The sequence below is a fragment of the Synchiropus splendidus genome, chromosome 8 (genome assembly GCF_027744825.2).
Source record: "Synchiropus splendidus isolate RoL2022-P1 chromosome 8, RoL_Sspl_1.0, whole genome shotgun sequence".
Lineage (NCBI taxonomy): Eukaryota > Metazoa > Chordata > Actinopteri > Syngnathiformes > Callionymidae > Synchiropus > Synchiropus splendidus.
Window position 1 is genome coordinate 4301452 of NC_071341.1, and position 144179 is coordinate 4445630.

General features: G+C 41.8%; 4 protein-coding genes across 15 annotated transcripts in view; all 4 read left to right on the forward strand.

Annotated features, from left to right (window-relative positions):
* The first annotated feature begins 6653 nt into the window (after positions 1-6653).
* Positions 6654-79692, forward strand: fat3a (FAT atypical cadherin 3a). 5 transcript variants are annotated; one of them, XM_053872271.1, is made up of 30 exons: positions 6654-6795; positions 25479-28790; positions 29509-29832; positions 30727-30788; positions 31974-32288; positions 33442-33652; positions 35442-35510; positions 36620-36759; positions 39489-39764; positions 41754-41964; positions 42040-44768; positions 44851-46222; positions 50543-50739; positions 51894-52047; positions 52126-52359; positions 52972-53364; positions 54745-54959; positions 57112-57249; positions 61463-61606; positions 62085-62282; positions 62391-63192; positions 64703-64834; positions 66727-66881; positions 67136-67363; positions 67751-67997; positions 71105-71258; positions 71376-72088; positions 72358-72462; positions 75059-75118; positions 77574-79692. In XM_053872271.1, the coding sequence occupies exons 2-30, from the start codon at positions 25496-25498 to the stop codon at positions 78164-78166; spliced, it is 13866 nt and encodes a 4621-aa protein (XP_053728246.1). In that variant the 5' UTR covers positions 6654-6795; positions 25479-25495; the 3' UTR covers positions 78167-79692. The 5 variants fall into 5 exon arrangements, with proteins under 5 accessions (XP_053728246.1, XP_053728251.1, XP_053728248.1 ...); XM_053872276.1 differs by having other exon boundaries at positions 62391-62523; XM_053872273.1 differs by lacking the exon at positions 75059-75118.
* A 10077-nt stretch (positions 79693-89769) lies between these two features.
* akap1b (A kinase (PRKA) anchor protein 1b) lies at positions 89770-113615 on the forward strand. 5 transcript variants are annotated; one of them, XM_053872860.1, is made up of 12 exons: positions 89770-89844; positions 90560-90648; positions 96868-98414; positions 98684-98808; positions 100853-100979; positions 101051-101178; positions 102359-102536; positions 103236-103386; positions 104858-104925; positions 106037-106110; positions 106177-106242; positions 110390-113615. In XM_053872860.1, the coding sequence occupies exons 3-12, from the start codon at positions 96893-96895 to the stop codon at positions 110450-110452; spliced, it is 2502 nt and encodes an 833-aa protein (XP_053728835.1). In that variant the 5' UTR covers positions 89770-89844; positions 90560-90648; positions 96868-96892; the 3' UTR covers positions 110453-113615. The 5 variants fall into 5 exon arrangements, with proteins under 5 accessions (XP_053728835.1, XP_053728836.1, XP_053728837.1 ...); XM_053872861.1 differs by lacking the exon at positions 89770-89844 and having other exon boundaries at positions 90487-90648; XM_053872862.1 differs by lacking the exon at positions 89770-89844 and having other exon boundaries at positions 90635-90723.
* Positions 113616-115872: 2257 nt separating this feature from the next.
* cuedc1b (CUE domain containing 1b) lies at positions 115873-130632 on the forward strand. Of its 4 annotated transcripts, none has more exons than XR_008415674.1 (12): positions 115873-116080; positions 118253-118321; positions 118473-118814; positions 119207-119334; positions 121060-121186; positions 122842-123103; positions 125530-125595; positions 125683-125763; positions 125839-125932; positions 126043-126101; positions 129869-130067; positions 130333-130632. XR_008415674.1 is itself a non-coding variant. In XM_053872900.1 (12 exons), coding segments are annotated over exons 3-12 (1200 nt in total). In that variant the 5' UTR covers positions 115877-116080; positions 118253-118321; positions 118473-118502; the 3' UTR covers positions 130334-130632. The 4 variants fall into 4 exon arrangements, 2 of the variants coding, with proteins under 2 accessions (XP_053728875.1, XP_053728876.1); XR_008415675.1 differs by having other exon boundaries at positions 115874-116080; positions 129872-130067; XM_053872900.1 differs by having other exon boundaries at positions 115877-116080; positions 129869-129938.
* Positions 130633-136207: 5575 nt separating this feature from the next.
* The window catches only part of wsb1 (WD repeat and SOCS box containing 1), a 10313-nt gene continuing 2341 nt past the window's right edge, over positions 136208-144179 (forward strand). The window contains exons 1-7 of the mRNA XM_053873193.1: positions 136208-136548; positions 137989-138157; positions 138633-138898; positions 138970-139101; positions 141103-141203; positions 143702-143874; positions 143947-144060. Coding sequence (XP_053729168.1) covers positions 136509-136548; positions 137989-138157; positions 138633-138898; positions 138970-139101; positions 141103-141203; positions 143702-143874; positions 143947-144060 — 995 coding nt within the window. The 5' untranslated portion in view covers positions 136208-136508. The remainder of the gene's footprint in view (positions 136549-137988; positions 138158-138632; positions 138899-138969; positions 139102-141102; positions 141204-143701; positions 143875-143946; positions 144061-144179) is intronic.

Genomic DNA, 144179 nt, shown 5'->3' on the forward strand with positions numbered 1-144179 from the left:
AAACAATTAACGGCTACTGTTTCAAGTGACATATTTCACCCAAGATGTTGTAAACAATGTAATCAATAATGTGAGATTTTTGGACGTAAAGCATAGAATTTGTTGTGTACCACAACTTACTATTTTAAGGCAATGGGTTCAATCAAATACCTTTCAATGACTCTAGAATGACACAATTTCTGTGGATAACGTACCATCTCAGGTACTCCTCCACCTGTCATGTTCTCTCTGTGTGAATTGTCTGTTCTGCGTTTTTCCCTGTGCTTTCATTTTGTTGACCTCCATAGTTTCCGTTTCCATTCTTCCATCTAGCTTAATGGCAGCGCAGGTGAAACTGTCCTGTCATCAACTCCACTGTGGCTATCTTCTCGTGGGTTCCAGACTGCAAGCTGCTAGATGGTCACTTTGTGTCATTCGGTAACTCACCCAAGACTAACCTTCCTCGTTGAAATTCTGAAGTTTTCTAGATTTCAGTGCGCGCTTGAATTCGTCTTAGTTTCGTTTTCTCCTCCTTGCTCAGCTTCTTTTTCTCCTCTCCTCTATTCCTCACTTTTGTTGCAGATTTCTCCCCAGTCCCATCGTGTATTTCCCGGTTTGTGTTTAAGTTCCGCCGCCTTCAGCTTCCTGTCTTCGTCGTCTGTGCTTATTGTAGACGTGTGGCGGGCATTAAGGGGTGTGTTCTCTCACCCAGATGCTTTATGACTATGGGGCGTTGAGGTATATATATTCGCTGTGAGGGGCGGGGAGTGAGTTCTGCATGAGAAAATAAAGTTGTTGCAAGATTCCTGTCTTGTCCTGCCTTTGCATTTGCCACATTGGTGACCCCGAGTTGAACATGTTCCGTGAGGTGGAGGAGAACGTCTCCTCTTCAGATGCTCAGGACAGCGCTTCAAGTTCGGCCATCGAGCATCAACGGCCGCAACCAGCCATTTGCACCGGTTCGATGAAGCTGCCGCAGTTTTGGCTCAGCAACCGAGCACCGTGGTTCCAGCATGTTGAGGCACTTTTTCATCTGCGGGGGATAATGGCGGACGACGCCAGATATTACTTGGTCGTAGCGGCTCTGGAGCAGCAGTCTACTTGCCAGGTGATGCAGCTTTTATGTGCACCGCCACATCGCGGAAAGTACGACGCTCTCAAACAGCGTCTCCTCCGGCGTTTTAGCCCATCCGCGGCAGAGAGAGCAGATAAATTACTTTCGCTTCCTGGTCTTGGTGATGGTTCAGCAGTGGACTTAATGGAAGAGATGTTGTCGTTGCTGGGTTCGGAGGACGGCGGTTTCTTGTTCCTGCACATCTTCCTGCACCAATTTCCACCGTCGGTGCGCGCCGCCCTGGCGAACTCCCCGTGCCTCACTGCTGGCGATCACCGCGGATTGGCTGAGGAATCCAGACGAGCAGCAATGCATACGTTGGTGGTGGCCCCAGTTGACGGCGGATGGCGCGGAACCTGCAATGACTCCTGGAGTCTCCTCCCGAAGACGACAAGGGGAATTGTGTTTCTTCCACCATCGTTTCGGTATCAAGGCTCAGCATTGTGTCCCTCCCTGCTCGTTCGACACGTCGGGAAACAGAAGAGCCACTCAGTAGCAGCTGTGGGCGCTGGCGACCGAGAAGAGCTGCATTTTGTGAAGGACTCCATGTCTGGTCGACAGTTCCTGGTGGACTCTGGCTCCCAGAAGAGCCTCCTCCCTCCAGCTGAGTCAGACTTGTCGGCCCGCGGTACTGGCCCGATTTTGAAGGCAGCCAGTAGTTCATCTATCAACACTTGTGGTACCAGGTTGGTCACTGTTTGTTTCAGTGGACTCAGTTTTAAGTTCAACTTTGTGTACAGTTCCCATTATCGGGGCAGATTTCCTGTGTGATAATGGTTTGTTGGTGGATGTCCCTAACCGTTGGTTAATTGAAGCCGTGTCTTTTGCTATGTTTCCATGTCAGACTGGGGGACGCGGGCCGTTGACACACTCTAACTTTGTGGCCTCAAGTGATGTTTTTCTGCGTTTGCTTGCAGAACTTCCAGCACTTGGTCTCTTTGAGGTTCTCTCAGGGATTCACACACCTGTTCACGACGGTGGATCGAACCACCAGGTGGCCAGAGGCAGTCCCTCTGTCCTCCATTTCGTCCGCGGACTTGGCACGTGCATTCATTTCCACTTGGGTCGCTTGTTTTGGTCCGCCATCAAACATCACCTCGGACAGAGGTCCACAGTTTGTTTCCGAGCTCTAGTCAGTCAAGGTCTCTGGGCACACAGGTTCACCGTACGACTGCGTATCATCCCCAAGCTAATGGTTTGTGTGAGCGTTTTCACAGGTCGCATAAAGCGTCGTTGATGTTGGGGTTGTGTTCAGCATCGAAGGAAGACCCAAATGCCTCACCTGCAGAATTGGCTTTTGGACAGCCACTTCGTGTTCCAGGGGAGTTTCCAGCCCCTCTCTCCGGGGTCTAAGAGTTACGTGCTGGATATGGGCGTGTAGGACGTGTGTCTTTGGACAGAATCTGCTTGTACCTGATATAGAACATTTTTTATTTCCTCATCTATAAGATCTTCCACAGTGGCACTGAAAGTGGACTTTCCCACAATGTGGTTCACAAGATCTACAGAGAGGAAATGTGGCACTGGTCCCCTGTGCACAATAGACACAGCAATCATCCTGCCTGCCAAAAAGTACTCCACTTCTCTGGCAGCTGTTTTTCAAAGCACAAAAGAGTCACAATTTATCAGCATCTGCTCAGGTACAGCCACACCATTTGCTTTGATTAAAGTATGTTTAAAAAAAAAACACACCATATACAAAATGCAAAGTAAACAGTGATGTTAAACCTACAAGTGGAATTGTACACCAGAAAACGATGTTGTGAAGGTCCATCGAAGATAGGCCGTTGCTTCAGGTCATTCATTAGCAGTGTCATTCGCGTGTGGGACCACCTGTAACATTACATTTGAAATGACTGATGTCATTGTAATTTAGATCAAGCATTTCTTTCATTCTGTCATTCATCGGACTCACACAGGTTGTTCCACAGCTGACACGGCGCCATGGCATCATTTACGCTCCTAAACTATACGTCAATCAGTTAGTGACGATCTTACCTGACGGCTCTGCCTGAGCATCTTGTGCGTCAAAAACACCCTTCAGCTCCTTGCCACAAAAGCAACAAAACTTTGCCTGTACCGCCTCAACAACTTTCTTTCCACAATTAGAGCAATACATCTGCTTAACTGAAGTGAATGCACCGACCCTGGATTTGCTCACCGGCTCTCGCCTTTGTCTTCGAGTGGTGCACTTGTGTCCGATCAGTGACGAGATCGGCAATGGCAATGCAACCAATGAGAGACAGTCTTGGCTAACCTGGTGGGTGGGACTAACACATTCGCCCTCATCACTTCCGTAACAAGTTAATGTTTTTGTGTTTTCTGCTCATTGCGTTGTGTTTTCTGTTAATGGTGTTGTTTTGAGTTAATATTGTGGTGTTTCCTCTTAAATGAGTTGTGTTTTGCACTTCTCGGCCACCTTAGTAACCAAGGTTTTCGGCTTCAGATCGGGGGTGAACAATTGGTTCACAACTCAACCTAGAGTCAAAGGGTACCGTAATTTCCGGACAATTGAGCGCACCTGACTATAAGCCGCACCCACTACATTTAAGAAGAAAAAAGGTTTTGTACTTATTTAAGCCCTACCCGACTATAAGCCGCAAGTGTCCATGTTGTAACAAGAGAGATTGACACAGATTTTTTAACCAAACTTTTTATTAAATAAATGCTTTTTTGTGCAGTAATAGTGCAGTAACACAGCATTCACAGTGCAGTAACATGACAGTAATGTGGCTACTTAAAAGTCAGTGATCATCATCTTCACCTTCCTCCTGCGCACTGAAACCACTGATGTCATTGTCGATTTTTTGACGCTACTCCACGCTGTCAGGATCCACTGGCAGACTTCTGACAGACATTTTAGTGAATGATTTCTCGCTGCTCGTCATCCACGTCTCCAACTCAACTCGGAGCGCCTCTTTAAATGCACTATTCACACTAATGTCCAGCGGCTGCAAAAACTTGCAGGAGTTCCTGGTCCACTGGTCACACTGATGCACAAGACACGTTGCACCTTGGATGATAACAACAACAACAAACGTGGAGGAATCCCAAAACAAAAGCAAACAGACTGCTTTTGTTTGCTTTTGTTCAGGGATTCCTCCACGCTTGTTGTTGTTGTTATCATCCTAGCTGTTTTTCACTACACAGAGTCCATGGTTTCCACTACTTTGATGAATTTGAAATTCTTAAAAAATTAAATACTTGTTAAATATTTACAAGACATTAAAAGAGTTTCAATAAGGTGATATAAAAACATGAATATAGCCACCATCGTGATTTATTGTGCTGTTGTCAAACTGAAGCAAAATAAACAATATTCTGTTGTTTAAATGTATGTATGGGTCCATCATTCCATCTGGTAATTCAAATTCATTCAAATTGAAAAATGTGGCTTCTTGTGGCAAATATTCTTATACCATTAAACTGCGATTAATTGAGAATAATTATTCACAAATTCTGTAATTACCTAGATTATTATTTAAATCAACCTCTCGACCACCCACCATATATATATATATATATATATATATATATATATATATATATATATATATATATATATATATATATATATATATAATTTTTTTAGGGAGCAAAGGGAGTGGACTTGGCCGAGGGACTGGGTGTAGATAAGTTTTGTCCCCCACCAACACTTGAGCTGTTACCATATGAGTGTCCTTACTTGGAAACATCTTTGTAATTCTCCCAACTGGCCACATCAAGTTGAGATTGATATGTTATGTATTGATCAAACTTCTCAGTCACAACTCTTCCACGGAATGAAAGAGTCATGAATCAGTTCAGCTGCATAATCGTCAATGCACTGAACAAATACAGATACTCTCAAGAAAACACAGCCACAGCTACCGAAGAGGCTCAAAAACAGTATTGTAAACACTATTGGCCACACTTGTGTTGATTAAATCTTCCTTTAAGTTACATTTAAAACAGATAGAAAATGGTTGATTTATTTGCCATTAATCGCGAGTTAACTCAGCTTCAGTGCAATTGAGATTATTATTATAATCGATTGACAGCCCTAGTTTAAGCTAACACATTCAATTGCATGTCCTTTAATGTGAATCATAGGGATGAATTAAACTTTGGCTGTCATTAATTTAACTTTCTGCAAGAGACCCATCGTTGATCCGAGGAACATTCAGAACTTCAGAGCGGATGGACAGATTACATTCACCTCTCTAACTATGGCGATTGATCAAGAGGCCATAGTTACTGGAAAAGGTGTCCTATTTGTACCAACAATGGTATTGTCTGAGAGGGAAGGGAGGGTATGTCTCTGTCACTTTGAAGGTCCTAACTGGTACGATCGATGGTGGTATCAATTCTCCAAACTATATAAATATAGTTATATCAATAATAACATAATTATTAGTGTGAACTTTAACATACTGTTTCAGCTAACGTTAGACAGATTATTACACAGACAAAAAGGTACAGATACAAAAAGGTTTATCCAAATCAGCAAATCAGCATCTAGTCTGATTTTAAAACTGTGATAAATAATCTGATCCATTGACAGTTTTGAACCCCACCAATAGACATTTTTCTTTCTTTTTTTTTTGCATCAATCCTATTGAACAATAAATCCTTTCTTTTGACAAGTAATAGAACTTTACCATATGTCACAAAATGACACTCACTATCATACTATTGTGATTTCTGACCATGCACCAGTTTGGTTAGAACCCATTCAACATATTATGTATGCATTACGACCCAGTTCTACTATTGAGCCAAAACTTTCAAAATTTAATCTTTGAACAAATAAATATATTTGTAGACACCAACACTTCATCAGGAATGCCTCAAACTTCAATCTGGGAATCCCTAAAAGCCTCATTGAGGGGACTAATAATTTCACATCACATGGAGAAGGAATGGACCGAGTACAGCTATTTCACAGCAATTATTAATGTTAGAGCAGAAATGTACGTCTCAGCCTAATAGCTCCTTATTTAATGAAGGACATATCATGTAAGCGGAGTACAACAATGTATCTGTTCTTCAAACTGAAAGACTATGACCACAGTGATTAAGTTGGTCGATAGTTTTCTCACCAAATTAAGCAAATTAATCTGCAGCCAATCGCACAATTTTGAAGATTCATACATCACATGGTTTTACATTATCAATGATCACAAACCACCTTAAAAACTTCCCTCGCAACCTTTATCAATCTTCGGCTTATGTTACCACTTCAGGTATTTTTGGAGAAATTAAAGATTACTCATCTACAAAAATAAATAAATAAATAAATAAACTGAGGAAGAAAAATGGGAGAAATGGTGATGGAATGACTACTTGATCTCTGTCTGACTGAGTATAAGTATTGCAGAAAATACCGTTTTACTTTACTGTTTACTCTTTGTATTGTATTGAAGTGAGCTGAATGACTGAAAATGACATTCACGCAGCTCAGTTGATACTTGGAGAAATCCATTTTCCATGTGTCTGAGAGAAGACGACGTGGAAATGGAAATGAGATCATGTAGTGTACTGAAGAGTCTCCAGCAGGCGGCGCTGTGCCCACGCATTCTCGGCGCGCCACTGTGTCTCTGGGAGCGCGCCACTTCAGCGGCAGAGCTGTAAACGTTCTCAGTCGGTGGGCTTCTCTGTCCCTGGACCGTTATTACGACCGGACGGACTTGCACCGCTTCACTATTCTGCAGAGTAGCGGGGTGAGTGATGCGATATGCACGTAATGGCGGGATGGGCGGTTGGCAAATGTGCGAGCAGTCGGGTTTTCGAAGCGATGATGGGTTATTTACCCCCTCTTTTGTGAGGCTGGTTGGGAGGTGGCCCGAGAGCTGAGCTCCATCCTGTTAGCTGCTTCTTCATCAACGTGGAGCTGGTGTTCAAACGGATCTTTATGATGGTGATGATGATGAAGTGCGAGACCAGAACTCACGACCGCAATCTGAACCACATGTGCCGCTTACTTGACATTGCATTCTCCTTGCAGCCCGGATTTATCTCTAAATGCGACTACTAGACGCATCTTCTCGAATGATTTCATCGTCAGAGCAGCGCGTGCTCGAACGCGTGGAAATCTTCCCGGTGCGGATGCGTTATAGGTTTGATCCGATGCAGCAAACGCGAGGAAGAGCAGGCCCTCCCTGTGTCTGCGTTCACTACACTGCTGGCCACCCCGGCTCTCGCACGGTACTCTTGAAGGAATTCCAGCCTTGTGTGCGTGAAGGCGTGTGCGTGAGAACTCCAAATGAGATGGAAGCAACTCCTGGCTAATGGGCCAAGCTCCTCCATTTGAAATGTGTGTATGGGCCCAAGCTTGTGTGCTGATGATGCGGCATCATGGGGGTTATCAGCTGTTGTTGGCAGCTGACCTTATCTGCCAAGGTGGGGTTACTGTCAAATGTGACTTCTCCTCATGTTCAGGTATTCTTTAAACTGACAATTGACCTCCGAAACAACATGCAGTTCAGTAGTCATGAAGAAAAATGTAGCTTTAGATGGCTGTCTAGGTTGAGTGAAACTGGAGGTTCTGTCAGGGTGGCAACAAGACAGTGACAAACAGACCGCAAAGTAGCAAGGTGGATAGGAACAGGTGTTGCCATACTTTCTGTTAACGGCTACAAAGGACTCTTCAGGTGGAGGCCTGAGTGGTTAAATGCATGAAGAAATACTGAGAGAAACACAACCGCGATTACATGCAAACAGTGGCAGGCAGCGTGGAGCCATATCAGACTGAGAGATTTGGCACTTGCGAGCGATGTTTCAGTTGTGTCAGGTTACTGGATTGGAACTCACAGGTTCAATGAAATATCTAGGAGAATGTTTTGTTTGTATTGAGAGAATGGTAGATGTGGAGTTTCTAAAGCACAGATTTTAGCTTTAGATCATGTATGTGATGGTGATGTCGTCTCTTTAAACCAACAAATCACATCTCCACGTGGTAGGCAGGTCTCATGTAGTAGACATCACAGTGTGCAGCAATGGTTAGCACTGCTGCTTCTCAACATGAATGTTCAGGGTTCAAATCAAGCTCTGGCCCTTTCACTTGGCTCGAAAGCCAATACAAATGGGAAGCGAGAGCGAGCGTGAGTTTTACATTGGTTGCGAGATAAGTGACAGCCCTCTGCTAACATGTTAGTGCTCTCTGCTTACCGCTGCTACCAGGATTGGAGATACTTGAATAACAACTTGTACGGGATCAGTGGTCATCCTGGGCTGCAAAACTGTGGGGAAAGTAGTCGGATATTGGTTATTTAATCCGGCTCCCACTGAGTCTCTCTCCTGCTGCAGCTGCGCTTTGGTCAGTGATAACAATCGCTGTGGCTCTCAATCACTGAAACAATTTAGCCACCAAAATGTTTCTGGTCTGGCACCTTGCTATCGCTCATAAACTGCTTTGTATAAAAAGAAAGTGGATGATACTCTTTCTAAGTACGCAAATACAATCACAGTCAGCACTTAGACCAAATAACTGTGGCAAACCGTGGTTTTTATTATTTATCTCAGAATCAATGAATCACAATTCTGATATTTATATCATGATTGATTTATTGACTGTTTGATTGACTGAATCTGACAAAGAATATTAATCAGAATCGCAATATACATTCAATCAGCACAGTAGTATTGGGAAAATATCGAACAGGCCAATTGCATATCATCCCAGCCCTAATTTTTATGCCTTGAAACAGTTGACTTAAGTGACAGAGAATATCTTCTGCTTGAGTTAGCAGCCTGATCATTCATGGTGGGTTAAGGAAAGACAGCAAAGTATTTTGTTTTAAGGTTCATCTAAGGTTATATGGCTTGTCAGTGCCTCATTAATGTTTTGATAATTTTGTTGTTTTATAATTTGAAGCATGAATACTGTTATTTGCAATTTTTGTTTTTGTGAGGTAAGCACAAAGTCACCATTAGCACAATGGTACTTATAAGTGCCATAATAGTTGTCTGATAGTTGTTATCAGTAGGGATCGATCGGTGACAGATCATGATCGGTAAATGCCGATCACTGCCTGTCACTGCCGATCACAACAAATGATCACGTGTGACAGCTGGCGCTCTGATGAAGCCCCAATGGTTGTGATGTGTCCGCTCCTCCCTATTCGCTGCTCACTAAGCAGCAGCATGTCTTCTGTAGAAGTTCTTTCAATCTGTCATGTTAAGTTTGCATCCTGCAGCACATGCACGGAAAAATGCTGCGCAGGGAATCGCCTTCAAATTAAATATGCCATTTAAAGTGCCAGCACTAGATGGAGCACAGATATTTTTATGCGCTCATGAAAGTGATACCGCTGGTTCCTCAACAGCAGCAGGTCCGAGCGTGACAATCGGAATGATAAGAAGTAATTATAAATATTACAGACCAGCCTTTCTCAGGTGTCATTTACGTGGAGACAGAAACGGAAAGGACCTTACCAATCGCCTTTTTGGAGTCAGGGGCAGTGTTTAGCTAATCTGAAACTTTTGAAAACATCTGGAGTGGACACTTTCATAAATGCAGTGCTCTCTGTCTGAGTCCCGCTACAGGACGTCTCGCGCCGAATTAAATGTTCTTCAGTTGTCTTTTTGACAGAATAATTGGTGCATTCAGCCAAGTTTTTCTATTTTTGCCACCTTGGAGAGGTATATAAAAAACGTGTCTGAATCAAAATGATTTAAAGTTCATTTTTTCACATCATGTACACAGAATGTCTCATTATTTTGATTACAAATTTATCGATCCATGTGATCGGTATTGGTGATCGGCAGCAAAAATCCTGAACGGAGCATCCCTACTTTTCAGCCTTGGCTACATAATTTTTGGCATTGTGTTTTGGCCAAGAATTTTTATTTCGGTTCATCCAAATTAAATGTGGGTGATTTTACAAAACATCTGTGCAACTGACCAAAATCTTCACAAAAATCATGAATGCGGTTTTCAAGCTGTTACAGTTTTGGCTCAAAATGACATACAAACATGCTTAATGAAGAAATTGAAATTTGCCTTTATTATGTATTATTTGCCGTTTATATATATATATATATATATATATATATATATATATATATATATATATATATATATATATATACACACACACACACTACCGGTCAAAAGTTTTAGAACACCCCAATGTTCACTGAAAATTATGGCATTTAATGTCTCATTGCACTTAGACATGAAAGCATAGTACAAATATGTAATTGGAGTCAAAAAAGAAATGATGGAATCAATTTATAGACCAAAATGTATTCTAAACTGTTGACTCTATAAGTAGCCACCTTTGGCAGATATAACAGCTGAACACACACGAGCCATTCTTCCTGATTGGGCCCTCCCTGTGGCACCTGACTGTCTGTCTCCTTTCTATTGGTTGAAAGAAAGCCTGTCCCTTGGTTGGACATTCATTGCAACCTGGTGTTGGTGTTCTTGCTCTCTTGCACTTTAAAAGGACCAAAAACTTCAACACTGTATGCAGACTTTGGATCACAGGTCACAACAGGTTGTGCTTTAATGATGCGTGACATCATGGGCAGCAAAGACATGATCAAATAAAGAGGAAACATGGGTCGGAAAGTCCAAAACATTTCGACCTCTGTTGACTCGCTCCTGTTCGGTCACCAGCCGACCGGGCAGCAAGCCGTCTGTGGTCTTGTAGAGCGCTTATCACCCCGAGACGCATTTCTTTATTTAAGAAACACATTCCCTTACATTGGGTTGATGATTTAAAGCATAAATTAGCATTCAGGCTCATTGTTTGATCACATCACACGCCACTGTTTCGGCTGCCGCTGAACTCTAATTAGTAACAGTGTTATTCAGATGGGGTTTTGAAAACGAGAGAGTCATTTTTTTAAAAATGAACATTTTTACACACATTTCTCTCTGCGGCCGCACCACTGCCAACCACTAGGCCAACTTATGGCCCTTGCGCTGGATCATCGCTGTTCGGAGGTTCGAGGACTCAGACACTGGATTAATGACACCAATGCAACCCAAGGACGAGTTACGTTCCTCGCAGTGAACTGTGATTCAAAATCTGCACTGATACTGTTGAACTTTGAAAATTTACTGTATCTACTTTGCTTTCCATGGAATGACTCCCTGTCGGAGAGATCCATCGTACTCTATACAAACGCAGAACCCATTATAAAACCCCTGAGTTTCGCTCCTTTCTCTGATTTTATTTAAGCAAATAAGGTGGAATAGAAGATGTACAGTATGTATGTATGTATGCACGTATAATTGTACCACATTATATTATATTGATTATTGTCAATTATAATGATACATGATTAAAGGTTTTTCTTTTTACTGTTCAATAGCTAAATAATATTAGATAAATAAAGATATGTTATTCCTATCAAGCAGAAGACTCTGCCGCTGCTGCAAACAGTGAAAAAGAGAGAACTGACAAGTAGCAACCGAACGGTTCTTGCAGTGTCATTCATTTAAAGCATGATACAACGATACAAAATGGCTATCAACTTATCCACATTTGCTTTTTGAATGACCCTCCATCCCCCCAGGGGAGAGTAATGATAGGGGCTGTGATGAAAGGGGGACCGCCTTTTGGATGGTACGTTAAGCTTTAAAGTCATGCCAAATGGTTCATACTACACGCTAGGGATGCTACGATTGATCGGTCACCGATCATGATCGGCCGATTTCAGCGTGATCGGTGAATGCCGATCACTACCTGTCACTGCCGATTACAACAATTGATAACCGGTGACAGCCAGCGCTCTGATGAAGCCCCGCTGGTTTTGATGCGTCCGCTCCCCCTACTGGCTGCTCACTAAGCAACGGCATGTCTGCTGTAGAGCATCTTTAAATATGTCTTGCAAAGTTTGCATCCTGCAGCACATGAATGGGAAAATGCTGTGCAGGGAAGTGCCCTACACAGCATTTTCAAATTTAACACACCATTTAAAGTGCCAGCACCTGACAGAACGTGGAGAGTTTTCTGGGTTCATGAAAATGAGACCGCTGGTTGCTCAGTAGCTGGCTGTTAACAAAGCTGACGCTTAGCAACACCCGTGGGTCCAAGCTCTACTTTCAGAATGATAAGCAATAATCACTCGTTTCACTGAGCTACACCAGCCTTTCTCAGGTGTTGTTGCGGAGACGGAAACAGATCCATTGGCGTTTTAGAGTCAGGTTCAGCGTTCGTTAGCCACCTGAATCTGAAACGTTTGAAAACATCTGGAATGGAAACTTTCATAAATGCTCCCTTTCATAAGTGCTCTCTGTCTCGGAGTCCAGCTAAAGTATGTAAATGTTTCACGGACATAGCACAGTCTCTAGAGATTCACCTGTAACGTCTGACATCACAGACCAATTTTTTGCACATCATGTACACATCATTTTGATTACAAATTTATTGTCAATCTGTGTAATCGATATCGGTGAGCGACAGCGAAAATACTGAGCATCCCGACTACAAGGCTAAAGTCGTATGCTGTTAATGTCGATGTGAACTCATTTACCACTGGCGTTAGTCTTGTGTGGAATATTGTTGTTTGTATATATATATATATCACAGTGTAGATGCAAATGAGTAGCTTGCCAGAGGTGTATTATCATTAATCATGATGACAATAATAATCATCATCATCATCATCATCCTATTTTTTCCACCACACCAATCATTGTAAGTAGCTTTCTGAGGTAAACTGAACCCAAAACCAGCAGCCTCTGGATATCTGGTTCAGCTACACCAGTTGACTTTTTATCAGACTGCTGCATGGTGTGCTATTCTTCAGGGTTTGGTGTGTTTTCCAAGGTATAAACTGGATAATTAATCAAAGTATTGGTATTTTTATAAGTTTACAAAGAGATTATGTCCTTTGACACATTAAACACAGACACGAATGCTGCTGGATGTGGAAGGATGATGTCAGTGGTTAACCATTAAAATGGTGATGGGAGTAGAGCCAATTGGCCTTTGGCTGCAGGTGACCGTTATTGCAATTGGTAGGAAGGTTTGTGTTTGGACTTTGGAATGAGAAGCAAAAGAAACTAGACAGAAGAATCACAGGCATCAGTTGCTATGGTTACATCCCCCCAAACACTTGCACACACACTGTTCCTCTCCCACCACTAGTCCCCTTTTATTCTTTAGTCTCTGTTCAGAGGCTGAAAAGAAAAGGCATGGCAAAGACTGGGCGAATAGTGGAGGTAAAATAATGGCCAGTCTTTAAAGTCCCACCCCCAGAGGGATTGCCAGTGGTGTGTGGGAAAGCTGAGTGGTCCCCTAAATAACTGTCAGATATTCTTCTTTGCCACATATTTCTTTTTAAACATTTCAACTTAAGCCTGGGCAATCTCTGCATTTACTGATATAGAATACCTAATATCCTTGTTCTGCCTTCTGGTTTACATTACGCAGTTTTTCCTTGTTTATCGCGGTGGGGTTACGTTCAAGGACTGTGGAATTAGCAGCACCATAATGTAACCCCAGGTTATCGCACATCATCTCTAGTCTTCATCATGAAAATATTCCTCAGGTATCTCAGTCGTTTCTCTGGCAGCAGCTGGTGGGGTCATAAATCACCTGATCGAGGTGCGACTGCAGCCTCATCGGGGAAGACACACGGGCGGATCTCATCAAATCAATTGTGTGAACTAGGGATGGACGATATGGACAAAAAAAACGTATCACAATAAATTATCTAATTTTGGGGATAACAATAATTATCACAATAAATTCATTTTCATTCTATTCCATGTGTTGTACATAGTACAGTCTCTCTTGAAACTGTTTTATGATAAGAGGACTTTCTCGCCAACGTCATCATTTGTTTATGTTTAAAGTGTAAGTGTAGAGATGAGAAATTCAATGTTTCATGTCTCTCGTAGAACCTGGTCATGTCTGACAGACTGCTCTGCCAGTTTTCAGCTGTGTCTCTTGTCTCTTAACAATATACTTTAACTATGGACCAGTCTGGACACATTTCCTAAACGCTATAGAATATTAGAAAGAATGTGAATAAATTATCATTTTGTCATATTCTATTCTCAAAATCATGATACAAGCTGTTAGTCCTTTGTTTAGGCAGACACCCACATCAGAAAACCTATTAGGGCCATTCCATCTAATAAAATAAACATACAGAGATACAGAGACTGAGAGTTGACCAGTGCCATTATCAAAGGTTCCACCACACTCTCCACTCTCGCTGTAGCAATGCTGGATTTGCTGTTAGCTGCTGTCATGTTGTCATTATGACACTGTGGGTTATGTCAATCTGAGCACGAAACGCAGAGTTTAAATGCCAAGATCGGCTCCTGGATCTGTAATTTTTCACTCATGCCCAATCCCACTTTAAGGGCCTGGATCGGGGTCAACACCTGAAACCAGGATTGGGATCGGTGCATCCCTAGTACCGCCTACCGACTTATCTTATCTGTATCTGCTGGTGTTTAATAGTGCTGGGATGATATGCATTTGGTCCGATTCAATATTTTTCGATTTGTCAATACTTTAGTGTCAATTCAATTTACATTGCAATTCTGTTCTATATTGCAATTCTTTGTCCGGAATAATTCTGACCACCCAATCCCTCATTCTCAAGTTCTCATTCTCTTTGTTGCCCATGCTGTCACATGTGATTCAAGCACAGCCTGTTCAGACCGTTGTTATGGTGATGCTTCAGTATGACGTGTGATCCAAAGTGTGTTGTTGAAATATTATTGAAAGTGTTGGAGTGTGAGTATAGAACTGCATTTTGCAATGAGTGTTCAACCAAACTATCTAGAACCTTCTGTTATTATCAGCCTAGTATATGATAAGAAATTGATGAAATTATTATCATTATTATTATTTGAAAAGCAAACTCGAACATAAAAAAAATGTCAAACATATTCAATCATCTAAACATTAACTATCTTTGACTAACAAGTATGTAAATATGTTCTGAACTATTTATGAAACATTTGAAAAAAAAAAGAGAGATGTCCATTAGGGCTGAATTATATCTTGTTATTGTACATCGCAATATGAAATATTAAAAACATTCATGTTATTAACATCATAGAAACAACAACATCAAATGTTCCCCGGCTGGCACTGCAATGTAAAGCAGAGGCATCCGCGAATGTCACTGCTGCGCCTGGCCTTCAATGTGCTGCTACGACCAGCCAACCCAACTATCACACAACTAGCCAACTATTAACTTTGTGGCTGATTGGCAGCTGAAGTCAGCCAATATTAGCCAGCGTTAGCTACCGACTCTGTTGTTTTTACAGCGGTGGCAAGGTTTTCAGTGTAAGAACCTCCGAGGAGCAGACGCTCATCCAGCGTTCTGAGTCACAGCAGCAGTACCAGCTTGACGGAGATGTTTCGAAAACCAATTTGGAAGTGGGCAATCGAATAAGAGCAATAGCTCACGCTCAACCCGAAACAGCTGTGATAAAATCAAGCGCTTCTTGTCATTCATCAAGCTGCAGACACACAGGAAGAGCGCGCAAATATGGTGGTTTTATAATCGAAGGAGTGACTTGTTCTCTCACGAAAATGACTAAAAAAAAGCTTGCAATGTGAAATCACATCTTACAACAGAGCCACATAAAAATGTATGCATTCAAGCCAATTGTCTGCTGAACTTGAAATAATGTCTCCTGTCTCCTCTGTTCTCTAAAGCCAGACCATACAGACTGGTGTTTCTAGAGAGAACATTTAACCTACCTGATGAAGGTTAAATATAACTGTTAAATTATTATTTATATGTTACACATTGTTTTGTTGTCGCTCATTGTTCAATATTCATTTGAATAATTGTGATTATTATGTTAATCAAAATAATCACGGTTATCATTTTTGCCATAATCGTCCAGCCCTAATACACTTCCCAGGCCTGAGAATGAGCCTAGTGCAGTAAGAAGATCAACTGTAAGAAAGATATGTGAACAGCCTCCAATGGTGTATCTAAGTGGTATGTGTGTGAGTTACTCATCCTACATACACAAATGCACATACAGGCAGGTACAAAATGCAAAATCACACTGGAGCACTTCAATATATAGACAAAAAACATCACAAAATACCATCCACTGTTTTTATATCACAATGTATTATTATTATTTACAATCCATAATTCATGGTTACAAGGCCAAGGAGCAACATGCAACATTTGGAAAATTACTTTGACCACAGCCATTTGCTTCGAAACATGTAAAAGAGGTGTGACATTTGAAGTTGCTCTGCAGCCTGAAGATGTTCTTTGTTTGGATAATTGCATAGTATTAATCAGCAATCAGAACCAATGGTTAGTAAAACAACTCAGGAAACCTAACATCCTGTTGCGAGCCTCATTTATTTGAGGTTTTCCATAGCATGTTAGCATAGCTATATATAAACCACATGCTTCTTCCATAGCATAGAATGTTGCACATGTAGTGTGTAGAAGTGCATAAATGTGCAACAGATAATTACAGACATGTACAAGATGTTGTGAATCACATTAAATAAAATAGTCAACATGCATTAAAGATAATGGAATACAGTTGTGACAATAATTTAGAATCTTTCACAAAGTTAAGATGGAGAACAGCCATACAGCTGTACACACGTTCATCTTAATGTGTTCTTGCCCAGACAATCTGGAGTTTTGGCACAAATCAGAGCTGCAGGTCACCATTTAGGTAAAGTACCTTCAATTGTGGGCAATATCAGTGTAAAGTGTGCTTTGGATGACACAATCTCCATAGTGCTGGTCCCAGTGCTATGGAGCTGACTCCTCAGTCTCCTGAAGAGAGCTCAGCTCATGAAGGTCCTCTTGACCTCGCTCAGGTCCCCTCCACTTCCACCTCATCAAAACAGAATTCTGCAATGAAGCTGGAGTTGGAGCGACAGAAAGGTAGAGTTACTGTTTGAAACAGTTCTAGGGGAAGACACTCTGTAATTCTGAACAATATTAATGTTCACACAGAGTTCACACATGAAGCCACCATTCTGCTGCTGGACTTCACACATAGCCACCTTGGGTTCTACCACAAAAACAGGGTGGCTTTATATAAAGAAATTGAAAGCAATAGATGGCTACATCATCAGAAATGAAAAAATCCAAAAAAGCTTGTGAGAAACCTGATGACCACCTATAAACGGGCAAAGGAGAGGCCCCAGATGACACAAGAGGGAAGAATTATCCACATTGGACATTTAACAGGGTATTGGTTAATGTCTGTTTTACACAGTTATGTGTAGTGGTAGGTTTGCATTGTCCGTGATAAAAGAGTACTGTGTAATATTTACTAAACCATGCATCTATTCCCTAGCAAATGGATGACTTGTTTGGAAAGCAGTCAGTCTGACTGAGTAAAATTGCTTCCTGTTGTAATAGGCGTTCTCACACTGTGGCTTTAACATGGGTATGTGACACCCATCCACTGCACACACGGTGTTGGCAAATCCTGCCTTCTCAAAGCCTTGTACTGATGCATGCAGGGCACCCCCTCGAGGCCATGTAATTACCCCCTGCATGTAGTGACCGGGGTACAGAAGAGGTGAAGATGGCCACAAAGGATTGATTTGGACATGTCAAACCGATCTTCCACATTTCTGTAGGACTCCTGGTTGGCTAGGGCCCACATTCAAGTCAACAGAGTGACTGACCTATTGGCCAGTTGTTCCAACATGTTCTAAGATACGACAGAGAAAATGACAGGCACTAATAGTTATGCAGAAAACCTCCAACCTGCACTTGTCCTCTTGTTAGTCTGAACTGGCTCTTGAAGTCTCACTGACTGTATAAGGAGACTATATGCTCCATAAAAGAAATTACATTTGCAACCTACCTGGATAACTGGGGAGTCAACCTACAACCTACGGATTGTTTCATGTCGTTAAATAAACAGTGTTATCTTTAGAATAAAGGAGATTAATAGGAAGAAATATGTAGGACGCTCATATTTATTGTGTATTTCAAGATAATTTGACTTGTTGCTGGCAATTTCGGGTGCCTTAAATGTTTCACGTCTTGCATTTTCTAGCCTAACTGTTAGTGTAAACATTATACTAAATAAAATGAAATATGAACTTATTTTTCTGCATTCCACAATCTCTGGATCATGCAGTTTACATTACGGCTGTTGAAACAACATTGTAGATGAAAAATAATAAATCAGCATATAAATGAACTTGAAAAAAGCAGCAAGGTCAGATGCAGGATCATTATGCTTAGGGCTCTCAGATTGCCACATCTGGCCTGCTGGCCTTCTGTTACCACAGCCACAGACCATCACATCTGGGCTTTGTGTTAAAAATGAGAGTCCCACCCTCAGTTCATACCTTGCAGCGCAATACGTAGGTGGGGTTTATCCAAAGACCCTCCCACGAGAAGAGGGGGGTTCACTTTAGTGGCTGGAATTCTGCATCAACTTTGCTGGTAGCTGGCTGGAAGTCTGCTGGCGGCCGGGTGGGATGGTAACTTGTGAATTTGAAAGTTAAGCTGCAAGTCGGCCTTTGTGATGTACTGTCTCCAAGTTCACCTGGCACAAAGACCAATGCTCCAGGTCTGCACTCTGCTGTCACAAGTGGCTCAGGCGGTTCTGATGTACTTAGCAGTGATTTCACATATGAAGCAAATGATGTCATTTTCCCTGAGCTTTTTTAGAGAGCTTTGTTGGGGTTATGCAGAAAAATTCAGTCTGCAATATATTGCGATGCTCAGCTGCTTAATGTAATATCGATTTTTAAAATCCTAGTAAAATTGCACAATTTCCGCTATTGGTAGAGAGCGCCATAGAGCCGCTTTGCTGTGCAGCTAAGCGCCATTCCTGTAGTAGAGGTAGTCACAGCGGCTGAAAAGGACTTTTAGGCAAACATGGCTGACAAAATGTTTATGGCACTGCAACACAGAGACGTCTGGAACTATTTTGGGCAATATTCCAGCTACACATGCATGCATCGTGTTTTGAGTTTTTTTTTTTAATCGAAGCAGAACTCAAATCTCAGATCTCACAATTCTGAAAAAGTAGGGACGCTCCGATCAATCGGTCACCAGTCATGATCGGCCGATTTCAGCATGATCGGTGAATGCCGATCGCTAACTGTCATTGACCACTGATCACGTGTGACAGCCGGTGGTCCGATGAAGCCCCGTTGGTTGTGATGCATCTGCTCCTCCCTACTCGCTGCTTAGTGGCATGTTTGCTGTGGAGCTTCTTTCAGTCTGTCATGTAAAGTTTGCATCCTGCAGCACATGCACGGGAAAGTGTTGTGCAACGAAGTGCCTTCAAATTAGACACTCCATTTAAAGCGCCAGCACTGGCCAGAACTTGGAGAGTTTTGTGGGCTCATGAAAGTGACACGGCAGGTTTCTTAGCAGCAGTGCTGCAGACGCTAAGCAACACCCGCGGGTCTGAGCTCTACTTTCAGAATGATAAGCAATAATCACTCGTTTCACCGAGCTAGACCAGCCTTTCTTAGATGTTGTTAATGCGCAGACGGAAACAGAAACGACAGGATGCATCGCTTTTTGTTAGCCACCTGATTCTGAAACTTTTGATAACATCCAGACAGAAAACTTTCAGAAATGCAATGTTGTCTGTTACAGTATGTAAATCTCACGTCTCACATAGAATTACATGTTTCTCAGTTGTCCTTTGGACAGAATATTTTCGATTTTTCCCACTTTGAAGAAGTATATAAAAAACGCGTCTGAATTCAAATGATTAAATGGTTCATGTTTTCATATCATGTACATAGAAGGTCTCATCATTTTGATCCTGATTGGAGCATGCCTATGAATAAGTACGAAACACAACCTACTTTGTTCAGTACTGTGAACTTCAAACATTACTTGTGTGTGTTTTGTTCTTAAAGAATTTGCTAATTTTTGTTACATTGTGTTCGGGCTCTGCAAAGAAGTTGAAGACTGCAGACAGTGTCTCCAGTGAGAGAGTTTTCTTGACTATGGGAGACTTTATCATTGCACAGAGGAGCACACTCACCCCTGAGCACCTAGATCAGATTCTCTTTCTGAACAAAAATCTGAAAACAAATGAAGTGAAGTACAAGCAGCTCTAGGCCCTGTTTCAAATGTTTACAGTTTCCCGTTTCAGTTTTGTTCAATTTGTTTACAAGAGTACTCTATCCCCTTTCTTTTCCTTATACTGGCTCACTGGGTTCAGTTATTTTGAGCACAAATGCAACATGTACGCACAGGCATTTTGGTTTCATTGTCATGGCTCCGCTTCCAGGCTCCGAGTCCTGGTTTTGCTTCTCTCCCTCTGTTCCTTTGGCACACGGCTGGAGCCGATTACCACCTGATTACTCTCTTCAAGTACACCTGGGCTCCAGCAACGTGTGCCAGATCGTTGTGTCTTTGTTTCCTGCCACTTCTCCTAGTCCCTGTGTGTTTCCACGTTCCCTGTGGTGATTCCTGTGATTTTGGACTCCTCTCGATCCCCTGTGGTAACTCCCGGTTCTCGTGTCTCTCCCTGTGTTCGGCTTCTGCGGTTCTCGTGTCTCTCCCTGTGTTCGGCTTCTGCGGTTCTCGTGTCTCTCCCTGTGTTCGGCTTCTGCGGTTCTTGTGTCTCTCTCCCTGTGTTCGGCTTTTACTTCTGTGCGCTCGCTAGTTCTTTTGTTACATTGTTTAACCCTGCTGTCCTGAGTTAGTGTTTTTGGTTTCTTGCTGTTTGCCGCGTGTTTCTTGGTTTTCTTTTGTAGTTTATTCTCGGTTTCATTTGTGATTTTAACTCCCGGTTCGGTGACGCTTTCTGTTTTGACTTTTTACTAATTTTTGTGCACTTCTGTTAGTTTCATTACTGTTTTTACACTCTGCGTTTGCTCTGTTTCTTCCCGGTTCGGTGACGCTTTCTGTTCTATGTTAGTTTGTTTAATTATTAAATATCTAATTTTGACTCCGTCCTGCCTCCAGTGCCTTCACCACTCGCACTTGGGTCTTGGTCACGTCCACTATACGTGACCTTTAAGCCCCACGTCCTCCTACGTGGCTTTAGCTCCCTCGTCCCTTCGTACTCGTGACATTCATATTGTTTTTTCAGATCATTGTTTAAACGGACACGATAGAAGTGTGAAAAGAAATCCATTGCACTTCATGATGGCTGTGTGTAGGTGTGTTACACTTTTTTGTAATTTGATTTTCTTCAATTAGCAAATAATTTTGACTCAATTTGTCCTCTGAATGATCAATACTGTATGTTCTAATAAACGTATGCAGCAACTAGATTTTTCATCTCTGCTTTTAATTTTTATATTAACTGGGTAGAATATCGCAACATATACAATATATTATTGTAATATATTGTAGTTATTTCGTGACAATAGTGTATCGTGACCCAAGTATTGTCATATGTATTGTTTTGCTAGGTCCTTGCCAATGCTCACCCTAATTCTTTGATTACAAAACTTCTATACTTGAGTGCTTTTTCTGCAGTCTCTCCAGAGTTTTGTTTGCGAATGTTAAATGACACAAAGAGCATGTGGATTATCCACACCTGTCTCAGTTTGATCCTGAGCTAGAGATATTATGCATTAATTTCCAAGTCAGAATTTCGACGTTGTTTGTTGTTTCGAAGTTGTTGATATGCCGCCAGGTGTTGATGTTATTACAATCCCACACTTCATCAAATCTCTTCCCAGAATGGTTACTGGAGACTGTGGGGACATTTTATGGAAACATTTCTCTCAAGGGAATCCCACATGAATCTCAGAAACGTTTATATTATGATTGTGTAAGTTGAATGGCCGTTTTTTTTTCAGTTCGCATGTCCTAATTACAGAATGAGTAGTGCCTGAGTCAACCAGAGAGGGGTCACTCCAGCAGCTAGAACTGTGCTGGAACTCTGGAACTGCTCTGGGAGTCGGCTGGAACTGTGCTTGGAAGGGAACTATTGAATTGCTCCTACTGTAGTTAGTTATTCTATTTAAACATAAACTAATAATGATTTTAGAGACAAACACCACTTAATAAACTTTCATCATAGAACCGTTTCAAGAGAGACTATAGTGTCCAACACATGGAATAGAATGAAAATATATTTATCGTGATAATTATCGTGAAATGACAACATTCATTGCGATATTATTTTTTTACATATTGTCCATCCCCAGGGGCAGTGTTGAAAAATCACTGACACGTCTGTAAACCAGCAACAATTGATGTAGAAACACAATTCTCCACCTTTTTGCCGGTGAGTTCCAGAACCTGGTCGAAGCTGGGATCCCTCCAGATAAAGCTCATTGTCTGGTTATGAATCCGCTGAACCACATCTTAGTGAAAAGTTCCTGTTCCTTCTCAACATCAGCGCCAGTTCATCCATCTTATTTCTGAGCGAGCGGACGTTGGGGAGCAATATCCCATGAATGTATGTGCGCGATCCTCTTTAGTGAAGGCAAACAAGTGAACTGGCACGGTCACTTTCGTCCAGCCAAAAAGTGGACAAACTCCGAAACCGACACCAAAAATACATGTAATAAGTCAGACGGCGTGATAGATCGGATATTAATCAACTTATTTTGGGTATAAGAACACATGGGTGCGCCATCAAAACATAAACCCAAACAAAAAAACACGCACTATAATGCCAGGCCAGCCTTTGTCGGCGCCATCTTGAAACAAGTAATTAATTTGACTGATACAAGTAAATATGGAAGTACAGAAATACATAAATCTTATGTAGACAATGTCACTTGAAGGAGATTAGTGATTGTAAAGTAGTAGTGGGTGAGAGTGTGGCCAGACAACATAGGATGGTGGTGTGCAGGATGACCATGGTGGTGAGGAAGGTGAAGAGGGCAAAGGCAGAGATGAAGACAAAGTGTTGGAAGCTGAAAGAGGAAGAGTCTTGTTGTTGCCTTTGGGGAGGGACTGAAGCAGGCTTTGGGTGGCCAAGAAGGACTTCCAGATGACTGGACAAATGCAGCTGAGGTGATCAGGGAGACAGGTAGAAGAGTTCTTGGTATGTCATCTAGAAGAAAAGTGCATAAGGAGATTTGGTGGTGGAATGAAGAAGTGCAGGAGTGTGTACAAGGAAGTGGTTAGCTAGACAACAGAAGAGAGTAGGCAGGAGTATAGGGAGGCCCAGCATAAGACAAAGGTAGAGGTGTCAATGGCCAAACAGAGGGCCTACGATGACTTGTATGCGAGGTTGGACAGTAAGGAGGGTGAGAGAGATTTGTACAGGATTGCAAGGCAGAGAGATAGAGATGGGAAGGACGTGCAGCAGGTTAGGGTGATCAAGGATAGAGAAGGGAATGTTTTGACTGATAACAGAAGTGTGTTTGGAAGATGGAAAGAGTACTTTGAAGAGCTGATGAATGAGGAGAATGAGAGAGAACTAAGAGCAAGAGTGACCATCATATATCAGGACGTGGCAAAGATTAGTAAGGCTGAGGTGAGAAGGGTATTGAAGAGGATGAAGAGTGGAAAGGCAGTGGATCCTGATGATATACCTGTGGAGGTGTGGAAGTGTTTAGGAGAAGGACTTTGAGAGTGACAAGATCCCTGAGGAATGGAGGAGAAGTTTGCTGGTGCCCATCTTCAAGAACAAGGGAGATGTCCAGTGTTGTGACAACTACAGTATAGAGAGATAAAGTTGATGAGCCATACGATGAAGTTGTGGGAAAGAGTAGTGGAAAGTAGACTAAGGGTGGAAGTTAGCATATGTGAGCAACAGTTTGGCTTCATGCCAAAAAAGAACACCACAGATGCAGTGTTTGCGTTGAGAATGTTCATGGAGAAGTACAGAGAAGGTCAGAAGGAGCTCCATTGTGTCTTTGTGGACCTGAAGAAAGCATACGACAGAGTGCCAAGAGAAGAGTTGTGGTATTGTATGAGGAAGTCTGGAGTGGCAGAGAAGTATGTTTGAGTGGTGCAGGACAAGTTACAAGGATGCAGAGATAAAGGAGGTGGGGGATTTTAAGTACTTGGGCTCAACTGTCCAGGGCAATAGAGAGTGTGAGAAAGAGGTGAAGAAGCGTGTGCAGGCAGGATGGACTAACTGGAGAAACATGTTAGGTGTGATGTGTGACAAAAGGGTGTCAGCAAGGATGAAATACAAAAACAGGTCAGGCCACCAATGTTGTATGGTTGGGTAACAGTGGCACTGAGGAAAATACAGGAGACAGAGCTGGAGGTAGCAGAGATGAAGATGCTGCGGTTCTCTCTGGGAGTGAGCAGGATGGATAGGATCAGGAACCACTATATCAGAAAGACAGCACATGTCAGGTGTTTAGGAGACAAAGTCAGAGAGACTAGATTGAGATGGTTTGGACATGTACAGAGGAGAGATGGCCAGTACATTGGTCGGAAGATGCCAGAGGTTGGAACTGCCAGGCTGAAGGTGGAGAGGAAGGGCAAAGAGGAGATTGATGGATGTGGTGAAGGAGGACATGAGGTTTGTAGGTTTGAGAGAGGAGGAAGCAGGGGACAGGGTCGGATGGAGGAGGATGATCCGCTGTGGCGACCCCTGAAGTGAGAAGCAAAGAAAAAAAGGAAAAGAACAATTCATGTTACGTCATTTCTGCATATTTCTGTTCAAGAGGCTCAGTGCAATTGCAAATAACAGGGGAATGAGTGCACATTCCTGTCTTGTGCATTTCTACGAAATTGGTGTTGTGAATGAGCAGTGTGTCGTGAAAAAATATAGTCTGTGTTGCCTAAATGGATAACTTTTTTCACGTGTATACTCATAGAATCTGGATAAGTGCAACCATCTGACTTTTATGGTCCCAATACCGATACCTGGGCTTTGAGTATCGACCGATAACAATCCAATACCAGTGTTAACCAAGTATGAACCTACTTTCCATGCTGTGGGATAGCATTGGTCATGCTTTGAGTAAAGAGCAAAAAAGACTTTCAAAGTTGCTATTTATTTAAGTGTTTACCAAATGTTGCATGCTCCACTGCTCGCTACTGCATCACGAAACCGAAACCAAAGCATGGCATTCTCTAGTTCATGAATGTTGTTTTAGTTGTACTTTTGACTCAAGAAACTTTGAGTAGATCCACCTGTGTGTCTGTCCAATGAGACTGCAGATGCTCTCGTCTGATCAGCTGATATATGACCTGCTCCATTTCTGCTGCGCAAGAGATCCAGGCGAAGCATCATGATGAAATTAAGGAGTATTTTATGTTTTTTTATGTTCATGTATGTTTATGTTTTATTGTAGTTTTAAGCTTAATTCAAGAAAAGGTTTAACAATGACATCTGTAGTTACAGAAACTCGTGATTATTTTAGTTGATGATGCATGGATCTGAGATGGATAGTGCATTGAATGAAAGCTCAGTGAATTACCTCCCTCAACACATACACGCGCAGCTGCTGCAGACATCCATTCATCATCATCATTCGTCATCTAAGTTCGCGATAAACAGTGAACCACAATTTAATGGAGACGTTTCCTCAAAATGTCTTTTTTTTGTCTTTTTCAGGAAAGAGTGATGATGGGATGGATTTGAAGATGGGCCAGTGGCCAGGGAGGCGAGCTGCTCTCCATGGACTCGTTCTTCTGCTGTTGATTTTGATCAAGACACCTCTCTGCTTTGTACTGTCAGCCAATGGAAGTCCTCAAGATCGACCTCCCTTTTCGTTTACTCAGGCTGTCTACCATGCAACAGTTCATGAGAATTCAGCAGCCCGCACCTATGCCAACAGTCAAGTTAAAATGGGCATCCACCTTGCCCTGCGGTCTTGGGAGATCCGCTATAGAATCATTTCAGGAGATGATGAAGGATTCTTTAAAGCCGAGGATTATGTACTTGGTGACTTTTGTTTCCTGCGAATAAGGACAAAGGGCGGAAATGCAGCAATCTTAAACCGTGAGATTCAGAATAATTATGTTTTGACAGTGAAGGCCACAATAAAAGGAGACGCTCATTTGGAGACATGGACTAAAGTCAGCATCCAGGTCCTCGACATGAATGATCTGAGACCCTTGTTTTCACCAACCACTTATTCTGTTACGATAGCAGAGGGCACTCCTCTCAGGACAAGCATAGCACAAGTTACAGCCACGGATGCCGACATTGGATCTAATGGGGAATTCTATTATTTTTTCAAAGAGAATACAGAGCTCTTTGCAGTTCACCCAACAAGTGGAGTGGTTTCCATCAGTGGGAAGCTAAATGTTGATGAGCAGATACGCTATGATTTAGAAATTCTTGCAGTTGACAGAGGTATGAAGTTGTATGGAAATAATGGGGTAAGTAGCACAGCCAAGCTCTATGTCCATGTGGAGCGTGTGAATGAGCATGCACCCTCCTTGAAAGTAATCACCCATGCTCCCTCTCTGACTGGCAACAGTGCAGTGTACGCTGTAGTCATTGTGACAGACCAGGATGAAGGTTTAAATGGTGAAATAGAATCTGTGGACATAGTAGCTGGAGACCTTTCAAATTGGTTTTTCATCCAAAGGTCGAGTGACAGAGAGTTTACCATACAGTCATCTGAGTTGCTTTCATGGGAGAAATTACCACATGGATGCAATCTCACTTTACAGGCTAAAGACAAAGGTAGTCCTTCCAAATTATCTGAAGCAACAGTTGCACATATTTTGATCGAAAAGTTGCAGACAACAGAATGCAAGTTTGAGCAAGACCATTATGATGTTCATCTGAGTGAAGTTTCACCACCAGGCACGATTGTTCTGGCTGTTCAAATTAGGCCTGAGCTGAATGATGCAGAGTATACAATAACACCTTCTGCAGATTCAGTATTCTTCCAAATAAATAAATATACTGGAGTGATATCTACCTCTCACTGGTTTACCCAGTTAGCTCAAAGCATCTTTAATCTTGAGGTCCATGAAATAGAGAGTGACCTGAATGCCACAGTGCTGATCACAATTGACGATGCCAACGACAACACACCAACCTTTTCACAGTCTTCTTATGAGATTTTCATCAATGAAAGTTGCCCCATTGGGACTAATATTTTCGTTGTTTCAGCCATTGACGTGGATAGAGGTGAGAATGGATACATAACCTATAGCATCCCTCGACTTCAGCCGTTGCCTTTCAAGATAAATCAGTTCTCTGGTGTTATAAGAACAACCACAGACCTGGACTTTGAATCTTCTTTAGAGAGCTTTGTGTTTGTAGTCAGGGCATCTGACTGGGGATCACCGTACAGACGAGAAAGTGAAGTCAATGTAACGGTTCATTTGGTGAATGTAAATGACAACAAGCCATTATTTGAGAGAGTTGCTTGTCAGGGAGTAATCTCAAGAGGCCACAAACTGGAGGAGGTCATAACCACAGTGTCTGCAATAGATGTAGATGAGATGGAGCTTGTAAAATATAAGATTATCTCAGGTAATGAAAGGGGCTTTTTTGACCTGAATCCAGATTCAGGTGTTTTAAGGCTGAAAAGCCCCTTGACATCAGATAGCAGTTTTTTTAATCTGACTATAATAGCAACGGATGGGGAGCATTTATCTGAGCCAATGTCTTTGAGTCTTTCGGTTGTGAAAGGGAAAGCTTGGAACAGAAGTTTTAACTGTAAGGAAACAATGGTAGCCCAATTATTAGCTGACAAGTTGCTAAAAAAGTCCAAAGCAAGCACCAAGGTCAAGGTTGAGGAAGGGTTTATTGATCTCTTTTCTGTCAATCGACACACACCTAGATTTGACAAATCATCTCCCAAACAAATTACTGTGATGGAAGACCATCCTGTTGGAGCAAGTGTGTTTCAGGTCAATGCCTTTGATGGGGACACAGGCTTTAATGGTCAGCTTATATATGCTATTTCTGATGGAAACATTGACAGTTGTTTTACCATTGACACAGAGAGTGGCCAAATTAGTGTGTTCTTGCCCATTGACAGAGAAAAGAGAGATAGCTATCGTCTCAATATAACAGTATATGATCTTGGTGTGCCACATAAAGCTAACTGGCATTTGTTGAATGTTTTCATCGAAGATGCAAATGACAATGCCCCACAATTTTTGCAGGAGGGAGGTTATGAAATGTCTATACCTGAAAACACACCAATAGGAACAGAGGTCATCCAGGTGGAGGCAACTGACAAAGACCTAGGACTAAATGGTGAAATAAATTACTCTATATTAACCAGTACCACTCAGTTTTGGATGAATTCTTCGAGTGGTGTTGTTTCCATCACTGGCCAGCTAGATAGAGAGTCAATTCCGACTTTTTATTTAAAGATAGAGGCTCGAGACAAGGCAGAGAAAAACCAGAAGTTCTCTGTTACAACATTGAAAATCACACTGGAGGATGTCAACGATTGTCCGCCACTCTTTATTCCAAGTGTGTACAAAGCCAGAGTACTGGAGGATCTTCCAATTGGAACAGTCATTGCCTGGCTTGAAACACAGGACCAGGATTTGGGCTTTGGAGGCCAAGTACGTTTCTCCCTTTCCAATGACTACAATGGATGGTTTGAAGTGGACAAATCCAGTGGTGCAATACGGCTGATGAAAGAGCTGGACTATGAGATGCAGCAGTTCTACAATATTACAGTGAAGGCCAAAGATAAGGGAAGGCCCGTATCACTTCTCTCCATAACCTATGTGGAGGTTGAGGTTTTGGATGTGAATGAAAACCTCTATGCTCCCTACTTCTCCCAATTTGCAGTGACAGGATTTATAAAAGAAAATGCCCGCATTGGAACCACGATACTTCAGGTAACTGCTAATGACCAGGATGAAGGGAAAGACGGAGAGATCCAATACTCTATCCGCGATGGAAGTGGGCTTGGACGATTTGCTGTTGACGAGGAGACAGGTTAGACACCTTTATTTATGTTTATTCATTATTTATGTGACATTAGTACTGTCAAAGTTGACTTTTTGATAATGCATTAACTATAATAAAGTTTAATGCGGCCAACATTTTTTACATTAATCACAGCCGTGTATGTGGCCATCTGCTTCTCAGCATGCATGTTTTCACCTCTCCCACCCTTGTGCAGTAGTGATATCACAAGGCTGAAGTTATTTGCAGTTGCATGTTGATGGCATTAAACACAAACGTATGCTGAGTCTCAACGTTAACTAAGTCTGAACGTTAAGGTACAGACTTTGACAGACCACCTGACAGAACACCAATTACCATCATTTGAAGTTAAATGGGTAAAGTTAAAGGTTAGTACCAGGGATTAACAACACTCAAAAATCTTTGAGGCTGTAAGTGAACTTTGAGTTGAGGGAGGTACGCAGCTTGGCGGTCATGTGACCAGTCACTGCTGCTGTCGGGATTGTGCCTCCTGGCAGCCAGATGCACTCTTCAAGGGACACACTCAGTCACTGAGTGAGAGCCTCTGTGACAGTTAAGACAACGGCTGCCGTGATATGCAGGACTTGCCTTTTCCAAAAATTTGCAAAGGGTCATGTTCTAAAAATGACTTTCTGAGAAGGCTCATTTCTGTTTGTTTTCTGTCCTTGCCTCACAGAAAATGTATGACAGCAATCCCATATTAACAGATTGCTTTTCCGACTTGCAGGTGTGATTTACACCACTGATTTGCTGGATCGAGAGACCAAGGATTCCTACTGGCTTACAATATATGCAAGTGACCGGGCTGTTGTACCCTATTTTGCTGTGATTGAGGTGTTCATTCAAGTCGAGGACATAAATGACAATGCACCGCTGACCTCAGAGCCAATGTACCATGCCACTGTACATGAGAATTCCCCACGAGATGTCTCTGTCATGCTAATCCAAGCCCAGGACCCTGATGCCACAACTCAAGGAGTTTCTGACAGACTGTCCTACCGAATCATTAGTGGAAACCCACAAAACTTCTTCACCATCAACGCACGCACTGGTGAGTCTTCTATTGTTTTTTTTTTGTTTTGTTTAAAATAATTTGTCAGGGACAAATTAATTCTGCATACAAACAAGTCAACAACTGCCAGGGATTGCAAATATCATATCATGCTTAAGAGACAGCATAGTACATGCTTATAAGTTTGCACTCTCTTAAGCATTGTGGAAAAAAAGCACCATTAAAAGTCATCATGACTTGATTCAAAGTTCAAGATGGCACAGACGGAGGCTGGCCTGGAATCATTGGGAATGTTATTTTGCTTATTTTTGTGTTTTGATGGTGCGTCCACGTGTTCTTACACATGGGATGAGGGCTATTTTCGGTGTCAGTTTCGTAGGTAGTTCACCTATTGGCTGGGTGGAAGAGCCCTTGTTGTTTGCAGGTTATTTATTTATTATTTACTTCCATTATTGTTTTTCCATTATTGTATTGTTTATTTTTATGTATTATTATTATTATTATTATAATTATTCTGTTTTTGTTCTGGCTGCACTTTATTCCAAAGCACTTTCCTAGTTGGTGGGATCCTCACTGACCATGGCAATAAAGCTGATTCGGATTCTAACGAATATAACCAAAAAAAAACATTCCTGTGTATCTTGTCCATTACTGCAGTTTTGAAATTATAATATAAATGCAGGTCATTTCAGCTGATATGCATGTGTTCTGCTTTTGTTTTTGTTGTTTGTTTTGGCAACAACATATCATAGATCGCTTGGATTTCTGACTTTCGGCTTAGATCATGTATGATATGAGAAATAAAAAACTGAGGTGCTCATCGACAGAATATATCTTGTATCGAGTCTGTTTTTACATGTTGGCGATCCAAAGACAACTTTCCACCTTGGTGGACAATAATAATTGATTCTAATACATTCTGATCTCTTGCAGGTCTTATCACCACCACGTCCAGAAAACTGGATCGTGAGCAACAAAGTGAACATGTTTTAGAGGTAAGAAAAGCATGTTTTTATGTGTTGATGGAGCCACCTCGGCAGAGGCAGCCCTTTGAGAATGCAGGAAAGGATGTTCACCGGGGTTTTCAAATGAAGCGAGTGTGACTGAATGATGGAAGGAGAAGTTCAGAGAACTAATGTATAAAGAAAGTGAGAGTGCAGTCTAGCTGAAACAGTCAGGATGCTGTTAAGCTAAAACGGGGGTGAGAAACTTGCAGCTCTGGAGCTGCATCATGAAACAAGGAGACATTTCAGGCTGTTGTATTGCACTCGGCACGCAGCGATCGTGCTGACTGATCCTCCATTATAATGATCACCGTCAACACTCTTCCTTCTGTTGCAAGTGCGAAGTTTCACAGAGAACTCTTAAAACGAGGGTAGCAGTTGGCACCATTTAATGACACAAAACACGAAAAATAACTTGAACTGAAGGCGTCGCTGTAGACAAACATACTGGGAAGGGAAAAAACTTGGAATAGAAGACTGACCCAAACAGCACTACAATAATTTTAATCTCGAGATAACTATTATCTTGTAATTTTTATCTCCGTATGTTAGTACCGGATTTTGTGTATAAATCTCTATATACAATCAGTCAGTTGTGGGAGGACTAGCCCCATGGACCAAGAACGGTTGATCAGCTTTTTTGTTCATTTGTGGGTATGAATCACACGGAGAGTCTGTGTAGCTTTGACACATATGGTGTTATTTTGAGCAGAAGGCACTTGATCAGAGCGCTTAAAGCGCAGCGACTTATTCTATATTCTGACTTGCAGGTAGTGGTTGACAACTTTGACGAGCAGTTGCGAAGTCATGGGAGATAAAGATGAGAAATGCTTTGCCAGAGAGGCAGTTATGCATGCGCTGACATCTACGATTGTATCTTGAGATAAAAATGATCTTAAGATACTAATTATCAGGAGATAAAAGCCATCTCGAGATAAAAATGATCTGGAGATAACTGTTATCTCGACGAGACAAGTCGAAAGTGTTTTCATGCCTAACCACAGGTAAATGGGTCATTAAACATGGATGATCACTGAAATGTTTATTAGACACTCACTGTATCACAAGTTGAGTGTATGAATGTATTTCTCATGAAAAATGAATATGTCTGCTTATTGAAAGACATTTCAAACAAATAGTGAACACTGCCACTGACTCAAACATTTTTTTGTGCAGGTTATTGTGTCAGATGCTGGTCCGAGCCCACAAGCAACTACAGTGTGGCTGATTGTTCAAGTCCTTGATGAAAATGACAACAGGCCAACTTTTACTGAGAAAGTGTACCAGGTGAAATTGCCCGAGAGAGAGAGGCGAAAAAAGGCTGAGCCTATCTATCGCGTCTTTGCCCACGATCGTGATGATGGGCTCAACAGCTTACTCTCCTATAGCATCATAGATGGTAATCAGGATGGAAAGTTTTTCATTGACTCAAAAACTGCTGTCGTCTCCTCTCGGAAGGCCTTCTCTGCAGGAAGCTATGATATCCTTACTGTAAGCATTCCATTTTCATAATTCTTTTGCAGAAGTGATTGAGTTTGATTTTAAATGAATGAGCATTGTGAGTGAAAATGTCCATAAAGACACAATATAACACTTGTGAAGACAAAAAATGTAATATCAACTAGGGATGATGATTGATTGGCCACCGATCATGATCAGCCGACATCAGTGTGATCTGTCTATGCCGATCTCTGTCTCTTATTGTCAATCACAAAAACGATCACGTGTGGCAGCCAGCACTCTGATGAAGCCTCGTGGGTTGTGTTACGTCCGCTCTTCCCTCCCTGCTCGCTGCTCACTTGGCGGCAGCATGTCTGCTGTAGAGGCCAAGTAAAGTTTGCATCCAGCAGCTCATGCACGGGAAAATGCTCTGAAGCCTTCAAAGCCACAAATGAAATATGCCAAGCACCACCACCTGGCACAGAGTTTTCGGGGCTCATGAAAGTCAAAGCGCTGGTTCCTCAGCAGCAGGCTGTTAGCGCCGCTAACGCTTAACCCGGGCTGAGAGTGACATTCAAAACACTGAGCAAATTGCCCAAGAAATAATAATTAATTTCACGGAGATAGATGCCCAGCCCTTCTCAGGTGGCGTTTTAAGAGGAACCGACCAAATTTGCTAAGTTTTCGTTAAGTTAGTCACCTGAATCTGAAACTTTTGCAAACATCTGGATTAAGAACTTTCATAAACGTAGAGATGGAAGCCAGCTTTCGCTGAGCTGAGTGATCTCCCTCTCTCTCTGAGCCCCGCAACAAGCAGCTTCACCAAACCGCATAGTCTCACTCTCAAATCAAGTAAAATGCTTTGCAGTTGTCCTGACAGAATAGTTGCTGCAAGTCTCATAACTTTCATTACAAACTCATTGTCAATCCATGTGATCGGTATGGGTGATCTGCACTCTGGCTGATCATTATCGGTGTTCGGCAGCAAAAATCCTGATTGGAGCATCCCTAATTTAAAACCTTTGTTTTGAAGATTTAATTTCATTGATATGTTTGAAATGCAAATACAGTAGTTAGAGCACTTCAGATATGTGATGCAAGGTTGTGACTAAAGTGTAGCAGTGGTCATGATGATCTCAGTCAAGTCTAAATAATTGCAACAATAAGCAATGGATCTGTCGCCAATGAAAACATCTCCTTCTAGATCAAGGCAACAGACAACGGTCGGCCACAGAAATACTCCACAGCTCGTCTACATATCGAATGGATTAACTGCCCATCTCCCTCCGCTGTTCCTTTGCTCTTTGATGAACCTTTCTATAATTTCACCGTCATGGAGAACGACAAGGTTGCTGATATTGTGGGTGTTGTCTCAATTCAACGGAGTGGAGCACCCTTGTGGTTCGACATCATAGGTAAAAATGGGTGTGTTGGTTGGAGTGTATGGTTTACCGCATCTAACATGAATCGTGATATGTTGGGACTCTTTCACATGACATCTAAGTCTTGCAGTGTGGTAGTTTTTAGTAAAAAGTGAAGGATAATCTGTTCTAATCCATCACTTCAACCCACTTTTCCGACATTCACAATAATCTCTTCTCCAAATCTAGAGATTCTCTCCTTGATTCTGTTAATAATTACAAGCAATAGTGAGTGATTGATGTAAGTGCAATTGTATAGTTAAATGACATAATCCATTTGTCGGCTAGACTTCACTGAACTGACTCATTGTGTGCGTTTCCTGTCACTATGAGGGCACCAAATATCTCATCTAAAATTATCAAATATAACATACTAATTGAGTAGCTTCACAACAAAATAACATCAAATTTTAAAGTTATAACAATCGATCAACAAGGACTACATATGGGCAATGCACCATGGCTATCAGTCCCTTCTACGTTCAACTGATCATAATTATCAGCAAAGCATTTAAAGCAGCTTTACCTATCTTGGCAAGATGCTGTTGCTGCATTTCAAACTGGTAAATTAGTATAACCATGTGAAACCTCACAAATTACTGGCTTAGCTGCTAAATGTGGAGTACTGTTGAGTCCAGATGTTTCCTTCCTCCCTCAGTTGAAATGTTTGTCCACATTGTTGTCATGGACAGCATAAAGCTCAGTTTTATTTGTTCAAGTGGAGTTTGTTGGTGTCTTAGCATGTGGCAAAATCACTATTGACTTCAACAACAGCAGCTCCAGTGAAGATGGATTCACTAGTTCTGACATCAACGTTCCTTATTCCGCCCCCACCAGGATTTCACAGACTTTTTGATTCTTCTGCCCAAAAATGTGTGATTGTGCGGCAATGTATTTTTTTTAATTGTGGTGAAAGTTCATTTATGGTCGTAGAACAACATGATGGGAAATAATCACCTTTGTAAAATAGCTTGTAAAATAAAACCTCCAGGCTGCAATGAGTTTAACAAAATGCGCTTTATTTGCAAAAACACACAAAACTCATGGGCTACTATATGTGGTCCTGTATAAGTTGGAGATCTACCACAGTCTTTTTACTACCTATTTTCTACATGTATGGTACGTAAGGGTATGAATCATTTTGTATTGCATGGTTCAGTTTGATTCAGATTTTTGGGGTCATGATTCGATATAAAATAGATTTTTCTATTCACAATGACAATCATTCAATTCACTATGACAATTACAGACACCAATGTTTCTTCTTTCATGTTTATAACTTTTAAAATGTTTGTCCATACTTAAGATGGAATTGTTGCAACTGTTAACGTAAAAGCAATATCACAGACTGCTTGAATACTGCTTAAATAAAAGTGCCTCTTGACTTAAAAAAAAAATCCATCTTAAACGCTCAGGAAAGTGTCTTTACTGGCTCTGCTGTCTGTGGTATCTGGTCGGCTTGCAATATGAGCCAGCACATTTGCTGTGTTGCCGAGACAATGACAAATGAGAATCACGATTTTTATATGAATCAATATGTTTGACACTAATAATAGGACCTATCAGATGGTTTAACCACTCCGTCTTCTTCATGTTTTGTTCAAATAAGTGTGTTGTTTCGGTGATGGCAATACATGTTTAATGACTGCATCATTAGTGAAACATTTCAGCAGTTTCAAAGCCTGTGCATGTCCAGCTTCACCATCCTTAATTTCTGACTCATGTATTTCTCTACTGCTCAATTTTAATCTTCTTTTTCTCCACTTTGCTTCATGCCTGGAAGGTCCCAGGTCTTTCCTTGAGATGTTTTATATTTTGCAGAACACTTGCGACAGAAACTGTTCTTCAGAAGGTATTTTCACGTTTTTGAGTGTATGATTCAGCACCTTCACTGCCTGCCACCTGCTTGTCGTGCTGTCCTTTCCTTTGTCAGTACTCTGCATCTCTCCTTGTAGCTTTCCATTGCTGATACTTAAATGTTCATATTTAAAAGCAAGGGTGTTAGCATGTGTGGTTGTTATTTGTTTGTGTTTTTCCAAAGATTTATTTATTTATTTTTCTTTTCTGATGACTGTGACAATTAATAGCCCAGAGAATACGGTCAGACACTGTCACACCTCATCCTACATTCATTCAGGTACTGGTTGTGACTCTAACCAGGGTTGTCCCTTGAGCAGATGAGTGTGAGTGACTCCTGCCTGGTTCACAGGGAACCCAATCTTTATAACCCTGATCTTTATGATGGCAGGCGGTCAGTCAGTTAACCACCGCTGCGGGGAGTACTGAAGCCTATCCCAGCGGTCATTGGGTGAGAGGCGGGAATACACCAGTCCATCGCAGGGCACACACCTTTCACAGACACACACTACTAGTGGTGATTATAGATTGTCCAGTTAACCTACTGAGCATGACTTGGGACTATGGGGGAAACCAGAGTACACAGAGAAAAGCCACGCACACTTGAAAATCGAAATCCTTGCAGAAAGCATGGATCAAACCCGCAACCTTCTTGCAGCAAGGCAAGAGTACTAACCACTACGCCGGCACCTGAGCCCACAAAATAGTTGATCCATGTTTTTAATTTGGTTTGCGACCAGTCAGTTGAGCGTGTTTTTAGAAATCTTCTATCCCTCAGTGAGAGCTCTCTGTAGGATTCAGGCAACACTTACACCAACTTCATAATCACTGTGCAACCCGTCTTCATCTACAAAATTGTATCTTCTCAGTGGAGTGTTGACATAGCCCTTTGCTTGCATAAGTGCGACGACTGTCAAACGGGGACATTCAAATTTACGGGCATCAAGAGTTTTACTGAATTGTCTTTGGATATGACTTCGTAATTACATTGTACATCCTCTTTTTGTGTTTCACTGGCCAGTCGTGGCTTGCATCTGGCATTACAAACAATCTGTAATTTATAAAATGAATGACATTTTTCTCTTTATTCTCACATTGGTCTAGGTGGCAACAGTGACAGTGTTTTCGATGCAGAAAAATCTCTGGGCACCGTAATCATTGCCAAACCACTGGATGCCGAGCAGTGTTCTTCGTATAATCTTACAGTGCAAGCTACAGATGGCACCAACACTGCATTGACCCAGGTATGTGAGGTGGATATTTCTGCTTTTTATTGGCAAGTTTCTGCAAGTGATTGTCAATGCAATTAATGTGCATTATTGTTGTCTATGTGAGGACCCAAATGCAGGAGACATAGTGAGAGTTCAACTACCTTTATTCCACACATCAATTAACGAATGGAGCACCACAAAAGAGGGCGACGTAGAAACTCAGTCCAATTCAAATCAACAATCATTAAACGGAAAGAGCTTCACTCAGAACGAAGACAACTGACTTGACTTGACTAGAAACAACGTGACGTGACATAGACTTGACTGAATGTTGCTCTATGATGCTCTATGGCTATAGTAATCTTAATAAACAACGCAGAACTAAGTTTGTTCACGGTCATCATGTCACAAAAGGAGTTATTGTCTATGAGGGACCAAAAATAGCGTACTGATCAATAAATAAATAAACATATGCGGAAATAAATTAATAAATTGACCCACATAAACACATAACAGTATTTCATATTTATTCATACAGTTATTTCCTCATTTATGCTTCTATTTTAAAGTATGATTGCATGTCCACTTTATTTATTCATTTATTGATTGAATTATTTATGTATTTCTATATTTCGTGCATTTTTGTCTGCGCACGTAGGAAAAGTAAATATGCAAATTAAGTGTGAGGTTGCGATTGAAATTTGTACAGCGTGTTGCTAGTTGGAGGTGTTGAGATGGACCAGTGAGCTTGAATCATGCAAGGGTCCAACCTGAAAGAGAGCAGAGCTGGGGGTGGCAAGAAACTTGGGGGTTTGAGGGTTTAAATCGCAGAGGCTGATGGGGATTGAAGAACTGACTACAACATTTCTATTGGCTGGAAGTCTGGAGCTACTCCTTCCTTCTCTGCTCCATGTAATCTGTTCATCATCCTAAGGAACTATTCTTTCTTCTGAGGTTCAAAAATTATTGGTGGTTTAGACATGATTGTGATCTGTCTCAACTTTTTAGTGTTCATAGATGTTGCTTATTAGGCATTTGGTCTCCTGCAGAAAGGATCGCTACACAGCTGATCATTAAGTGGGAGTGGAGTGGCCACAGTTTTTTGAGGATTTTGTTGGAAGTTGGATATTATTATAATTGTTTAGGTCTGATCCACCAAAATGCTAATAATAATAATAATAAACATTGCGGTTACGGATGCAGTAAGAGACGAGGAGACCATTCCAGTGGTGAGTGAAGTGTGAATGATGGCAGCGATGATGGGAAGATGAAAAGTTAAAGTAACAAAGGAGGGTCAAGGAGGGTGGCACGAGGTGAACATATGGGGGTTCGAGAGTCAGATGGCTGGACAATATTGTTGAACATGGAGAAGAGAGCCTCGTTGTCACTAGGGCTGCACAATGATGGCTTAACTGGGTCAGGAACCAATGGCTCGCGAGCCAGATGTGGCTCTTTTGACAAAGGATTCTGGCTCTTTGAACAGCTTTCTGACATCAGAGTTTGGAAAGCAAAACAGCGTCAAACAAGCGCAGTCTCTCTGACTGCCATCCTGTTTGACCCTACAATAAGCTGGAGTACGTGATGTGCCATCACCCTCAACAGCAAGCAGTCACAGTGACTTCCCATGATGCTATGCAGCCCAGTCAACCAATCACAGTGGTCAACTTCAATCTTTAACCCTCAACCTCATTCCTCAAAACCAAGGGTGAAGGAAGATTTTGTTCCTTAGAAATGGGAATACATAATAATAATAATAATAATAATACAGGTACGTCCTTAGCCTGTTGGTGGCAGCATTACGCCAAAAAATATTGAAAACGTGATATAATAATATATAATAGTCTCAGGTTGGCTGCAGAATAGACACTCATGTAAAACCCCAGTCTTAAATGGGCCAGAAAGGACGGTTGTTTACGTCATGTGGAGTCAGGAGTGATAAACCAAGAAACCAATGATCATTTGGAAGTGGATAAATCCAGAAGAACAATTGCTCGTGCTCAACCTGAAACAGGAGTGATAAAATCAACTGCTTAAAAATCTTGCTTGCTCAACTCAAAATATAATATCTGCCGACCAGATGGCCTTGCTAAACCCAGCTAAATAAGCCCTTAAACTAAATTTAGCCACAACACCAACACTGAAAGGAACTACTTAGACAACAAATTAACCAGAAAGTGACAGTAGACAAGCCCCCCAAAAAACGCTCACTTGTTCATTCTGCTCCTTCCACGCACTTCCACTCAGAAGAAGAACAAGAAGGGGGATGGAGCAAGAAGCATTTACAGGATCAGCAACTCCAATAACAAAGAAAATACTTACATTTGTTGCTCGGTCACTTTGTTTTCCGCACCATCCTTGATACGACATAACAGATTTGGAATATTCCTCAATACCGAGGGAGGTGGCAGAGTTCTTGCAGAACATAGCTTCCTAAATCTTGTACCTAAGAATTGGGACAGTCCTCACGAGAACTGGCATTTTTGAGGATTCAGGTTGAGGTTGATGATTAAGAATGGAATAGGAACACACCCTTAGGCTCCCTATTTGTTACTAGTTTGAGGTCCACTTGCGAGAAACAACCTGTTTCTTTCCAAATATCTCTACTCAAGTTATCTCGTGAGAATTCTTGCTAGTTTGTGTTATAAAGAAAAATTGAATTGCAGTTTTTTTCAAAATCGCGCATCCCTAGTTGTTACCAATATTTTAGTGATTCCAGATACCGAGCTTTTTTTAACCTTTCTGTCGACCTCTTCATTGCACAGGTTCATATCACAGTGATGGATTACAACGACAACGCTCCAGTCTTCTCACAGACAACATATGAAGTGACCATCTCTGAGGATATACCACCAGACACTAAAGTGGTCCAGGTACTGGCGTTGGACCGTGATGAGAATCACCACCTAGTCTACTCTCTGCAAAGTTCCACAGACCAAAGCAGCATGCATCTTTTTCGCATCCACCCATCACTGGGCACAATTTATGCAGCTGAGCATCTGGACCATGAAGCTGCCTCCCAGCACATTCTCACTGTAATGGTAAGACATGCTCTGAATCTTTTGCTTCCAGGGTGCACGAGTGAATCTTCACATATTTAAAGCAGAGTTTAAATTCTCATATGATGTACTACTGTGATGTAGTACTCACGCATCACCCCTCCAGATCTGACCCAAGGAAAACTTAAATCAATAGGTCCTTGCATTTAAATAAGCTCACTTCAACCACATGCATGACGTGCGCCACCTAAGGCTTGCTTTTACATATGACCAGAAAAAAACTTGCAGATGAGTTTTCTCACAGTGAAACAGTAAAATGTGGCATTTAAACAAACCAAGCTACCAAAATGTCAAGCCTGATGTCGTTACTACTTTACACAAGCAGATGCCGGACACCTGTCATTTCAATCTGAGCAACATTTGAGGGTATGTTGGAATAAATGTTAATGAGTAAATGCTGTTTGAAGAACAGACACAACGGCTGTAGTTACACAGCAGGAGCAAAACAGACACACCATTTAACTGAGAAATAATCCATTTTCACCTCAGTTTGTCAGGTCAAGGTGGGCGATATGACGACATCATGAACAATTAGAAGGTATTGATGATCTACCAATGTGCGGAGATTACGCAGATTCAGTCACATTCTGTCGTTGGCTCGTTCTTCACTTGCAGAGTGGTAGCTGAGCTGCGCATGGTGCTCTTCTTCCCACACACACGCACAGCTAAGAAGCCAATCAAATGCGAGTAGTTTTTAAGCCTGTTGTGTCTCTGACTCCACCACATACCTTCACGACAGATTGATGGACTACCCCTACTTGGACCCACAACATCAAACACTGACTGCAGGGCTGACAGAGCAGCTAACGTGTAGCCACACTTTTAATGTTTATTGACACTCATAGACCATTTAAGATTGCCCTGTATTCTTAATAATTATAATCAATTTAATAGTTACAATCAATTCAACTGATATAGAGATAGTTGGTCTGCTGGGCAGCATGGCTAGAGGATGTCACACACATTCATAGAACCAGGGTTACATCCTGTAACCTTGGGTGTAACCTTGGGTTTGCTCTGCCATCTATCAGGCTTTGTGTAATGTGTAAAAAACAAGTAAAAACAAGTAAGAGATAAATGTACTCCCAACTGATGCACCGTGGTTGAACAGGGAAAGCTTGCATGTTCGATTTCCGAGACATTTGGAGGAGATTGAATATGATGATGGTGTGTGTATATTCAAAGCTTCAGAGATTTTACTATAACTAATGATTATTAGGATGTGGATCAGCGCATCACAACAATAGCTCACGTGCAAGTTTAAGTATGGTAAATAAATTAAAGGAGTAACTTCTTCTCTAAAGGATCTCACAGAAAATGATTTTAAAAAAATACTTGAAATGTTAACAGTAGCCCATTTTATTGCATCACAAACACCTGATGATCTTGATTTCAACACTGGCCTAAGTGTCTGGTGAACTGTGAAACTTGAAGAAAGAGTATCAAAGACTAGTTAGTTTTAAAAGCTTGAAAATGTTGTTAATCTACTAGGATGATTCAGAATGTGGTTACAGTCTAACCTCAATAAATCCAGGCCTATTGCTGATTAGTTTGAATAGATTTATGCTTAAAAAATAATAAGTAATAGGCGTGTTAAAAATTGTGAATGCATTTTTTTGAAAAAATAAAATAAAAAGAGAGGTTTTATTTTTAGCCCGTATTGACCAGGAGTAGTGTCTTTTCCAGGTCAAGCTCAGGGAGACACAGGGGGGAGAGCTCAGGAAGAGTGCAGACAAAAGAAAAGCAGGATCAAGGCATATTCATTATTGATTGTGGTTATACCATGTCAACATTTTAGTTAACTAAAATGCTTACTTGATTTAGGGCCAATTGTATTAATTGTAAATAGAAATTCTAAATCTGGTTTTAATCCAATAAGTGAAATGCAAAAACGTTTTTAGTTTTGTTTGTTTTTTTTCTGGCTGTTGATTTGTCATGGTTTTTGCTCTTTCTCTTGCTGGTGGCTTGTAGGTAAAAGACCAGGAGTTCCCATACAGAAAAGATTTGGCTCGGGTTCTTATAGAAGTCGAGGATGTAAACGACCATGTTCCAATGTTCACCAGTGCTTTGTATGAAGGCTCTGTGTATGAATCTGCAGCGGTAGGATCAGCTGTGATCCAGGTCACTGCTCTGGACAAAGACAAAGGAGCGAATGCAGAGTTACGCTATACTATTGAAGCAGGTGATCTTCTGCATGTGACTTGGTCTTTGTGTACTTATGTAGTTTGTAATGTTTAATGCATATTTCCATTTACAGGTAACATTGGAAACACTTTTCATATCGAGCCAGTCTTAGGCATCATCACTGTTGCACATGACCTGGACTTATCCAGTATCGGTCATTATGTGCTCACTGTCAGAGTTATGGATAATGGCACACCTCCCCTGTCCACCACCACCATGGTGCACATTGCTGTCACCTTCTCTGACAATGCTGGTCCAAAGTTTCCTCAACCAGAATACCAGGCAGACATCACAGAGAGCGCAGCAATCGGGACCTCGGTGACCACAGTCAAAGCCATCAGCCAGTCCACACTAACTTACGACATCAAAAAAGGCAACTCAGCACATGTTTTTAAGTTAAATCAATACAGTGGTGTGATAACAACCCAGAAACCTCTGGACTATGAGTCAAAAGCAGCCTACACACTGATAGTCCAGGCGACTAACATGGCTGGAATGGCTGCAAATGCCACCCTTTTAATTCTGGTTTCAGATGAAAATGATAACCCTCCCATATTCCAGCAGCTTCTTTATTTTGGCAGTATAAATGAAGCTGCACCTGTCAACAGTGTTGTCTTCAATTTAGAAGGATCACCACTGGTAATCAAGTCCAGTGATGCTGACCACAATCAAAATGCGTTGTTGGTTTATCAGATTGTTGAGGACAATGCAAAGATCTTCTTTACTGTTGACTCAGGAACTGGCTCAATTCGAACAATTGCAAGTCTAGATCACGAGAAGTTCACCAACTATCATTTCCATGTTCAAGTCAGTGACAACGGATGGCCAAAATTGAGTGCTGACAGACCCGCAGAAGTCCAAATTAAAGTGATTGACACCAATGACTCACCACCACAGTTCACTCAAGCATCGTATGAAACGGTCCTGCTTCTTCCGACCTACGTTGGTGTAGAGGCACTACAGGTGTCAGCCGTGGATCCCGACAAGGATGTTCCGTCGATGCTCATCTACTCATTCGCTGATGGACCACAGGAGCACTTTTCGATTAACCCTATGAATGGGATCATTGTTGTGAAGAACAACAAGTTTTCAAAAGAACATTTTCGTTTCACCGTCGAAGTGACTGATGGGAAATTCTCTAGCACAGTTGTTGTAACTGTCCTGGTACGAGAGGCACAGGATTCAGGCCTCGGCTTCACGGACAGCATTTACACTTCATCTATTCCAGAAAATGTATCAAGCATCTGTCAAGTAGCTGTGGTCAATGCTGTTGGGAGCCAACTCAATGAACCACTGAAATATACATTGCTAAATTCTCGGTCTCATTTCAAAATACTGCCAAACTCAGGTGTTATCCAGACCACCCAGTTACCATTTGATCGTGAGGACCAGGAGTTGTATGAACTTGTAGTGGAGGCACGGAGGGAACATGATCAACTTCATGTAGCCAGAGTTATGGTCCGAGTTCATATTGAGGATGTTAATGACAACCCCCCAGTCTTTGTTGGACTTCCCTATTATGCAACTGTACAAGTGGAAGCACAGCCAGATTCCCAAATTGTCCAAGTCATGGCAGTTGATAGAGACAAAGCAATGAATGGGCAAGTGTCTTACTACCTTTTGGACCACTATGATCATTTTTACATCAATCAGCAGACCGGAAGCCTCAACCTTAAGAAGGCTTTTGAGTCTGACTCGTCCAATGTGGAGTACCAGGTGATTGTATATGCTCGAGATGGTGGACAACCACCTCTGTCTTCCTCTGTTGAAGTTCCAATAACAGTAGTCAACAAAGCCATGCCAGTGTTTGAAAAATCATTTTATTCTGTATCTGTTAATGAAGATGTTGCAGTGCACACACCCATACTTGGCGTTAATGCAACAAGTGCAGAAGGCCAAAATATAATCTACACCATTGTGGACGGTGACCCATTTCTTCAGTTTGATGTCGGCTTTGATACGGGGGTGATCAGCGTCATCCACCCTTTGGACTTTGAAGCATTGACCTCTTACCACCTGACCATTCAAGCCACTGATTACTTGACTAGTGCTCATTCTGAAGTTGGTGTTGAAATTTTTGTTCTGGATGTAAATGATAACCCTCCAGTCTTTCAAGAGAAGATGTACAGGATTTTTTTGCTTGAAACAACTGTGATTGGAACTCCAGCACTGCAGGTCATTGCCACTGATGTTGATTCAGAGAAAAACAATGTCGTCCACTATCATATTTTTTCGAATACACAAAACAGCACAGATTATTTTCATATTGACAGTAGCAGTGGACTTATTCTCACTGCACGTATGTTGGATCATGAAATGGTCCAAAAGTATGAGTTCATTGTTCGGGCCACTGATAATGGTTTCCCTCCATTAAGTAGCGAGGTGTCTGTCGTAGTAACAGTGAATGATACAAATGACAACCCTCCAGTTTTCAATCAACTGCTCTATGAAGCATACGTGAATGAATTAGCACCAAAAGACCATTTTGTAACTAGTGTCCAGGCTTCTGATGCAGACAGTTCAAACTTTGAAAAGTTAGAATATAGCATATTGTCAGGAAATGAAAAAATGAACTTTGTGATGGACAAAATGAATGGAATTATAACCTTGTCCAGTCATGCAAGGCAAAGAATGGACTCCATTTATAGCTTGAATGTTTCTGTTTCTGATGGTGTTTTTACAAGCACTGCACAGGTTCATATTAAGGTGGTCAATGCAAACTTGTACAGTCCTGATTTTGGGCAAAGCGTGTATGAGGCAGAGTTGATGGAAAATGCTGCAGTTGGGACCAAAGTTATCCTGGTAAGTGGCACATTCAATAGCTCTTACGCTACCTTTTTTTTTGTTACACCTCTTCCTGAAACAAAATGTGTTCGTATTTCAGGTCAAGGCAGTGGATGCCGATCCAGGCCTGTATGGTAACATCAGCTACTCATTTGTGAATGACTTGGCAAAAGATCAGTTCAGCATCGACGCAAGAGGTCAAATCACAACACTTGAAAAGCTTGATCGAGAGGACTCAACTGTTAAGGACATTGTACTGACAGTTGCAGCAAAAGACAGTGGTGGTCGTGTGTCTTACTGTACTGTTGAAGTCACTCTATTGGATGATAATGACAATGCACCACTTTTTCACTCAGCTGAATACAGAGTGTCGATCATTGCTAACGTCAGTCGAGGCTTTTTGGTGACTCAGATTCAGGCCACAGATCCTGACGCTGGCATCAATGCCAAAGTAACGTATTCACTCTACAGTGAGATTCACATGCCTGTTGTGGACATTTTAGAGATAGACTCTGACAATGGCTGGCTTGTGACCAAAGGTAGCTTTAGCCACCTGACAAATACTGTATTATCATTTTTTGTGAAAGCAGTGGATGGAGGAAGTCCAGTACGACAGTCACTTGTACCCGTTTACATACACGTGCTTTCTCCAGAAGGCTATATTCCTACCTTTACCCAACACCAATATTCCTTCAGCATATTGGAGAACACCCCAGTAGGTTCCATTATAGGGAGACTGCATCTTAGCATTTCCCCAAGATTTGCATCTCTAGCTATGACCTTCGCTCTGATAAATGGAGAAACCAGAGAACACAACCTTGATGGAATATTTATAGTGGAACCAGAGACGGGCCAAATCAAACTCAACAAGCCTGTGGACTACGAAGTTGTCAAAACATTTTCATTCAAAGTCACTTGCACCGCAGAAATGACCAAGTTAGATTCTATCAATGCCGTTGATGTTGAAGTCCAAGTTTTGGATATAAATGACAACAAACCATATTTTGAGAGCAATGCTTATGAGGTGACTGTATTGGAGGGAGTACCTGCTGGAGCGTCCATACTTCAGGTGCAATCATTTGACCTTGACTCAGCAGCCAATGGCCAGGTAATATACAGTCTTGGGTCACTAATTCCAACAGAGGAAAATCCAAATCTACTGGGAAACACCTTCAATATCGACACAAACACAGGATGGATCTCCACAAGCAAAATATTGGACCATGAGTCCTGCCCTTCTTACACTTTCACAGTGGTAGCCAACGACTTGGGAGAACCAGTTTCTCTTTCCAGTTCCACAACTGTGACAGTGGTGGTGTTGGATATTAATGACAATCCACCCATATTTTTGGAACCATGGTACTTTGGATCAATCAAAGAGAGTGATGCACCAGGCGAGGTTGTGGCTGTACTGAACACCAGGGATGAGGACAGCTCAGCAGCCAACCACCAAGTCAGCTATCACATCACTGGTGAGCACTGAATTCATCTTTTCCTCTCTGTCTTTATTTTTTGTCATATACCTCTCAATATAAAACTTAACTATAAAGGTATTCACTGTAAATCTGTGCAATATTATACAACATTTTGTGAGTTAAGCCAGATGAGGTCATAAACAGAAGTTATTGGGATGTCACTGTCAAGCATTGTGTGTCCATAGAATGAAGTTTAAATTGTATTAGTTCACAGTAAGTACTAAGGACTTCACTATCGGTTACCTCCACTCCGAGGCCCCACCTCACGCCTCAGAGCAATTGATTGTCTCTTCACTCAGGAAGGCCCCACCTCTCACCCTGCCGCTGAAACAGGGCCTTGCTGGGTGACATTTCTATGTCATACAAGCTCTGCCTACTAATGGGCTTTGCTGTTGGTTATAAACCTAGGCGAAGACCGTAAGGATTGGTTCACTCCCAGCATGTCCTACACACTAAGATGAGCACCGGTGGAACCTTCAGGGTACGACCTGTGAAAGGCCTGCCAGCCCTCCAGCACTGACTGAGCCACTGACCAAGTCAACATTTGCCAAAGATATGACGCCTGGCAGATATCCTCCATGGACACCCCTTTAAACAGCGCTGTCGACGTGGAAATCGCCCTCGTGGAGTGAGCACTGACACCTGAAAGGGGATCCGTTCCCTTCACTCTGCATGCTTTGATGATGGCCTCACAGATCCATTGAACAAGCTGTTGAGGTGAAAGTGTCATCCCAGCCACACGGCCACAATAACTCACAAAAAGTCTGTCCAATCGCCAAAGAGCCTTCGTCTGATCTGCGTAACAAGCTAGTGCCTGGGGCACACCCTATGCAACTGGGCAGCCTCCTCATCCTGGTGAGGGAGTGGGAAAAAGGACACCACACTAACAGTACCACCACAACCCTAACCTGAAGGAGGAGGTGATCACCTTGGGGCTGAATGCAGGGTTCGGCCGAGTCTCTGTCAGCTCCAAACAACATACAGTCTGGACTCACTGAGGAGGCTGACTCACTTCGTCGAAACCAGGGCTGCCTTTAAACTCACATCCGAGTTTACAAAGTGGATTCCATTGGTTCAAAAGGTGAACCCCTCCAACACCACCTGAAGGCTCCAACGTGGGACGATATTCCAGACAAGATTATTATTATTATATATTATTGTGAAAACTCAGCTAAGAGGCAGGCATTTGAGACGAATATCATGAATTGTTTATTAATTATATATCGTTATTTCAGAAGTGTGGACTGAACCGACTGTAGCCCTTGGAGTAGTTTGCAGTTGCTAAAAGGTTGATGACCCCTGGCGTACTCTCATTTGAGTGTTTTATTACATCCATGGTGACAGTGGACCACAATGCGTGACCCGCTCTGTCAGCTGTGGGACAACTGGGTTGAGAGACAGCTCGCGAGTATTTATTGACACATCCCACATGCATGCAGTCGACAGGCCTGACCCTGCAACAGCGTCTTTGTCGTCCGTGCCCAGACTCGGACTCTTTTCTGTGTCCACGAAAAGGGAGCACAGGTCTTCCTCTTCAAACATCGTGGTACTCGTCCCAAGGTTTCGAAGGTTTTGGATTTGGCCTTCTTGTGCACCAATGACAGAGGGGAGGGGGACCCAGTCAGCCGGGAGAGCCAGATAAGTGGTACAAGAGCTCAATTCCAGCAGGTGTTGTAGTCCTGTGCAGTTCACACAAGAAGATAGAGATTTACAGATACTACAACGCATCAACGACTCCATATTTCCAAGCATCCAATGATGATGAAGACACCCTCTCGACTGCATGAAAAAGGAATATGCATAACGACGGACAGGGGGTCTTGTGGGGAGAGATGGAGCCTTCCTGGGTAGAGAGCCAATCAGTTGTTCTCTGGCAAGAGGCAGGGCCTTGGAGTGGAGGTAACCAATGGCAAAGCCCGTTCCTAAACCGGGAACACAAACACAACAGAGAAATATATCTGAAAACAGTGAGCAAACAAGAATCATAACTTGCAGATAAAACAAAGAATCACACGGCAGTCAATCACTCACTTTGGACTATAAGTCCAGAAACACAAAATAGACAAGATGGTCAGACACTCAAGCATAGAAACTGCGCTAAAGTACCACAAAAAGTAACATGGTGGTAAATAGGTCACGCATAGAGGAAAAAGGGAGCAAATAAGAACAAATAAAAAGAAACTTTTGGTGGAAACACACTTGCAGCTGTGAAAAAAATGAGAACAAAGGACGTGAGAACAGAAAGCATGGCAGAACAGGACTGACTTGTGGATAATTTTACTGTGAAAAGCTCAAGGATCAAGCCTGCGCTCACGAGGAGGATAACTGACCAATTATAGACGAGAGAGAGCCAAGTTACCTGCATTGTAGCAAAATCAATCTGGCACATTGGAAAATCAGAGCATATGTGTAGGTGGTCTTGGTTGAAGAATCAGTTCCCTGTGCTCAGGGAGACAGAGTATGGGGCCAGAACATGGACTGCTTACATGGGCATTGAAAAAAAATATTGTAAAATAGAATATAGACATTTGAAAGTGGAATATTGACCGAAAAACAGAATAAGCATTGAAAAAATGAATATAGAAATATATTCTTATTTGTAATTTTAATACCATTCTAGTTGTTAAGCTCAATATAAAAATGTTTCAGCCAATATTCCGTTTTTCAATGTCTATATTCTTTTTTTCAGCCACTATTATTTTTTCAATGCCAATGTTCATCTTTCAAATTCTCTTCATGGTGGCACTGTCGGAGGGAGCAGAAGGTATGAGGGGAGTGGGAAGGCGCAGGGTTTGCGCAGTGTCTGCATGTCATTTGCATATTGGTGTAACGTTCAGCGTGAAGCGTAGTGATCCTACGGAATGAGTGGGTACGGCGTGGTTAAGGGCCCCCAAATCCGTCTTTTGGTTCTGATTCCTTGGTCACTGGCCACTCTCGAACGCTGTGATTCATGGAGTGCATTCTGGCTTCAGCGATGTCCAAGGTGACGGTCTAAACGTGCCTTAGTGGTATAAACTCAGGTCATGTGACCGGTTAACTAGGTTGCAGTTTGCGTCCGGCGTATGTCTTTTGTGCATTTATTTTAGACGCGATATCAAACTAAATAAGAAGGCCATTTACTGTTCCAAAGTTCTACATTCCAGATCACAGATCAGTGCACACATTTTACACATTTCGTGGGCACGTTTTAGTTTTTATTTCTACCATGTCAGGTCTGGGGATCCGTACATGCACCATGTCGAAGATGTTGAATTCCACTTCATAACCTCAGGTAAATAATTTTCCATCCACTGATTCTCGTGTATGCAACGAGATTGAAAAACGGAGCCAGCAAGTTAGTTAGCAGGCATTTCCCACCTGAACTGGCATGTTTCCTCCAAAGACTTATCTCTAACGCTGCAGTGTTGCACACATGAGAGTCAGCGGAATGAAAAAGGACTCGACATCTTCGACGTGGCACATGAGCTTCACCAAACGTTACACCAATATGCAAATGACATGCAGAGATAGTGCAACCCCGAACCCTTTCCCACTCCTCTATTATCCCCTCTGCTCCCTCCCCGCCCTTCACACTAAAACAGTGCCAACTTGAAAGACGAACATTGGCATTGAAAAAAAAACATATATAGTGGCTGAAAAAAAGAATATAGGAATTGAAAAACAGAATATTGACTGAAACATTTTTGTATTGAGGTAGAAAATTGAATGGTATTAAGACTTTTCTATATTCTTCTATACTCTTGTTTACATCTCAGCCCTCACAAATGCGCCCTGCACACCCCAGCTCTCTTCTTCCACTACCAGGGGCGCCGACACCAGAACACGGAATGGGAAATACACTCAAGGGCAGGCGAGAACCTGGAACAGAATAGAGGCGAATTATAATCAAGGCTAACTAACGGGGACAACGCAAACACACTAGGAAATTAACTCACGAGGCATGGAATAAAACACACCCGTAGAATGACAATGACGAGAGGTAAAACAAAGGATGAGTTAGACAAAGCACTCACAATCTAATCGAGAAAAGCGAGAAAGCAGAAAATGGAGCGAAGAGAACCTACTAAGGAGGCAGCAGAAAGAAGACCAAGCACGCACAGAATTTAGAAATGTATAACAGGAGCATGAGGGAATGGAGGGTTGAGAGAGAGTTTACGGACGCGAAGCAACCATCTGGGAGTGCGGACTGGAACCCAGGAGTAGAAATAATGTGGAGTCTGATCAGTGAAATGGGATCCAGCTGAGCTCCACTCATGAGCTGCCTTTCATTGTGCATATAATCACCACAGTTCACTATTTTACCCCCGTTTTTTGCAGGAGGGAACCACCGTGGTGTGTTCGCACTTGGATTGGTTCAAGGAGAATGGAAGATGTATGTCAAGGGTGTGCTCGACAGAGAAGAGTGCAACCGCTACATCATCAACGTCACTGCAAGCGATGGCCTCTTTGTCTCCGAGGCCTCTGTAACTGTGACAGTGATAGACAGCAATGACAATAAACCTGTTTGCGACCAGGTAAGCCTCAACTCTCACAGTTTTATCGCACTCCTTCTCTAGGAATGGCTTCTGTTATTCATGTTGTACGCTCTGCAGATTCATTTTATATATAAAATACATGGCCTGCCAATATTTACTTCTGTTGTTGGGTTTGTCAGCACAATGGCCGTTTTTCTCCAGACCAGTGTTTTTCAACCAGTGTGCTGTGAGAAACTGTCAGGTGTGCCATGGGAAATAATCTAGTTTCACCTAGATTGTATGTCCGGAGATAGAGGTGGGCGATATGATGACATTAAATCGTGAACAACACACACACACTGCCTCTACACACGTTTGTATTGCTATTCCTGTGGGGACATTGTCAGGTTTCTCATTGCCATAATGCTTTCCCAGCCTCTTACCTTTAACCTAACCCTCCAAGACACATCACATGGCTAACCTTAACCACACGCCTTCATAACAGAATGATGGAGTGTTCCTTGTTGGACCTGCAACGCCAAAGAATGTCTGCACCGCAGAGCTAACAGCGCTAACAGAGCTAATGTCCTAACGTGACGTCTCACTGTCAAAGTTTGCTTTGTTGTTTAAAAGCTGGTTGAAAAATAAATGCAGAACCAAAAAAATGCATGCAAAATGTGATGAGATACAGAATCACAGAGCACATTTACATGGTGGATCAACGATTATTATGAAGCTCAAGCAAAAATGTCAAAGATTTGTCTGGCAATTCCCCAAACTAGAATAAAATCATGCAAAAGACATCAGAACAGAATAAGAACAGGTGTATTTTTGGCATATTGCCCATCCCTCTCTGGGAACACAAAACCAATACATTTTCTGCAATTTGTTTCTGCAAATAGCAGAAAAATATCCAAGGTCTTTTAGATAGCCTGGTAGCTACAATTTTTCACAAATGAAAGGGGATTTCCTTCAGAACTTTCGACGGAGCACAGCTTTGGCCAAGGTACCTTGGGATTTTTTCAGTGTGCCAATGCCCAATGAAAGTGGAAAATCACTGATCTAGACATCTATGAGCCAAAACCATTGTCTCGAGATCGCATTTCAAAAATGCCAAAAACAAACAGCCATCATGCACATTACATTCAAACCCCTTTCTGTGTGTGTGCGTGTGTGTGCGTGTGTGTGCGTGCATTTGATGTTTGTGATTGTAGACTGTGTATAGCACTTCTATTTCAGAGGGACTCCTTCCAAATAGTGTAATATTACACATTGGTGCTACCGATGAAGATGTTGGTGCCAGTGGAAAGATTTCTTTTTCCTTGCATGGGCCTGGGTCTTTGGACTTCAGCATTGACGTTGATACTGGTATAATTATTTGGATTTGCTTTGACAAAATGCCTGGTAAGTTCCACCAAAAAGCATAGTATTTTTGTTGTTTTATAGGTGAGATAAAGACATCAAATACTTTGGACAGAGAGACAACGCCCAACTATTGGCTGGTTGCTAAAGCAACTGATGGGGGTGGTCTGTGGTGCAGTGCTGAGGTGCATCTGAGAGTGATGGATGTCAACGATAATCCACCCCACTTTACTCTGCCACAGTACACCGTCTGTGTTTATGAAGACACTGCCCCCAATGCATTGCTCACACGAATCCAGGCGATAGATCCAGATGGAGGTGAAGTTTGACTTTCTTTTCAACTTCTTTTATTCAGTCAATCCTGTTCACAAGACTTTTGGTGGTGGGAATTCCATGTATGTATAGGAATGTGAGGTTGATATTTTTTCTCAGGATGATTGTTGCTTAAAAAACAAGCTTGCAAGTAGAGTCTGACTATATTTGTACTATATTGTATATCATTATTTCATTAAATGCATGTTCCTTGGACATTGATTTAATATCACACACAAAAAAAACTACATATCTCACAATAGAAGTATATTTATTTTACTTTTGCTGCTTTGGCTTATTTATTTATTTCACTAAAATGACAGTAACAATGTCAGTAACTCAACACGTCAAGAAAGACAATTACACACAACCACTGTCTGGAAAGCAGGAATAAGGGATAGATTAAGATCTCAGTTCTTCACTCTGCTTCTTTTCAATCTGTGATGTAAGAAGTGAAGTTGACTGAATTCTTTGCAATGTATAAATAATGAAGCCATGTGATGTAATATGATTAGGTATTTATTAGAGAAGATTAAAACAAACATCCATTAAATTGCAGCAACAAAGGGGGATTAACACCAAATTATTGACTGAAATCACTTTGCGTTTGTATTTCAGCTGGACCAGGTCGTACAGTGGTGTATTCCTTGGCTGATTCTGCTGATGGAGTTTTCTCTATTGACCAAGCCACCGGAATCATTATGCTGGAGGGAATCCTTGACCGGGAAGTGCAGTCAACATATCTGATCACAGTCAGAGCATCTGACAAGGGATCGCCACAACCTCTCTTTTCATTGGTTAATGTTACAATTTCTGTCTTGGACATAAATGACAATCCGCCTGTGTTCGAGCGCCGTGATCAGCTGGTGACTATCCCTGAAGATGTGGATGTTGGAACAAGAGTTCTCACTGTTCGTGCTGCTAGCAAAGACATTGGGACTAACGCTGAAATTACTTACAGCATCCGGTCAGGCAACGAGCATGGACGATTCCACATTGACACACAGTCAGGTGAGTGGGAAGCCTTCAAGATGGCCAACACGTTATAGCTAGCACTAGGACCATCTACATTCTACTTTCGCAGAGTTCATCTTGTCTGTGCTGCCTCCAGTATGTGTATGTGGAGCCCCCTCACCCTCCACCTGCCTGACACTGTTTCAGTCAAATATGTAGCAAGGTTTTCAGATTACGATGCATTTTCCTCAGCGATAGCATTTATGCGGTTTCCTCGAGTGATCTCAATATTTCTCCATCCTCTCATTTGCTGGTTTGAGCATGAATTCAAGAGTGTGATTGAGTAGTCACTCTGTACTGTGCTGCTCTGTTCACCACTGTATTGAAAGGAAGAGTGACAGGAATATTCCAACGTTATGTTCAAGTAATGTAAACGTAACCAAATTAAACAAAATTTCTATGGCTGTGAGGATAGAGTTAAGCGGAATCCAAGTCCAGTGTGTTGACAGACAACCAAATGACAACCAGATTGTTTGTATGCAAAATAAAAGCACACAGAAAAACGCACAGTCCAAAAAAGAGGGCAGAACTCAAACAAGTCCGTTATCTCAGTGTCCAAACCAGGGAAAACAAACAAGGGAGCAGAGAGTATAAAAGAAACCAAAGCACACTATGAAAGCAACAACACTCACGAGTGAGAAAAAAAAAACACAACTCAGGAACTCAGGCACAAGAGACAAAAAATACAAAGTCTGGTATTTCTAAAGTCGACCAGTGGGCCTTGACCAGTGGATAATTCTGTACGATCTGGCACGCAGGTCTGGAACCAGGCTGCTGAAGTAGCCTGGGGCTTCCGTCAGTTGAAGGATACACTGTCAATGAATTAATAAATGTTGTTAATCAATAATTTCACACAGTATAATCAATGTCTTTGTCTAAAGTACTTTTTGTTGTAATTTGATGCTCATTAATTGATTGAAATTGATCAGCATGTAGACCAAAGCAATGCAAAGGCAACCAACATAATTTCATAATCATGGTGAGTTTTCTGTGTGTTTTTAATGGAAAAATCCTGAAAAGAAACTGCATAATAACTGATGTCCATTGCTCATGGAACTGAAGTAGTGCATCCAGCCAGACAATTGGTGATGATGAAATGTATCTTATATACCATATATATATATACTGGGGCACAGCTAAGGCACAGATAAATTCAAAAATATTTTAGCACTCTTCTATCTCTATTTTAGCACTACAAATTTTACCATTCCATCCCATTTTGTGGCCATAATAAAATCAAAGTAAAGCACATTGTTATTCCTTCTGCAAGAGGGTGCTTGATCAGCAACATCTTTTATGAACCTAGTATGACAGCAGCACCCTGAAATTTACAACCAGATAGCCCCGTAACCAGTAAAGTAAATTCTTCTTCTACAGGAGACATCTCGGTGGTTCAGTCTCTGGACTATGAGATCTGCAAGGATTTCTTTCTGACTGTGGAAGCACGTGATGGAGGTGCACCCTCACTCAGTGCCATATCAACAGTGAACATAAACCTGACAGATGTGAATGATAACGCACCAAGATTCAGTCGTGACTTCTACACAGCAGTTGTTTCTGAGGATGCTACAATTGGAGATCCTGTGGTCCAGGTAAGCAACAATTCTACCATATATATATTATATTTCAGTTGGTCTTGAATCAGTGTCTCAGTATGAACTCATATGGATTGAGGTTTCTTTTTGTGTTAAATGCATTTTTTAAAATATGATAGTACTAATTGTACTTCAATGATTTCCATACACAAACTTCATACAATCTGACATCAGAACTCAACTATTTCTTTTGGTTCTTCTTCTGAGTGGTAGTGTGTGTAAGGAGCGGCGAGAAAGAGTGAGCATTTGAGCCATTTTTCAGGTGTTTCTATTGCCAATTTCTGGTGAATTTGTTGTCTATGTAATTGTATTAAAGCAGCTGTAGGTAAGTTGAGAATATCTGCTTTTGGCGGCACCACAGTAACACTATCATAAAGACGGGTCTCCGGTCCCGCCCCCATCCCAAATGTAATAACAGATGGCAATATACACAACACTGTCCAGTCAGGATGGACACTTGCTGGACGTGGTGAGTCTGTGGAAACATCAAATCCAGACTAAGACTGGAGTTCTGTTTCCACAGGGTGAACTTTGCACAATCTTCACCTTCACCTTCTTCTGACGCTTATCCGGGGTCGGGTCGCGGAGGCAGCATTCGGAGCAGGGAAGCCCAAACTTACCGGTCCGCACAAACCTCCTCCAGCTCCTCCCGGGGGATCCCGAGGCGTTCCCAGGCCAGACCGGAGACATAATCTCTCCAGCGAGTCCTGGGTCTTCCCCGGGGTCTCCTCCCGGTAGGACATGCCCGGAACACCTCCCCAGGGAGGCGTCCAGGGGGCATCCGGATCAGATGCCCGAGCCACCTCAGCTGGTTCCTCTCGATGTGGAGGAGCAGCGGCTCCACCCCAAGCTCCTCCCGGATGACCGAACTCCTCACCCTATCTCTAAGGGTGCGCCCAGCCACCCTGCGGAGGAAACTCATCTCAGCCGCTTGTATCCGCGATCTCATCCTTTCGGTCACTACCCAAAGCTCGTGACCATAGGTGAGGGTGGGAACGTAGATCGATCGGTAAATCGAGAGCTTCGTCTTGTGACTCAGCTCTCTCTTCACCACGACGGTCCGATACAGCGACCGCATCACTGCTGCCGCTGCACCAACCCGTCTATCAATCTCACGCTCCCCTTTTCCCTCACTCGAGAACAAGACCCCGAGATACTTAAACTCCGCCACTTGAGGCAAGAACTCTCCACCAACCTGGAGAGAGCAAACCACCGTGTTCCGGTCGAGAACCATGGCCTCAGACTTGGAGGTGCTGATCCTCATCCCGGCCACTTCACACTCGGCTGCAAACCGACCCAGCGCATGCTGAAGGTCCCGGTCCGATGCACAATGTCAGAAGAAAACATTATTTTTGCACTCTTACTTACGCTTGTCACTTTACCAGGAAAAGTTCAGAACAGATGCCAACTCAGCTGATTTCTCTCAATGTGTAGCGGTTCTACTTTGAGTTCCTCCTGGGTGACTCAGCTCCTCACCTATCTCTGATGGAGTGCCCAGCCAGTCCGCGGAGGGAACTCATTTTGATCGCTTGTATCTGGGACCTCGTTCTTTCGGTCATGACCCAGAGTTCATGACCATAGGTGCGGGTGGGAATGTAGGTTGAGTGAAAAAAAAAAGTACATTGAGAGCCTAGCTTTTCGGCTTAGCTCCTTCTTCACCACATCAGTCCAGTACAGCGACCACATCACTGCAGTCGAAGCACCGATCCATCTGTCAATCTCACGCTCCCCTTGTCCCTCACTCGTGAACAAGACCCTGAGATACCTAAACTACTCAACGTGAGGCAGGGACATTCCACAGACCTGGAGAGGCCAAAGTTCCTTTTTCCGGTCGAGAACCTTGCCCTCGGATTTTGAGGTACTGATCCTCATCCCGGCTGCTTCACACTTGGCTGCAAACCTTCCCAGTGCACGCTGAATATTCTGGCTATGATATTTGTTTTTTGCATTGTAAACAATCTGCAAGTTTAAAAGGTGGCAAGTGCAGGGTAGGACAAGGTTATCATTATCCAAATCCTGCACCTCGCTTGTGTCGTGCTTTTCTTTTTCTTTGTGTAAAGTTCTATCATTTGTATGATTGCAAATGTCTATCTCTTTAGTTGTTTCCTTGCCTATCAAACAATTAATGGCGAACATACCTGTCTTCCAGGTGGTAGCTGAGGATCTGGACAGTCAGGCAAATGGAGCCATCCTTTACTCGATTGTAAGTGGGGATGGAGATAACCAATTCTTTATGGATCCTCTTAGTGGGATGCTCAAAGTCAACAAACAACTGGACCGTGAAACGGTAAGGGTAATGCTCACATTGTTCCACATCCCACACATACAGGACCTCAGAGCTTCCAGCAGGGAAGAAATATTTTGGATCAGTATCACGTTTTGTGATGCTTATCATGTTATTTCATGATACTGAGAGCGTCTATCTAATTTCTTCTTTATGTTGCGTGCAGTCGAGCTACACCTCAATCTCTGAGATCATGCGGGACTCAGGTGTGTGCTCCGAAATGAGATTTTTTTTGTTGTTGTTTGGTACGCCAAGTTGTCTTCCGCACACGCCTGCCAGCAACGTATATTTTCCTGCTGTTCATACACTCAATGAAATTACAGAAATGCAAATGAGGCTGACAAGGTATAGCAGAAGACTTGACACTGCATCTATGGACTTTTTCTTGGTGCAAAATACAGTGAGGCTGTAGTCACTTTTCTCTTCCACCAGAAAACTTTCCTTATTGAAGGAATAGACAATCTAATCTAATCCATGTCTAACGTGGTTATTAATATATAATGACATTAGACATACATCATGCATCTCAATCATGTATATCGCTTCTGTTAATTAAAATCACATACATTCATGAATCTTAAAATTTTATAGAAATGAAGCTACATTTAAATAGAAAAACATTAACAAATTTAATAGAAACTAGAGCCCTACCACTGCAACTGTCAATTATTATAAGCTCATTCCCACAAATGTGCGAGTTGTTATTTTCCAAGCACTTAACAGTACAAAACAATGCAATAATTACAATAAGGTAATAGATATCATCACCAAATGATGTGATAAGTATCATGAAATCATGTGATTAGTATCATAAATAGTAAATGAGTAATAAGTGACAGTGATACTGATCCACAAATTTTTTCCCTGTTGCCAGTTCTCCAATTAACTTTAACCATCTGGACTTCGAAATAATTTACTGAAAAGAGAATGATAAAAAAAAAGAAAATCAAAACTTGGCCTGTGTGACCAGCATAAGAAAGTCAGACCTCAAAGATTCAAGACAAAGTCAAAGTCAGAACACTGGAAACCATTTGCCGGAGACCACCTACACATCAAACACAACAGCTCATTGCAGTATAATAATAGTAATCTGTTCTTTCCGTTTAACATATAGTATCAACAAACATTTATCACCTTCTCCAGGATTTGAATGGAGCAGACTGAAGAACAGTTCTCATTTCTCTCTGCCCCTTTTTGCCAGCAATTTTATTTTCCCAGACAGATTGTTCATCTTCTATCCTACTCTTATCTGTCACATGCATCATTCCTAAGTCATGTGGTAAATGGCATTAAGTAAATACAGAGAATGCAAAAGAATTCTCCTGAGTGCATTCATTTTGTGCTGCAAGCCCTTTGTTACAAAGTTTGGTCATGTTTTGTCCATTGCTTGAGAAAGATGTGGGGTGTTTTTGGACAGCATTTGGAAGGTTGATGAGCATCTTGCTCTACGTGTTCTAGATTTCTTTTGATTTTGGACCGCATCATCTTGGTACTGAACTCCGTGCAGAGATGGGGTCCAGTGGTTGGTTCAGGCTGTTGGGCTGAGGTGCAGGATGGGTGATGACATGATCCAAAGGAGGCAGCTTGCATGTCCACCTTGCTGAGTTTATGACAAACTGATTGTTCCTGCTGTGTCTCCGATTGCATATTCTATAAAGAGTCCCATATTATCATTTTCCATTTAGCCGAGCACTGAATATATCATCTGTTCCTCCCCACATCTTGAGAGTCTCACTCTAAGGTTCCCTTCATTTTGTCCACTGAGTCCTGTTCAAGATTTTGAGTTCATTCTTCATTTTACTGCTTTGTTACTGTCTTGTCCCATTTCTTGTATTTTTACTTTGAGTGGAGAGAGGTGCTTTTGTCAATTGTTACACATTGGATTCATTTCTACCTTAACTTTGTTGTCTTCCTCTATTGTCCGTTTACTTATTGTTTAATGTGGCAATCGGTTCTTTGTCTCAACCATCATCTGTGACATTTCCATGCCTGCATATAGATGGCACAATCAATCTAGGAGTATTTTCATTGTACCTGCCCCTTCCATTTTGTTTTTTTTCTCATTTGGGTTGTCCTGCATTTGATTCTTTTGTCTTTGCCAAGGATCACCTCAAAAGTACTGTTACTTGCCTTGCCAAGTTGACTGCCAATTCATAGAGTGGCATTTATCTGCCTCTTGCCTATCATGTTGTGTGCCAAAACCTCCTGACCCATTTCTGTCTGTGTGTACTGAGAGTGGGGGAAGGAACAAAACTAGTAAAGGGCACCGCCTTTGCGAGTTTTGTCCCAAGGAAAATATTATTTTTTTGTTTTATCTTAAGCAGGGACTTGTAACCATGGCACATAGGCCATTTGCAATACACAGGATGTCCCGCCACTTGATGTCCAACTATAGCATGAGTACAGCCCTTTCGTGTCATTAATGTCAGTCAGTCATCTTGCGATAAAAGCACAGTTTACTTTTTAAAATGTAGATTTTAATGGACTTCGACTGGTTTGTATTCCAAGACGTGAGTGGATTTTAAAAAACAGCTGTGTTTGTCATGCTAATGTTAATTATCTAAATGGTTTGAATTACATGCCCCACGCCTGTGGCCGAGCCTCACCTAGACCTTGCCTCTGGTGGCCCCCTGGTCATCATGTTTAAGATCCCTGATCTGAATTCAAAGTTTCCATGACTCATCTATGCTAAATTATTCTAATTTCACATCAAGAAACCCCCCACGCTTTAATCTGTGATTTAAATGACATGAATAGTGTCTCATGAGGTCATCTGGGTGTGGCAGAGGAGAGGAGCAGGAGGAGCCGATCTGAATCTGGAGGGAGGCAGGCTTGAATGCTCAGGTCTAACAGACCCAACTTGTATTACTTTTAACCAGTTCTCGTTCAAGTTTTGGATCTGCCAGTGTAGCCACCATCTGACATATATAGATCTAGCTGATCTTCAGCTGGAACACTATTGGTCTCGGTAGCGGACATTCAAGTCCGATTAGCATCGAAAGTTTTCAGTTTTCAAGCTGAATTACTGATGAACTGGAGTTCAAGCAAGGCACCATCATGAGTTACCGGTATGGCAAACCTCTTTGCACAGGGTGCCAGGTTGCCATAGCATTTAAACAGAGGAACATGAGGGGGGGCTTCCATCTCCACTATGCTAGAAGATTGCTGGGTGAAACCTGACTCCACTCCCTCTGTCCTCTCCTCCTCCTGCTTGCTTGCATCCTACAATCCTCAGCATTCCATAGACCAGATTCTTATTCAACTGCTGTGTGCCGATGAATGGAAAAAGTAGAAGATTATTAGTCAAATAAAATTGAAAATTCAATTTGTGACATCTTGTGACATGCTGCTATAACAAAACCTGACAACACCCTGGCTGTTGTGGTGCAGTCAGTCAGATTGAAACTTTTCCCAACATTGTTCCAAGCTCAGTTAAACTCCAGCTGAATTTGCAATGAAGCACTGAGTCCAGAATCGTCATAAAATCATGGCTGAACCACTCGTTGGTTCCCAGACGCCCTCTCACATTCACATTTTTATTAAAGATCATTTTTTTCAGTGTACTGAATCAATGATGTTCAATTTAATCAAAAGGTTGACTTCACCAAATATCCACTGGAGGGATATACAGTACAAACTGCACATATAACAAAGAAAATTGGGAGCATTTGGTCCAGACACCAGTTTCAATCCCACTCATACTGACAACTCTTCTTTTTACTGCATTTTCTTGTCCCATCGCTGGACTACTAACTTAAAGGAACACCATGCACCATGAACAAGAATATAAGGAATGAAAAAAGGAAATCAAACAGAGGAGTATAAATTAAGCTTAAAGATAACCTCAGTTCTGGTGTCCAACCCCATTTCAAGAGCAGTCTCACAAGGCTCTGGATCAGATCGCTGGTGATCTGGTGTTTTGTCTGTTAAATTTAAGTTTAAGTGAGTTCATATTTGCATGTGTACATTTCTAAATGTTTCATCAGTGGTCAGGCATGGAATTCTTTCTGAGACTCATGAAAGGAGCTTTACAAGTTCAGGTTTGAGCTGGTAGTTGATTGACGAAAAAGTTAGAAGCTTCAGTCACATTGTTTATTTCATTGGTGATAAACTTTTGTTCTCCCTGCTCTCTTTTCACACCTTCCTGTCATTTTTTTCTCTCATTATGACCTTTCACATTTATGACTTGAAGGCAATTGTGACCTTTTCTTTTCAGATTCCTAACTACTCTTTGACTATCAGAGCCGCGGACAGCGGAATCCCACCATTGTTGACCACTGTCATGGTTAATGTTGACATTTCTGATATAAATGACAACCCACCCATGTTTTCCTCTGTCAACCTGACAACTGTCATTCAGGTAAATCTTTCAGTATTACTGTAACACTGTTCTTGATTGATGATTCACTGAACATCAGCTATAAATAAAACTACATCGCATATACTGAAAGTACACGTTTACAGTGCTGATTCTCCTTTTAGTTTGTCCTCATGCACCAAGTAGAGTGGATTCAGCTGGTGTTGCGTTCCATTCCATATTATTCTGGTGAATGTACAAATGGACCTGGTCGCCTACTGACCCTTACTTCAGCAGACAGTACCAGTCATTCACATTCATATTCTTGGTATACATCAATAATAACCAAATGTGAATTAAATAGTCAACATTGTTGATCTCACAGAGATCCTATTCAATTTCTCGAAAGAATATAGGGAATCTAATCTCATCTAATTGGAAATGCACAGTGACGAAATAGTTGAACAAATTGCATTAAGAAAACAAGAGCAACCACTCAGATGGTTTGTGTACAAATATCTGTCGTTCTCTCTCGTCACAGGAAAACAAACCTATTGGCACAAGCATCCTACAAGTGTCCGTCATTGACCAGGATTCACCTCATAATGGGCCCCCATTTGATTTCCGAATCCTATCAGGAAATGAAGGTGGAGAGTTTGTTTTGAAGAAAGATGGAACTCTCATGACTAATCAAGTTTTTAGGAAGAACCAAGGAACAGAGTATGTCCTTCAAATCCAGGTAAAAGTTGCTTTGTCCAATCTTGTTCAGTAGTTCCCTAGTTAAGCTGAAATCAGGACGGATGAAATTATGAACGTGGTTGCTCATCTTGTTGCTTGATCCTTCCAGGTGACAGACTCAGGAAAGCCTCATCTGTCCTCGTCCTCAATGATGAAAGTACGGGTGATAGAAGAGAGCCTCCACCAGCCTATTGCTTTTCCTTTGGAGGTTCACATCATAACAATGGAGGACGAGTTTCCAGGTGGTGTTATTGGCAAACTGCATGCCACAGATGCTGATCCTTATGATGCTTTGACCTATGGCCACTCACCCTCAGTGCATCGAAGTCTCTTCAAAATCAGTCCTCATGATGGAAATATCATTGCCTTGGGTGGCTTGGATGCAGGAGTTTATGCCATCAATGCAAGTGTTAGTGATGGTCGTTTTGCTGTGCCGGTGCCAATAAGTGTTCACGTGAAGCAGACAACTACTGAGATGCTGCGTGAGGCAGTGACAGTGCGTTTCGAAAGTGTATCTCCGCAAGAATTTGTTGCCTTACACTTGAAGCGTGTTTTAAGAGTTTTGCAGCATGCAGCCGCATCACAACAGTATGATTCCCTACACCTGCTCAGTTTGCAACCTGTAGGCGGAACGGAACAGCTGGACATGCTGGTTGCTGTAGAAACAGCTAGCAGAGGTTTCTACAAGGCAGCCTATATCACTCAGAAACTTAGTGCATCTCGACAGCGCCTTGAAGAGGTTCTGAAAGTGTCTGCCATTTTGGAAAAAAACTGCTCTGGTCTGGAGTGTCAGGGGGCTCAGTGTGAGCAAAGCATTACTTTGGACTCACACAACCTGGCAACATACAGTACGCCAAGGGTCAGCTTTGTCTCTCCACGCTTCCACCGGACAACACACTGCACATGCTCAGGTAAGCTCTGTACCTCACACAACTTTGCGTTTCAGTGACGGTGATTTTCAGTAAAGAGGACAACCATTTAAGGTGTATATATATATAGATATATATATAGATATACTGTGAAATGTACAGCTTCACTTTTGAACTGTGTTTCCTGGCCTGCAAGCGGTGATGCCAGGGTAGGCGAGGGTAAGCAAGAACAAAAAAAGCCCTACAATTGTTTATTTATAGAAATAGTCCATGGAGCAAACAAGTCCTGGGGCAGGACAAACTAGCTTGTTTTCACTTTATTGGGGAAGAGCTTGGAGAATTAATTACACTCAGACACTCAGAGAGGCAAGTCCAAATAAACAACTATATTTTATGAAACAAGCCCAAAAACGTGCAGCCCACAAGTGATGAACATTTTTAGCAACTTCAAAGAAGAGCTGGCCAAAGTCGCTTACAATAAATGAACTTGGCAGCTCAGGAGACTGCAATTCAAGATACCTATTAAAATGGAAACAGGAGAAACACAGGTAATGGTCAGAGCCGTACAATTCAATGTGGAAACCAATCCATATTTGGCTGCATATTGTTTTCATGTATAATCAGCCAAAACTTTTTTTTATTGAAACTAACTTATTTAAAGTATAATTTATGCTATGCTTTCACTAACCGCTTGAATCATTTTACGTGTCCTATCGACACTTCATGGCCACTGGAGTTTTCGCACATCGACTTTCTTACGCTGTTTCTGCTAAGATTGCCAATCCGCTCTCCCTTTGAGCTCAATTCAATAACAATGATATTTCAATGGCTAAAAAAGGTATGGATAAATAAATGTAGGATAAAGCTAAAAATGGGTGACACTCAAGCTTGGTAGTGGTCCGTGCTCTCTGTATGCTTTTCCTGTTACTCCTGATTACATCACCTTGTTCTGGTCCATGCTCTGCATCCTATCCTCATGAGGGATTGGATGCAGAGCCTCACTGAGACAGGTTAGCTGAGCGTCTGTAGTGAAACAGAGTTTGCTGCTCATACAACATAAATTGCTTCATTTTACTCTCAGTGAAACAAGAAAGTAGAAACTGATTGATGCCGTCTGGATGATGGCAGCAGAGTCTATTTTTTCCAAACACAAGAGTGATTTGACAGTCCACTGAGGCAAAATTGCATGCCAGTCATTCCAAAAATACACCAGCAATATGCAGATGTGTATTTTATCTATACACACAGCTCACTGCTCCTTCTGTATTTAAATCACAATTGTTGATGTTATTTTCATCTTGGTTGCATTCACAGATTTCCGGTTACTTTAGCCACTTTGAAATATTGTCTTTAGGAAGTGCTTGATTTTACAGATCCCAGAAGAAACATGTGTCAAATGTTCTTGGCATCTATAAGATATGTACATGTGATGACATCTGGGTAATGATTAGAAAGGCAGTATTTTTTATTGCACTTACACATCTTTTCCTCTGTCTCTTTCCTCTTACTTCTTCTGCTGAAACCCTCCCACACCTGTGCTGCCTCTGTTAAGATGCGAGTTGTGCAATCCTGGCCGAGCAATGTGAAGAACAACCATGTCCAGCAGACATGCAGTGTGTGCGGGTGAAGGCAACAGAACACTATACATGCCAGTGTCCTCCGGGCAAACTTGGGGCGTGTGCGGGTATGTGTCTTTATGTTATCAAAATAGTGATTTTTGTTTTATGATTATTCTGTTTTAGGTAGTGATTGAAAAATTAGATTAAACTGAAATTAACATCCATGAAAATATTTTTCAGCATTACAAGTGTGTGAACACACCACTGTGGTAATTGAGGATACAGGAGTTGGAAGTGAACTGAACTTGATTCCTTATTGTGCAAAACCATATGAACTCAGAACTGCTGAGTGAGTGTCATTTCCAGGTCCTAGAACTTAACATGTAGCCTGGAGCAATAGATTACAATGAGTGGAGATGAATTCCAATGGCATGAATAACCAAAAATGGAGCTGAATAGGTTCTGAGAATTGATCACTGTTCAACAGGGTATAGTTTGGGGATAAGAGTTGCGCACAAAAATTTCCCTTTGAAACACAGCACTTGATCAACAAACAAATAATTCCAATACAATTGCAAAATTTCTGTCTATAATCACTGTATATTAAATAGCCAGTGTCCGTGGCTCCATGACTAGCACCAAGCGACAGACTCCCACCGAAGCTCATCCTCCCACTGTTGCCACTATGATGTGACTGTCCATATGATCTCCTGCTTACCCAGAGGACATTAGCACCGGTCCATATGTCACGCGTGCGCTGGTGCTGTCTGCGCCGCAGAAAATGCATGTGATCCTCTAGTTCTAGTTTTGAAAACGGGGTCCAGCATCAAGACTGACGCATGATCTCTGGAATGTTCTGAACTGCAATCTTGAACTCCTGACATCTTATTTACATTGAAAGAGTTCAAAATCCTCCAGTAGATCGTCTTTGTTTGTGTGCTTTAAAGGTAAATAAAACGCCTGTGATGTCATCGGTTTGATGTGACAAGGCTCCTTATTTTTGCCAGCGTGACACTCTTTAAGACTGTAAAAATTAGGAATGCTCTGAGGGACAGGGAGAGCACTCAGCTGAAGATGCTGTCTTCAACCTCTCTCATGAAAGTTCCCACTCTGTACGTTTGCAAAAGTTTCAGATTCAAGTGGCCAAAGAACGCTGCATGTATCACACATGAAATAGCAGCGGAGTTGGTCGATTCCGTCTAAAAAAGACACCTCAGAAAGGCTGGTCATCTTTACATAACAGACAGTAGACATGTCAAAAATGTCTCCACAGTAGACATGCTGTTGCCAAGTGAGCCGCGAGTCGGCAGCGAGGGAAGGAAGGAGTGGACGCATCACAAGCCGCAGACATTGCACGTCAGAGTGACGGTTGTCACATGTGATCGGAGTTTGTGATCGGCAATGACAGGCAGCGGATCAATTGGAGCAACCCAAGTGAAATTCCATATATTAGCCACATCATTGTATAAGCCGCAGGGTTCAGACCGCGAGAAAAAAGTTCCATATTAAGACCTCTCCTTTTCACTGTGCACATTAACAAATTGGGACAAAATGTGCCTGATGCCAGTGTGCATTTTTATGCTGATGACCCAAATCCAAACTCTTGCTGTTTTCAAAGAAAAAGGAAGAGGTCTCATGTTATCTCCACTGTGTCCACCCTCAACAGAAATACAATTGAGGTGGTCCATTCATATAAATACTTAGGAAATGCGCTTGATGACACTCTGACAGGACGAGGAGAAGGATAGTGGTGCGGAAGTGATACATGTATGCACTAATCTTTCACAAGACACTGATCTTATGGGGACAATTGCTTTGTAAGGACATTTTGGCTGATCCACATAGAATTTTGAGGCTGAAAATATCAAAATAACTGGGTCATTATTATTGGGTTTAAGGTTCAGAGTCTTTGTTTTGGGTGTTAAATTAAGGGTGGGAGGCTTGTGAAAGGGTTGTGGCAAGCCTCACAAAGATAGAGATACCAACTTGTGTGTACGTTTGGATATGTGTGTTGCAGGTCCTTCGTCATTGAGTTTCTCAGGGAACAGCTACATAAAGTACCACCTGGCTGAGCAATTGCAGACCGAGTTGAAACTGAGCCTGAGGATCAGAACACTTCAGAGCCGCGGAGTCATAATCTACGCTCAGTCTAAGTCCTGTGTCACGCTAAAGGTTAAGTATCATTCATTTTGTTTTATGACATGCATTTTCCATTCCTTTTGATTTTTGTCTCAAGTGACATGAGTTCACGAACAGTGCACATATTTTTAGAAGGGACATAACGCACAGACAACAATGCTTATATGAAAGGCCATATAGATAGTAATTAAATCAATGTACTCTATGAACGTTTTAAAATTTTGAACAACGTGATCTCTGTTGATGTTGTGTACTGTATTTGCTTGTCTGTGTGCCTTGCTGTATAGTTGGAGGATGGAAAACTATCTTTTCAGCTGGCCTGTGGCAGTGACATCCCTGACATTTTGGGAATATCTGGCCGAAGAATAAATGATGGCAGCTGGCACACTGTTATTTTGGAGTTAAACCACAACTTCAGCAGTCTAGCGCTGGATGACAGTTATGTTGAGCGACGGCACAGACCACCATACATTGACTCTCTCGCTGGAGGCCAAACCATTTACTTTGGAGCCCTGGTGAGTTAAAACAAACCTTTTTTTTCTTTTTAAAAGCATTTCTATGTGGCCCTCCCAGAAAACGTGACTTTGACCTTATTTTGATATTCATATCAATTCAAAATTGATATTTGCTGATGACTGTACTGGGGAGTTTGTTCACAACACTTTTTTTGAATCAGCAAAGATGTCAGAGTGGTGATGCAGTGAATGAGTGGTGAAAGCCTTCGCAGCTCAAATTATTGTTATTATTTTGTCCATTAGAAGTGCACTCATAATGTTGGCATGAAAACATCACTTGGCCTACCTAGTTGAATTTTGTGTATCACATGCTGAAAATTTTGGTTCATTTGACTGTCAGCTTTATTTTGTAATTTTTGCTGAAACTGCATTAATTTGTATCTAAAGGTGCATCATCTGAGCTCCGGGAATCTTTTGGATCCTCAGAAGGACATACAGGTTCTGGAGGGTTTTCATGGTTGCCTGGACTCAGTTATTCTCAACAACAATGAGCTGCCGCTCCAGAACAAGCGCTCCAATTATGCTGAGGTAGTGGGACTGTCTGAGTTGAAATTGGGCTGTGTCTTGTACCCTGATGCCTGCCTGCAGCATCCCTGTCACAATGGGGCCACCTGTATCAGCCTTCCATCTGGTGGTAAGGACGCATAATTTGCATTATATACATTTTGTATTAGTCCTTTGCATGTTGCTGACCGTCAGTTAATTTTGATCTCGTGAATAATTCTGCAATTTCTGTGTTAGGTGACAAAAACCTTAATGTTGTTTAGGTTTTTCATTTCCTTTGTCAGTGAGTTCCTCTTTGTCACTCCCACTGTTCAAGTGTACATTTTCTCTCAGTAAGGTTCTTGCATGTGTTTGGTTGAAGTTCCATCTTCTTCTCTGCTCCCGTTTTCCCCTGTTCCTGTTGTTCCTCTCCTTAGTTACAAGAGTTTCTGGAGATGATCCGATAGCTGTCCATTTCTGGCTCTAAACATGATTAGCAGTGTTTGTTTCTCAACTAGCACAGGTAACTTCAGTACTCTTGCGTTAGTTCCTTAATCGTTAATCCTACAGCCTTCTTCTGTAGTAGAAGCATTGCTATTGTGACTGGGGCTTCAAGGTGTTCCCCCACACGTCGGCTCTGTAGAGTAAGTGTTGTAGTGTCAGTACAGTACAGTGTTCTCTGCCCTCCCTCATTCAAGTAGTGGCACGCTGGCTCGCTGCTGCCGTGATGCTCTGCCAAAAAGCGCATTGAATTTTTTGCTACAGGTGGTTTGACTGTGATTGTGGACGAGTCATATGGCAGTTTATTGAACCCAAAAGAGGTTTTTGCTTGCTGGTGAAAATGTTATGTCCGAACTGTCACTTACGTGTGTGTGAAACATCTTCACAAGTGCACAAACTGCTTGCTCATTTTTTGACACAAATATAATGCCATAAAATGGTGCCTGCTCATTATAACACACATTCACAACGTGATCTGTGTGACCTTTGTAGGCCTTCTGTCATGCGTGTTAATAACAGTAAAGCTTTCTGTTTGTGACTGTGCTTTAGATAGTTTGACGAAGTTTGGACTTGCCTGTAAACTGACTACTGCAGAGAAATTTGAAGTTCTCTTAGTCGGGCTACACGACCTGGATAATGCGGTCAAGAGCTCAACTATGCTAGCGTGTAGCCCAGTAACTCAACTTATCACGGTCTCATCATGTCTAATAACTTTCTATACAATCGAGAAGTTGTGTGTTTTCCTTGGTTTTAGCCGATGTCTGTGGTGAACACATGACAAACCTGATATCAGCTGTGTTTTATAACTCGCAACGGCGATGATCTGCAGATTTGGTTGTTTTGAATGTTCTGATAAGAAGCTAAGAAGACGTGACTTGTTGGTTTTAGGAGATGACATTACCACCACGTTTGCAACCGTAGTTAGTGGAGGCTCACACCGGCGATCAGAAGCGAGACTCTGTGCTGTTGTTACTTGCCATCTCTCATTCTTGTAATATACAAAGACAATACAATCTATTGCAAGCTATTTAATTTTATTCAGAAACCTGCCAATGGGAGCATGTTGATGATGATGACAGCTCCATACGGTGAACCATCTCTCTGATGCGCTGATTCTGGACTTCCACAGTTAAACATGTTCAGTTGTTGTCTACAGAGTTCAATATAACGCTATGAAACAGTTCCACGCTACTTGTCAACTGTGATTGCGCTTCCTCTACGGTCATTGGAACCGCAAGGATTGAAGAGCTCACAACGCCACCCCTCGTCATGGATGTGCATGAAGCAGTATTTCGACTTATCTCCACTGTAAACCAAGAGAACATGACGCAGTCTGACTCGGGGGCTTCATCAAACTATTACCTTAGTTGAATGAATGGAACTGCAGTCACAGTCAATGATTTTCCTTGGCATGAAAAGAAGTGTGCTTAACTTATAACTGTCTTGTGTCTCAACTAGGGGTGGGATTCGATTTAAATAAATAATCCAGTTAATTAGAGAGTTGTGATTAATTAATCTCAATTAATCGCAGTTTAATGCTATAAGAATGTTTGCCACATAAGCCACATTTTTCAATTTGAATGAATGTGGTATATTACTGAATCAAATGATGGACCCATACATACATTTAAACAGCAAAATATTGCTGACTTTGCATCAGTTTGACAATAACACAATAAATCACGGTGGTGGCTATATTCAAGTTTTCACCTTATTTAAACTAAACATATTTCTATAAGAATTTCAATTTTGTAATTATTTTGTAATTAATTAATCGTAATAATGTTACGATTAAAATAAAGTTTTCTTGGCTGTCATGTGAATGTAGTCACTTACTGACTATGTTGCAGTGATTAATGGAAAAGGGGTATATATTTATAATATATGCCATAAATGTTGCCATTTCTGCAAATACATTTTCATTCTATTACTTGTGTTGAACACACTGCAGTCTCTCTTGAAACTGTCTATGATTAAACCTATTCGTGGACTTATTCATGTCTCTATGAATCCATCTCGACACATTTCCCAGATGCTATTGAAGAAACATTAGAAATAATTTGAATAAATGATCATTTAGTCATATTCTATCCTCAAAATCATGTTACAAGCTGTCAGTTCTTTGTCTGGTGGGATGAAGTCTGTTCACAATTCTCTCTCCTAAAATGGTTGTTTTTAATTGGCATGTTTGAAGATTTCATTAACACTTTGACCGAATCAGAATTTGTCGATGGTCCCTTAATGAAGCCGGGTTGTAGCATCGGCACTGCCTGAGAGACTGTGTCCGCGACCAGTGAACCCTAATCGGTGACATAGAAGAGGATGCTGCCGCGGATACCAAAGTGGATTTACCGTCCAATTTCCAGCACTGTGTTTCGCAGAGGCACCAGTGCATGTGTTTATATGAACCAAGGCATGCCAGTTTAGGACCTCTCCGTCTAATGAAACAAACACTGATCCAGGGACTCTTAGTCGACCAATGTCATTATCAAAAGTTCCTGGTGTTTATTGAATTTATTGTGAGATGCAAAGCTCTCAGTTGATCGTGCATGGTATCCCTTCTGTGCAATAAATAATAACCTCTTAAAAATAGTAACAAAATGACATTTTTTTAATGACACTCACTTGATGGTCAAGTGTAGGTCACGCATGTTTTTCTCATAGAACCCTTCAATGTAAGTTGATTATGTGATCAGATAGTTTTCATGACGCTCTTTATTCTACTCTGAGTCTGCTGTATTTATTTCTGCTTTCCAGGATTCATATGCAGCTGCAACCCACAATTTACTGGAGGGCGGTGTGAGATGGAAATCACAGCGTGTGTGCCAAACCCGTGTCAAAATGGGGGGGTGTGTAAAGCCATTGGAAACGCCTTTCTATGCAGTTGCAGAAGAGGATTCAAGGGAGTAACGTAAGTATTGATTTAAGGTTTGAAAAGTTTCAGCACATAAGTAACCCTTACATGAATGGACTTGCTGAGTCTCTCAAAAGATAATGTTTATTTGTTTCTGCCTCCCTGCATCCCCAGCTGTGTCGATGATGTCAATGAATGTGACCGCAGTAATCTAGAGGGAGAGTGCGAGAACGGTGGCGTCTGTATCAACACATATGGATCTTTCTACTGCAACTGCTCATCAGGATTTGTTGGGCAGCGCTGCAGCCTGCGCCCCGTTGTTGTCCCTGATATGCAGGCTGGTCATGCTGTGGTTGGAAAAGAGGAACTGATTGGCATCTCAGTTGTCCTGTTTGTAATATTCAGCCTAATTGTGCTCTTCATTGCTTTACGAAAGAAGGTCTTTGAGAAGTCTTATTCGAGGAACAACCTGTCACTCGTCCAAGACCCTGCTGCCGCAGCTCTCCTCAACAAGGCGAATGGTCTTCAGTTTAAAACATTGCATTGTACAACAGGAGATCCTTTGCATCTGTATGCAGAGACTGGACAGGGACCCACCATATTGGGAACTGGTGAGCTGATAGGGCCGCCACAGGTCCCTGTGAGGCCAATGGCCTACTCCCGTTGTTTCCAAGGAGAGCAGTGCTCCACCATGGAGAAGATGGCTGAGGAGCGCTCTGTTGAGCACACAGAGATGAGAACCTTTCATCCAGAATCTCCTAGAATTCTGTCGGGAACATCCAGGAGAGGTGTGGTAGTTTGCAGTGTGGCCCCCAACCGCACCCCTGCGTCTCCTTGCCACTCACACTGTGATTCTATTTGTAAAAGCCCATGGGACAGTGATGATGGTGAGTACCAAGGAACGGAGGGGAACCCTTGGAAATGTTGGTGATGTTGTCATCAAAGAATAAACATATAAATTAAACAACACACTTATAAGACCCAACAATATAGATTAGATTAGATTCCTTTATTTGTCCCACAGACTACTTACAAATATGTAACCATAAACAGTAACAGTAAAGTGACAATTAGTTATTCTATATATAGGCATTAATGGAGTTTTACTGTAATAATGTTGGGCTGTTATCGACTTTCATTGTTCCTCTGTGTTTAGGTAAGATAATGGAAGAAGTGACGTGTTTCTCTGGAAGTCAAAAAGACACCAACTCTGAGGTCCAGTCACTAAGTTCATTCCGGTCAGATTCCTGTGATGACAACGGTGAGACACATAGTTTACATTACCCTTGCTTCTTGTGTGACTTTTACACTTTACCTCAATCTGGGTAAAAATGTTGTAATGTGCAAATTTGATCTGGGCCACATGTATCAAGACATATAACTGAAATTAAGATTTCATACTGAAACATTGTGGATTTGAATCCAGAAGTTGTAAGAGTCAAGTTCATTAGAGGGGCCCATTTGTCAAACTTTTGTGATGCACGAATCAAATCTCACCTAATGATGGAGTAGCTTCACATCAAAATAACATCTTATATGTTTGTAGTTTCAAAGTTATTACAAGTTAAAGTTTGCTAAATGGCCACCTTGCCCGAAACGCATTTGCATACAATGACCAATGAGGGCTACAACGAACAACAAAAAATGGGGGTGAGGAGTGCCTGTGAGTCCCCTCCAAATTTAAATGATCACAGATATCATTCTCCGAAACATTTAACGCAACCATGTCATGGTTGCTGCATTTCAACAAGCAAGTTTGTGTAACTACAAAACTGACAACACATTAAGTTCTGCGTGAGATGCTGAATGAAAAGCATGTGCAAGTGTCCTCTTCCTCCATGTGACCTTATGCTTGTTTGTTTGATTCAGTTTGTTTTTATAGTATTCAGCAGCAACTGTTCCTTTAAAGACAAATTCACAGATTTTAAAGTGGGGTGGGAGATGTGGCAAAAATATGTCACTTTTTTTTAAAGTGATAAGATCATGATTTCAATTTCATCACAATCTCACTTCAAAGATCAACATACCAAAGGGATTGATAAAGGTCATTCTGTTCATTGTTGCGACATTGAAAGTCACTTTCAATGAAGATTAATCTAATTACTTAATTTATTATAATTAGTTACTTCAACAGAGTTACAGTATTGAAACACAATCTTAACAAAAAATATCAGAATGCATTGTCCGATGATTGAAGCTGGTTCTTAAAAATCAAACCGTTTCAGAACATATTTCCATTGTTCTATTGTTATCGCTATAAAAAGTAGACATCCTGACACATGCTGATGGCAAGAATTAAAACCATTTCGATAACTTCATCTGGCTTGTAATGTGTAAAGGTTGGCACACAGTTCCTAATTTACATCCTATTTTGGGGGATCTTTCACTTTTATTAGCTCTGTTTGCTCAAAATGAATCAATGTGAGTGTTTCCATTTTTTACCTGGCATTTAGTTTTAAGCCAGCTATTAAAAAAACGGCACACCTTGATGCGCTACAAGTGTAAATAAAGGTTTGATGTGAGCAGTCATGCTTGCTGTTAGCTCTGTAAAATCTGCAGTGCTGACAGTCATTATCGTCTGATAATGACTGTCTGTATAAAGTATAAAGTTTATGGACCAAACGACGTGAGCATAAGGCAAGAGTGCATTGGCCAGTTTCCTCTGTGAGTGAACTATAGCGTGTAGAACGGGAACGAGTAGGTCCATGAGATCCACTCACTTTGGCGGATTTTTAACATCAACAACATGGATGAATGTTTATTTCTACCTGCTCTAATACATTGTAATCATGTTAGAGCTAGAGGTCATTTGTATTACATTTATACAGTTCAGTTGATTTATCTTTGTACATGACACAGGGTTTGAAAAGGAGCTGTGGTAGCGTATGCTCTGTTAGTCGCCGGAGCACTAGCATTCTGCACAATGGATATAACTGCTTCTGATAATCCCAGGTCCAGTAGTCTCTACCTCTCAACATCCAAACCTTTGAATAAAACCCGCTCTCAGCTTGAGCATTCTGGATATCACTCGCGCATACCGAGCTGAAGTGCGTTGTGTCTGCTCAGCTGACGCACAGTTCTACCCACGTCGAGTAAAAATCTGCGAGAGGTGGGGCGAGAGAAAATGGCCCGTCCTGGTCGAAAGAGCTGGACCGAGAGCACTCACTGTGACAACACTTCTGTCAACATCCGTTTTGTCATACCCTCAGCATTGTGTAAAACTGAGTTGACCATGTCCCACTGTCATGCTGGGAGTGCTCGCTGGGTCCAGTCCCTGCTCCTGGACATGAGCAGTGCAAGATGGCAGCAGTGAGCTCATTGATTCATGATCACATTGGGGACTTGCAACGTGGGCGGCGACCACTGTCGATTGCTTAGCTTAGCCCTCTTAGCATGTAGCACAGCCGTCTCTCGAACACTATGTCAAAATAAAATATTAACTCTACGTTCAGATGGGTGAGCTCAGATATAAAGACGCAACACCAAAATTGGCATTGAAATTCTGTTTAGGCTGTTGTCAGCAGCTGCTAAATGCAACATGTCTTCTTAACTTGTAATCTAACCAAGTTACTTTTAAATCAAAATAATCAATTTTCAATCTAACTTTGGCAACACTGCTAATAATTGACACAATAATTAGTTCTTACATTGTTTTGATTTTCCGTTTTCTTTTTTGGTTTTTGGTTTTGGTACATCCCTGAAATGCTTGATGCACTGTGTAGTTATTTATGTATGTAATACATAGTGTTTATTCACTTATTTTGTTTGTTATTTGTTTTGACCATTTTATTATCGTATTTTAGCACATTAACCAATCGCACACTTTTGAATTTACCTCCTCCTTTTCCCTCCACAAGCCTCCATAGTGACGGTCATTCGGCTAGTCAATGATGCAGTCGACTCAATTGAAAGTGAAGGTACCATGTTTCCTCCCCTTTGTGTCTCTTCTCCACTATTCTCATTGTCTCACACTCGATTGCATTTCAACTGAATTCACACGTCTTGCGATAGATACGATGGCTGCCCCATAATGTACGAATAATAATGTATGAGATGGTGACTGGCTATGCTTAAGTTGTTTGAGCTCTCTCACTTGATTTATGCATCTTGTGTTATAATACTGATAAGAGAGAAATGTGCTTTGTTTTGTAAAACTGTGTGTATTTTGGGTTTCAACTAGTTATCTGCCTGGACTGTATGATTCTGTGTAATGGTGATGGTTTGACATTGTCTCCATGTGGTTTGTGTTCTGACCCATTACCCATGCTTTTTTTCTTCATCACTTCCTCACTGACATGTCCTCCAGGATATCACTAAATGGAAACTGCTGTTACTTTAAAACGGAGAACTAAAAAATGGCAACCATATCTCAGCTAATCGTATTACTATCAAGGGAAATACTTCAAAACATATCTATTATGCTTAGAAAAACATCTATTAAACTATATTATTTATTATTTACAACAGTTAAAAGCTGAAGCTATATAGTTATTACATGCAGTATTTTTCCATTAACAGCGATTGATGAAGAAACTAGTAACAATAGCATAAAAGACAATGTTCCCGCTGTTGTTTAAGTCTTTTAATGGCATGACCTTCATCCGGCTATAAGCATGATGTGATTGTCTTCTGCTTTTATCCTTCCTGGGCTTTAAAATGTTTATTTATTGATTTTAATCCAATACAGTACGTCTCCAGTGACAATGGTTAAAACTGACGTATATCTGGTTATGTGTTTGCAAATGTTCATAAAGCAAGATACATTTGTGTGTGTGGTTTGTTGAAGCACATTTTGCATTTTAGTGGTGAAATGGAAAGCATTTCACACATGTAGTTTATGATCTGATTAACATGAAGTAATTCTGTTTATCTTGTCATATTTGATAAAATACCTACCCGATCTGCAGCACTTGAATCAGTTTCTCAATATTATGATTACTGACAGTTTCCTCTATTCAAATACTGTTATAATACTTTTCTCTCTATTGCTTCCTTTTGAGCTGATGTCACAGGCTGTAAAGGTCAGACTTCAAAATGACAACGCAATGATGAGCCAAAGCCCTTTTTACGTATGAAATATGTGGCCTGAATTGGATTGAGATCCCTTTCTTGGATGTTTTTTGAGGGTTGTCGTATTATATGTTTTGGAGGGCATTAACAGGCCCTCACATAAGGGGCCCAAACCTGTTCTCTGCATGGACTCTTAAAAAGATATTGGATGGCAGTGGTGCTTCAGTAAGTTTAAATAAGTAGCTATATTTAACTCACTTACATTTGGATTTGGAGTCTCATCCCCATCCCCCTAGCATTCTGCACTCTGTTAAATCACTCGATCAAATTTACAACATATTTAATGTATCATTAATGTGGTGTCCCACATTGCATTTCATGTTAAATTGATCCAATTGGGGCTCTTTACTGATGATTGAAAGGATCCATCTGTTGAGGAGCATGTAATTCCAAAAAGAACGTTGAAAGGACTTTTTTCAAAGTGTGGAATTTCTACTGCAAAATTTAAAAAAAAATACCCTTTGCTGTTCCAATTATGAGCGATTCACCATCAGTTTCAAAAATGTCATATAGTTGTCAAACATCACATACCCAGACCTGTTACGAACACCTTTTTCCTCCCAGTTCATTGCCAGAATCACTGACAGAAAAGTGTCATGGCTTGTTTTTTTTAAACACTTGGTTTTAGCAGTCATTAATAGGCACTAACTTTACTAAACTGGACAGGTTGTCTGATTTCTCACCTGCTTTGTGCAGTGTTCATAGAGGATTGGATTCAATTCTTACTCACTGGAGACTAATTGAGTCATCAGCTGAGTGTTGTCACAGTTATTAATTGATCAGAGATTAGAGATATCAGAGATTTTTGGTTGAAGTGGAAACCACAGACATGGCAATAACTTTTGAAGGTCCTCTTAACATTATGTGGAACAAGAGCTGACCATTATGTCTACTTAAGTCAGAAAAGTTGCCAAAATCACCACTTTAATGTGGAAAACCAATCTGAATGTAAAAAACATTTATATGCTTGCTGTACATTGGCAACTGTGCTTCAACCAATTACACAAACCTTTTATGTCAAATCATTGTGTAGTTCTGTCATGTCTTTGCTTGATAAGGTCAACCCTTCTCATCGGTTATCCCTATTCTGCGCACGCGCACACACACACACACACACACACACATTTCTTCATTGCAGTTCAATGCAATGCATTTTAAAGCCATTACTGAAGGGGTGATAAAAAGTACTTTTGGTTTTGTTTTGTTTTTTTATTTGCTTGGTTTTTATGCACGACCCTTTTTGTCCCCCCCAAAAAAAATCTTTTCTCAGCTTAAGACTAAGAGCTCTCTCCATTTGTGCAGCCTATCACTGGGATACATCGGACTGGATGCTCGATACCAAGAAGTCCAACAGTCAAGAGAGAACAACGCACAAGTTCGGCCAAGAAAGTGATCCTGCAGCGAGCCACATAAGCGAAAGCCCAGCAGAAATAGACTCTGACTACTACCTTGGGGGTTATGACATTGACAGTGACTATCCCCCTCCTCACGAAGAAGACTTCTTAAATCATGATCAAATGCCTCTTCCTCTCCCCAGTGGAGAAGACTACCAGGAAAATAAAACAGTAGCTCCTACTCAAAGGCCGCTCTCCAAGGAGAGCACTCTAAGTTCGAGGAGTAGCAGCACGAGTCCACATCATCGCACTCAGTTTCACCCAAGTCAGTATTTACCTCCTCACCAACTCCCCTTTGGAGAAATCAACTTAAGCTCCTTAACGGTCCCACAAAATCTTGGCTCTGTGTCACGAAATATGCAACTGACTGTGGCTGCCTCATCTGCATCAGCTCCGTGTGGGCTGGGGGACTCCGACCATGGTGGCTGTTTCGACTTGAAGGATGAGAGCCACAGAGGGGTAACAATCACGACTGAGTCCCAGCAACAAACTGAAGTTTGATGACTATCTCCAGGATCGTGGATTTTGGAAATACATTTCTCCACATCATCGTTCCAGACTCAAATTCCTTTCGAAATGACTTTCTACTTGTTTCTATAGCTCCCCATCTCACATGGTTCTAGAAAAGCAAACAACGTAAGCGACTGGATTTGCACAATATCTGGAACCTTTATGCGACACATACTTGTGGCACTGGGAAATCAGACAAAACGTGATATTGATTTATTTTAATACAACTTGAGTCGTTCATCGGTAAAAAGAAAATGTGGTTTAATTCTATTGGGCTCCATAATAGAGTAAAAATGGCTTCATCACTAAAAAGGCAATTGCATTCTTTTGAACTTGAGTAGAGTTTTCTCTGCAAAGCCTTTAAGGTTGACAAAACAGCCATTGTGTTTACTCACCATCTTGCATTTACTAAATCATCCTATTGTGCTTTTTGGGTTTCTGTCTGTACATGTGTGTAACAAACGCATGCGTCAATCTATTTATATTTGTGAAGGATGGTGAATGGGAAAGGACCCGAAAAGAGAGAGATAAAAACCCCACACTGCTGCAGATGAGCTCAAAGTGCATGCATTTAGGTCTAGCACCCAGAACTTAAAATTCAGCTTCCTGCCAGCAATAAAATAATAATAATAATAATGATAACAGCACAGTAAAGAATGTGCCTATCTTGTTGGTTGACAAACAACACTGCATTTGTGCTTCTCAATTGTGATACAAGGTCAACCAACATGGAAACGTGATTTTCACCTAACTCCCAATCTTGGAAGATCACTTGTGGAAATCAGGGACTTGTTCACCCAGACAGCCGGCTCCATGGTGATGTGAGACAGGTTTTCCAGATTTTGATCAAGCTGTGAATACAGAAAATAAAATAAAAGATGCATAATTCATTAAAATCTCAATTCCATCATGAAAGTTTTTAACTTGAAGAAAAAAAGAAAGAAAAGAAAGGAATTTTCTTTGTGCAGTTCAAACCATGAGATCAACAATTGATCCTTTTAGAATGCACTTTCATTTATTACTGTGATCAGATTGTAATATCATTCTACCTTTTGTTTTTAAATGTTAAATGACTGGAATGACTACACACTGAGCAAAGCACTTGCTAATAATGTTTAAAGTCAAGCATGCTGCTTTTTGGGCTTAGTAAATAATGTAAAGTTATGTAAATCAAGTTTGTACAGTGTAAATATGTGCATACTTTGCATTTAATCCATTTGAAACTGTCTTTGACCTTTTTGTTGGACTTAACAAGACAATGAGATGTGTCTACTGCCTCTAAAGCATGACTCATTGTCTATTTCAGTCGATTTCAGGGCAATTTTCGGGCAACTTGGGTGTTAGATTATGGACATTATACTTAATATCTGCTTCCAAGCAGATGTTTCATTTTGGGGGCAAATGGGATTTTTTTTCTTTTCTCCAGACATGTAAATATTTCTGCAGCCCTTTCAGGTGTAAAGGCATTTTCATGTTCTTTTTCTATACCAGCGTGGTGGAATAAAACCATTTCTGCTTGTTGTGTATGCTTTCTTTCCGGGTCTGCAAATTGAAACATTGAGCAATCCTAGCGAGTAAACTCAAATACAGTACACACGTACGACTGTGACCATAAACAACGAAAAATATGCTCTTTTTAGAGGCTATCAACACATTTTCCTGACATCGACTCAGGTCTTCTGCACGTCCTTGCGACTTGTCTTATTTGGATGTCAGAATAAAGCAGTGTGCATAGACACGGTTGTTGCTCAGTACATTTCGGTTATGACGGTTGTTGCTCAGGACACAGCCAGACCCGTTGAAAGGGAAATATAATGGTTCATTTGAGGAAGAGTGTCCTTAAGCTATGCATAACTAACTATTGTATATTAATATTAATATTGTATATATTAAGTAATAATATATGTAATAGCAAGTTCTCTCTCTAGTACTCTTTGCACCCGACCCCTCTGTGGGTGGTGGGTCCGCAGGAGGGACGGCCCATCCACATCGAGAGGAACCAGTTGAGGTGGCTCGGGCATCTGATCCGGATGCCCCCTGGACGCCTCCCTGGGGAGGTGTTCCGGGCTTGCCCTACCGGGAGGAGACCCCGGGGAAGACCCAGGACTCGCTGGAGAGATTATGTCTCTGGTCTGGCCTGGGAACGCCTCGGGATCCCCCGGGAGGAGCTGGAGGAGGTTTGTGCGGACCGAGAAGTTTGGGCTTCCCTGCTCCGAATGCTGCCTCCGCGACCCGACCCCGGATAAGCGGTAGAAGAAGGTGAAGGTGAAGTAATAGCAAGTCCCGATAGCTACCAACTGAGCATTTTTGGTCTTAAAGACATCTAATAGAAGTCAAATGGTCCCTAGGTCCTAAGGTCGTTCTACCACTGGTCTAAAAGAGAATATTTCTAGAAGACATCTGTACACCTCATCTAACTTGGTATTTATAGACGTCTACACGTATACACAAAGAGCACCAGAGTCACTATCCAAGACGAAACATCCAAGCTCCACGACTATGTCAGGAAGATGGCACCCAGAGATGGAGCACTTAGTGAGTGTCTCAGACAATGGAAACTGACAGAGAGGGAGGAACTGGAGGAACCATCATGGGAGGAAAAACCCCTGCATGGGATGTACCATCGACAGATAGCTGAAGTGGCTGACATGAACAAATCCTACCTATGGCTAGACAGGGAAGGACAGCACAGAGGCACTCATCATGGCACCAGAGCAATAGAGGCTCTGATCTACCACACCAGGCAAGATCTTAGCATCCTGCCTTCAGAGCTGGAGATGAGGAGGGCCTGAGAGCAGCCAGGGCCAACCTCGCACGTGGCATCAGAGGGGCGAAGCGGCAATATTCCAGGATTGCAGACCAGTTCAGCGACAGCAGAGACACCAGGAACCTGTGGAGGGGGATCCAGACCATCACAGATTACAAGCCCTCACCGCAGACCTGTGATGACTCCCCTCTTCTGCTCGACCAGCTGAATGACTTCTTCGCTCGCTTCGAGGCAGTCAACAAGACTCCAGCCCAGAAGATCCCTCTGACCGCTGAAGACCAGGTACTGTCGTTGTCTCCGAACAGGGTGCGAAGATCGCTGAGAAGGATCGACGTGAGGAAAGCTTCGGGTCCAGACGACATCCCGGGAAGGGTCCTGAAAGACTGCGCTGAGGAGCTTACGGATGTCCTCACAGACATCGTCTGGTCATGCATCACATCAAGACCTCTCTCCCTCCTGCTCTAGATCCATACCAGTTCGCATACCGGTCCAATCGCTCGACTGACGATGCCATCTCCACTGCTCTCCACTCCGTCCTCACCCACCTGGAGACGAGAGACTCTTGCGCCCGAATGCTGTTCCTGGACTTCAGCTCAGCATTCAACACCATCATCCCGCAGCAGCTCATCCTCAAGCTGGTCCAGTTGGGACTTGCCCCCCCCCTCTGCAACTGGCTACTGGACTTCCTCACAGGCAGACCACAGGTGGTTCGAGTTGGCAGGAATACCTCCGGGTCCATCACAATGAACACTGGAGCTCCTCAGGGATGTGTACTGAGTCCTCTCTTATTCACTCTGCTAACGCATGATTGTGCACCTGTGTCTGACTCAAACCTCTTCATTAAGTTTGCAGATGACACAACCGTGGTGGGCCTCATCAGGAACGACGACGAATCCAACTACCGGAGTGAGGTGTGCCGCCTGGTCCAGTGGTGCGATGACAACAACCTTCGCCTGAACGTGGAGAAGACCAAGGAGATGGTGGTGGACTTCAGGAGACGACCTGTCCTGCATCCCCCGCTTCTCATCGCTGGTGCTGCAGTGGAGCAGGTCACCAGCACCAAGTTCCTGGGTGTTCACATTTCCCAGGACCTGACCTGGAACACCAACACCACGGCACTGGCCAAGAAAGCCCAGCAGCGCCTGTACTTCCTGCGGAAGCTGAAGAGAGCCGGAGTTCCATCCCCCATCATGTGCACCTTCTACAGAGGCACGATCGAGAGCGTTCTGACCAGCTGCATCACAGTGTGGTTCGTCTCTTGTACCATCGCCTGCCGCAAGACCCTGCAGCGCGTGGTGAAGACTGCTGAGAAGATCATCGGGGTCCCTCTTCCATCCCTCCTGGACATCTACAAGACTCGCCTCACTCGGAGAGCCCTGAGGATCGCAGGAGACCCCACCCACCCGTCGCACCGCCTCTTCACGCTGCTACCATCAGGGCGAAGGTTCCAGAGTCACCGCGCACGAACGAGCAGACTGAGAGACAGCTTCATCCACCAGGCTGTCATGATGCTGAACTCCCTTCCTACTCTGCCCCCGGGTCTGCACCAGGCACTTTTGGCTCCATCCACAGGGGCAGAGGATGTTGCCATGCTGCCATGAGCTAGGTGCTCCTCCCGGTGGTTGATGGACTGATGTTACGATTTTGTTGCATGTATCCTGCTGTCTGTGATCTTTATGTGGTGTCTGTGATCTTTATGTTCGTCTGTGATTGTATGTCGTGTCCAGGTCTGTGAGAACAGATATTTCATCCATGCTATATGTCTCGTACTGTAGCATGTGTTTGACAATAAAGTTACCTTACCTTACCTCCTGATCAGTCTGATGAGGTGGGGAATAAAAGGACCTCAACATCAGGACTTGAGACCGATAAGAAGCCGTGATGACCTTCAGTCTAAAAGCCAGATTTGGATGAAGGGTCCCAGAGGTCAGACCTTCACCAAACGACATACACCGTGAGCTCACAGACAAGGCTGTCAGATCGCTCACTCTCTTAGCCGAAGCTAAGGCCAGAAGAAGAGCCGTCTTCAAGGTCAGTATATCCAACGAAGCGGCCGCCAGCAGTTCGAACGGGGCCTTACAGAGCCCTTCAAGAACCAACTGCAAACTCCAGGGCGGAAATAGGTTCCTCGCCGGAGGCCTAATGCACCGAGCACCAAGAAGAAATCTCTTAATGATCGTGTGACTCCTCACAGAGACCCGACCAAAGCCTTGGTCCCCCGCCGAGATGGCGTCCGCAAACACGTTGAGTGTGGACGCCGCCCGGCCTTTGTCCAACAGCTCCTGCAGGAAGGACAAGACCTCCGCCACAGAGCAGTTAGATGGCGAAAGCTGTCTCACTGCACAGCAACTAGCAAACACACGCCACTTGGAAGTGTAAAGCTTGTTAGTAGCTGGTGCACGGGTGCTCTGCACCGCATGGATGACTGCGTCCGACAGCCCCATGTCCAGCAGTCTCACCCTTTCAGCAACCAGACCTTGAGGGGTCAACCTAGAACAGGACGGGACCGAACCCAGTCCTGATCCTGCACCAGAGCCCTGTGAAAGTCCGGAATCGTCCAGGGTGGACTCGCCGCCGTAACTGCGAGGAGAAGTTTTAACAACCTCTCGTCTGACAGACGCGCTATCATGGACCGAGAGTCGAGGAGAATCCCCAGATATTGAGTGCAAGTGCTGGGCTGCAGCGCACTCTTCTGGAGGTTGACCGCAAAGCCCAGACGTCTGATGTGCCGCAGCACAATCTCCGTGTGCTTCGCTCTCCGAAGCTGCTAGAATGAGCCAGTCGTCCAGATATGTCAGGATTCTTATTCCCGCAGATCTGAGCGGCTCCAACGCTGCATCCACCACCTTCGAGAAGGTCCGTGGAGCCAGAGAGTACCCAAAGGTAACAACTGGTAACAGTTGTCTCCCACTGCAAACCTCAGGTAGCGCCTGTGGTGCTGCAAAAATCCACGGAGGTCATCCCGTGCCCTCGCCTGATGCACTCAAGCAGTTGCTTTATTGTCAGCATCCTGAACGAGCGGGAAGAGATGAAGGCATTCAGCCGCCCAGAATTGGTCTGAGACCTCCTGATCTCTTGGGGACCAGAAAGTACACAGAATAGAACCATCTCCCGCAGTCCTCTTGAGGAACCAGGGAGATCGCTCGTTTCTGGAGGAGCGACTCCACCTCCTGCTCCAGACACAGATATTCTGCTAGGGAGCGAGGAGACGTGAGACGGATCCCCGCGAACTCGGGGGGATGGCGACAGAACTGAAGTGCGTAGTCACCGTGTGCTGTGAGCTTCCGGCAACATGGGAGACGTCATCAGCGAGGGAAGTCGGGAGATGTAGTCCACTGCTCGACACGGTGGCGCTCGGCGCAGCCGCACTGGATTCATTTGACTCAGGCGAAGCAAAATGGCCACCAGTGACGACAGCTGCAGAGGCCGCTGGGAGACAAAGTTCCTTCAGCCGGCCAGCACTCACCTGTGCGTTTGAAGAACTCGGACCAGGCCGACTTGACACGGGCAGTGCAAAATGGCCGGAGGTCGAAGGAGCTAGTGTTAGCCTAGCTTTTTTAGCTAGCGAAGACGAAGGTTGAACACGAGTGAGGCCTACGGAACCGGCCGGCACGTAAAAGCGGCACCCGAAGATACTTTTTCTGTGGTTTATTGACAGGAGATGCAGACCTTTGGCGTTTGTGAGCAGGCGCTCTGCCACGAGTTGCAGACGAAGGTCCAACGGACGAAGTGGAGGGCTTGTCGGCTTTGCGGAGGCGAAATGGCTACTCCCGGACGTCTTTTTGGCCCGAACGTTCTCTGGAACAGGAGGGCTGTGACCCCCTTTTAGCCAGGCAGAAGTGCTCAGAGAGCTTAGCAGACGACTTCTGTGTCTCATGCTTCTCCAGCAAACCCGAAACATTGGAGCCAAACAGCGTGTCGTCTGTGATTGGCGCTCCTATGGGGTTCCGCTTCTCCCGCTCCTTTAATCCCATCTTGGCGAGCCACAGGTTACAAGCTGCCATCTGGGTAAGAGTGCACGTGCGCGCTCCATCGACTGAGGCAGCCAACGCCATCTTCTGGAAGGCCGCAGTCGACACCTGGATCCTCCGGAGCTCGTCCCCTTGCAGATCGAAGTCTCAGGCCGAGGCCAGTGCCTCGATGTGGATTAACCAATTGCGAAGGCCATTAGAGAGCGGAGCACATATCAAATAGAACTAGAGAATTACCAGGGGCTCAAAGAAGAGCAAGAGAAATCCTGGAAGGTGAAGGCAACAGTAGTGCCTGTGGTGATCGGTGCAATCGGGGCAGTGACCCCCACACTGGAGAAGTGGCTCCAACAGATCCCTGGAGAAACATCAGACTTCTCACTCCAGAAGAGTGCAGTCCTAGGCACAGCAAAGATACAACGCAGGACCCTCTAGCTCCTAGGCCACTGGTAGAGGACCCGAGCTGAAGTAACACCCACCCACCCCACCTGGGAGAGGGGGGTGGGTGAGGGAGGAGTACATATATATATATATATATATATATATATATATATATATATATATATATATATATATAGTCTGACTATAACTGCCATCCTAATCTAAGTAAGTTTCAGTATTAGAGAGGCTACCTAGTTCAGTTCAGATTGTTGTTTGTTATCTATGTCGTGAGTCACAACATGAGGAAGCAATTGCCAAAGCCTACAACAAAGTCTAGCTCCATTTCAAGCAATGTTCTTGTTGGCAGAGTGGTAACACCATTGTGCGGAGATGGTTCAGTCCCTATTAAAGTCATTACCCCACTGACAAGCCAATAACCATCAAAAGCTGGCTGATGTGTATCTGTGTCTGGCTGTTGAAGAGCTCCAAGCAGATGAACATTCATATTAATGCTTATGGTAAGTCCAACAGTCAACATGTGTGGCTGACCTGAAAGACATGACTGAGACATTAAAGAATTGTGGATTGAGTGACCTGGAGTCATGTGAGTTGAGCTCCGCATTTGCAACGACTTCCACTGGTTAAACACCTGGACAGTGAAAGATGTGTACCCTCTGTCCCATCAAGAGGACTGTCTTGCTGCCTTGGGAGGTTACGATCTGTTCAGCACCCTGGACCTCACTTCTGGATTCTACAACATTCCTTTGGCTGAGGAGTGTAAGAAGTTCACTGCTTTTGTTTAAACTGTTGGTTTATATGAGTATAATCGACTTCCACAGGGACTTTGTAAACAGCCCGAGTAGTGTCATGCGCATGATGATGAAGACATTTGGAAACTTGAACGTCATGAACCTATTGTGTTAACTGGATGATCTATTGGTCTTTGCACCTGGTGAGGATGAAGCAGTTGAACGGCTTGAGATCACAATCTTAAGCTCGCACCCAAGAAATGCCATTTTCTACGTCGTTCAGTTCATTTCTTGGGCCATGTTATTGACAGCAGTGGTGTTTCTACAGACCCTGCTAAGGTAGATGTCATTCAGCAAGTTTCAAAATCTGACTTGATGTCTTCGGAAGGTCGGACCCCATGCCCCATAAATAATTAAAATAATATTATAACAACAAGGCGGTTTCACAAATTCATCAGTGTGACGGCCGAGGGGAAGAAGCTGTTCCTGTGACGGGAGGTTCTGGTCAGAGTGTCGGAGACAGTCGTCCCCGGCCACACACGCTGACTCCGGCTGGTCAGGAAATGTGTAATCCATCTGCAGAGGGAGTCAGGCACATTGAGCTGGCGAAGCATGTCTTCAAGTCTCCAGATGCTTCACAACAAAATGAAGGGCCTGGTTCACTGCATCGTTCCACAGATCTGTTGGCTCTGTAGGCAAACTGCAATGAGTCCAGGTGAGAAGCAGTGATAGATTTCAGGTGAGAGAGAACCAGGTGCTCAAAGGACTTCATGACCACAGATGTCAGTGCCACCGGTCTGTCATCATTCAGTCCTGTGATCCTGGCTCTCTTGAGAACAGGAATGATAGTGGATGACTTAAAGCAGGCAGGAACATGACAGGACACCAAGGAAGCATTGAAGATGTCTGTGAACACTGGAGCCAGCTCAGCAGCACAATGCTTCAGGATGGCAGGGGAAACTCTGTCCGGACCCACAACCTTCCGAAGGTTCAGCTTCCTGAACTGAGTGAGCACGTCCTGCTCCATGATGTCAAGAGAAAGAGGAAGAGGGGGGAGGTGAGGGGGTGGCTCATCAAAAGTGACTGTGATCGACTTTGCTGTCTCAGTGACATCGTTCGTCTTAGTTGTGTCACTAAGAGACAGCACAGTCCTTTGTTGTAAAGTGGAACATGGGGCTGGAGAGACCACAGAGGTGTTGGTGCAAAAAGGTTGCTCAAAGCAACAATACAAGTTGTTCAGGTCCTGTGCAAGAGCGAGGTTGTTCAGACTGTGGGGGGCACGTGGCTTGTAGTTAGTGACCACCTTGAGCCCTCTCCACACCGCAGCCGAGTCATTGGCTGAGAACTGCTATGTAAGTTTGTCAGAGTATGTGGCCTTAGCTTTCTTCAGCTCCCTCTGAAACCGATACTTCACGTCTTTGTAGCAGTTCCTGTCCCCACTCTTGCGAGCTGCCTCCTTCTCCCGTCTAATCTGGCTGACTTTAGGTGTGAACCAAGGTTTGTCATTAGCATAACTCAGCTTGGTGTGCATTGGAACTATGCACTCTTCACAGTAGCTGATCCATGAAGTCACAGTGTCTGTATACTCATCCAGATTATTGGTCGCAGCCCTGAACACCTCCCAGTCTGCGGTCTCCATACAAGCCTGCAGTTCCTCTCTAGCTTCACTTGTCCAGATCCTCATGCTCCTCAACAGGTTTTGCCAGCTCCAGCTTCTGCTTGTATGTGGGAACAAGATGAACCATCAAGTGGTCAGAGAGACCCAGTGCAGCTCGAGGGAGGGCGGTATAAGAGTTGCGGAGCGCTGAGTAACAGAGATCCAGCACGCTCTGGACATTTTGCAACCTGCCTGTACCTGTGAAGCTCCTCGCTCAGAGTCGCCTTGTTGAAGTCACCAAGCACAATCACAGGAGAGTCCGGGAAAGTTCGCTCCACATGCAGAATCTGATCCGCGAGCGCACTCTGAGCCTCACGTACATCCGTTCTGGGCGGGATATATACGGCAGCCAGAATGAATGAAGCGAACTCATGTGGGGAGTAAAATGGCTTGTTGAGGCAGTGGGATAAATTGACTGTTGTGGATGGTATACTCTATCGGGTGTCTAAAAACCCAGTCACCATAAAGAAGAGACATCAGTTTGTGGTTCCTGTGTCACTGCGAAATTATGTTTACGAGGGTGTCATGATGACGCTATTCACCAAGGTCAAGACAGGACTTCTTGTGAAACAGCGATTCTACTGGAATTCTATGGAATGGGATGTGAGAGACCATGTGAAGCATTGTTCTTGATGTGTGATGGGCGACACACCTGATCCAGATGGCCATGCGCCTCAGTTTACAAACAACTGCACCATAATGGAAATTGTCTGTATTGACTGGGACGTTCTCATAGAACTGACATTCAGACAACATTCGAGAGTTTCTCTGAAGTTGCTGGTGCAACGAATCCGAAATCACGGTAAGCGCAACTCAAACAATGAATCGTATTTTCAACTGTGTAGTTAATTGTGCTAGCATGTAGCTGTGTGCATGCTCCTTCGGTTTGACATTCAGATGATACGACCTGTCCAATAAAAAATGTACTCTTCTCTCAGTTACCACTGCGATACCCCGTGCAACTCCATCTGCCTGCAGTCCGTTGTGTCGTTTGGTGGACTGTGGTAATCCTATGTCATTGAACAATTAGCCCGCATAGGTACATGCTACGTCTGATATGCATGGATACAACTGTTTGACTTCTTATCGCTGCTTATGCCATTTCCTATACTGACATCGTGTTCTTTGGAAATTGGCGAACAGTTTGCAGTCGTAGTAGATCTGAAGTTTTGATTGGTCTGCAGAAGACTCTAAAAATTGCAGTGTTGATGTTCTGGTTGTGACTGACCCCTTCACCCGGCTGTCACATCAGTGTCCTGACCAAATGGCCGAGCAAGTTGCATGGAAGTTATGGGACAACTACTTTTGCTATTATGGTTTCCCAGACAGGATTCACTCTGATCAGGGTGCCAACTTCGAAAGTGAATTGATCACATCCCTGCTTCAAGTTTCAGGTGTCAAGAAATCTAGAACAACAGCTTATCATCCGATGGGGATTGGGTCAGCTGAGTAGTTTAATTGCACCTTAGTCTGTTCTGCGTGATGAAACTCAAGTTTCACTCCCCATTTATATGGAAGAACTGAGGAAGGATCTTCGAGAAGCTATGTTACTGGCAGAGAAGAAAGATAGTGCTGGACAGAAACGCCAGACCGATGTATACAACCGTCGAGTGAAGGGAGTAGAGATTGTGCCTGGCGACAGAGTTTTGTTGGCTAATAAGGCAGAGAGGAATCGTATGAAGTTGGCTGATCGCTGGACAATGTTGTTTACACAGTGGTCAGTAGCAATCCACAGACGCACACCTTTGAGATTCCTAATCCTGTTGGGCCATTTGAAGACTGTCCATCATAACTTGCTTTTGTGTGTGAATTTCCTACGACTCCTGCCTGAAACTGATGAGTCTATCTCACTGGTCTCTTCTTGTGCTTTGGATGGGGACGTTGACAGCAAACCCTCAGACGAACCTATCATGCAGCTGGATGTGGCCTCTCTGCACTCATTTTGTGATCCTAGTGAGAAGGGATCTGAGGATTTTTCACCATTGCTTTCATCTCCACATGATGGAGCCCTTCCTGTGCCTACTTGTGGGCGTGGTGTCCTAGATGTTGTGGAATCTACCCCCATGGATGAACATCGACTTGCTGTGGATAGTACCTCTTGTACTCAACACTGGGTTTCTGAGCTCCCTATGACAACATCAGAGCAGGTACACTCAGTTCTACCTACAGTGGCTACATGTGCGGCTAGTTGTGGCTCTGTAGATAAGTGTGTTGACATTTGTGTTTCTGTTCAGACATGTCCTTCTGACCCTGTCATGCCATCTCCTGATATGAGTGTTCCAAGTTGTCAAGCCTGTTCATGTAAATTCTCCAGCTTTTACTACAAGTGTTCCCGTTGGGGTACACAGTGTTCCAATGAAGTCTATATGTGCTCCCGGACAACTCTCTGTTAGTACTCGCACTGTGCGTTCGTCCTGTTGAAAGGATTATTCAGACCATGAATGTTCAAACCTTACGTAATCAGTCCAATAGGTTGATGTCATTGCGCTAGTTCTGTATTCAGTGTCAATTCAGTGTGAATTGTGTCTGATTTTGAGCGTGTTTTACTTCTTCCAGGACTATTCCTGCATCACCGAGCTTATTTATTGTGTAGGATGTAAGGAGTGTATATGGGCGCTCCTTTCCGGGTTCTTCATTGAACAGCTTTGTGGCTTGACATTGCACAACAGCATTATATGGGTGCATTCTTCATTCAGTGTTTTACTCATGATATTAGACATGGATGCTCAGCAAAAGGGCCTGCTGAAGACTTTACATTTGATGCCTCCGATTTCAAAAACAATAAGCTAGCTAAACTTAAGACACTTAAGTTTTATATTTGCACAAAACAAGAGGCACATTCTGTTTTTTTCTCATCTCAAGAGATTAAAGACAGTGAAGAACACTATGAAGATCCATCTGTCAACACTATGGATACATCACAAGTGGCTGAATGTGGATCTTGTAACCAGGTAGGTAGGCTTAACAGAAGTATTTGTTAAGGTGTAGAATGTCCTTGTCAAGACATAGTTACCACCCCAAAAAAGGTAAGTTAATTTTGTAACAGTAGAAGAAACTAAGGCAATTCCAAGTGCAAAATTAAAAATAATTTGTCTCTCAGCTGCAGTACAATGCATAGAAAAATGAAAATACCAAGTGTAACTTTCCTACCTGCGGCTCAATTTTGAGCTCTTTTGCGTCATCTGCTTCACTTTAACCACATTTTACCGTATAAATTGATATAAAACTTCAGACGGTAAAGTCAATCTACAGACGTGAACCTTCTCTACAAAACTCCAGTGCATCATAAAAGTCTCATTTATATGGAATAAAATGGCAGTTGACAATTAATTTAATCATAGACTTCATCAAGAAAGTCAACACGGACAACTAAATGAAGTTGTGGTGAAAGCCAGACAACATTCCTTGAACAGCCATTAATGCACACACCACTCTGCTGAAAATTAATGTTTTGACATCGAAACCAGTCATTTTAAGTGAAGATGAGAATTCTATTGTTAGTATAAGCACCATCAATGTTTGGCTTTGTGACAAACAGTTGTGAATGTTTCCTGGAGTTGTCGTCATGTTCGGGAAAAGTGTGCGAAACTGTTAGTCACGTGGATGTGCGGGTTTCACTGTGACTGTAAATTTTGATGTGTAGGTGAGCAGCGGTCGTGTAAAGTCGAGACCCCATCCCAGTGTTCTTTTTGTTCGTCCTGTTAAGAGATCTGAAAAACTTGAAACCTGAGTGGTCACATTCTGTTGAAACGAAAGAATAGAGGAGTTACATATGCACAAGCCATAATGTATTACATACATTTAAAAAGTCGGCTAATCGTGGAGTCATACACTAAAATATTCTATTTACTAAAGAGAATGAACACCACTAAATAGAGATTGTTATGTTGGCGTCAAAAATGGTTGTTCACATGACGAATATGCTATGAAGAATATGCATTGATATTAAACTTGACATTTCATGTAACACTAACTGCAACACAAGTAACCAACACCCGATTGATTTAACAGTGCAAGTTCCATGGGTTGAAACAAAAACATGCATCCGCTGCGGCCTTTGCTGGAAGTTAGGACACCCTGGTTTAGACCGACTAGTACGTACAGTGTGTTGCTGCCTCCTAGTGGGAGTTAAGGATGGTATTTTGCAGTATTTCTCGTCCATGTTTATTTCGATTCATGCTGCTGTACCCGATCACCTAAGTGCTGTTTCGGCCCAATAAACTTGATTGGAAACTGTCTTTATGTAGCATTTGTTCATAGTGATATTGAATTATTTCTTAACACGCTTACGCTTGTCATAATCCTTAAAAAAGTATCACCCTGCTAAATCCATGCTGTATGTTGATCGATGGACATTCAAATGATCCAATATTTGAACGCCAGCTATGTAACTTACAGTTATTTATTTATTTTAAACTCTCTATTAACTATTTAATGTATTTATTTCAATTCGTTCATTTAGACGACCAAATCTAAACAATGATAAAATGGAAGATCTGAATCTGAAAAACACTGTAACTTGGAAAAATAAAATTACATTCAATTACATCAGCATAAAATATATACATGTTTATGTGAATCATTTTTCCTATGCTAATCTGTTCTCAAAGGCAAAGCGTTTTTCAGCACCAAGCATTAGAAGCGTTTCTCTGGCGCAGCAGCAGCAAACACACATTAACATCGACTACATCACGGTTATTTTCATCGTTATCTACTAAAATAAACGGTGAACACATGCGAGTGACCGGCTATATAGACATATACGGTGCCCTTGATGTGACTTCTGATCACGCGAGATTTCATGTTGCACTCTCGACTCAACGTTTATGTACCGCGAGACTTTATCAGCTGTTTAGTATGTATTTTTTAGTACTGGTCGGTCAACACGTGGAGAGGAAAGAGTGACTTTCCACTGGGACGTTCTCATAGAACTGACATTCAGACAACATTTGAGAGTTTCTCTGAAGTTGCTGGTGCAACGAATCCGAAATCACGGTAAGCGCAACTCAAACAATGAATCGTATTTTCAACTGTGTAGTTAATTGTGCTAGCATGTAGCTGTGTGCATGCTCCTTCGGTTTGACATTCAGATGATACGACCTGTCCAATAAAAAATGTACTCTTCTCTCAGTTACCACTGCGATACCCCGTGCAACTCCATCTGCCTGCAGTCCGTTGTGTCGTTTGGTGGACTGTGGTAATCCTATGTCATTGAACAATTAGCCCGCATAGGTACATGCTACGTCTGATATGCATGGATACAACTGTTTGACTTCTTATCGCTGCTTATGCCATTTCCTAAACTGACATCGCGTTCTATGGAAATTGGCGAACAGTTTGCAGTCGTAGTAGATCTGAAGTTAAATGTGAAGTTGTTGGCTAGGATGCTAGCGTGAAGGTCTGAGGCCCATGACGGACAGGGAAACTTGAGCTTCAAATGTTGCACACTACGCGTCATCCCGACGACAACTTTATGCTCCTAGTGATGTACCGTACCTTTCATTGGTTATTAACTGAATGTTGTTCCAGAAAAGGAAAACTAGTATCAGCGACACGAGGTTTCATGATGCAACCATAACACCACCAACCCGCACGAATTACGGTACCAGAGTTGATTCACTCCGTGTTTATGAACATGTTTTTATGAACGAGTATGAATGAGTGTTAGGTGACTCGATGTCAAATGCGGCCTTGAATTGCCCACGCATGTGAGACGTCAGGTAGCAACCACCACTCCGAAGGACGTCATAGAAGGAGTAAGTGAGCTCAACTCTCACGCTTAACCGACCGGGAGGTACATCTCCGTTGATTCCAGCGGGGATAGCCGAGATAAAAACAAAACAGCCCAAGCATTTTAAGCTAATAATGGGACCGCCTGCTAGACATGCATGTGACTAAGTGAAAACTAAGCGTAGTTTAAATGAATCTAAGCATAACCAAAGCTTTTATAGTTTACTTTTGACAGACTTGACAAGCTGCAGCTGAGCTCCAAACATTAACATATACCGCTTGTTTTGCCTGTCAGGTGGAATATTGCTTTGTTCTTTCATTGTCCCCAAATGATTGCAAAACAAACCAGAGGTCTGTCTAAAGTGCTGAAGGTCACACACAATAAAACAGTAAAAACACATTTTGGGGGCAACAATAATACTGAACACTAAACCCGTTGCTTGTTGTTTTAGATAATTAATGAAATGGATCCATCTACCATAGTGCAATAAGGGCGCACATCAAAAGTCAAACTCTTAATCCTCACAAAAAAAGTGCTGAAATAATAACAAATCACTTTTGGTAGCCTGCAGAGGTCATAGCCATTGCCGGTGATCAGTACCAGTCCGATGAGTATGTGGGACTGTGGGACTCTTCGCTCCTAGGGCACCTCATGATGTAGTGAGCAGTCATGACTTAATATCTGCCTCATTTCCTATTGCTGATGCATTCTGGTAATGCCCCTTTTATCTTGACCACACACACTTTTATGACAGAATGATCCAGTGTGCCTTGTCAGTCCCGCAACGCGAGAGACTGTCTACACCACTGACACTGAGCTAACAGCTAACGTTACGCCGCACTTCTAAACTTTGACACTCATAGACCATCACAGTTTGCTCCGTGATTTAAAAGCAAATAAATGCACTGCAAAATGTGAAGGGATAAAAGAATCATTTTTATTAAGCTGAGGAATAGTTAAAGATGAAAGATTTGTCCTGTAATTCCCCAAACTGGAATAAAATCATTCAAAAGAGTGTGATAAAATCAAAACTGTTATCTAAAATAAATAAATCTTGATATTTTTTTTCCATATTGTCCACCCCTTTCTGGAGTTATTTTATTCTTGATTTTACATTTCACAGTCTGCTACTTACAACATTAACAATCTTCCAGTTATATTACAATAAGTAGCTCAAATGAGAAAAATTGAAAAAGAAAAAAAAACACGATAATAAATGGATACATAAAACACACATGCACGCACACACAGAATCCATGATTAATGCTGAATATAGTGCTATTTGACAAATGGGCATCTGGATTGAAAACAGAATACATTTGAATCAACACATGGAATCTCAAAGGTCAAAGTCATCCAGTTGTGCAGGCAGGAATGTGTGATTTTGACAAATAGGAGCATGTATTGAGAGGCCAGGCAAGTTTTTCTAAATAAAGTTTTTCTGCCTAATTTAGCTGATCTACAGAGGGAAGAGCCATAGAGAGAGTACACGGCTTTAAGGAGACCCGATATTGAGGGTCAGAGTGTCCAGCACAGTCGTCCCCAGCCGCGCGCACTGGCTCTGGCCAGTCAGGAAGTCCATAATTCTCCTGCTAGGGAGTCGGGCCTGTTTAGTCAACAAAGCGTGTCTTCAAGCAGAGCTGAAGTCCACAAACAGGATCCTGGCATAGGTTATTGGGGTGGTCCAGGTGCTCCAGAATGAAGTGAAGGGCCTGGTTTACTGTATTGTCTACAGATCTGTTTGCTCAGTTGGCGAACTGCAATGAGTCCAGGAGGGAAGCAGTGATGGATTTCTGGTGAGAGAGAACCAGGAGCTCATAGGTCTGTGATCCTTGGTTTCTTTGGACAAGAAATGACAGCGCTCCAAGGATGCATTGAAGATGTCCGTGAACACTGGAGCCAGCTCAGGATGGCAGGGGAAATGCTGTCCGGACTCGCAGCTTTCCGAAGATTCTGCGTCCTGAACTGCGTGAGCACGGTCTGCTCTAGGATGTCAAGAGAAGGAGGGGGCAGGCTCGTCAGTGTCATTGTTTGTCTTTGTTGTGTCACCAAGAGACACCACAGTTCTTTGATGTAAAGTGTGGGCTGGAGAGACCACAGAGGGGTTCGGGCAAAATGGCTGCTCAAAACGGCAGTAAAAGTTGTTCAAGTCCTGTACAAGAGCGAGGTGGTTCAGAGTAGGTATTGCATGTGGCCTGTAGTTTGTGCACCTCCACACTGCAGCCTGGTCATTGGCTGAGAACCGCTGCCTAAGTTTATCTTCAGCTCCCTCTGAAACCGATACTTCAGCTCTTGTAGCAGTTCCTGTCCCCACTCTTGCGAGCTGCCTCTTTCTCCTGTCTATTCTGGCTGAGTTTCACTGTGAATTAGGGCTGCAACAATTAGTTGATGTCATTGATAACGTCAACAGCTATATCAAAATCAGTGTGTCGATCCTTCATGTTGCTCTTGGTGTAATAAACAGGCCACAGGATTTGCATCGAGAACTGGTCGTTATTGAGAAGCATTGAGTAATTATCACATTCTCTGGAATCATTAATATGTTACTTCCTGTTCCATTATTGGTTCCTGACTGAGGTTGGACTCCAACTCGCCGCTGTTGCTGCGCGCCCCTGGTTCTGCGTCACCACCTCCAGCTGACTGCCTCAGTCACGGAGGAATTTATTTTACATTGTGCTGTAAAATTTTAAAGAGTAATAACATGTCATATATAAATAACATCTTATTTAAAAAAAATCAGGCAGTCATGATGATCATAAATTACCATGTTGATAAACTGGCCGTCCAAGCAATTGGCGTCGCCCTATTTTATTATTTTAGCGGCAAAGTCATCTAAAAATTAACTTTCTTTGACAAACAAACGTAAATATGTTCACGACTATTTATGCAACTTTTTTCAAAGATACTAAAAATCTTAATCACACTGGATATTCGGTACTAGTTGGTTTTCAGCCAAGCATTTAAAACAATGCAACATGGACATTTTGAAATAGTTAAAGCAATAATACTAGACTCTACGCCTTGTTTGATGCGACTTCATATCAATCAAAGACTATATGGCATGTCACACAGGTGAAATTTAGGATATTTGGGCTTATCGGATTATCGGTTCATGGGGAAAAAAATACAGAGCTCAGATCTGGTCATTTTGGCCTGTTTTAGACCTGATACCGATTAAGACGGAGACTAATAACCGTGCCTAATCAATACCCATGCCAAATGCAGGGTCTATTCTTATGTGTCCAAATACTGGGACAATCAAATGGTACTAAAAAAAAATTCTGGATTGACATACTACTACGCTAATTTCGCTACAGTGTCAAAGCACCATTAATCCCTCCTTTCATCCGTTAAACGATTCATCAACGTGTAAGAAATGCATACTGTATATTTTTCGCTTTGTTCCATCTATTTGATATTCATTTGTGTTTGTTTGCAGGTTTTGACAAAGGTTTCCTGCCAAAATGCCTCTAAAATTACGATCAGTCATTCCCTACACACTGCCTGGAGTCCTAGCCTTAATTGGCTGGTGGTGGTTCATCTCCCGCAAAAAAGAACGTCACATTGGTCATAACAGTCCAGAGGGAGCTTCGAATCATGTGACCCTTCAGGACTCTCCTATAGATGGGAGCAATGGGTTGGCTGAAAAAGTTGCACATTGTCCAGACAATGACACATCACTGACAGACCAGAGAAAAGGACTTCCCAATGTGTCACATGAAAAAGGACCTTCACTGAAACAAACTGCAGCTGAACTAGTGTTACATCCGGATGAAACAAATCAGGAACTTGGTGAGCCTGCTGTGCCCGTGCTAGCCTCACCCGAAGGAAGATCAGGCATGTCCCCGGAAGGCTGTAAAGATCCAGAAAACCTTACACCTTCTACCCCACTATCATCTGACGTTTCATATGAAGAAAGGGAACTTCTTGGTGGAAAGAAAAAAAAAGAAATCATTTCTTGCCAGTCCATCCCAAATATCTGCTCTTCTCCAACAACGCTTTTGTCAGAAGCTGAAAGACCTGAGCCAGAAGGAGAAGTTGCAAAGCACCAACTCACCAGTAGTCTACAGAATGATGGCTGCACCATTTCTTCAGTTAAAAAATACCAAGTAACCTCTGCTAAGTCGTGTGATATTTCCTCTTCAATTCAGGATTCCCACCAAATCATACTAACCAGCACTCCGTCCTCTCTGAATGTGACTTCACCTGCTCCGAGTACTTTTCAAGACCTCACCATCATATCTGCAACTCCTGAAAGCATCAATGCACAGAGGAGCACGGGTGAGGAACAAACTCTGGAGCTTCTGGCAGCTGAACTCATAACTGAGGTCATCACAGCAGCCACCCAAGAGGTCCTCTGTGTTTCTAGTTCGGTTGCAAGCACAAACTCAATAAGTTGCAGTAGCTTCCATCAATGTTCCGATGGGTTGGTCTCTCCCAGTTGGCAGAACCAGAATGTCACCTCAAACTGCTTTCAAAGTCTTTCTGAGTCTGCACAGACTGGAAGTACACAAACTAAGCTGGAAGGTATGTCCAATGGATGCTCTTCTTCGGCATGGAAGTCAGTGGACGACTATCAGAGCCATAAAACAGAAAGAGGACATTGGCCTGAATCGTCGCATCATGACCTACAAAGTGCTTCGCCAAAAGTAAAATTAAAAGGTATAGAAGCGTCCTCACTTGCAGAAGACTCTGCTTGCAGCACATGCCTCTCTGAGGGCGATATCACCAGCAAAGAGCTCCATACAGGGATGTTTGACAATAAAGCAGACATGGTCCAGATAACTGATCTGTCTGGAAGTGACCACTGTCGATCTCCTCTGCCAGAGGAAAGGGCAATGGAAGCATCAGTTTTAGCATTGACTGAGGAAAGCCAAGATGGTGCACTGTGTGAATCTGTGCAGCTGGATGAAGATAACATTAGAAATGGGGCTCATTTGACTTTTGAGGCAGATGCGGACCAGTCCGGTGGAGAGTCCACAGTTGGTAAGTGAACTATATCAGTTTCCCCACCCCATTCTGCATGAATTTTCTTACAACTTTGACCCATATGGAAGAGATGAGGCAGAGGCTATCAACACTTTATTTATATATATATATATATATATATATATATATATATTAGTCAATACTATATATGTAGAAGCTTCATTGAACTGCTAGCACTGGTTAGTTGGAGTGTTCTGAAAGTTTATGGTCATTTTTCCTTTATAGAGGTAATCTTCATGATTTAATGTGTCTATTGTTATCCTTAGGTTCAGACGTAAACAGTATGGACTCAGTTGATAGTGGTTGCACAATGGGTGGTGGTGACAGCCAAAGCAACCACACTTCCTCTCAGGGCTCCGAACCTGTGGTCTGGGAAATAGAGGTGCCGAAGGTGAGTGAGAGCTCTATCTTCCCTTATTAGCCTTGCTCATTATGAGCCATGATTTGTAACTGTTCCACAGCTAATATTTAGAAAGGGGGCTGTTAGGCTTGAAATAACTAGGGATGCACCGATCCAACTTTTGTCGTCACAATACCGATACCCGAACTTTGGGCGTTGACCGATCCAATTACCAGTGTTAAAGAATTGACCTTCTCTCCATGCTGCGAAATGACACTGGTCATGCTTTGAGTAAAAGGCTATGACTTCATGGGGAAGTACAAATTTGTTATTTATTCAAAGAAAGCTTTTACCAAATGTCTACACGGAGCACTGCTTCAATTTGAGTGGAAAGGAACATAGAAGCAAGAAATCAACCTATGAAAAGTGATGTGAATCTGGAAAGATTTTGACTTTGTGAGCAAAAGGGAAAGCATGGGATGCAGCTCTGCGTTGTATGAAACCCGGCAGTAAGTTACCTGGTCATTCATGTGTGGCTGACTTCATTTAATAATAATAGTTTTAATTGTACTTTTGACACAAGAAACCCTTGTCAGATTGGCATATTAATGACCTGCTGAAGATTCAGGAGGATTTTATGTTGAAAATTGTAGTTTTAAGCACGTTTATTTCAAGGAAACGTTTAACAATGACATCCGTAGTTACAGAGACTCTGTGATGAGTTTGTTTGGTCAGCGGATCTGATCTGGATCGTGCATTGACATGATCCAAGTTCTTGGATCATCTTGACCACAGTCCTCCTGTCTTCCACCTTTCTCCAACCAAAAACACTTTGGATCACACTTTGCACTGAAGAGTCACCTTCAGCCGTGCTTAATACTTGACAGCATGGACACAAAGAAATGATCAAACAAAGAGGAAACGTGTGCTATGTGGGTCGGAAAATCAAACTTAGGGATGCTCCAATCAGGATTTTTGCTGCCGATATGATCAACCAGAGTGCCGATCATTTAATTAGATGTGAGACGTTGCAGTTTGAAACTCAAGACTTTGCTATGGCCTTAAAATATTTACATGCTGGTCACTTCTAGTGGGACTTTTTTTGCATTTATGAAAGTTTTCTGGACATTTTCAAAAATCTGGTGGCAGACGAACGCTGCACCCGACTTCAAAACGGCGACAGATTTGGTCGTTTCCGTCTCCGCGTTATTGACATCTGAGAAAGGCTGGTCATCTAGCTCGGTGAAATTAGTCATTCTGAAAAAAAATGTTTCTGGGGAAATTTGCTTGACATTCCAAATGTCACGGTCGGACCTGCGTGGTAGGTGTGCTAACAGCCTGCTTCTGAGGCACCAACAGTCTCGCTTTCATGAGCCCTGCCCCCAATAATATACTATACTAATATTGCATCTTGTTGTTGTAGACATCATTGTTCAGGCAGCTCTGCATGGTGTTCTGCATCGCATTACAAAGAGAGACTTCAAAGAGTGTTGTCATGTTTGTTGTACAAGGAAATAGGCTGTGCAATACAGAGCGTCTTGATTTATCCACACTGCTCTCACGACACGTGTTGAACACAGTGAAAGATTACTGACGATCAAGAACATTTTAATCAGTGAAGTACAGATCCAAACATCAAAAATGATCAGTGAATGGTCTGGGGAAAAAGCAGTGTCATTTACAGTTACTGTAGAGGGCAGCATTATTCATTTAAGTAAATCTGTCAATAAACGCAGATGTTTAAAAGCCTAATAAAGGTGAAAACACGAGTTATCAAACATCCGCACACACAAAGAGTCCCGGACAGCCGCGCTCCTCCCCACCACGAGTCGCTTGAGGCAAGAAGCTCACCCCCGCAGAGACTTACCCAAGACAAGGTGCAGCTGTCCAGCCGGGATCAAGTCCGAGGCCAAAACCTGACTAACTTGTGTTCACATGTCAGACTTCTGAACCGAACGCACTCAGACAGAGGGCGCAGCGTGAAACCCCACTTACTCGAGTCCTCAGTTTTTATGTTACACAAATATATCTGTTGAATCTACTTGAATGAAACTCAGTACATGCATCATAATAAGGACACTGTTTTCATCTACAGCATCTGGTGGGCCGGTTAATTGGGAAGCAAGGAAGATATGTGAGTTTCCTGAAGCAGACCTCCGGAGCAATGATTTACATCTCCATACTTCCATATACGCAAGACTTCCAGATCTGTCACATCGAGGGTCAGAAATGCAGCTCAGATTTAATAGTTTTAATAATTTCAACTGTTTGCTGAAAATGTTTGTTATTTCAGGGACACAACAGCAGGTGGACAAAGCCCTGTCCCTTATTGGGAAGAAGTTTAAAGATCTGGACTTGACAAACTTCTATGCGCCTCCTCCACCTCCTCTGACCCTGCCCTCATTGCCCATGACCTCCTGGGTAAGGCCTTTCATGCCTAATGTGCTTGGTCTCTATGTCCAGATAAAAGCTGAACTGTTCCAAGGCCTTCAAGGTGTTTCTTACCACTGGTGTCTCTAATTATACAGAGAGCAAGTTCTCTACCTGTGAGTTGATCTGGCGTGTATCGTCCTCGTGCCTATCGTCCTGAAGAGAAACGTTTTCTTGATCAAAACAATTTCTAGCCAAGGTCTGAAAGAGAATCTTGGGAAAAGCACTTATTTTCCAGATCATTTATTTATTTTTTATTTGTCCTGGCACTTATTTGCTGGTGCGACTCAGTATCAAAATATAAAATCTCTCATGTTGTCTCAAATGTTATTTTTCATTGACTTTCAATACCAAGAAGTAACCACCTAGTAATCACCTACAGCTGTGAGAGGGCATTCTAGCCTTGTGACAACTACCGGTATCGGTTATTCATGTACCACAGAAAATTCACTTTAACATTAATTTAACAACAACTGGGAGATGCTGGACACAATAACCCCCAAAAGCCATAATGTAGTAAAACAACTTATTCTGCAGATTATATGATGCACGTAGTGATATATGCAGCCAAATACAATAATAAAGTAGCAGGAAGGAAGTTTGGAATGAGCGAAAGTCTTGCTATCGAAAAGTGGTGATTATTCAAGAATTGCTAATAGTGGACAAAATTGACAGGGGGCAAGTTTACAGATGGGTGCTTGAACAATGTGCTCCTGGGAGTGGCTTGTCAACGGTGCAGTTTACATTGGTAGTTGCCAAGGCAATGGATACAGATGCCTTAATCACCAGTTCTTGTTGTTAAATATTCATGCAATGCCACTGCCTCTCTATCAGAGCACAGAAAATGGTGTGTCAAAAACAGAATGTTGAAAAGCAGCTTAGTGATGCCAGATCAAATTAAATTATATCATACAGTATTCTTCCTCAAAAATGTGGCATGCAGTCCATTGTGGTGACTTTTTTTTTCTTCTTTGACACGCAACTTATCCTCCCCCGATTCGACTTCCATTTTAAATATACAATAATACCTGTAATTTAAATGTATAAATATTTTCATATTTGCCTTTCTTCTCCTATTGAAGACTTGAATATATAAAACAAATTTTAGCGTGTTTCTGTGTGCGATGCTTGTTGAACAATCATTTTCATGTCGGTGTTTTTCCCCTCCAAGCTTCTTCTTCCCAGTGGAGTAACAGTTGAGGTGATTGTGGTGAATATTGTATCCGCTGGCCACATCTTTGTGCAGCAGCACACACACCCTACCTACCATGCCCTGCGCAGCCTGGATCAGCAAATGTTCATCTGCTACTCGCAGCCAGGGGCCCCCACACTCCCTTCCCCAGCTGAAGGTAACAGAGTTCAGAAACACTCAAGTAGCGCCAGCATGCAATATCTGACACCAATAAAAAATTTGCAAAATATGCAAAAATGTGTCATCAACTGAAGTTAATAATATTAATATGAGTATTTTTTCCTTAATCTGAGGACCTAAAATATTTATGTGGAGCCACTCATTCATTTAAAGGAGATCAATCAAGTCTCGCAAATTTAAAATGGTTATGGTACAATGAATTGCTCATATTGGTACTTGATATTGGCAAGTACTCAAATTTCAATGCTCAAAAAGTGCTATTAGTACATCTCTAGTAATGGAGAAACGATGTGAGGTGGGTTTGAGGAGTGCCTCTGTGGAGCCTGAAGGCACTCAAACAAACGAAAGCTCTTATCCAGGATCCAGCAGTAAGGTTAAGCTGTTCACTCTGTGGGTATATTCCAATTCCTCCCATAATTCTCATACTTTAGCCCTCATAACCAAGCGTTATGGGCGATTTGTGACTTAGAAGTGGCACATATTATAAATATATAAATTCGTAGCTTTCAGTAAATCACTCTTTGCACTGAAGCATTGCCATGACAACCATTGTTGCTGTGACTTGTTTTACCTTGGTGCCAGAATTTGGATTTGAAAAAAAGAGTAGATGTCTTGCAACCAGTGTCTTTCTCTTTCTCTCTCTCTCTCTGATTTTGATTTTTACTTTTTGATCCAGTTGGAGTCATCTGTGCGGCTCCTGCGGTTGAGGGAGCATGGTGGAGAGCTCAAGTTATTACGTTCTATAAAGAAACAAATGAAGTAGAGATAAGATATGTTGACTATGGTGGATATGACCGTGTGAAGATTGACTCTCTACGACAAATCAGGTATGTGTCAAACGCCTTTTCTTTCAGCTCCATATTTTTAGGTAATTTCTGCAATTAATTTACAGGAGTGAACTACTCCCTATTAATGGAGAGCAATCCATCAATGTTAATATTCCTTTCAAAGTGGTCACAAATCAATTTACATACCGTGGCATAACAGTCACAAAGAAGCACAAACATCTGTTTGAACACAACCTTTTAAAGCTGTTAAATCAAATAAGACAAAAACTCATACAGTCTCCCTTATCCAGCTCCTCGATCGGTCGAATTAACTTGATAAAAATGAGTATTCTTCCTAAATTTCTCGTTCTTTTCCAAGCTATACCAGTATTTATATTACATATTTCTTCGACATGTTGGAATCTGTTATTTCCTCCTATATATGGAAGGGTAAACCACCAAGACTTGGCAAAGTACACCTTCAGAAATCCAAACAAATGGGAGGCATTAAGTTACCCAACTTCCATCTTCACGACTGGGCTGCAAATTTACTTTGCATCATACACTGTTTTTTTCCCTCTGTGGGCCAATTACTAATAATCATAACTTTAAACCCTCTGTCTCTGATGGGGCCTTTCTCAAATGGCATGGAAAAGGACTACACAAGTTCAAGGATTTTTTCATTCATAACTCTTAGCAGTTTTGAACAGCTCTCTAAAAACGTCATCACACTTCTACAGATACCTGCAAATAAGACACTTCATTCAATCTGTGATTTCAAGCTTCCCTCAGAAATCTGAGTCTAACCTTATGGACTACATACTGGACCAAGAGCCATTTTAGCTCACATAAATAAGACTTCCTTTTGTGCTCGCCACGGTTTCCTTCAGTTTAAGGTGGTGCACAGAGCCCACATGTCTAAAGCCAGACTGTCACGCATCTACTGAGACGCAAGTCCTCAATGTAAACAGATGTGGGGGACCTGAGGCCACCCTCACTCGCGTGTTCTGGACCTGCCCCCAACTGGACTCATTTTGGAAAACTTTATCTGCAGTCACCAAGAAGAACATCGCTCCAGACCCTTTGTTTGCTCTTTTGGCCCCATTGGAGAGGATGGTGAACAGTTTACTCTATCTACCAGAAGGACAGTCTTATTCACCTTACTAGTTGCCCGTCGAGCTATTTTGCTGCGATGGTAGGATGCTGCCCCACCAAACCTGTCTCATTGATTAAAAGATGTTATTTCATACTAAGCATGGAAAAGATCCCTCTGTCAGTATTATCCAAAACTAAATTTGTGGGTGGGTAATGGGTTGGTTTGTTTATTTTATTTTTGTCACTCAACTTTTAATGTACACTCAATATTGCTTTTTGTGACCTTTTGTATTAGAAAAACAATTTTGATGCAAAAAAAAAAAATATATGGATAATACATTTCGATAGGAAATACAACAACTCCAGGAGCAACCTCGTCTGATGAGTGAAATTAGTGTGAAATGAGTTTTTATTTATTTATTTATTTTTCTTTCAGATCAGATTTTGTGACATTACCATTTCAAGGAGCTGAAGTCCTACTTGACAACATTGTCCCACTGCCTGGTAAGTTTATCAGTTGGTTTTTTTTTCCTCAATCTCTTGCTGTAATTGATCATCATTTTGATATCACGTTCTGAACTGATGCAGTTATGACATGTTTTTCATACATACGACTAATATATATTTATAAATGTAGTTGTTTTTTACTCAAATCAAGGCAAGACCCGCTTTTGTGCAACTGAGAAAACCAGGCTCTATAGTCAACACTTCGAGGTCAACTACTGGAGCCCGCTCTCAATTAAGAGCCAGTTTCTCTTTTTTATCTCTTTTCATTCCCAGTTAGAAGTCGCACTTGGTTGGTTGAAATGTGCATCTACACTAAGCAAATTCAAAGTGGGAATGAGGGACTGAGTGACACGATTTACGTGTTCAAAGGTGACAAACGGATCGCTGCACCACTGATTATACTAGATGTTGATATGAGACAAAGCACTGATAAGATGAAGGAATTGGGGGGAAAAGGCAACAGCGTAGTGTTTGAAAAAAAAAAAAAAAAATCCTCATTACATGTTTGTTTTAGATTGAGGTTGCACACGTAGCTCATAAATGATGTTCTACTGCCGTCTTGGTACAGTGGCCTGTAGTGGACATAAAGGAAGTCCCATTACGTTAAGACAGATAGATGCGCTTTATCCGTCAGTTTGAGTAAGGATGAGGGGTCTCCTCCCATCCTACTACGACCCATAACCTGTACAACATGGAAGCTCCAGTCAGACATCATTGCGGCTAAGATGAGCGGGCCACTACATGAGTGGGTCACAGAAAGGAATTGGGAAGTAACACGAGAGGAGCCAATATCAACAGGTTGCTAAGAGCCTTCATCCCACACTCTATGGTTATATAGAAGACGACATTAGAGGCCAACTCCAAGCTAATACCACTTAGTCAGTATTAAGTGTGGTATGTACCAAAGGGACGGATGACATCAAGCTGCACATCTGGAGCGAGTGAGAACCACATTTTTTGCGATGGGTTTCTCATTTGCCTGGCTTCAGCGTCAGCGCTCGTGTCAATGATCGCTGTTGTGAGGGTGCACCGTGATTGAACCATGGTCTGCCACAACATAGCTGTTTTTTAATTTTATTTTTTAACTGCAATGTCCATTTGTTTTCAGGAGAAGACCGTTTTTCCACCGCAGCTACATCTGCACTGGAGGAGTTGACCAGAGGAGTTGCTCTGCTTGCACAGGTTAATGGTTGTGGAATCGCATAAATATGATTGCTTCAGACTGACTTGCCCCCCTTGTTTCTTAAGGTGTCAAACTATGATAATAACACTGGACTGCCACTGGTACACCTGTGGAATATGGTGGGAGATGAGGTGAGTCTGTCATGTGATATACAAAACTCATTTCATCTGAAAGTGCCATCGAACAGTTTAGTTTGCGGGTCTTGATGTACAAGTACTACTTGAGAAAAGTGGGAGAAATCGTCTAGGCATTTTTATTCTGATAAAGTAGAAATTCTTTCACAAAATTGACAGTTTTGAAACTAACCGGTGAGTGGTCACGATTTCTTTTTTAATTGATTATCCATTTAAAATCGAATCATTGTCCTGACTCCTAATAGAATCTTAAGGCGTATCGTGAAAGCTGGGCTCGGCTTAAGATCTTTTTTTAGAAGCTGTGCTTTGCTTCCTATTCCATCCACACAACTCCTTTGTCTACTGTGTAATTGGCAAAGGGAATCTTTGATCCTAAATCAAACATTTTTTTCTTGCCATGACTTGTCTGCAATTGCAAACATTTGTTGTAACCCATATGTGTTGATAATTGTAAAAGGAATTAATCAAACATTATGATATCTATGATTAAATGTCACAATGTCACTGTACACTGCTGAAGAGACCAACTAGAAACTAGGCAGACTGACCGCACGCTGTGTAAGAGGTGATTCAAGTGTAGAAACGCAGATTGTGATGTGCACACCTGGGTGACATATTTGAAACCCTCCTGGTAATTTTCCATTCTATTTGATTCATTGCCACATCTGATCTCTGATTTCTTTCTTCAATATAAGATCGAAGAGGGTGAGTGCTCACTGTCAGTTTCGCGACGTCTGTCTGAGACGCTGGTCTGCAGCGACGCCTCTGACCCTCGAGTGACAATACAATCTTGACTGGTCTGATATCTGTTCCTTGAACTTAGACTTGTCTTGCTCTTCTACTCAGATTTCCCTGACAATAATGGTGGAAAATGTTAATTCCAATAATAATGATAATGTACTGAACTGAACATTTATTCCATTCACAGACAATCCCACTGATGACCATATTCCATGCCCATGTGCCCTTTAAATTGTTTAAAGATGCATGTTCAAACACAACTAATTGTGAATAACAGTGTAGAGAGGAGTTGGATGTTGACAATCTCCTTGAAGAGAACTCGAAAGACAAAAAATATTGGCTGAAAAAAAGAATATTGGCTGAAACATTTTTGTATTGAGGTAGAAAACTAGAGTGGTATTAAAATGTATTACAATTTTTGTACATTTTTGTTTCAGTCAATATTCTTTGTTCAATGCCTATATTCTTTTTTTCAGACGATATTTTTTGTCCAATGCTAATATAAGCTGTCCCTGTTCTAGCCCCAATGAGTGAATGACAACACGGCCATCCATCTATTTATGTTTTGTCTGATGTCCCTTCCAGGGGAGAGCTAGCAATCTTTTTGCAATAATATACTCAAGTAAATAAATGTGTGATGGTTCTTGTTAATGTTTATATTGCATGTGTATAAACCTAATATAAACAGTTGTGGAGATAAAGAGATAAGGTATTTGAATCTGTAATTTATCCTGGATATGTTTTCTTACTTCTTGCCAAAATCTTTGTATGTCAGCACAAGTGTTCGTTTGTTCTCTGCCTTTTACACAACAGTTGGGCATGTCTTTGTTATATCTACTGAGTTACTGAGATTCTCATGAGACAGTTATATTGTATAAACCTCAAACATATAATAACACTTCTAGTTTGTCCTTTTGTACATGCATCTTCCCAGTCTCCCAGTGAAGTTTCTTCTGGAAAGTCATTTTTCCATGCATGTACAGTAGTCTTTCCAGTGATGTTTCATCACTACCATTGACTATACTTTTTGGAATTGAGCCCTTTTTTTGAACAGGTCAATGTCATTAATGTTTCCAAGTTAGATTTGAAGGGATTTATTTTGTTGTGTTTTGATGAAGTTTCTCGCCGTAGATACTTGAAGTTATGATTTTTGGGTATATAAAAATTAACAACAAATTCTTGAAATGACATTTGGACTTTACATGGGCCATATAAGTAACCCACTTTCTCCAGTCACTTTGTAGCCCAAATTTTAAATCCACCATATGCCTTCTGTGGAAAGAAAGCATTGTTTCTCCAGAGAGGACCATAAACAGAGATATTTCTCTGGAAAAACTCTGACCTGCTGCCACACAGTTATCATGTTATCACTATTAGTTTTTGGGTATTATCTGAATAAAGATAAAGGGGAAGAGGCTAGTTTAGTGTATTTCCCTTCATTTTTTTTCCCAATGAGTGTCATTACTTCTTAATTGAGTTGCCCGGAAGTATCATATTGGGTTTGGACATCCTAGTCCCCCCTCTATCTTAACATTAAGAACTTATAGTTTTAGTTGACAGTATTTTGAATGTGACAGATATGTGAATCTCCTGACAGATTCACATATCTGTCACATCCCTGACAGATATGTGAATCAGTCAGGGATTTTAAATTGAGTGGTTATTACAGGGCTATTTTTGTTTTCAAATTGATTTAGAAGCATTATTGATCATTTTGCTTTATTTCGCTTGTAACCCGAGAAGTTTCCAAAATTATTGATGAGTTCTAATAAAGTAGTAATAGTTTATTTACTATTTTATTTTTTGTTTTCATTTTCACATTTTAAAGAATATAATTATATCATATTAATTATCATCTGCATACAATGATATAGGGTGTTCTTGCTGTCCATTGCTGACTATTGCCAATGGTTCTATTGCCAAAATGAACAGTAGAGGAGAGAGGGGATCTCCTTGCCTACATCCTTGTTGAATTTTAAAGACCTTGGAGGTATTGTAGTTGGAAATGACTTAATGGCTCAGTAGTAATCTTACCCACTTGTTAAACTCTCCAAAACTAAATCTATATAAAATTTAAAATTAATAAAACCATTCAACTTGGTCGAAGGCTTTTTTTATCTAGTGAAAGTACTGCTGTATCACATGTTCCCTCGTCCTCATGTATAATGTTAAAAAGTCTTCAAACATTATAAACCATTGTCTGCCTTGGACAAAACTATTTTGTTCCTTATTCATGACTTTGGGTCAATATTTTACTTTTAGATCCACTTTTAGGAGGTTGGTTGATCTCAGTTTTTGACACATTGTCACTTTGATTATTCCAGTCTTCAGTAGCAAATTAATCAGTGCTCCTCTTAGAGATCTTGGTAGTTTCCCTATTTTTGAAAGGATTCCCTGATCCAATCATGGTGGAATCAAATTATCTTTATTTTTTTTTGTATTTCAACAGGTAGCCCTTCAAACCTTGGGGATTTCCCCTTTTTTATAATATCAATGGCTGTTGATATCTCCAACACAGAGTCATTTGATGTGGTCATGTTGTTGTCATTTGGCTGTTTCTCCAACCAACAGTACATCGCAACCAATAGCCACTAGTTCATGAAAAGTGTGGCAAGTTAGATTGCTTCGTCTGGTCGTGCAAGTTCCGTTTTTTTGGTCATCCGCCTTATCTTTGTACACAAATGCGTTGCTAGACGCAATATTGGTCCTAAAACAGGCTTATTGATTATGATTCTACAACTAGGATGGCAGAGTGGAACAGCGTGCGTCACCTCAGCAAGCCGCCATAACCGGAAGTCTCAATTAAGTTATTTTATGAAATCACCTCAAAAACCTTCACATTTATTTCCAATTTACACGTCAAGGTGTCCTGTCTCTCTCTTCTCTCTCCGTGGATTCATCCTCGTCTCCATCCAAGTTGCGCTTGGCCTGTCCTTGAATCAGTGTGCAGGCACAGAGACACGGGCCAGCGCAATACACTGGGCTCTCAAGTCTCTTGCATTTTAACCACTGCCGGTGCAAGATCACCGTCCACTGAGGGACACTGCTATATGCTCGATGGGATGTGCAGCCGGTGGAACAGCCGGCTATGTACAGTAGTAGAGCTGGCTAATGTTGAAGAGCCAATTTATGAATTTATTTCATTCTCTGTAAAAGTCGCTCGTGATTGGTCAAAAATGTGTGTATACATTGATCAAATTGGGAATCGGGGGGTGACACAGTAGAGAGAAATGAGAGATGGACATTTGGTGGTAACGGTTTCAGAGACTACACGCTGATCAGGTGACTTAATTCAGAATGAATTAACACTAGTCTGTGAAAGAAAGGTATTGTTCAAGGACTTTTATGAAATTATTTTACTGCAATTGCCACTCATGTTTTCTTTTTCTCCTTCCTCCTCTAGGTAATTTCAATCAACCGTTCTTTGGCGGAGAGAGGGCTCGGGATATGGGTGGACACGTTTTGACAAGACTCACCTACACACAACTACTTTCATATGGTCATGATGACTTCGACCAGGGATGCCTGATGTCTTAGGACAACCAGATACCTATTTAGTTTTGATTTGATTTTTTTTTTTTGTCCTCATCTCTCGAATGATAATAAATATTTGAAGGCATAATCACACTTAAACATTACCCCCCTTTGGTTGTTGATGATGAGGACAGCTACTGGTGTCAAAAAAATAAATAAATAAAAAAAGCTTTCTGTTAAGTAAAGGTTCAAATCATATTTATTTTCCCATCCTACTTTTGCTTGGAAGCTTTTGCACACTGATGCTTATACCTGCCTGGATTAATCCAGGTATGTTTGTCACGAGTTGGATGTCCTTCCTGCCTTCTGTTCATAAATGTGTGTGGAGATAGTTTTTCCTTCCCGCTCAGCTTCTTGTTGTAACTGTTTAAAAAACGGAAGCATAAAAAACACTGGGAAAGTCTTGGAGAAAAGAGTACATGTGTCTAATCATGAAAGGAACAAGGCTGCTAGTGATCTGCATCAATCCATGAAGTGTTAGTAGCTCATTTCAGTTCACCCAAAGAACTGTTCTATGTGTGGGTTAGTAAGAACTTGCCAAACCACAGCCCACGGTTATCTGAGGCCTAGAACCCCCTTGTGGTTTCCCACTTTAATTTGGAAAGTTCTCAAAGTGCTGAGACGGCATTTAATATTGATACCTGAAGTCATGCGTCAGAATGAAATTTGGGGGGACAAAAGACTTCAAATATTTCATATAAAGTTAATTTGGATATGATATTTAAATAAGCTCTACAGAAGACAGGAGTGTTAATTGCGGATAACATGCTCACATCTTGCTCTTTTGTCTGTCACCTACTGTACTTTTTTGGTAATCTGCTGTCATTTTGGAGTTTGATTTTTGCAATTGTAGCACAAGACAAAGAGCCCTGTTGCATGCAGTAACTCACTGTGTCTTGTTCCTATGATATTTGGCTACAGCTTTTCTCCAAATATATAAAAACATATTCTATCAGGCAATAAAGCAGCTTTTGAGTTTTAGAAACTTCAGATGTCATAAAAAAAGATTAAAAGTAAAAGTCATCAGTAGCTCATCTCAGGATATGGAGTAGAATGTTCAGCAGGTGAAAGTGTCAATGCGACAATGCCGATGTTCATTATTTTAGTGCAGAAATCCTCCAAGTCTTGTCAAACCTGAAATTATATTACACTTTCATTTCTCTGTAAATAAGACATTGACTGTACTTTTCTAAATCACTTAGAACAAGGTCTAAAGGGAACACTTGTGTTTGGCTTGTTTTTGGAACTTCACTATTTGCTCGTGTCCCTTTTCTAAAGCAGCATGTCTGCATAGCGAGACAAGTCATCATTTGATTCCTCAATTGTGTGTTGAACTGTTAAGTCTGGAAACATTTAAGATGTACAGGATGCTTTTTGCTAGGCTATGAAGTTCTGATTTCTTGATTGTTCAGGTCTAAAATAAAAATAAAGGTTATTGAAAAAGCTTCTCTGTGAACAGAAGATGCAGCGCTTGATTTGTTCAACCATTGAGCAAATTTCCCTTTTTCTCAGGTAGAAAAAAGTACGCTGCGGGCTTCTAATCCCGACGTGGACTTAAGATTGCGGCCAACTGAACATATCTTGATTTCATTTCCTGAGTATTTCCTGAACACAAAACACATCCCCATGCCATGTCCGTCACAAGTAAAATGAATTCTTACCATTTTTGTTAAATCATTTGCTGAGCCAAAATTAATGGCAGTTCATGTGTTCGGTCTGAACAAATTTTCACACACATTTGCACACTATTGGCTGCAATTGTTGTGTAATTGTGTGTGTAAAATTGATTCCATTGTTCATCTTCCACCAGTCCAGATGCCTGTCTGAGGAGGAACAAGATAAAGACCTGAATTTCAGTCACATATTTCATCTCTCCTTCTGGGAGTATATGATGATGGGGGCATACAATGTGTGACATCCAACATTTACGCCCTATGGATAAGGAGGCTGAATATAGTTTCCATTCTAGGCAGAATTCATTGTCATCCAGCAACACAGAAGTTCCAAGTTCGTTTATAAAGGAGGAAGATTTTGAAAACTGATGACTGTAGTGACATAATACACAGGCCCATAATTAATTATACGAATTGATGACAATTATTATTCTCTCCAGCGGTGAAGATTTTTAAAATGTTATTTGTGGCGCAATTGCTTTTAATTCAAGCTCCAAAATACATTTTGCATGTTCACGCATTTTTTAGTTGGACATTAATGTCTACAAATTAATTGGAGGGGCCAGAGAAACTGGTGCAATGTCAGCAGTGATTTTGACTGCCATTGGCATGAAAATGTAAAATTCCACTCGGTTTGATGGAGTCTATTGAAAGTGTGGGGAAAGATATCACTGACTGTGCAGAGCGAATCACAGAGGCAGAAAGAAGGATTTTGTCAACTGAAGACAATATTCCATCTCTGTAAACTAAAGTGAAAGTCCTGGAGAAAAAAAATAATAAAAGGATTGGAGTGACAGCTAATGGACCTCCAGTCGAGATCGGGGCACAATAATTGGAGATCGGTGAATCTTCCAGAGAAGGGAGGAAGATATGTGTGCCTTTTGGAGAACTAGTTACTGGAGACGCTGCAGTGGCCAACGGGGCACAAAACTAAAATCGTGGAGAGAGCAAATTGAATTTGCCTAAATCATCAGAGCAATAATGATCGTGAAGTTTTTGAACTGACAAGATAAAGAACTGGTGATGATGGACTAAAATCAGCCAGTAAAATTTTATCAAGATGTGGCGACAAGTGTGCACAAAGACTGCAAATGAGTCAGGAAAATCTTCCAAATCTTGGTTGGTTTCAGTTTAATGTTTGTGGAAGTTAGATTTTAATAAATGACTGTTAAATTTTGATAGAAAATTTATACATAATTGAAAACATATTCAGTACAGCAGACTGTCAGTTAAGTATATTTTGTACCAACACTTGAAGTAAGTAGGGATGGTGTCTTGTGAATCCCTATTCACGAGACACCAAGGACTATTTTGTGTAGCGTATTTATAGATCATCAAAGTAGGGACATAACAAGTGAGTGCCAGTGGTCACCTTTTTTTGTATTTGTCTCAGACCAAAATAAACTTGAACGGAAAGAACTCATCTGTTTGAATTGCGAGCATTGCAGAAGGTGCTTTGTTACATTATAGGCTTGAGGGGTTTACATTTGTGATCCACTGAACTGGGCAGTGACCCTCAGACACAGAACTACATTTGTATTTATATTTATATCTTTGTATATGTATTGTATTTGTAGCATTGAGGCGCATTTTGAGCAAGGCAGTCATTTTGCAGACATTAACTTGCTGTAATTTTGAAATAATGAACATTTAAACTTTTATTTTGATATTTATTTTTGTGTTTTGATGGAGCATCCGCGTGACAAGCAGCAGCAGCAGAGAATGTTCTTCTTGCGGCAGTTACGAAAACTATGACTGCCAACAAAGTTGCTGGTGAGTTCTACACAGCCATCATCAAGTCCGTCCTCACCTTCTCTATCGCCGTCTGGGACAGCAGTGCCAGGACAAGAGCAGAATGCAGCGCATTGTGCGTTCTGCTGAGAAGGTGATCGGTTGCAGCCTGCCACCTCTTCATGACCTGTATGTCTTCAGGACCTCCCAGACGTGTTACATTGTGAGTGTTTCGCCTCCGAAGGTCCAGGATGGGCCTCAGGCCCCCGATCTCTTTGGAACTAGGAAATAAACTGAGTAATATCCCGCTTTGCATTTCTGCAGAGGAACCTTTGATATCACTCACTTCTCGTGAAGGGAGCAGATTTCTTGTTCCTAGCACACCCGTTCCTGTTGAGATCGGGCTGTCGTGCTGTTCACCCCATCGAATGTTGGTGGACAGCGGCAGAACTGAAGCGTGTATCCTGTCCTAACCTATCCATCCAAGGGGAGAGCGGACCCTACAGGTCTCTCCATATTGGAAGGAAGTTAGTTTTATTTATCAAGGGAAGACGGGCTGAGGCCCCTGACAAAGTGCGTCTGGGGTTACATCCAGAGCTCGGTTACACCCAGCGGTGTGCGCTGGTTAGCTTTATTAGAAGCTCCAGGCACAGATGGGAGCAGTGGGTCAGGCTTTAGCCTGGCCTCCACAGTTGCGTATCCAGTGAATGTCCTGCAGGGCGCATTGATACTCAGCGGGTGCTACATCTCTTTTGCTGAATGAGGCCAGAGGTGTGCCACCTTGGGGCAGGTGAAGACAGGTCTAGGGACCTTCTTCTGCGCTTTGGCAACCATGGAGGTGGAGAAATCCTCTACCTGGGGCTCGTAGGTGGGAGGAAGATCTATAGCGAGAGTCTTCCTGGCCATTCGGAACAGGTGAGGCATCTCATCCAGTGGGTAGACTCTAGGGGCCGGCTCCTCTGGTGGTGCCCCGCTGGCATCCTCCAAAACGGAGGACATGGTCTCATCGTCATCCTTGGGGAAGACGTTGAGACCCATCTCCGTCTCATAAAAACAGCGGTCATGGTCGTGGGTCGGGGCCGGCGCGGAAGGACTTAGTGAACCGCAACCGGAGGGCTGTGATAAGTCGCAGGCTGAGTGGAAAAAGAGGCTGAGCAGCGGAAGACGAGGATACACACTAGGTGGTGCCTTCCTGGGTGGAGAGCCAATCAATCGAAGTCTCAGTGCCTCAATGTGGATTAACCATTAGGGAAGGCCGTTGGAGGGCGAAGCACGTGTGATGTGCTGTTTCGTTCGCAAAAGTTGTCCATGACTGTAGAATCACGATAATCACTATAGAATAAGTCGCTGTGTTTAAGCACCCTGATGAATACCGTATGTGGCTAAGCTACATAGACTCTCCATGTGAGTTCTACCTGAATGGAAATAAAACGCTGATCAACCACTCTGGGTCCATGGCGCTTGTCCTCCCACAACAGACTGATTGTATATAGAGATGTATTCACAAAATCCAGTGATCGCAATATAAAAATTATCTCGAGGTACAAATTATCTGGGGATAAAAAAAATTGAGTCATACATGTCACATCCAAAAAATAAGCGCATGCATGTCACTTCCAGGGCTCAGTACAAATGATCCATAACCAAATTAAAATGTTCTGAATCAAGATTGTTTTCATTTCTCGTGCTAAAGCTATATGACTTGTGCTTGATCTTTTTTTTTTTACGTTTTGGACGTAATCCATCTTCTTTTAATTTGGTTTTTAAAGCCATTTACATTTGAGGACAGCATTCTCACAACAGTATACCTAATTTGTGTGGACATTTCATGTTGAATGGTATCCCCAAGTATTGCCTGAACGTCTTCATTGTACTCGCGCGCATTTAATGTTTAATAATGTGTACGATTCCCACTCTCGGGTCAGTAGTTTGGGGGTCTGAAAGAGTCCCATCCGATCTGGCATTTTGCTCTGTAGCTCCACCCACTTATGGTTTTGTTGGTGTGGGTCTGAAACGGTTGGCGCTTCAGCTGGATGCTTCTGGTTTCATGGCGGAGCAGCAGATGGGGACGGACAAATTCCCTCTGTTTTACGTTGCTACCATTGCAAACGGCAGATGATCCTTTGGGATGTTATTGGAGCTCCTTCGGGCGGCGGGTAAGTGACCTAACGGATTTGAGAGCGCCCGTCCGTGAGCGCAATAGGGGGATCAGTCTGCTTTCCTCTTTCCAAACATGGTGCTTTCTCGGTCCCGCCCGTTTAGCGGTAGAAATTACACTAAAATCAACATGTTCTTGTCTTGTCCTCGGCATAGAGACACAAACGAGAGGGTTCAGAAGAGTGACCCGCACACCCGAATTGACCTTGGTTCATTTCTCACAGATGCCAATTGCAAGGCCTCTGTTAGCATTAGCTATAGCCCGAATCGCTACTACCACCATTTGAGTTGGCGAGCTAGAAATAGCCTTCACGCCAGCCCCAAGTCCTTTCAGTTCTAATCGAATGCCCAGTGACAGTAGTTCGGGTCATCATATTAGAGGAGCGCTAAATGTTCAAATAGCCCTTCGCAAGTATGATAGTATATTTTTAAGTAAATGTATCCGTCAATTCAACTCGTCTAATCTAAACAATTCCAGCAATGCTGAAAATAACAAACGCTTCTCTAACTTCACACGATTCTCTTCCTCAACAACACCGTAAGTGGGACAATAGACTCGCAACAAAATCAATGTGTTATAAAGTGCTTGTTATAAAGAAACGGGTGCTGAAGTGACATATGCCGTAACACGAAATTGTGTAAAAAAAACAAACAAACTCTGCAGTTGTTTCTTGCCTCCTTTATAAGACGCGAATTAAACTTAAGCGAGGTGTCACAACACCTCGCCTGTTTGTTTACATTCATCTCCCGTTAAACAGTGGAATTCCATGAACATGGAGTTACCAAATGTTATATCAGGTCACCTGCTTAATATGGTGGCTGGCAGATGGAAAAGAAATAAACCAATTTGCCATACAATACAATCAATAAAGTAATTAAGAAATAAACATTTGTTGAACCATGTTTTTTCAAATTCACAATTGCTGAAACTATTTAACCAATTCATTAAACAGTTCACAAAACAAAACCAGGGTTTCCCCTACATGTAAAATAAATAATCAAAACAAGTGGAAAACCCGTAATGCATTACGGATATGGACATGATTATGGTGGTTTTCGGGGTCTTTTTAATGGAAAAATACTGAAAGAAACATCAAGGTTGTGCAGTATGTGTCGCCATGATGATGGTAAGTTAGCAACCGCTCTAGCATAACTTTCAACTTCACTGGTGCATTCATATTATGGATTTTTTCCCTTGTCTCACATTCCCAACATGTATATAAGTGTAGTGGTGTGCAATATGACAGTGGTAGATCATGAGCGATTTGAACATTTTGACGATGTGGATATGGCATATATGGCCTCTGCCAGATTCCATATATTATAGGTCTATGCTGACACGTCACCATTGACTCTCAAGCACAGGTCATCCTGCCAGACTCCCTCACCTTTTGTGTGAATAAGCCAGTCAAAAACAGGACTTTGACTTTTTTTTTGTGTGTAACCCTAACCCTAACTTGATCACACACTTTCACAGCAGATTAGTTTTCTTGTCTATCCGGCAACAGTAAGGTTTGTCTCGTTGTTTGGTAGTTGGCTCAAACTCAATGCATGTACCCCAAAATAAAAAACAAAATAGTTTTTACTGTTGTGAAGCAATCTGAGCAAATGAATGTTCAAGTTTTATCTGTAAACTTTCCAAAACTACCATAACAGCCGGTGTTTCAACTTGTCCCAAGCATCCCTGAAGGCTTCATCATCATTTTGACCAAATCTATGGTTAAATCAATTTTCCTTATACTTCATCAATCCAGCTCCAGCTCTTCTTAGCTTCCGCAGAGTACAGACGCTGGTGAGCTTTTTTGACCCCTGATGAGGTGTTGATGTTCCAGGACGGGTCTTCAGAGATGTGCACGCCCAGTAATTTGGTCCTCCTCACTGTAGCACTTGGAGTACTCTTGCCACGTCCACGTTTTATCCACATTTAGGTGGATATTGTTGTCCTTACACCACAAAGCCAGTCTGTTCATCTCGCTCCCGTATAGTACTCGTCACCATTGTTGATGAGACCAACCACAGGTGTGTCATCCGGAAACTTTCAAAAGAGAAAACGGGGACAGAACACATCCTTTGGGGGCCCCACTGTTCGTTGTGATGGTGCTGGAGGTGTTGCTGCCAACCCAAACTGCCTGTTTTTGTTCCAAATCTATTAAATCTTTGTTTTCCTGCAGGTGTGGACTCCTAAGGAAACCATGCATTTTCCCTGATTGATGCAGAATTTATTTGTACTTTAATAACAGGTGAGTTTTTATCCTACTGTTTCAACAGCCTTGCAACCTTAATAATACTGCCAATTTAACAATATTATCTGTTTTTGTGGCAGAGTAACGTACTCTGTGGTTAACCGATGATCAACTGAGAATAAAGCGGCTGTGTTATCCCATTTACTAGGTTGTCAGTCCCTGAGACGGGGAGAACTTCATGATGACCAGCTTGTTCAGACGCAGCAATAGCAGTGGGGGCTCCAGAGGCAATGGAAGTGGTGGGGGCAGCAACGGACAGGGCCAGCTCAATAACAGCAGACCCAACAGGCAGGTGCGGCGCCTAGAGTTCAACCAGGCTATGGAGGACTTCAAGACCATGTTCCCCACTATGGACTATGAAGTCATTGAGTGTGTGCTTCGCTCCAACAATGGTGCTGTAGACGCCACTATTGACCAGTTGCTTCAGATGAGCATCGATGGGCAAGTTTCGGATGATAGCTCCGACTCTGATGACAGCATCCCAGCAGAGGTCAGTAGAGATGTTACCGACATGTGCTGGCCAGTGTATTCTTGACACACCTGCCAAAACAAGCCTTGTACTGACATATGTGTTGTGCTCTTGTACAAGTTTTGTACCACTAGGAAAAATACTTCTGAAGTATCTATCTTCTTGTTTGAACTACTTTAATCAGAAGTAGTTTTAAAAACAAAGGCAACATGAATGTTTTGGCTACTTAATTATATTTAGTTTTGAGGTGAGTTTGAAAGTGTTTTAAGTCTATGGGTAATTTTATACACAGGCTTGCTGTAAATTCGGACAAGGCAGATTGAAATGACATAAAATACAGAAATATGAGCTAAAAAGTCCTTATTGTAAGAAGAACAACAATAATCTAATATATTTTTTTCAATGTTTGACAGATTCTTGAGCGGACACTTGAACCGGACAGCTCAGATGAAGAGCCACCTCCTGTCTACTCTCCACCAACCTATGACATGCATGTATATGACAGAAAATGCCCTCAGGCCCCGCCAACACCACCACTAGGGTGAGAACCTGACTCTTTCCGGCATTCTTTTTAAGTGTTCTGTGGAGGAATGCACCAATCGCGATCCAGCTTCTTAAAATGGGATCAGGCATATGTGAAAAATTGCAGATCCTGGTAAATAAACTTTGATGCTTCACTCAGTGACCGTCATAATGATAATATGGCAGCACCTAACAGCAACTAACACCAGGTACAGCGTTGCTGCAGTATTTTTCAATATTCACCTGAAGCTGAGCGGAGCGGCAGTTCTCCACTCAGTCAAGCGAGGATGGCTGGATTGCGAGATATATAATGCGTTTAGCGTTTAGAGACCAGTAATTGTGGATGAAATTGCTTAGTAGGTCAGAGATCAGTTACTCCACACGATTGTATGGTGAGCCCAGTATTTGGGCTCGTGGACTATTTATTGCAGACTTGAATGAATGAGTTAATGTGTTGACAAGTACTTCATTGAGCGATTGAAATTATATAAAATACACAACACAAGTTTATTAAACAATATAATCACTCAACTAGCAAGTATGGTCACATGTCACTGCACTATCCAGATTTGCTGATCATAAAATAAAAGCTTCTCTGAGTGTCCGTACTTATGGCTGTCATTGTTAAACTTTTTCTTGAGTTAAACGTCCATAAAACTATGATCATAAACTTAAAATCCTCCTGAATCTTTCTATGCTTCTTCGTCTGGGTCTGTGTTTCTCCATCAGCAGAGTTTATTGTGTCAAAAGTACAATTAAAACTACAATCATGAACTACAGTCATCCACAATGGAATGGACAGCTGCCATCTGCCAAGTTTGTAATTCCATCTGAAGTCATTTTATAAAAATTTTTATCCTCAAAGCATTACCAGTGGAGAGAAGGTTAATACTCACTCTTATCCTATCGGTATCAGTCTATACCCAAAGCCCAGGTATCGATATTGGGACCATATAAGTCAGACCGGTGTATCCCTTGTTCTGTGTATTGAGTGGAGTATATTGTGGAATATATGAATCAAAATCAGAATCAGCTTTATTACCAAGGTCAATGAGGATCCCACTAACTAGAAAAGTGCTTTGGAATAACGTACAATAATGAACAAAAACATAAAAAATAAAATAAAAATGAATACAAATAAACAATAATAATAGAAGTAACAAAAAGATAAATAACTCACAAACTACAAGTCTATTTATGAATTCGTCAGTCTGACGGCAGTGGGGAAAAAGCTGTTCCTGTGGCGGGAGGTTCATGTCTGGATTGACCGTGACTTCCTGACAGAGGGAAGAGGGACAAACAGTCCATGACCAGGGTGAGAAGCGTCAGCTCTGATCCAACCTGCATGTCTCTGGGTCCTGGAGACATACAGGTCATGAAGAGGTGGCTCAGCCATCATTTGGGGGGATGGATGAAGTGTGATTCCCCTGAAATCCATGATGATTTCCACTGTCTTCAGGGCGTTCAGCTCCAGGTTGTTGTGGCTACACCACGACACCAACCTGTCCACCTCCCTCCAGTAAATTGACTCATCTTCATGGGAGATGTTATTGTCATGTGCAAAGGCAACCTTTAAGTACCATAAATGTGGACCAGTTATTTATTTACTTATTTTTTATTAATATTATTATTTTTTAGAGGAAGACGTGATGAAATGAAACCGAGGGTTCTCAATAAATAAAGCATTTAGATAGTGTTGATTATTGCCTTGTAGTCCTATTGCTTATTTTAAATCTCCTTACAGATTTGAAACACAGGCACTGGCCGGGCGCCAGCAAGGGGCCAAATTCACAAGCTGGAACCCCCCGCTTCTTGGCAATCTCCCAGAAGATTTCCTGCGAATCCTGCCTCAGCAGTTGGATGGTATCAAGGTAGATGGCCATCTAAATATACTTTCTGTAACAGCACAGTGGAGTTTTGTATACCAAACATTTTGTCTTAATTTATGTTGCAAAGACAATGCTTATATTATTCTCTGTAATGGCTTCGGTTCTCCAAGTCAAGGTAAACACCTTTACCAATTGTGGTACCGTTTTACTTTCAAGTTGGTGACCAAAAGTGCAGCAGATACAGTATATTGAGTAAATTGAGTATGAGTTCTGACATTTGAGTACATGCGGATACCGACTACTGATACAAGTTATTAATAATAGCGTAAAACCCCTTTAAAACCCATAAAACATTTTTTTTCTCAGCACGTTCCCTTAGCAAACATGACACCACTGCCACAGATTTCACTTTAAACATTTCAAGTTTAGGTTAATATCTGCATATGCTGATAGATAATATCTGAGGTCCTGGTTCGCCATTTTGAAGCCAAAATAGGTGCCTGACATGAAGTCGTGTAGATTTGATGAGAAACATTTTGGGGGGGGTTTAAAGAGTGCGTAGAAGTTACCCAGGAGCTCTGTTGACATGACATTCGTAAACGTTGATTTGAGCCATTGAATGAGAACAGCAAGAGTGCACAAAGTTAGCCAACACTACTTGCTAGATCAGGGATGGCCAACCAGTACAAGGCTAAGAGCCACATTTTTTACTGTGCTGCTGCAAAGCACCCTACAAATATGTCACGTGACTTTGCGGCAGTAAAGCAGTTTAATGCGGTTAATGTTGAAAATAATTGGTGGCCTACCATCTCCCTCACATGTCTACACTGCTCTCATCACAACCGGAAGTCTTCAGGACACTTTTTTTTTTTCCCCAATATCTAGTCCAAATGACTTCCCTCCTAGTTGACAATGCCTCGGAGCCGTGTCCAGAAACTGGCTACTGGGGATGGGTGGTATGGACAAAAAATATATATTGTGACAAATGTTGTCATTTCTGCAATAACGATAATTATCACGATAAATACATTTTTATTCTATTGTCCACATGTTGGACACTACAATCTCTCTTGGAACTGTTTTATAATGAAACTTATTAGTTAACTAAGTGTAGCGTTTCACATATCTCATATAACCCAGTCATGTCTGACAGACTGCTGTGCCAGTTTTATTTAGGGGTGAAATTGGGCCGTCTGTCATCTGATCTGGACACATTTCCTCAATGCTGTTGAAGAAATATTAGAAATCTTGTGAATGAATGATCATTTAGTCATATTCTATTCTCGAAATCATTATACAAAACTGTCAGTCCTTTGTCTAGTGTGATGAAAGACATTTTCAGAATTCTCTCTCCTAAAGTGTTTTTCACTTCATTGGCATTTGTAGATTTCATTCACACTTACCGAATCAGACTTTGTTCATAGTCACTAACTGATGCAATTTACACTGACTGTGTGTCCGTGATGAGCGAACCCTAATCTGGACACAGAAGGAGACCACACTACCAATGCCGCAGTGGATGTCTGTCGAATATCCAAGTATTTTCGGCACTGAGTTTTGTCGAGGCGCCAGTGCAGCGCCTGCAAGTATTGATATGAATCGCCAGGAAAACCTATTAGGACCACTTGATCTAATAAAACAAAATACTCCAAAATATTCTTAATAAAAGCCTCATGTACATCTATTCTATTCAACAGAGTTCAAAGACCACTCTACCCCAGCCTTTATCGGTGTCTTCTTTACTACCATCTATGGGAAACCAATGCAGATCAATGCCAGATTCACGGTCTGCAGCTGCGGGGAAGAACGCAGGCCCAAGTCTCGCACCAGCACCTACAGAACGAGATCACAAACTCAAACAGTATCTAGAAGATGAGCGCATTGCCTTGTTCCTTCAGAATGAGGAGTTTATGCAAGAATTGCAGCGTAATCGTGAGTTCCTCATTGCCCTGGAGAGAGGTAAGAGTGCATCCTACAATAGATTCTGCAATCATTTTTATCACAACAAATAAATGGTAGGGTCTCCCATGACAAAGTCTCAGGTGAGAGCACTGAAACAAATGGTCGAGGAGGACAGAAGAAAGGTGAAGGAAGATGTTTAATGCGACAGAGGGAGAAAAGGAAGAGCAGAATAATTGATGTGAACTGTTGAATTTGGGGGCAGGGAGTTGACCAATATAATGTTCATAAAACGGTAGGCATGCTATGGCCATATAGAATGCTGTTAGGTGTTCAGGGAGAAGTTCATGCAGGCTCTGGATGGTCAGTGAGTTCTACCAGAGGGGTGGGGAAGTACGAAGGAGGTGTGAGGTATATCATCAGCAAAGAGAATGGTGGACAAGGAGAGGTGGTACAGTGGTGAAGTCCTGTAATTGATCAGGAAAAAAGAAACTGTGGAACAAGCGGAGAAGTGAAGAGAGCAGACAGGAGTAGTTCCTCAGGGAAGAACTGACGAGAATGAGGGGGTTTCTATACCTGCGACTCTGTCTCGGGACAAAGTCTGTTGGGCTCCAAAGAGATGTGAACACACACAACCCTGATATTAGCCTCAGACTTGATCCCACCTGGAGAGCTGCACCTAGTCCCATGAAGCTCTCCAATGTGGGGTTGAGATTCTTGGCTCTGAGTGCTAGAAGACACTGATCCATTGTTTGCGCTAAGGATGTTGGCAGAGAAGTAGAGAGAAGGTCAGAAGGAGTTGCACTGTGTCTTTGTGGATCCGGAGAAATGATCTGGAGGTATGACATGAGTTCCTGGAGAGGAAGTGTGGCACTGTATGGGGAAATCAGTGATATTGAATGTGAGCTTTGTGCAGGACATGTTTCCATGTATTTTTTCCACTAGAAAAAACGTTTTTTAATGTAATTTCGATGCCAAGTTGCACAAAGTGCAATGACCCAGCCAAGTTTTCATATAACTTGGCAGCTCCATATTAATTACTGCAGACACTATGGCATGTGCCATCGTGCTTGACAAGGTGTTCACATTTACACTTATACTGTGGTTAGAGCAGAGGTGCCTAGTGCTGTGGGACACGGGCACCATTCTGACTGGTACAGACAGAAGCAGATCATGATGAGTGGTCGATCATCAACATGCTTAAAGAATGTGCCACGTCTTATTTCGCCCTTTATGTTGTTTTCATGCCATTTGAATGACCCTTGCTCCACTGATAGTGCTGGTCATTCGGGCCTGCCACGGTGTCCTCACATTGCCGTGTCATGACAAAAGTATATTTATAATTCTGCAGTTTGGAAATAACAGGCAGAGTTAGCGCTGTTGTGTGATGAAGTCAACAGTCTGGTAAAAACTGGCATGTTCACGCACCAGTCTTTTGGTGTGGTTTGATGGCGACTCACTTGACTGCAGAAATTTACTGAGAGTCTCACGCTGGTTTGTCTTTTGCCTTTTTTCGCAGCAAAATCTAATTTGTTAGTATTGCTGTCAGATGCCAACATGCTAGTGTTGTTTAGTTTTCTCTCTGTGGGTTCTCTGGCAAGAGGGTTGAGGGAACAAGTACAGCAGCACGCGAGAGACTGTAAATACCATAGTAAGTGGAAAAATCAATTTCATGCTTTTCCACATTGGCCAAAACAAAAATCCAGGTATATATATATATATATATATATATATATATAAATAATAATAATAATATATATATAAATAGCCCAGCCTTGGCTGAGAGTAAGATGAGGAAGCAAGTCTTGGCTCATTCTTCAGTCCTCCGAAGTCATCATCGGAGTGTAAAGCATTGCTGCTGACTTGTCCTTGTTAATCTGGTGTACAGATAGTACAGACAGTCGATGAGTGGATCAGGTAAAACACTGTGCAGACTTGGAACTGACTGCCTCTGATGCATCATCATGACTGCAGAGCCCGTGACACCAAGATGACCTCACTTGAAGCTTGAATCCTCAGACAACGAAGAAAATTGGAACAGGAGCTCCTGGAGTAAGCTCTTCGGCCCTGGAATTGACATATACATCCGATCACGTCCCTGTTTCAACAGACTGTTCCTGTTCATTTGAATAGCAGACCGTAGTCCAGAGATGGGGAGATGGTGGCACACCACACTAGTGCTGTGGAGGAGTGTCATAACTTCAGTCGTGCTCAGAGCTAGCTTACAGTCCCCTTTGTTACATATGCTCAAGGTGCACCAAGTGTTGTGCAATGTTGCAATCACCATGTGATCTGAAGTTGTCGTGGCGCTTTGGTGTTTCCGCTTTTGGTCGAAGTAAGAGTAAGAGGTTACTTCCCACCTCTTAGTGTGTATGTGTGTTGTTGAAATATGATGTACTCCGTGATGTTAAGGCTTACTTTTTCATGAGGCTATTCCCATTAATTACCACGCACTATTGATCGTAAGGTCTGCTTTGTCATTTTAGATCGCTTGAAGTACGAGTCAAAGAAATTGAAGTCCAATCAGTCGTCTGTCATGGGGACTTTCACAGGTGCTTTCACTCGTCCAACATCCTTTACCGTATACATTTGTTTTCACACCATTGCTGCATTGGTGTGCCTGGTTTCTTTCCGTACAGGTGATGAGTGCTGTGGAGCTTCCCTGGACGCTGTCTCAGACGAGGCACTCTTCAGGGACAAACTCAAACATATGGGCAAATGTTAGTCTCTAGCTTTATATTTAGCTGGTATTCTCTTGCAATTCCATTAATAGCTCTAAATGTTCACTACCTTAGCAACCAGGACAAAATTGTTTGAACTGGCCAAAACTTTCTCTGAAAAGACTAAGAGAAGAAAGTCAAAGAGCCGGACACTCCTGAAGCACCACTCGTATCCTTTATCATCTTCTCTTGTTTCACTTGACGTGGCATCTATCCTAATGAATTGTTAGTGCACCGCTGGGTCATGAAGTTTCTTTGATAAAGCTGTTTGACAAAAAGATTGGGCACAGCCAATTCCACCGCCAACCTCCTTGACGACGTGGAAGGAAACCTCTGTGGTAAGCATATTCTTCATTTCAATTAATCCACATTTTTGTTATTATGTGTGTGTTTTGCCATTCTTGAATGAATATTTTGGCCTGTCCACCAGAGTCCTGGTTAAGATTAATCATGTGTTTTGGATGGTTCAGTTAAGGGTGAGTGGCGGAGTGGTGGAGAAAGCATTATGTCAATGAGAGATCCTCACAAAAGTAGCCAAACAAACGTCCGTGTGTGTTTACTGTATCCATGCATGTATAAAAATGTGTGTAAAAGTAAGATTATCGGCCAAGACTCAGGAAAAAGACCGTTTAGTGGTGTACTCACTCATTCACTTGCCGAGGAACAGAAAATGGACACGAATCCCCTAATTTGAAATATATTCTCCATATCCATAATTCAGAAAAAAGAAGAGGTCTCACGTTAGGGCTGAACAATATGGACAAAATTTCATATCTCAGTAGTGCATGCCAGATTTCTCAGCAGAACCAGGTGCAACTCATATTCATCAAATTTAAACTCTGTACAAGATAGATAATGTAATGTAAAGTATCACAATTAAAAAAAAGTAATTTTAAAACTGCTTCAACAGATGCTTTCAGGATCTGATGTTTTTACTGCGGCGCCATCACTTTCTTCATCATATTTTTCTTCGCAAGAACGTCTCCATTGTTGTTAACTATCACTGATTTGCAGCTGTCAAGTCAATTTAGTGACACACTACTGCCACCATACGTGGCTAATATATTAGAACCGAGCTTCTCGCGGGCCAAACACGGGTCCTGGCCCTATGGTTAAGAATCACTGATCCAGGCCTGCCAGTATTGACATGTCATGATGTAGACGTTTTAAGTTTAGAACTGCCGCTGCACCGTCTTGTCTGCCTTTCAGTCCTTGACCCACCAGCAGTTGCAGTAAGGTGTTTCATGTCTGCTCCAGAGGATCTAACCTGCCACGAAGGAGCCGGCATACAAGCAACCCTCATTAATGTTCGTGTTTAAAGACAAAGACAAAGGCATGCTTCAGTGATTTTGGAAGGCACCAGCAGACTGTAATAGTTTGTTTGCGCATGTGTCAGCTCTCCATTGCTCTGTTGTGGGTGTCCTCCCACACACACTGTCGTAGTGGTCACCAACTGATAATGTAGAAAACAGCAGAGAATTGTACAGAGACAGTTACCTGAATGCTCGAAACCATGAGAAACTGCGTATCTGATGTGCACAAGTGACACGATAATGTGCATTAGTAATTTTGAGAACTTCAATTCTGATCTGAGAAATGGATGTAATTTTTCATGAGAACATTAGTGTACTTCAGGCTTCAACAGTGTATTTACTAAATTAAGATGTTTCAAGTCTATTTATTTCTGTTAAATGACATTGTTTTTACATACAAAGAAACCCTCCTGAATTGCATAAAAGCTCATAATTATCATGTAGTGTTCAGTGAAAGCCATTGCTATGTGTTTTTTTTTAATCGTCAGTTGAGTGAAAGTTGCAATTTATCTTATTACCACTTGGGTGAGCTGTTTAATTACTGTTGTGGGGTGATACATCCTCATACAAGAAGAACATGGAAACGTTCAACTGTGTCTGAAGCAGCTGGCTGGTCTCGCAAGCTCTCGCTGATCGGTGCTGCGCCCGCCTGTCTGTGCCCATGCAAGACCCAATGTCTGTCTCACTCGCTGCGCTCCTTTCCATTGATTGTATTTGGCTGACGTCAGCTGTCAATGGCAAATTTGAAAAGAGGTTTACACATTCAAAGGTGGGCGTAGCAGCGATGTTCGCAGATGCCCAGGCTTTACATTGCAGGACGACCCGGGAAAGATTTGATATCGTTGTTTTTGTGATCTTAATATTGTTACTTTTTTATTTTTTATTTTAATATTGCGATGTAGATGCTATAACAATTCAGCCCTACCTCACGTCATTTTCACCCAAAACTTAGTCTCAAAGGGAAAGCAAACTGTATAAGAATGAGATGAGAAATCAGAGCACATAGTTTAAGACTAGGCTTGAAAGGTGCATTTTATTTTTACACACGGCTTTGAAATGTTAATTTCAATATCCCTTTAAAGTATTCTTTCTGTAAGAATGAACTTGGAAAAGTTTGTCTGCGTAAATCGTGTCTGTGGATAATACGATTCAAAACTCTTGTTTAGGAGCAGGTGAGAGACATGCTCAATTTATTATATACTCATATTGTGGTTGGACTTTTTCCCCCAGTTCAGTGCCTAAAGAACACAGAACACCAAAACAAATTATCGTGGAGAGAACATGACCATGATTTTAAACGGATTTACAATGCACACAAATCTCAATAACAGGTATCACCTGATTGGCTAGTCTGTACTGATGTAAACTAGATTAATAGCTGTGAAGTGTTCAACCTCCCATAGAGAGGAGACCACAATCCTGCTCCATCCTCTCTCATTATTATACATTATTATTACATTATGCATTATTATTTTACATTACTTGTGTGTCTCAGCAATACTGCTGACCTTACTGATCACTTGCTTTTCCTCATCAAAAATCAACATCTGCACAATACTTCACTCTGCCAGAAATGAAGGGACCCAGTGCAGATGTGGTGTGGTTCCAAAATGGCAAGGTTCCTCCATATTTCCAAGAGAAATGAAATCCTCCACATGCTCGAATACGTTGCTGTCTAACTTCTGCCTTCAGATTTCTTTATCACTCTGTGTGTGGTGACATGCAACACAGTGGTGCGGAGATGACTACAGTATTTAACAATTGTCACCTTGTACTTTCTTATTTGGGTTTTTCTACTTGTTCTTGAATGAAGAAAAATCCTTTGAATTGGAATCGAACGGAATCCAATCGCAGCCTTAAGACTTGGAAATCGAATCGTGAGGTTCTTGCCAATACCCAGCCCTATTGTTGTCTCACTTGTGAATATTTGGCAAGGCAGTCTGGCTGGCGCTGACAGGCTGCTGTAGCTTTTTTTTTATAGTTTAAAAAGCTGATACGATCTAATGTCATACCTTGTCCGTGGATCTAGCATGGTTATCAATACTACAGATACTGTGACTTTTCAGCTCGAAAACGACTTCCTCCCAGGACGTAGTTGTTTGGGACACGGAGCATGTCAGAAATTGTCTAAGGTTTAATCAATTATACATCTAATAATAAACTTAATCTACACTTGTCGAGCTGCCAGCAATCCCCCTGATAACTGAATTACACAGTCATTTAATTTTTTCCTCTATTTCTCATATTTTGGTCATTTTTATCTATTTGCCAATTTATTTGTCTGAGATCCACTTGAGAATCAGTCTAATTCATTCCATTTCTCACTGTTCCAGTTATCCGGTTGAGAGTTGTTGTTAGTTTGTGTTAATTTAATATCGCAATATAAAATAAATCTTAATGTCAATTCTGTGGAAAAGACGACATACCTCACATAAGAATGTGGCAATGAGCGCTTATGATCACTAAACCTGTTGTTGTTCAACCTCCACCATCCTCTATGAACGTCAGGAAATGCTGCCCTAGGGGAAACATTTGACTCAATTGACAGCCTCACAATTACATCACAATTAGATGAAAAAGTCCAATTGACAACCATCAATATGTGACACCTTAGGAGTGGGGAAAGCCACTTCTCTGCCACAGCATCCATGTTATGCAGCAGCATCAAACACCACCAAACAATGCCTAATGACACTTTCCATAGCCCTTGCCTTTTGTGACCGTGGATGAGATAATAATATGCAATGTTAAACCCAATGTGATCTTCCTAATGTTTCTGTCTCTTGGTCCAGTAGACGATCGTCATCAGAAGCAAGAAGTCTCCAAGGATGAGAAAGAGTATCAAAACAAGCCAGAATCTTGGTAAATTTAAGGCATTTGTTTCTGTTCTGTCTTTGGATTGATATCGTTGTTTTTCCAAACAACAGATTAACACTCCAGTGGCATCAGGAACTGACTATCATCAAGTCGACTTTTGTGTCCCATGTTGAGGTAGAAGTCAGGCTTCTGTGTTGGATACGCTGTTGGGAGGGGAAACCTGCTGAAATTGAACAAAACACATTGTGGATAGCTGACTCTCACCCTGGGACGAAGTCCACTTGACAGTAGTTGATATTTGACACCTCAGAATGTGTTGTACAAAACATGGTGCTTTCTATCAAATAATAGATTTAATAGCGAAAATATTTGTAGTCACTGCTGTATTTTCCTATTTAAAAAAAAACCTTACTGCCTGACAAATATTTCTTTTGTGCAGATCCTCTATGCTGCACTCCGAGGGTTTCCATGGCATGATGGCATCCTGTCCAAGGGCTGGTGGCCTTGCAGTTCTGTCGGTGCCACATGCTTAATATGATATTACACTGCCTGTTACAAATGTTGTCTTCCTCCACAGGCAGGGAATTGGGACTCCTCTTTGTTTGGGTTTTAATATTTGTCTGTAGTCTATATTATTGTTAAAATATCATTTATGACACCATGATGTGCTTTTCGTAGCAGTATTCTTTTTTCTCTCCTAATGGGTGCCAGACAATAGTTGATAATATTTCCCCAAGTTCCCCTTTTCTTTTTCATCACACTACCGGGCTTTCTGTGAATAGACCATTGGTGCACAATGAATAGCCATCTACCTGTAGCTCACCAAGGTACCTCAGGTACACTGCATGACACAAACATACACAAGCTCATATAAGATTTTCTAGTATTTTCTCTCTTACAACCTTGACATTTGCTACCTGGTATGGTGACTTCTGGCAGTAATCCGCCTCAAGTTTGTGTCAACATAAGAATGGAGTCTTGTGACTTTATTTTAAATCTAAAAGTCAGGTAGAACACTGCAGCATGGTCATTTTAAACAGGAGCTAATCATGTGTCCTTTTTTATCACGTGACCTTTTTTAATATCCAATCATGCTGGTTTTTCTACAATGTTTTTGTTGCTGTATCATTTTTGCTGTCTCGTGTCAGGGTTCCCGTAATTGTAATTTATGTCGTTTAAGTTGTAGCATCCTGGTCACTATTCAATAAAGTGTTGAATTCAAACTTGTTTTATGCCATTAATAACTTTTCATTAGTTATGATGCCTGTGTGGACGCTTTTGTGAATAATGAGAGGAGAAAACGTTCACCCCAGTATTCCCATTAAGAATGAAAGAGTTAGACAAGTGTCGCTTTCTGATAGAGATACTCTGCCCACTTTAAAAAAAAGTATTTTTTGTTCAATCAGATTTCACCTCTACGGATATATAGCGACCTGCTAAGATGTACGTTAAGTTCATAAAGGGCCAGGTCCCTAATGCACTGCCTGTCAGTGCCACTGTGCAATGCTGTCAATCCTTGAAGGAGAAACGGCCTTATCTTTGTAGATTATGCTGTTGACAGTGGTTTGACCAATGCATGCTTGCGCATGTTGACAAATTTGTTGGTACCCCTCTGTGTTGATGTTCCTGTGGGTATAGTGCAGATGCATGAGACTGTACCAAACCTGCCTGGACTGGGCGAAAGAAGGAAAATCGAGGACAAATGAACCAACGCGGACTTTATGAGATGACCAAATAGAACACGACTGTTAAAAACAAATCTTATAAAACTTAAAATGGAATTTGCCAAACTGCTGTCATGTCTCAATTCTTGGTCTCAGTTACCACTCATGGGTCTTACAACAGGATAATGATCCAAAAGACACTGCTAAACACACCGAAGAGCAAAACATTGGACTGAAATGGCCTCCTGTGAGCCCAATTTAAACCTAATCGAACATCTGCGGAAGGAACTGAAGCATGCCGTCTAGAGAAGGCACTCCTTAAATGTGAAATAACTGTTGCTCATGAGGAGTGGCCCAAAAATGAGAGGTGGAGAAGTGTCCAAAAGTTATACAAATTTAATGATTGCAGAGATTGCCTCAAAAGGTTGTTTAACAAACTATTAAGTTAAGTGTACCATCATTTTTATTCAGGCCTGGGTTGGTTTCTGAAAATAAATCTGTTGAACCATTCAAGAACAGTGTCTGATTTACATTGGTTCATTTTCAGTGAATATTATGTATTTGTTTTGTCAGATTTAAGTTGCTTCTGTGACCATTGTGGGGTTTTCTTTTATTACAATTTTGCCTGTTTTTGTAGAAGGAAGGTTTTTTTTTTTTTGTTTCTTTTATGCCTGTTGCTTTTACTTTCCAAATATACCGTGTACGTGCTGGAGCTATCACAACATTATTAGTGAAATAACTGACTGAATCTTAGGCTATCCTTTCACATCTTCACATCTCAGGGAATCCCACTTATATCCTCCTAATATGATCCTTTTTAAATGATTATTTCTATTAAAATCACTTACATTGATTTACGCTCTATAATTGTAGACTAAAATTAGGTTTAGGGGAACTCTTAAAGCACTTGTAGAAGTATCTCTAGTTTAATTGCATTATGCACTTACAAGGAGCTCTTTAGTCTTGTTTTGGAAGTACAATTGGCGTTGTGTAGCAGGTGCCATCAATATTTTCATTGAAAGTGTATCTCAATGGTCACAGATCTTTCTTAGATGTTTTCAAGATTGTCTGTGTTCCCCGATAGGCCCCAAAGAATTCCAGAATGTGTTTGCCTTGCTGTCACCCACCTGACTACTATAAATTACTGGTCTGTACATGGTACATTTCTAAATACCACTCTACTCATTTCTACACTGCGTGAACAAACACTCGGAGTATGTTTTTAAAAAAGTCTGTAACAATGTAATGTAACATTTCTGACATCATGTCAGAAATGTACTCTGTACAGTTAAAAGGAAAAAAGTGCTCATTTGTTTCTTTCAGCCTTGCAATTGCTAAATAATAATAAACAACTCAATGTATTACCAGAGAATGGTTCACATAGCATAGCGTTTGCTTTTTTTAAATGATCCTTGTGTACATAGATAAATTGGTAGTTCAATCATTCTGAAGTACAATAAGTTGCTCACATATACTGTATATACAATTCATTACATTACTTGTGTAAAGTGCAAACAGTAACAAAATAGCTAAACACCAGGTGGAAATGTGAACATTGAACAGGAAATGCTTGGCTAATGAAAACTATTATGGAATTTGGAAATTCTTCATCCCGCATCTTGATATGGTAAATGGGTAAAAACACTGGGCAATGTTTTGTGTAGCTCTGATGAATGTATCTCCAAGAAATCAAGCAGTTTTTGTGTCATGCCAACATCACCATTCTGGATATGTGGCACTCCATCTTGCTTTGATGGCGATGGTACTTTCAGTTCCCTAACAAATGACATTTCAAATCACCTTGGTTTGATGAACTTTTTCCATCATTTTTATTTCATGTTAGAAAGATATTCACTTAACTGTTCATGGATTGTGATTGTTTGTTGTTGTGATTGCTTTTGTCGACTTGTTGCTTCCACAATTTCTCTCTGTGTTCAGTCAATTCTGTGTGTGTGTTAAAATGTTTCTAGAATGCTGATGCTTTTTATTCTTGTTTCAGCTTTCTCCCTGACACTTCACAATAGTAGGGAGCTTAAGAGATGGGCTCTTTCAGAAACAGCTGTTAATCTTTTGGAAAATATTAAAACAAAGTCTTCTGCTATGCTTTCATTGTAACAAACAGTAAATTACCTATCATTGCAGACCTAAATGTGAGAGCGCACGCAAACACCACAAGTTTAATATTTCCAGAAAATGTATTTTGTCAAACCACAATAAAAGATGAATTGGAATCTGTGATTCATGTGGATTACGACCTTGCGGTCGCCAGAAATAGCTTACATTATTACAATGGCACATTTTGGACAACAGCAAAAGAAAAAGATTGGATGGGGAAAAATGTCACTGTGTGTGTACTGTACGTAGCCTCATTGGCAGGAGAGACCCATAAAACATGAATCAAAGTCCTTGTTAGGGGGTAGGGGTGGGTGATATGGACAAAAAAAATTATCGCGATAAATGTTGTAATTTCAGCGATAACGATAATTATCACGATAAATCCATTTTCATTCTGTTCCATGTATTGGACACTACAGTCTCTCTTGAAACTGTTTAATGGTGAAACTTATTAGTGGAGTTTGTCTCCAACATCATTATCAGTTTATGTTTAAATATAATAGTTAACTAGGCGCTGAGATGAGAAATTCAATGTTTCACTGTCTCTGGTAGAACCTGCTCGTGTCTGACAGACTGCTCTGCCAGCTTTATTTAGGGGTTAAATTGAGCTGTCTGTCTTCTGTATCTCATGTCTCTTAACAGTTGAATTTAACTATGGACCAGTCTGGACAATTTATCGTGAGATGCAGAATTGTCATCATGGAGAGTGTGTTTGGCGGTATATCGTGTACGATAAGTTAGTGCCCATCCCTATTAGAGGGCATACCTTAAACATTTAACATCCATGCTTCAGTTGAAAATTCCAGCCTCAAAACAATTTCTCTGATCATCACATGTAGTAGATTCTCCCCAAGAACAGTTTAAAGATTTATATCAGGTATCTGTCCTATAGGGAGTGTGAGTACTTGTACTTGTTCTCATGGAATGACCGCAGCTAAATAACTGTGTATGTGGGGAAAAAAACTCAAAGTAACTTTATGTGTAATGCCGTAAGTATTCGGTATCAGTGAGTACTCAAGTGAGTACTGGAGTTGTATGTTTAAATACCCAAAAATGTCAAATGAAGTTGTGATTACATTTAATTGAAATACAATCAGTGCTAGACTATCAAGCTGACGATGGTGTGCGTCTCCTCATGATAAATGAGTAAATACAATATTTACATAAACGTTTGAAGAATGAGCACTGGTCTGTACTCTGTACGCCTTTACAGAGGGTTTTCACCGACGTCACAATTTGGTTTGTAACCTGGATGTGAGGCAAATTGCAGGCATTCAGAGGGAAACACAGGGTTGAATAAATGTAAACCTTTTGGTGTAGAAATGCTCCTCAAAACTAGTCTAAGATGTGAAGGCATGGAGGGAATGACCCAAGAAATATGCTTAGATGCAGTCTACCTGGTTCTGAACACAAAAGCTATTATTATAATGTAATATATTATATATCAAGTTAAAGAACATGCAAACATTATCCCTGTTAAACTTGCACCACCTCAACTGAGCTTGAACATTGCTATCACGCCTCTTTTTTGGCTAGAGATTACGCTCCTTTTTGGCATGTTTATTTATATTTATATTAAGTCACATAATCAGTCATTGATCTTACGGACGCCTGGTTCTCTGAGGCGTAATAATAATCTGTGTGTATAGTCATTTGATGGGATTGGTGCACACACATCAATGGTGAGTGTTTAGTTTGGCACAGTTCTGTTAGTGTACAAGGAACCTCTGACAAGCAAAATGTCTTCATTGATGGATGTCTATCTATCTGTCTGTATATTGCAAATCATCACCTTTATTTGCATTTGTCTCATTCATGGTTGTGTGCTTTTCTTGAAAATAAAAGGGATATCTTTTTTGTCTTCCTCTGATTATTTTATTTATGCTATAACATCTCATTGATGACCTCTTACTTGCTCAGATGTCGACAAACAGCAGGCCTGAACTTAGTCTTAATTTAGTCTTAGCTTTCTTACCAAGAAAGTTAAGACTACTCCTCATGATGATATGTATTGTAGCTACAGCTCGAACTCCTAACTGCTTTGAACTCCTCTCATGTCATGCATTTATTGGACATTATTACCATGCAATAATGTCTGAAAAAAATGTGACTGAGGCCAAAGTGGGACATTTTAATCTTTTTACCTCTAAAATATGAGTGAAGACATTTAAATTGGGGGTTATTTGTATCCAGTTATTTGTATCTCGCCCATGTCTCCATCATGGGCGAGAATAAACACTGTAATAGCAGTAAGCTGTCAACGATAGAACTCGAAAAAGATGCGATCATTTTGATGGACGAGATTCAATGAACTGACTATTACAATCCATACGCCCTCTACAGGACATGTCGCTGTTTGACTGGGTTTTTGAATGCAGCAGCTTCCAAAGTAGCCATTGGAATTGGCATTTCGCACGTTGGCGTTTCGCATACGTTACGTTGGCAAGACAATATGGAGTTGGAAGACGGCGGGGGAAGTTCGTCGTAGATTGTTGCCATAGGAACGGTCATGACGTAACAGACTCCACCCACCGTTCAGTGTGGACCCTCCTGTGATGCTCATGCTCACATGCATCAGAAGGTTGAGAGAGGCCACAGCCCCACTGTACCAGGAGAGGAACACACGGTTCTGATACCTCCAAAGCGACGGCGTTCGGCTTAAAGTTGTTTTTCAATTGACGGGTCTTGACGACAAAAAGAATACGACCGCATTTCACCGGGACTCAAGGTTTGGCGGAGGGATTTCGACTGCAGTCGCTGAAGTCCGCATCAGTTGCACGGCTTTTTCCTGACACGACGGCCTGACACTTTTCCTCCCATCCGTGCCCTGATTTAGATGGCAAGCTTTCCAGATCTGGTGAACAGAAGTGACATCGGTAAGTCGTGAGATAATTCCTTGGTGTGACCTAAACCTTTTTATTTATTTCGAAGCCATCGTCTGAACCGCTGTCCGATAACATTACAATGTGACGCGAGTATAAAAGCATGAGTGTTTTTTTGGCTGTATATTTGGCCTCACGGTTTAAAGGCCTCGTGTGTATGAAGTGTTGTATGTATGCGATTTGTTGTATCAAGGGCAACATAACAAGCAACATTCGACGAATTCGCAAAGCCGTAGTAGTATCAGTCGCACTGAGAGCGTTTCTGTGTCAGAAGCAGACTGGTCAGATGTATCCCTCCGCGTTTAGAGGCAGAGTGAGTCATTACGTGATGGGTGTACGTGCACGTCGTCCTGCTACGTCACGTTATTTGTTTATTCAGTGAGTGTGCACCCCACCTACCTATTTTAGTTTGGAGTGTTTTACCATGTTCATCTTCATTTCTTCAGTCAACAGAAACAGGTGTATTCGCACTAAAGAACAGGGCAGGGTAACATTCTGACATTACAGCTGAACATGTGATCTTTCTGTTATTGTGTCTAACGCTGACATCCAACCTTGAAACATTTGCAGCCACACCGCCAGTGGATAAACACGACATCAATACGTCATCTGATGATGCGTAATGATCCGTGTGATTTTGCCTAATATCATAATATTTAACAATATTTGTTTCGTTTTATGTAGATGGTAGGAATGTAGGTCAGTAACATAGTTCTTCATGGAAGCAAAGTACACTTCAAGCTCATAAACCGGAAAATACGTACGGATTTCCGGCATCATTGAGTTCATTATTTGTTGTATGATTGCGTTTATGATAATAATTGGAACATCCGAACATTTGAAAATTTTGACCTGAATATTAATTTGAGCAAGAGTTTATTTGAGCATTTTCTGTTGAATGTGATGCACAGTTAAGTTACTGATTTGACTAACGTTAATAAATCAAAAATTAATCTATCTCACTCTGTGAAGAACCATTTTTGAAATGGTGATTTAAAACAGTTACTAGGATGGCTGACTGTTTTTTGTCTGTGTTCAAGGCTGAAAGGAAAATGATTTTGAACGTTATTTAAAGGTTACATTACTGTTAGAACTCCCCCCCACATTTCTCACAGTTAAAGGTAGTGTTGCTCAACAATTGCTGTTTGTGCACTAATGTGTTACACATTGTTCTTATCGTCAATCTTTCTAGGCACGTATAGAATGTGTTCCATCTGCAAATATGACCAACCTTCTGTCGTTGCACAATATGTTTGCCTGGTTTGAGCAGCCAACACGTGGGGGCTTGTCTCGGACAAGGGCATCTGATTGGCTGCTCAAACCATGCACACATCTTTGTGTGCTAGATGGAATTCCTTAGCGTTGTTGATGTATTTAGACAAAACATCCCATGAATTGTGTCGATGACTGTAGCAATTATATGTTATTCCCCAGGTAAGGCTAAGTTAGTCGGAGAACTTCGGGTACCTGCGTCTCCCTACGATCCCAAGTCTGGACGTGAGGCTTGGACAGTCGCCTTTGCACCAAATGGTTCCTACTTTGCATGGTCACAGGGACATCGTATCGTCAAGCTAATACCCTGGAAAAAATGTCTGAAGAACTTGTAAGTAATTTTGGATTATAACATTCATTAGATTTGTATTTTCAGCCCCACAATTGGTCCAATTTCTTTAAATTAGTACTCAGTATAATTGCCCTACACTTATATTGTTGATATATTTAATGGTTGATATTCGGAGTGTAATGGAAAGCAGATGGCATTAACGCTAGAGAGTCTCAATGAATCACCCATCAAATTTTCTTTCCTACCAACCCTGAAAGTTTCACTACAGTATGTTTCACTATTCTGAAGTTATTGTGTTCACAAACAAAGAGAGCCCTACTGCATGATCTCTGCCGCCACTGTTAGTTTTTTGCTGAAATAGGTGATGGCCCTTTCAGATACTGTAGGACTGCTGGCTCCCCTTACTACTTCGCCAAGTGCTCAGCAAGACCTCAAAACTAAATACACCAACTGTGCTGAAACATACTGTAAATTAAAAATATGTCACTCAAATCGGTTTTGTTTCGCCCATTAGTTCTGTGGGCCAAGTGGCAGAGGAAACCAGTGCTGCAAGTCCCCGTCGTTCATCCATCCAAAGCAGCGATGTATCACCAGAGCCTCCTGAACACACCATAGACTGTGGTGACATTGTTTGGGGATTAGCGTTTGGCTCCTCTGTTCCAGAGAAGCAGAGTCGCTGTATTAACATCGAATGGCACAGATTCAAGTTTGGCCAGGACCAGCTGCTGTTAGCAAGTGGTCTGAGCAATGGACGCATCAAGATTTGGGATGTTTATAGCGGTGAGTTAAGTCTATTTATGTAAATAACTTGGATTGACCTGTTCATTACTATTGACTTCTCAATGCCACAGGGAAATTGCTGTTAAATCTGATGGATCACACTGATATTGTGCGAGATTTGACCTTTGCGCCTGATGGAAGTCTTATGCTGGTGTCTGCATCCAGAGATAAGACACTGCGAGTTTGGGACCTCAAAGATGATGGTATGTAAAACCGAATTTCTTTGAAGGTCTCATACAAGGTACCACTTTTTATTAGTAAAACCATACTATTGAAATGTATTTCAGGTTCCAACTAACTTGCAGTATTTTTCTCAACTTCTTGATCTGTTATATACATGCCATGCAGTAACAAGACAAACTCAACAAGAACTGTCCAATACATAATTTGAGAATTTTGGGGCATTTTATTTGAACAAACATTCCACTGGAATCCGAGATCAATACAAACCCCCCTGAAATGTATCCAAATTTATGTCCCTACTTTGTTTTGATGCATCATTTTATTACTCAGTCAATACCATACACAAGGAGTTCTCATCAGTCTTTTTTTTTATAATCTCAAAACAACACTGACTTCGATTTGACGAATATATTAGTTAGAAAGAGGAAACAATTTTGTTTTTTGCATTTACAACCATAAATTACATTGCAATTCTGACAAGGTTCTCGTCAGGAGGACAAACACTGCCGCCATCTTGTGATATAATTGGAGCTACCAAATCTAAATGTAAACAAACACTGCTACCGTGTGCACTGATGAGAGCTGCCCAGCTGCTCGAGCACACCAGAGAAAACTGCAAGAATCCTGCATTGTTAATTAAATTGAATATACATATCAATTAAGTTGAATGTTCATTCGCCGTATTAAAGTCAAAACATCTAGATTATATAGCATATTAACACATGAACTACTCCACTTTTCAAAGACTCCCGTTCTCTGTCAAACTCTCGCTGGTGTGGATGCAAGCCTCAGGGTTATGTGTGTGCCAGGTGGACACAAGTCAACAGCTGTCAGGTTTGTTTGTGTTCACTTTAGGGATGCACCAATCCTGGTATTGACCCAATCCAGGCTCTTAAAGTGGGATTGGTTATCGGTTAAAAATTGCAGATCCAGGAAGCCTATCTTGGCCTACCTAAAAAAACACATGACACAGGTTTAGTTAATTATCATGCGAAACTCCCTAACAAACTTGGATCACGTGTCAACGTGCTATCCAACTCACATCTGCGGATCATCAAACAAATTCATCACAGAGTCTTTGTAACTACAAATGTCAATGAATTAAACGTGCTTAAAGATTAATCATAAACAAAATGCTCCTGAATCTCCTCATGGTGCTTCGTCTGGGTTTGTGTTTCTCTCGCCGCAGAGATGGAGCGGGTCATACTTCTGCACTCTCTTCGGACACACACATAGGTGGATCTAATCAAATCTCAAGTGTTGAGAGTTTCTTGTGTCAAAGGTTCAATTAAAACAACCATCATGAACGACAGTCATCAACACTCAAATGGCCAGGTGCAGAGCTTTGGTTTAGATTTCATGTAGCGTGGAGCTGCAGTCCATGCTGTGATTTCCCTTTTGCTCTCACAGTGAAATGCAGCTTGTTTTATTATGAAATTTTCACAGGTGGATTTGTTCCCTGTACGTTCCACTCCACTCCAAGTTGAGGCAGTGCTGCACACAGCTATGCAAGAAATAGAATCCCGTGCAGTGGCATTGCACTGTCACCGGTGGAGATTCACAGACTGATAAATCATTGGTTTTGAAAAACTATGCTGCAGTTGCAGTAACGCACCCCGTGGAAATTGGGGTTTACACAGACAGTTTGTAATTCCATATGAAGTTGTTTGTATGCCTTTTACTCAAAACATGACCAGTGTTATCCCATCACATGGAAAGAATACTTAAACACTGGTGTCAGATCGGTATCAGTCGATACTCGATGACCAGGTATCGGTATTGGGATCATAAAAGTGAGATTGCTGCATACCTAGTTCACATTGGATTTATGAGGCAAATTTGTCTTGAGACAGAATCCATGGTGTGAAAGTCCATGGAATAAGGCCAGTAAGGCGATGCCTGGTAACAGTACTCCCCCATACCTACTGATGATGATACTTTTTATTGGCATGCAATCCAATTGAATGTGGTAGGTTGAAGCACTTTGTATCTCTTCGAAAACTGGCCACCTTTCTTTCCAGGTAATATGGTGAAGGTCCTTTGGGGGCATCCGAACTGGGTATATTGCAGCGCCTTCTCCCCTGACTCCTCCATACTGTGTTCTGTTGGTGCTGGGAAAGCAGTAAGTATATCTAGTTCATTGTAAGTCATTATGCTGCATTTGCAAGCTCTGTGCTGTAGACTCTGACTAGTCATGCTAAATCAACATAGAAATGAAGCCATTTTGAATTGAGCTACAGCGTGTCATGGCCACCAGAAATATATGTGCACAATGTCAAGTTCAGCTCAGCCATTGGCATGTTTTCATTGGTTGGCAATGATGAAAAACAATGCTCAAGTGTATGCATGCCGAAGGATGCTTTTAACTGACTGTTTTTGCTAAATGTGAACAAACATATTTCACTAGTATTTTGAATTTGAAGTTAGTACACAAGTCAATTTGAAACATTCATCTGTCCCCTTTACTTTTGTTCTGTCACAAGATCGTCAGGGCAGGCAAGTCTAAAATTGCAATTGGCAATCCATAGTTAGTGTTTCCATTAATGTTGCTGCTGTAAAGAGGAATAGATAAATAGTGGAAGCTTTGTAAGGCTCTGTGTGTCCCTACAGTGTGTGTGTCTTGCTCTTCCTGTCACAGGTGGTGGCAGAGCTCAATGTGTGATTGGTTTTGAGGGGAGCGCCGCGCTGACATTTTGCGCAGCCGGTGTAAACCGGGGATGCACAGTGCCCATGGCCCGGCAGGGGCAGCCTGGCACCTGAGCCCATTGCTCACTCAGTACGTAGGTGCTGCTCTGTGTCTGTCTACCTCTGCTGTCGCAGTTTTTCTGTTAGTTTTGGCAAGAAAAAAATTCAGTCAACTGCTGGAAAATGAACTTTATGTCCTTCCTCACACACCACCTGTCATGTACAACCTCAACCCTGAACTGTAAATAGAACCCAGTGCACACAGACACACACACCTCTCTTTTATGGCTCTTGGTCAGAACTCCTGTTGCTGTCAGTTAACAGTCTCTAATTAGAGTTTTGTTATCAGCTCTTGCTTCTGTCGTATTAAATAGCTTCATTGCTGAGTGACCTGCCAACTGGAATCACCATTGTTTTCATACAAAAGGCGCTACACGTCTTTCAGAGTAGTTTCTTGATACAAACATCACTGAGTACTTTCCCACACAAGTAACAGTTTATAGTGTTTTTAGTGTTTATTCCTAGAACACCAACGTTGGACTATTCTCATCCATGCAACTTTGGTCATATGGTATTCATTTTATTGCAGCTCTCTGAGTTGCATGGGTAGTTTCTGTGAGCCCATTGACATAATTGGTGGTCGACATCCTTCCCTGCACCAATCTCACAATAGGGTTAGGTTTCGGCAATAGTGTTTATGGATTTACTCATGATGCCTGATGTCTGAATTTGTTTTTCGCCACATCTCATTCTAGTGGTCTCACTAAAGATTGCTTAGTCATAGGTTCTTATAGTAATTGGAACATGCGTAAACAGTCATTGTGGAAAAACACAAGCTGTCTTCACTGGCAACATAATGGAAATGCCAGCTGTGAAATAGTCGCTCAATCAGGTGGTTTTATTACTTTGCAAATGTATAGACACTTTGACCTGCCATTCTATTTATGTGATGTCATCGATGACTGCTCTCCTGTCACAGGGTTGCAGACTTAGTGAACTGAGCTATGGTTAATTCAACTTGGCCATCGTTTCATTAGTGGTATTTCCTCTTGGGTGACAAAACCCGACACAATTTTGTTAATTGTGACGTTTGTGTTCTAGGGTTAAACAAGTTTATGTACTTGACATCTGTCCCCAGAGGTTTCCATCCAAATGTTTTTTTTATTTTATTTTCTTCATTTTTGCTGTTGTAAAAGAACGAGTGAATGCTTTCTTACTATTCTCTTCAATCCTCTTGTACAAGTGTATTTTTCAAAACCACAAAATAAGTGTGTTAAAAGGCTTTGGTAGTGAATAGCAAATAGCAAACTGTATAGTGGTCTGCTGAAGTGCTGACTCGAAAAATGAAAGTATTAGTACTGTTGAAAATGACTTGACATTGTTTTGTGTTTGTCTGTGAGCACAGATGTGTTTGTATTTGTATGTATATTTGTACTTTGCCAAAGGTGTGAGCCCTTTGGCCATAAAATATTCTTTTCTCTTGCAGTATCTGTCTCTCTTCGTTTGCTTCTGCCGGACGTACGAGCCTATTGTAAACACAGTGAACTAAAACTCTGAAATGGGAAACCTGTGGAGTAACAATATGTTATCTTAAGTTAATACTTGTTTCGCTCTCTCTTTTTCATACCGTGAAATGAGTCCTGTGCATATTTAGCAAATGTTTTGTTTTATGTAGTTTGCCACACTTTTAAGACATATTTACAAAGTTTGTGATGGATACTGCACACAAAAACTCAATTGTTTCATTTTGACTTGAAACATTACTACTTTATAAGCATGAGTCTGGTTAACAGTGTAACAACAACAATAACACTGAGCAAGTTGGTTAATTCCCCTTAACTACTATTTAAATGTTGACATGATCTTTAGACATGATAGAACATATTCATTTTCTCTGCTGGGGCCATTCACTAACTAACTGGTGTCATGTTGCAGGTGTTCCTATGGAACATGGATAAATATACATTGATCCAGAAACTGGAGGGGCACCACAATGATGTGGTGTCTTGTGAGTTTTCACCTGATGGGTCGCTGTTGGCCACTGCCTCCCATGACACCAGGGTTATCATATGGGACCACCAAAAGGCCGCCATTCTTATGGAGCTCGGGTGAGATTGGGAAGATTATCAGTCTTATGAGATTAGGGTGTAATTTCTTTTTTGCTATTGTCCTCTTTGCAGTCATCTATTCCCGCCTCCATCTCCAATTTTTGCTGGTGGAGCAAACGACCGTTGGGTTCGCTCTGTGAGCTTCTGCCCTGATGGCCGCCACATCGCCAGCCTTGCTGATGACAGGTGTGTTCTTAAATTTGAAATGAACTGTGGCATTAATGGGTAGGATTTGTGAACAACGTGAGTGTACATCACTGTCATGAGCATCAAAGAGTGAGTGTGCCACGAGTGGTTATGGCCTC

Excerpts from the sequence above, each read along its gene's own strand:
- cuedc1b (XM_053872900.1), top strand. The coding sequence starts at position 118,503 with ATGATGACCAGCTTGTTCAGACGCAGCAATAGCAGTGGGGGCTCCAGA. Across the intron at positions 118,815-119,206 it reads ATGACAGCATCCCAGCAGAG|ATTCTTGAGCGGACACTTGA; the intron begins GTCAGTAGAGAT and ends AATGTTTGACAG. Across the intron at positions 123,104-125,529 it reads CCTCATTGCCCTGGAGAGAG|ATCGCTTGAAGTACGAGTCA; the intron begins GTAAGAGTGCAT and ends TTGTCATTTTAG.
- fat3a (XM_053872271.1), top strand. The coding sequence starts at position 25,496 with ATGGATTTGAAGATGGGCCAGTGGCCAGGGAGGCGAGCTGCTCTCCAT. Across the intron at positions 57,250-61,462 it reads AACAACTGGACCGTGAAACG|ATTCCTAACTACTCTTTGAC; the intron begins GTAAGGGTAATG and ends TTTTCTTTTCAG. Across the intron at positions 61,607-62,084 it reads ACCTGACAACTGTCATTCAG|GAAAACAAACCTATTGGCAC; the intron begins GTAAATCTTTCA and ends CTCTCGTCACAG.
- akap1b (XM_053872860.1), top strand. The coding sequence starts at position 96,893 with ATGCCTCTAAAATTACGATCAGTCATTCCCTACACACTGCCTGGAGTC. Across the intron at positions 98,809-100,852 it reads GGGAAATAGAGGTGCCGAAG|CATCTGGTGGGCCGGTTAAT; the intron begins GTGAGTGAGAGC and ends TTTCATCTACAG. Across the intron at positions 103,387-104,857 it reads GACTCTCTACGACAAATCAG|ATCAGATTTTGTGACATTAC; the intron begins GTATGTGTCAAA and ends TTTTTCTTTCAG.